This window comes from Chanodichthys erythropterus, chromosome 16 (genome assembly GCF_024489055.1).
Source record: "Chanodichthys erythropterus isolate Z2021 chromosome 16, ASM2448905v1, whole genome shotgun sequence".
NCBI lineage: Eukaryota > Metazoa > Chordata > Actinopteri > Cypriniformes > Xenocyprididae > Chanodichthys > Chanodichthys erythropterus.
The window spans coordinates 28,791,510-28,935,688 of record NC_090236.1 but is presented as its reverse complement, the minus strand read 5'-3'; the positions used below and the strand labels follow the sequence as shown (position 1 = coordinate 28,935,688).

The following is a 144,179-nucleotide window of genomic DNA, read 5'->3' as shown; positions in this document are numbered from 1 at the left end:
TTTTGACCACAAGGTTGCACTGCACCAAAACATTTTGAGTATTGTAAGGACATGGGGCCAAAGACGCATACCGAATTTCGTAACGATACGCGAATGTGTTCGTAAATTACAAAATGGCAGACGGCCAAAATGGCTGATATGTAAAAATTTGATATCATTTGACTCGGCATGATGCCCTGAATCTAACAAGACTAAATTTAGGATTTTTGGACAAAGCCATCAGAAGTTACAGTATAAGCAAAAATAGCCATTTTTCATATCTTCACACCAGTAGGTGGCGCTGCACCCAAAACACTGCATGATGCTTCAGGTCATGCTTGTGATGACATGTACCAAGTTTGGTCTGAATACAATAAAGCATTACGGAGATACAGCCTTACATCTATTTTCGTAAGCGCAACATTAAATTTGTTTGCATGTTTTTCGAATATGGTTTGAGGAATCGACTTGAATTCCATAACTTTTTGTTGGCATGGTCTGAAGATGATCTGGTTCAATTTTCATGAAAATCGGAGTAACAGCCTAGGAGGAGTTCAAAAAAGTAAGTTTTTCAGAAAATTCAAAATGGCGGAAATATTTTCATGAAGGAAAATGACGTTCTTGCATTCGAATAGGCTTGATCCAAGGAATCAGTTTCTAATTTGCTATGGACAAAGGTCAGACTGTCCTCTAACTGTGTGCCAAATTTCACAATTTTCCCGCAAGCGGATCTATGGGCTACCATAGACTTCAAGAGCGGAAGAAGAAGAAGAAGAATCGAAAATAAAAATAAAAAGAACGCCAACAGATACAATAGGTGCCTCCGCACCTTTGGTGCTTGGCCCCTAATGATACTGAGATTCCTCGATTCACAACAGGTTTGTTCCCACCATCATTTTATTATCCAGATGAATCCGGATTATTCTAAATGGGGCCGCATATGCAGTTGGTAATTAGCATAACGCATGCACAAATCATTTCCATATAAGGGCTTTCTCCGTAACCTGCCATGTACAGCCATTTGTCACTCTCCTTATGATCAACGAAGCTGTATCCAGCAAGCATGCAACATATAGACAGCTTCATCGATTATAATGGGGCCATTTTTGTGTCATTGCTTGCTTCCAGTGTCCAAGTCCAAGACCAAATTCAGTGAAAAGATGAAATTTGTTTTCTACAGAGATTGTCACTTCAGATAAAAAGGTTGATGAGGTCAGAAAGGAAGCAGCAGAGAATATAGAATGTGATGATGAACCTGTGAGTAAGGAAAAAGAGGTGAGGAGGTACAAGAGGAGGGATGAGACAGGAAAAAAAAAAAATGAAGGATAACCAAGAAATGGGGAAAGGAAATGAAGGAGAGAACGTGAATATTATAGATGAAGACACTGAGAACCAGGTGCATTCTATCAACAGAGGAGTACTACTGACTGAAAGAAATAGAGATTCTTCCCAACAACTAGTTAGCACAAACCCTGACCCACAACCAATTTCTTAAGTTTTAATTGGTCATGTCCATCACAGTGCTGACTTTCTACACAAACCTGAATCAAATCTAACCCTTCATTAAAACAGACAGTTTTACTGTTTGTCATTATTAGGTAATAAAAGAAAACACTCTGCATATATGCAGCAACAATACATTTGGGAGACTCAAAACACTATTGACTTTGGTAGTTCTAAGTATATGACACAATACTATAAGGGAAGCAGAAGTTTAAAATAAATATAAAAATAGAGAGCACATACAAATACTGGGCTAAATTGTCCGCATTTCATATTTTAAGTTTAAGAAACTATATTTCGGAAGGATCATTAAAACAATTTTTTAATATTTCATAATATTACTGTTTTTACTGTATTTGATCAAATAAATGCAGCCCTGGTGAGCATAAGAGACTTCAAAAACATGTTTAAAAAATCTTACCCCAAACTTTAGAACAAAGATAGAAATAACACAACTACACTGTGTTCCAAACTATTATGCTTTGCTGTTCTTGTTATTTTTTTTTCCTAAAACGTCTATAAAATTGGCAGTCAATAGGATTTGTCATTCCTCAACAATTATATTGTAATCTGGATTTTATTAAACAAAATTACCAATGATAACAATGGCATCTTTTTGCAAAATAACTTAAAAATGCAGTGTTCCAAATTATTATGCAAAACAGCATTTCAAAACACTTAGTAGTTTCTAAAGGATTGAAAACAGAAATCTTTTGTAATTTTTTGTATTAGGAGGTTATTTTTTTCTCAAATCAAAGCTATTTCAATCAAAAAACATCTTTACAGATGAATAGGAGCCCTTCTTTGATATCACCCTAACAACTCTCTCATTCATTGAACTTGTAAGTCTATGTATAGTTTCTGCCTGTATTTCCTTTGAGGATGCCATCCCAGAGCTGCTGTTTAGAGGTGAACTGCCGTCCACCCTCATAGAGCTTCCTTTTAAGGATGCTCCACAGGTTCATAATAGGGTTGAGGTCAGGGGATGATGGCCACACCATAATTTTTTTCTCCCTTTATGCCCATAGCAGCCAAGGCCTCACTGGTATTTTTTGCAGCATGGGATGGTGCATTGTCTTGCATGAAAATGATTTTACTCCAGAAGGCACGGTTCTTCTTTTTATACCATGGCAGTTGGGAACTCCATATATTTTGATGTCATTTTGACACCTTCACCAACTCACTTCCTATGATTCCAGCCCAAAACATCACTCCACCACCTCCTTGCTGATGCTGCAGCCTTGTTGGGACATGGTGGCCATCCACCAACCATCCAGAACTCCATCCATCTGGATCATCCAGTGTAGGACGGCATTCATCAATGAATAAAACAATGTTTGAAAATTAGTCTTATATTTCTTAAGCCCACTGCAATTGTTTCTCCTTGTGGGCATTGGCTAAGGGTGGCCAAAATACAGCTTCAGCAGCAATCCTGCATCGAGAAGTTCTTGGGACTCCAGAGGCACCAGCAGCTTCAAATACCTTGTTGCTACTCATGAGTGGATTTTTCACAGCTGCTCTCTTAATATTAATTAATAAGAATTTGCCTTACAGAAACTTTCCTTAATACGCCTTTATCTGAACGAACCCATCTGCGTTCTGAATCACACACAAATCTTTTCACAGTACGATGATCTCTCTTCCTGAAATATCCAATGTTTTCATACCTTTTGCAAGATACTGCACTATTTCACGCTTTTCATCTCCAGAAAGATCTTTCTTTTTCCGCATATTGCATTAAACCTGTGACTTGCTTAATAATGTGGACCAACCTCCTTAAGTAGTTTCACTTTAATTTGGCTCACCTGGCAAACTTATTACCAAACCTGTCTGAGATTGATGTCAGTGATGTAAACTGACAGGAGAAGCAGCACAATTGAAATTTTAATTGAAAAAATCAAAAATGTTTGTTTAATTGAAATTGTATTTGCATAATAATTTGGAACACAGTGCATTTGTCAATTAGTAACTTTTTTTGGTTAATAATGATCCAAAATAAATTTTTGAGCAAGTACATAACCAGCCAGTGTTCAAAACTATCTCCTTACCTTAGCCCGATTTACAACGGTAAGCTTGTAATAATGTTTTATATTAAAATCGGTACTTCAAGCATGCATTCGTTCGTCTTTGTGTCATTACGAGTGGCTAGAGAAATTGAAATCTACAGGTAATGCTAATACACACTAAATACGCATAGTCACACAATGCTGATACAATAATAATCATTTGCACGGTTTGACGTGAGCCAAGCAAAGCGATCGTTAGATTTAATCACCATTGGCAGCACGATTTATGCTTTTTTCCTGAGTTGGTCAGAACAAAAGTGGCAGATTTGTTACTTACTCCTTCAAATGACATTTTCCGGTGAAAATTTTATATTCGGGTGAGTGTATTGACAATGCGGAATGATGGAGAACTGAATGTTAGCGAAGGAAACAAGCACCTGACTTCATCCGCACAAGATCTCCTGTAACTGTATGTTACAGGAGACAGAGAAGCACACACATACACAGACTGCAACAAGCTGCCTGAGGCTTTTTATGTTTGAAGTTGTTGGAAATTGACAGGACTACTAATCAGAAGTGTGGTCAAGCTGTAGGAACAGCAGTCCGGCTGACAGCTCACAGAACTGTACGTGTTGCTGTAGCTCGAGAGGAAAGGTGGAAAGCGGGTTTGCAGAGTGCATTCGACAATCTTTCGGCAGTGTCTGCACCTCTCCAGCAGTGATCCACCCCTACTGACTCAATAATGGAGATTTAGCATCTGACCTCAGGTTAGTCAATGCCTCTGTAGAAAAAAATAATGGTTGCTTCACCCTAGCTGCCTTAGCATTGCCTCCAGTGACAAAGTTTCCCTTCTAATTGGTACAAGGTGGGAGGAAAATTTGCAAGTTGTCCAAACATCTGCTTGAAAACAACAGGATCAATATCATTTGAGTAAAAAACAAAAAACATACAGTTAATAGTCGTATTCACAAAACTAAAAATGTTTCACAAGGTCAATGCTTATAGATTACAAATGCACACAAATCAGTGCAGTCTTGGAACAATGACTAGCATGCTATCAGCAGAACAGACAGTCCGGTATAAATAGACCATAACGTTTCATTACCCTCTGGAAAGGTGTGTGTCATAGGCAAATAATCAACTGTATCAGGCCATCCACACCTCATTCAGTTGCGTTGCATGATCATGCTCTCTGATGTAAAAGGTCACGCAATAAAAATAACCAAGTATAATCATTTGAAGTCATATCATCTTTTCAGACCAATTTCACATAGAATTAATATCTATTGTCCTGCACCAAAGGTCAAGCATCTCAGGGGTGGTTAAACCTATGATTCTACCATCCAACAGAGTTTAGTTGCAGCCTTAATTTTCAGGAGGAGACTGATTAGCTGAGGTTTGGCAGGGGGTCAGGCTTTGGTTGGTTCGCTTCAGCAGTTAAGGCCCGTTCATACCAAGAATGATAACTATAAAGATAACTATATTAGCATCCACATCAGCGGATGATATCGGTCTGTTTATTTTAAACGTACTTGTCTGTCACTTTAAATGATCAAGCTCGTTACAGGATGGATTCTGATTGGCTGTCAATGTTTTTATCATTCACCAGCAGAATAAAAGCGTTCTGAAAGTGATTCCAAGGATATTGTTTTTCTGAACTCTACTATTCTTTAATATTAATAACAGTTATTAATTAAATAATAAAATTGAGAATTATATAGAATTAAAGATATCGTTATCTTTATAGTTATCGTCCTTGGTATGAACGGGCCTTTTTTGGAAATTGCTGTGTATCCTGATTAAATGATTTTTCATTTAAGCAACATAAATCACCAAAAACTCATATTATAGTAGATGTTTTACTAGCATCTGTTTTATCTTACTGCATGGCTCTTCGGTGCAGCATTAAATGCAGTTTCTTTTCTATGGGAGTCATACTTTTTCCCCCCCTGAGTTACTGGAGTAGCAACAGATCTTTTCTTCAGTATTGTGACGTATATCCAAGTGTAACGGATTGTTTAGAAAATGTTTAGGGACTTAATTGTTCATTGGTTGTTGATTGGATTTTGAGATGTGTGCACTGCACTCAAATGGGGGAGGCAGATGAACAAAAGCTTGCAGTGCCAGGTTTTAAGTAGACCAAATGACTGGAGAAGTCTGGCATACGTCACCAGAGAGAAGTCTGTAAATTTCGGAAGAGTTACAACAAAAACACGACAATCTTTAGAAAAGTGTAATCTTTCGTGTGATAAATTACAATTTATAAAATTCCCCAAGAAATCTGCATGATGAGAATGATTCAAACTGAAATAACAACTACCAGAAGGTTCTTCTCTCTTCTGTCTTCCTCAGACTTTGGCTTGTGTTCTCCAAGACTTACAGTGCACAAGCAATGAGAAGATTACGTCGTTCTTAGAGTTTCATTACAATGCAAGATCGGTTTAGCACTCTGGAGGATTACCGTGGCCCCAGCCAAATGTGGCAGCTAGATAACATTTTAATACACTGTTCTTTTTGTTTGCCTTCTCTCTTGCACCCAACCCCAATCCACTAGAACTGAAAACATCTACATCCAAGGCAGGAGATCCATAAGAAACAGATGATGGGGGGGAGGGGGGGGGGTTAAAAGTTTTTTTATTATTGCTATTATAATTTCACAAGGATTGCACAATGTTAGTTCCAGAGATAAAGCATTTATTCTTTTCCTGGAAGCTGATGGGGAATTCTTAGCCAATCCAGACTCTCATCCCACAGAAAGCTCCACTCCTCCAGCTTCATACTAAGAATACTCACCTCAGGCAAACTTTTATACTGAGATGGGTGTCAGGAATAGAAATCCATGTCAACTCTTGTCCAGGGGTGCATTTCCCATACAACAACACGACTCATTGCTTAACCACCATAGTACATGCATCATTGTATAAACTAATTTAGCTTGTTATGATTTTTTCCCAAAACCCTAGTTACAAGGTTAATGACGTTAACATGCAGTATTTGTTGTACACTTTACCTCCATATACAGTACATGCGGTTCATTCAGTGAGCAAGTTTCTCCACAATGAATTACTTTGACATACCGCTGTAATGATTGGAGGACTACTTTGCTGTTTCTGTTCCTCGTTGTTTTGTTTTATTTGATGTTTGATTAATTGCAGATTTCCTCTTATGTCATACTCTGGGATTCCCTTATGCATCTATGCACATGCGTACTCTTCAAAAATGGCTCTGATAGTTGATACAGGGAAATATAAAATGTATTTCTGTCATGACAACTCTCAGAGTGTTTGGCATGGTAATGGGTATGACAATGTTGATGTTTGGTCTCAACGGAATAGATCTGCTACGCTGCTGCTGTCACCTTTATTGCTGCTGCTGCTGCTGCTGCTGCAGATCAAGTACAGGACTGTATTATATGGCATACATGAATTACCCATAGCAGATCTATACAGGTGGAGCTGGGGAAGGTGGAGGGTTTCTGAAAGCGCACTACACTGCTAACCCAAGTATTTGAAGGTTGAGCATGCAAGCTCATTGGCTACTGATACAGCAGGAACCAATCAGCTGTGCCCTATAGATAACGATGTGATTACGAGCATGTTGAGCTAAAGGACCTATAAGCCTGCGTCATCTAGAGTTTCATGGCAGAACTTTGTATATACAGCTATGGAAAAAATTAAGAGACCACTTAACATTGATTTCTGAACTTGAAGTGGTCTCTTAATTTTTTCCATAGCTGTATATTTAAATGGGTTGAAAGATATAGAATGTACCGAATGATAGCTTACTTATTGTACCCAAGAACACAATCTATTAAGAGCACATGATTTTAACAAGAAACTATGCTTCTAACTAAAGATCGAGAGCTGTAGTTCCAACCAACTTTGCAATGCTGATTGCGAATGTTTGTTGGAATTATGGTTTTGGTAAAAAACTAGTTTTTGAACTATGTTGGTAATGATGGAACTTGCAACCATGGTTGGCTAACAATGTGTTGTGTTCATAGGTGAATTGTATGGTAAACTACTATTTTTGAAAAGTGTAATGCTGTAATGTGTGGAGAATGTAAGTTAAGAGTAAACAAGGTGGGTGAAGTTTGCTACTCCTGTCTTGTGTGTTTCTTTGCTTATTAACTCTTGACAGATACCACACAATGCTTTTGGGAAATGTAAGGGATAATGCAGTCAGCCAGTCATCTTATATCAGGTTATTATATGCATGGCATTCTGAAAACACTTGATTGTGATTGGTCAGTCACAGCATTCAGCAGTTAAATGTATTTTTTTCTCCTTTATTATTATACAAAAAGTCTTACCCAGTACCCACTTTATTTTTGAAAGCCATTTTCTGCAAATGTGTGAGACATTCGATTCATTAGTCGGTATGGGTAAATAACTAGAAGAATAACAAAGTTAAGTAAACGGTACAACTATTTCATGCTACAAACCAGTAGCCTAATAAATTAAAATGGGCCTAATGATCACAAAAAAGCCTGACAGACTGTTTGTACTGCTAAAATAACTGGAAGCAGCTGATACCGTGGCTGGAAAACTTGCAAATTTAAATTACAATAGTTTGTGCCCATTCGCACATTAAAAATAAGGGGGCTAAAGAAAGAAACACAGAACAAAACAATCAAACAAATCAATCAACCTCATTTCAGACTTAAAGAGATAAATGAAAATTAAGTCATAATTTACCCACCCAAGTGTTAACTGAACAGTCATCAGGGAAAAGAGTTTCTTACATAGTTGTGCTCTGCCTTTCAGTGGTTGCCAGGGACAACAGTTAAATATACAGTTCAGTGGTTGTTGTACAAAAATATATGACTTTGGAATGTTTCGACTGACCAATCAAAATCCAGTACTCCAGAGAGCATATATGTTTTCTTTAACAAAAAGAAAGAAAATATCAAAACCACAGTCTAATAAAATGACCTGGATTTTGGATTTCCTTGACAAATACTTCAAATTTGGCAAGAATTCCATGTCACTGTGTTGGCATTTCCCTCTGTGTGAACAAAAAGGACAAGCGTACAAAGTCGTAGCGCTCGTCAATCCAAAACACCTCCGAGAGGACTCTCGTCAGCCTTTCAAAAGGCCTTTCATCCAGTGCTGTTTTTCAAGGGCCATTGTTATTGTTCTCCACTGCATTTCATGAAACACTTCCTGCTTACCAAATGGCATTCTCGCTCTAAGACAAAGCAGAATAAAACGCTGATGTTAAGAAAAACGGGCCACGCTAGAGCGTGGAGCGGTATGTAGAGTAGCGTTTAGCTTTAGAAATATTGCTAGAGAGCAACAAAAGATCCTAATTTCCCTCTGGCGTCGCAGAGAGTTTTCTTTTGTTTATGATGGATTGGCATCTCAGAGCGGCAGGACAGAGCTTGAATTATTAATAGTGGAAAACACATCAAATAATTGCTGTAATGTGTCATATTAAGCTCTGAGTGTTCCCAAAAACAAGTATGCCCTTCTTATTTCAGTGAGATTGTCTGGCCATTCAGAGTCTCAGTACTCTCCACTGAGCAACTAACACGATACATTTTGAAATTTCAATTTGTATGCGGTGACATTGTCATGCAGAGAATGCAGATGCATCTAAGGGAGTCATGGTACCCAAGAGTTTTTACTGGGTACATGCTCGAGTGTCAAGGACTGATTTGATTCATGCTCCATTGTTAAATTTAAAACAGTGCCAGAATTTCATCAGAATTCGGATGGTCCTGGAATAGCTGTGAAATAAGGTGCTGAGAAGATGGCTGACACCCCGTGTTCACGCCATTTTGATTGCATATGCAAAGCTCAATTAATTACAAGAAAATGACCAAGTTTGCCTTTGAAAAATAAAACCATGATTACAAAATAAAACTATGATTACAAACTTCCCCGTGCAATCGGTTCATTAACCTCTTAATAAGACGCTGATATATTTAAATGAGAAAGTTAGACTGTGAAATACCAAAAAGGATCTAATGGGAGGGAAAAAATGACAGCTAAACCCTCTTGACCTTTCACTCAGCCCATTAAAACGGACTGCCAGCACCTGCCCGGTAATTAATGTGCAAATGTGACTGTGTCCGTCGCCTGTGCCCCTCCCTCCTCGACTCATTCTCTGACTGCACCAGCCCTCTATTTTCCTCCCTCACTTTCTCTCAATTAGGCTGGAGCTTCTAATGGAGATTCTCATTACTGAAAGCAAATTGGTTTTAAATTCCAAGTCCATCAAAGACTAAGTTATCTCAAGTCTATACAGGAATACAAACTTGCAGCCGTGTCATCCTGAAACTTTTTGGTCATTGTTGTTTATTCGTTTGCTTAGTATATGAAGTACTAAAATCTACTACGCTTTTGTCTCTGATGACTTAAATTGGCCTTTTTATGAGCAATAAATGAACAGTGGTACATACTATACTGTACAAAGACAAAAGAAACATATGACACTAGAATAATGCTATAAACGTTAACTGAACAATATTCATTAAACACAATAATGTATATAACTGATAACATCAAAAACACAATAACATCAATAAAACATAGCTATATAAAGGATTAGTTCACTTCTAGGCCAGAACACACCAAGCCGACAACTGGTGGCGACGAAAGCAGTCTGCAGGGTTGGCTCACGTCGAGAGCATCTGGGTCCAAAGTTGGCCTGACACACCAAACCAACGCTAAACATCCGACGGCCAAGTAGCACGTCCGCTCTGCGCCTGCGTGAGATAAAATGCCTTTCCGTACCAGCAGATGGCAGTAGCTGAACAGCCAATCAGAATGATCAGATGGCGCGACGGACCGACGAGCTCTGACGGCGATTCAACATTTCGAATCGTCCGAAAAAAAGCAGACGAGGACCACACAGAGAAAACTTAGTCGGCCGACGAAGAAAAAATGCCTGACGGCCGACCGTCATTTTGGTGTGTTCCTGCCTTCTGAATGAAAATTTCCTGAAAATTTACACACCCCCATGTCATCCAAGATGTTCATGTCCTTCTTCCTTCAGTTGAAAAGAAATTAAGGTTTTTGAGGAAAACATTCCAGGATTCTTCTGCCTATAATGGACTTCAGTTGGGTTCTCTGGGTTGAAGGTCCAAATTGCAGTTTCAGTGCAGCTTCAAAGGGCTCTATGCGATCCCAGATGAGGAATAAGGGTCTTATATAGAGAAACATTTGGTCATTTTATATATATATATATATATATATATATATATATATATATATATATAAAAACTTTTTAACCACAAATGCTTGTCTTGCACTAGCTCTGCGATCCGCACGGATGACGTAATCATACTACAAAGGTCATGCGTGACGTAGGCAGAAGTACCAATCCAGTGTCTACCAATCAAACATGCAAAGATTAAGCTAAACAGCCTTTACAAAAAAAAAAAAAAAAAAAAAAAAAAAAAAATTAAAACAATGATGTTGGACAATTTTGAAGTTGGAGGAGAAAATTAGAAGTTTTTCACCATACGTGACCTTTCAACGTAATGCATGGCACATCGCAGAGCAAGACAAGCATTTATGGTTAAAAAGTATATACATTTTTTATACAATTTAAACCTTCCACTCGGTGTACCCCACTTAAGTCCACTATATGGAGAAGAATCCTGGAATGTTTTCCACAAAAACCTTAATTTCTTTTCGACTGAAGAAAGAAAGACATCTTGGATGACATGGGGTTGAGTAAATTATCAGGAAATTTTCATTCAGAGGTGAGCTAATAGTATATAAGTGAAAATTTTCCTGTAAATTATATGGTAATACATGTTTTCCCCCAAAACATTTCACAGTATTTTACATGTTTTCCCCCAAAACATTTCACAGTATTTTCCCAAAACATTTCACAGTATTTTACATAAATGTACTGTACATTCTGTTAAATCTAATAACTTGGCTCTGTGTAGGTCAATAAAGTGATTTTATTATTAATATTATTATTAAAAAAAGGTGCTTAAAGGTGCACTGTGTAAATTTTAGCAGCATCTAGCAGTGAGGTTGCGAATTGCAACCAACGGCTCACTCCACTGCCTTTCGAAGCATATAGAAATGCTACGGTGGCCGACACAGGACAAAGATGTCGTCATCTGGGAAAGAAGAGAGTAGCCAGTCAAGCAATGACGTTTCTTCTTATTTCTAACAAAGAACGGTCTTTGCTTGTAATAAACCAGACCACTACTACTACCACTACTTCTTTGTGCGTATTCAACATAGTGACAATGCGAGCTGCCTCTAAAAACACCAACGAAGAACAACAACAACATAGTGACAAAACGCACTCTGTAGTAGTTTGTCCATTTAGGGTTACTGTAGAAACATTCCGGCGCAAAATGGCAACTTAACATGTAAGGGGGCTCGCGGTGTATGTAGATAGAAATGGCTCATTCTAAGGTAATAAAAACATAACAGTTCATTATGTAAGGTCATTATACGCCACTGAAAACATAGTGATGTATATTATATTGCATTTCTGTCAATAGATCCTCCTAAATATTATGCACTGGAACATTTAAATATACATCTTAATTAAAAAAAAGTTATTTTGATATTTTTGTGGGTTAAATTAAAACATATTTTAAAGCAAATTAGCTTTTTCTGTAGTAACCCTGCGGCTACTTCTTGACTTTATTCTAAATATATTTTTGTACCTTGGAAAATATGTTACGAAAAAACATTTTTGAAAATAATGACTGCATTGCATGCACTCACATGTATTCACCATACCTTGTAAATTACTTGCATCATTAAATCAAATAAACTTGTAGAAAATGGACACAACAATACATATCTCCTTCATTTTATCTCCTATACTGTATGTCCTCATATCACCAACATACACAGTAAGGATTTTTTCCTGCAAAATTTTTACATTCAATGTCCGTACAGACTGATTCGTGATGAAATAGTTTGCTGTAACGTGCTCTGTCAGTAAGCATTCACACAAAAGGGAAAATGGATCACTGTGTCCTCACTAAACCTAACCCTCTGTCTACTTCACTAGTGTCTCCTAAGAGCAAAAATAAAGAAAGTGCATTTTGCCCCATCTGTTTCTGACAGCTCATAAGTTTGGGCGGATGTGTGAAGAAGGGGCATAGCTAGAGGAAGAGGTTGATTGAGAGGGATTTAGTGCTGCTGATGTTCCATCAGTTGCCCACAAACTTCCTGAACCAAACACCCCCCTCGAAAGACACTAAGTTAATCCACTCTAAACAAGGATGAGTGTGCTTGCCAGTAAACTAAGAGAATGCTCTGAGGATATTTCATGTCTTGCTCCATCCAGTGTTTCGTTTGGCACAGGAGGATAAGCAGAAAAGGCTTTTGAAGAAGAGGATGCCTGCTACAGCTCTGCATCGAAGATGAAACACAAAGCACCCGAGAACTTTTGTTGCTAAGTGTCTCAGTGATTTCTGCAGCACAGTCGATATCTTACGGGACTGTTTTAACGAAGACCAACTTGGCACTGGTTAAACCCTGTTCTGCATGAAAAGAATATGCGTCATATTCCTATGAAATCAAAAGTGACTTCATTTACTTTAATACACATTCGTATTTTAAATGATTCATCTGTGCATGTAATTCTAAATACAAGGATAGTTTTTTGTAATATGTAATCAAAACGAAATACCTTGCTCTTCCTCCAAAAGGACTTTCCTTTTCCACTGATGTCATTTAGGTTACACAAGCTATTAGATAATGTAAACAAATAGACAAACAGCTGTTTAACTATTATTATTATTATTATTTAAACAAACTCATATTTAGTTTGGCTCCATTCTGGTATTTACATTATTGTTCAAAAGTTTGGGGTCAGTACAACTTAATTTTATTTTTAAAGAAATTAATAATTTTATTCACCAAGGATGCATTTAAATTGAGAAGTGACCATAAAGATTTTTTTTTTACATTGTACTTTTTTTTTTTCATTGTTACAAAAAGTGTTGGGGAAAGTTATGTGTTACAATATTGCGTAAATTTTTATGGAAAGTAATGCATTTTACTCACCTGAGCTGCGCTTGCTTGTTTGCTTTATAACATAAACAGAACAAAAGTTCTATTTTTGGCAAATGTAAAGGCCCTTTCACACCAAAAGTTAAATGAATATGACTCAGACTGAAGGAAATGCGAATTCAAGCGTGTACAATAGAGGGTGTAGCTCAAACAAACCAGTGTTGCCAATTGCTTTCAGATGAAAGTAGCTAAAACTGGTCACTTAGGGTGCTTTCACATTAGCACTTTTGGTGCGCACCCGGGTTCGATTGACGTCAGAGTTCGGTACGTTTGGATGATGTGAACACGGTCTTCTGAACTCGGGTGCGCACCCGCGAACCGTACTCGAGTCCGCTTAAAAAGGGTGGTCTGGGGTGCGGTTCAAGTGAACTCCGGTACGGTTCGCTTCTGATATGAATGCAAACGTACCAAATTGCGGAAGTGAACCGCTATTAATGCCGTATTATTTGTTAAAAATGTGAGTTTGTGTGTGTTTCACTCACTTTCCCGATGAGCGTGAGTCACGTGCTGCAAACAGAGAGCTGTAGCATAGCTTTTCTCATTTCTGCTCGCCTTCAGCATTGTACATTTGCGGCAGATAGACACAAGAACCGTTATGAACAAAACAAACGGTTAAAAAAAAAATATATAAAAGTGAGGAGAGCAACGTTATGCATTTTGCCCCCTTCTCCTGTGCCATCGTTACTAAGCAACATAGTAAACAGCTGCTGGTTTGATGACGCAAACGAACCGCGGGTCGGACCCAAATAATATAATGTGAACACAGTCCAGTGGGGGCAGGGGGAGGGGGAGCAACCGAACTCGGGTTCGGTCCAGGCAATCGAACCAGTGAAAGCACCCTAAGGGTGGGCCCTCACTGGACTGTGTTCACATTATATTATTTGGGTCCGACCCGCGGTTCGTTTGCGTCATCAAGCCAGCAGCTGTTTACGTTGCTTAGTAACGATGGCGCAGGAGAAGGCGGCAAAAAAGCATAACGTTGCTCTCCTCACTTTTTGTTTTTGAACCGTTTTGTTCATAACGGCTCTTGCGCGAATGTAGAATGCTGAAGGCGAGCAGAAATGAGAAAAGCTACGCTACATCTCTCTGTTTGCAACACGTCAGTCACGCTCGTCGGGAAAGTGAGTGAAACACACACACAAACACACATTATCATCAAATAATACGGCATTAATAGCGGTTCACTTCCGCAATTTGGTACGTTTGCATTCATATCAGAAGCGAACCGTAGTTAACTTGAACCGCACCCCAGACCACCCTTTTTAAGCGGACTCGGGTACGGTTCGCGGGTGCGCACCCGAGTTCAGAAGACAGTGTTCACATCATCCAAACGTACCGAACTCTTACGTCAATCGAACCCGGGTGGCCACCATAAATGCTATTCACATTTGGTTCAATTGCCTGGACCGAACCAGAGTTCGATTTCTCCCCCTGCCCCCACTGGACTGTGTTCACATTATATTATTTGGGTCCGACCCGCGGTTCGTTTGCGTCATCAAACCAACAGCTGTTTACTACGTTGCTTAGTAACGACGGCGCAGGAGAAGGCGGCAAAATGCATAACGTTGCTCTCCTCACTTTTATATTTTTGTTTTTGAACCGTTTTGTTCATAACGGCTCTTGCGTCTGTCTGCCGCGAATGTAGCTGAAGGCGAGCAGAAATGAGAAAAGCTATGCTACAGCTCTCTGTTTGCAGCACGTCAGTCACTCTCGTTGGGAAAGTGAGTGAAACACACACACAAACACACATTACCATCAAATAATACGGCGTTAATAGAGGTTCACTTCCGCAATTTGGTACGTTTGCATTCATATCAGAAGTGAACCGTACCGGAGTTCACTTGAACCGCACCCCAGACCACCCTTTTTAAGCGGACTCGGGTACGGTTCGCAGGTGTGCACCCGAGTTCAGAAGACCGTGTTCACATCATCCAAACGTACCGAACTCGGACGTCAATCGAACCCGGGTGCGCACCATAAATACTAATGTGAAAGCAAGGGTGCTTTCACACTTGGTTCGATTGCCTGGACCGAACCAGAGTTCGATTTCTCCCCCCTCCCCCTGCCCCCACTGGACTGTGTTCACATTATATTATTTGGGTCCGACCCGCGGTTTATTTGCTTCATCAAACCAGCAGCTGTTTACTACGTTGCTTAGTAACGACGGCGCAGGAGAAGGCGGCAAAATGCATAACGTTGCTCTCCTCACTTTCATATGTTTGTTTTTGAACCGTTGGTTTTGTTCATAACGTCTCTTGCGTCTGTCTGTCGCGAATGTAGAAAGCTGAAGGTGAGCAGAAATATGAAAGGCTTACACTACAGCTCTCTGTTTGCAGCACGTCAGTCACTCTCGTCGGGAAAGTGAGTGAAACACACACACAAACACACATTTTTATCAAATTATACGGCATTAATAGCGGTTCACTTCTGCAATTTGGTACGTTTGCATTCATATCAGAAGTGAACCGTACCGGAGTTCACTTGAACCGCACCCCAGACCACCCTTTTTAAGCGGACTCGGGTACGGTTCGCGGGTGCGCACCCGAGTTCAGAAGACCCTGTTCACATCATCCAAACGTACCGAACTCTGACGTCAATCGAACCCGGGTGCGCACCAAAAGTGCTAATGTGAAAGCACTCTAAATGTCACTAGATGACGTCATACTGGTGAGTTCACTGATTTATATTAATATAGATCAATGGGTGAGTTACGGAATCTAGATTTGTCCAAGAAGTTGCTAGATTTGTCACTAGGCCTTTGAAAAAAAATCTCAAAAGGGGGCGGGGAAGATGCTAAATCTAGCGTCAAAATCGCTAAATTGGCAGCACTGAAACAAACCTTTCAGCTGTGCTGCCATTCTGGATCGCAGAAGAATAGGACGCAGAAGAAGAAAGTTCAACACTCATACTTCAGCAATAAAAATATGAAGAAAATAAAACACATTGCTTATTGGTATGGAATTGGATCATTGAAGGTCAGCAGCAAAGACATTGATTATTAAAGTAAGATACATTAAGTATATTTGTGTTATTTAACATTTAATTAATGCAGGTTTGCTTAACATTCTGAGTTTGCAATTCACAATTTTATTTTCTTCCATTTTGAGGAATAAAGAATCTGTTCTTGTAAAAAGTGAGATGAGTAAATGCATGTTCACATTTAGTCTGGAACTACAATAACATCATTTTTACACAGCACCTAACGATTTCTCTCAACATGGGGACAGGAGAGGTGTAAATTTAGGATTCTGTTTTAAATTTAAAGGTGCCCTAGATTCAAAAATTGAATTTACCTCGGCATAGTTGAATAACAAGAGTTATTCCAGTACATGGAAAAGACATACAGTGAGTTTCAAAATCCATTGTTTCCTCCTTCTTATATAAATCTAATTTGTTTAAAAGACCTCAGAAGAACAGGTGAATCTCAACAAAACACCGACTGTTACGTAACAGTCGGGGTGTACGCCCCCAATATTTGCATATGCCAGCCCATGATCCCAACATTATGAAAGGGATTACACGTCTGCACAGCCAAATCATCAGGTAAGCAAGCAAAGAAAATAGTGAAAAATGGCAGATGGAACAATAGTAACTGACATGATCCATGATTACATGATATTTTTTGTGATATTTGTAAATTGTCTTTCTAAATGTTTCGTTAGCATGTTGCTAATGTACTGTTAAATGTGGTTAAAGTTACCATCGTTTCTTACTGTATTCACAGAGACAAGAGCTGTAGCTATTTTCATTTTTAAACACTTGCAGTCTGTATAATTCATAAACACAACTTCATTCTTTATAAATCTCTCCAACAGTGTAGCATTAGCCGTTAGCCACGGAGCATACTATCAAACTCATTCATAACCAAATGTAAACATCCAAATAAACACTGTACTTATGCGATTAGACATGCTGCATGACGAACACTTTGTAAAGACCCATTTTGAGGGTTATATTAGCTGTTTGAACTTTTTTTATGTTGTTTAAGGCATGCGCGAGCTCCGTGGGTGGGGAGCGTCAGCATTTAAAGGGCCACACACCCTGAATCTGCTCATTTATAATTATGCCCCAAAATAGGCAGTTAAAAAAATGAATTTTAAAAAATCTATGGGGTATTTTGAGCTGAAACTTTACAGACACATTCAGGGGACACCTTAGACTTATATTACATCTTTTTAAAAAAAGTTCTAGGACACCTTTAAAAGTTACGTAATCTGATTGCGTAACTCATGTTACTTTTAATGTGTTACCCCTAACACTGGTTACAAACAAATTCTATTTCAAATGTTCTTTTGAATTTTCTATTCAAAGTATTCTGAAAAGAAATATCACAGTTTCCACAAAAATATTAAGCACCACAAATGTTTTCACAAATGTTTCTTGAGCACCTAATCAGCATATTAAAATGATTTCTGATGGATCATGTGACACTGAAATAATAGATGCTGAAATTTCAGCTTTGCCATCACAGGAATAAATTACATTTTAACATATATTAAATTAGGAGACCCTTTTCAAGAACCTAACAATTTATTTTTAAAAAAACCCAAACTTTGAACAGTTTAATGTAACTGGGAAAAAATGGATAATCAATCAAAATGGATTCAATTAAATCCCGCCTTATATTTTCCTTATTGAAAATCCTGTTTTAAAGAAACACAGCAGGCACATTACAAAAGTAAAATGGTGTGGCAAACGACAATTCACATTGACTTTAATATCCCAAACATATCTGCTCAAAAATCTCCCAGATATTTTGTAGACATTCTGTCAGTCCATTAGTTGTGATTCTCCATCACATTTACAGTACCCTGGAATCCATAGATCTAAAATTCATTTTATGAAATATTCCCTCTTTTCTTACATAGCCCTTTTCAGACACAGCAGCTACATAGAAGAAAAATGATTCATGTAACAGCCCTTTTGGTAGCATAGTAATAGTAGCCAAAAAAGTGCACAATGGACCATAATTGATTTAACTGCATTAATGCTCATGTTTATCTGCATTGTTCTCATGTAAACCACAGCCAGCTGTGGTCAGATCATAATTTTATAGAGAAACAATGTGAGCTGGACTGAAGCCATGCACTAAATAGGAAGATGGGACAACATTTTCTCATGAAGCAACGCTCTCAAACACTGGCGTGATCTGATGTGGAGCTCAGATTAATGAATATTTGTTGCGGAGCTTCATTCTCTGTTTGTGTTGCGAGTCAAACTGTCACAAGCCAACAAACATTCAGCGTCTATAGCATGCCGTCATGCTTTGCAAAACAATAGAATATATTCGCTCACAAAGGCAACTAAAAGCCTGAATGCCATCACATATTTTACTTCAAAGGATGAAAGGTAACAGTTGAAATTTTCAAGTGTAACTTACAGCAGCAAACTAATTTCAGCAATACAGGGTCTTTTGAATAAGATTGCTGGAGAGAAAGGCATAATAGAGCCCATTCAACCTCTCAACTTTCTTTTTCAAAAGAACCAAAAGGATAAGTCTAATTAATTAAATCATTTACATATCAAAACATTCATTTCTCCATGATAATGGAAGAAAACTTGAGTCGTTTGAAGGGGGAGGGGTACCTGGCTGCACATAAAGGCTGGACTGATGACACTTTTGTGTGGATAAAAAGAAAAAAAATAGTAGAAAGATCAGACTAACCTTTCTCTTTATCTGATGAAGCGGGTCTTAAGCATGGCTTTTTTAATGAGCATCATTACTAGGGCATAATGCTAGAATCTACAGGGACCAGGCATGTCAATGACAGGCAAAAGGGAACAATGAGATAAACACACAATATTTGGACATATTTGGCCTCTCTGCTTACCTCACACAACTATTGCTGCATTTAAATGGGAAACAAAGAAGATGAAGTGTGACCCTTTGCACATGGTAAAGGACCGTATGGCACTTTTCACTAATTTGGTTATATTGCAGGTAACCTTGGCAGCGGTTAATGTCTGTTTAGTTTCTGTATAAAGCAGATGTTCAATCATTTACCTTGCCCCTTCTCGGTCACTAAGCAGAATAATGTTACGCTAATGAGCACCTGAATATTGTAAATCTGGAAATCGATGCTACACTCAAAAACAACAACAACAACAACAAAAATGTAGGCCTAAATTTATGATTTATGTATTTAAATTGTATATAAAATTTCCATCAATTTGGTTTACATAGTTTTACCATAAACTAATAAACTTAAGGCCATGCATGTTTATCATATGCAAAAATGAAATGGGTCAAGGTAACAGTAGGCTACTAATAAGCTGAATGTGTTTTGAATATAAATTAACAATGTTTGTAGCCCAAATTTATTATAAATATCCAATTTTTTCCAATGTCATACATTTCAACTTACTGAATATTGCTTGTTCTACAGCTAGACATATTTTAACAGCTAGCCAGTTTTCACAATGAACAGATTTATGCTGATACTAAGCAAATAGATGCAAACCTTAGCTGTTTCATTTAGCCTATGACTGGCAAATATGCTTCACATTAAGTTTTTTTTTTTTAGTTTGTTTATATTAAAACTTGTAATCTGAATGGATGGAAATTTTATATGCAATTCAAATGCGTGAATCTTAAATTAATATAGGTCAAAATATATTTAAGTGTAGATGTTCCGCATCCGTGTCCATCACATTCAATAATACGATCCTCAAGTATGGTTAACATTACATAATTCACTTTATTTCCTTCTAGCAAATAATTTGAAATCTTAATGTATCTACTGTTCTGCACAGCAAAATAAAAAAGCTTGCATTGAAGCAGATCCAGTTATTCATATCATGAAACCGTGCGTTATAAAAGTGCACGTAGGCTTCTGCATGAATGTGTCAAAAGACTTCACGCGGGCACTGTGCTATAGGTGAGAAATCTACAGTACGCTCTGTTGTGCAAATCAAAGCGATGGCTGATGGTGAAAGATGGAAAGGCCTGTGATGCAGTACCCAAACCTGCTGATATCAAAGCGTGCAGATAATTCAGATTCATGCCCCTGTAGAAGCTCCTCTCAGAATGTTTTCCTGAAGCCCAGCTTGCACGATGAGAGACAGAGCTGGATGTCCAAATGTTGCTTTAATCTAAAATAGTTCAAGAAACATGTCAATATGAGCCCGCAGGTGCTGTTTCATCACCAAAAACAAGAACAAAGGGCAAATCGTATGTGTAGATTTGAAGCAAGAGGACGCGTCCCCAGACTCCCTACTATTGCGTTTTCTTTTAAAATCAATGTGTAAAAGAGTTTATTAGGAGATGATGATAAATTAAGCATTGACTGATACCTGCAGTGTTCAAACTAAAGTTCTCCAGGTTGATAAATGTGTGTTTTCCAAAAGCATTGATATAGCCTACAGCCCAACACTGACTTTTTACTGTTCGTATCACTCCGCTTGTCTGTGTTTGCATTTAGTACGCTTATAAGCAACTTTGGGCTTGTTTATCAAGAAGACGTTTATAAATTTAGCAGTTATGGGTTCCAGGATATTTGCGTATTTGGGCTTGTTAGCGGTTGGCACTTTTTAGGATTCTATTATAAAACGGGGCTGCTGAATGCTTGAATCTGATTGGTTGATGAACGTTCTAAGGTGTGTAATTAAGCCCAAAGTATAATTCACTTTTTACGCATACGCGAGGGTCAGCGTACAGTGTGCGTGATGCAAATTCCGTCATATTGTACGTGTTTTTTGTATCACATGGAGATCTTTGTTGGCTTTGTTGTCATTTCTTGCAGTTAAACTCTGCATTTATTTTAATACTGCAGCTACATACATGCACAAGAGGCAACTGTTTACACTTGTACGCACATGCGCAATGTGCATGAACGGTCATGTGACATGCGTTTTCGGCCGTGTATTGTAGACGGAGATCGTTTCTGAAACGCTAGGGTAACGCCGGTGTAGACAAGGATCGTTTTCATTTTAAAACACAATTTTAAAACAAAAACGCACTAGTATAAATGGGGCCTAAGTGGAATAATTGAATTTGGGCCATTGAATTATTGAAAAATAATGGCTACATGGTCATGGCCACATTACCACCTCGGGTGTGCATTATTTTTCGAATGATTCAACAGCCCGTCGTCAGTTATTCCTTACATATCACATGGATGTGATATGTACTATTTAGGATGGATAGTACAGCGACAAGTATCTTTATGGGGGATTTAGTGAATCATTCACTCAGCCTATTCATTCAAAAAAACTGATTAATTTAGGAACAAAACAACTGAGTCTGCTCAAACATACACACTGATTCATGTTTTTTGCTAGCATAAATACATGGCATTATGTGTCTAAAATTGAAGTTTTCTTAACTTCTTTGTTTAAAGGTGCCCTAGAACTTTTTAAAAAAAGATGTAATATAAGTCTAAGGCGTCCCCTGAATGTGTCTGTGACAGTGTTGTAGTCGAGTCACCAACTGTCGAGTCCGAGTCGAGTCTCGAGTCCCAGTGTTCGAGTCCGAGTCCAAGTCCGAGTCCCAAAAGAACAGTCAGAGTCGAGTCCAAGTCGAGTCACCATTACCAGAGTTCGAGTCAGAGTCGAGTCTCGAGTCCCCGGCGTTCGAGTCCGAGTCGAGTCTCGAGTTTAAAATTAAATTTAAAAATACTTAAAATGTAAAAATCAATACGATATGAGAGAGAGAGTGTGTGAGTGAGAGAGAGAGAGCGCTTGTGAGTGACCGAGTGATTTAGCGTGGGTGCGTTTTTATGTGTTCAAGTGAATGTGTGTGTGTGACAACACGCGACTGGTCAGAAAGCAACGTGTAACGTTAGTCTGACATGTTTCTTGACCACTACACCACAGGATTTTAGGAGTCAAAATTGCGTCATCCATCTGACAGTGACTATCGCAACAGACAAAAAAAATCATGTAATCCGATCTGACACAGTGACTAGTTATCAACAGACAAAAAAATTGTGTAAACATCGCCCAACCCTAGCTTCTTCTGTTTATTATCATATATGCATTAGTCAATAATAGTTTTTTTAAAAGCTAACGTTAGCCAATGGAAAGCATTTTACTTACTTTTCTGGGTGCATCTGTGACAGGTGTCTGTTAAAGTTTGAAGTTGTCCCAGTCTTTTCCTCAATTTTCCAAATTTGAACATTTAGCCCGCGAATCATGCACGAGCGTAAAGTGAGTGACGTCAGTGAGTGTGTGGTCAAGAGAGCGAGCGGTAGCAGTGTCTCTGAGGGGAAAAAAATAGATCCCGGCCGGTCTTGGGCACGAAACCTTATATAATATTATATATAAACTTAAATAATGCTCAAGTCCGATTTTATATATCCTCGAGTCTGAGTCCAAGTACGAGTCATCAGTCCGCGAGTCCAAGTCGAGTCACGAGTCCAGAGAATGGAGTCTCGAGTCGGACTCGAGTCCAAAGAATAGTGACTCGAGTCGGACTCGAGTCCGAGTCCAGGACTCGAGTACTCCATCACTGGTCTGTGAAGTTTCAGCTCAAAATACCCCATAGATTTTTTTTAATTAATTTTTTTAACTGCCTATTTTGGGGCATCATTATAAATGTGCCGATTCAGGGCTACTGGCCCTTTAATTCTCCTGCTCCATGCCCACGGAGCTCGCATTTGCCTTGAACAGTGCATAAACAAAGTTCACACAGCTAATATAACCCTCAAATGGATCTTTACAAAGTGGTCGTCATGCATGCGGCATGCATGTGTCGGATTATGTGAGTATTGCATACTGTTATATTGTTTACATTTGATTCTGAATGAATTTGAGGCTGTGCTCCGTGGCTAACGGCTAATGCTACACTGTTGGAGAGATTTATAAAGAATGAAGTTGTGTTTATGAATTATACAGACTGTAAGTGTTTAAAAATGAAAATAGTGACGGCTCTTGTCTCCGTGAACACAGTAAGAAACAATGGTAACTTTAACCACATTTAACAGTACATTAGCAACATGCTAACGAAACATTTAGAAAGACAATTTACAAATATCACTAAAAATATCATGTTATCATGAATCATGACAGTTATTATTGCTCCATCTGCTCCATCTTTTTTTCTCTATTGTTCTTGCTTGCTTACCTAGTCTGATGATTCACCTGTGCAGATCCAGAAGTTACTGGCTGCCCTTGTCTAATGCCTTTCATAATGTTGGGATCATGGGCTGGCATATGTAAATATTGGGGGCGTACACCCTGACTGTTACATAACAGTCGGTGTTATGTTGAGATTCGCCTGTTCTTTGGATGTCTTTTAAACAAATGAGATTTATACAAGAAGGAGGAAACAATGGTGTTTGACACTCACTGTATGTCATTTCCATGTACTGAACTCTTGTTATTTGACTATGCCACGATAAATTCAATTTTTTTTTTATTCGAGGGCACCTTTAACTGTTAAATAATAATAAAAATTAAATAATAAAAGCAATAGGCCTATCACATCTGCAGTCAGCTCATGTGATATTATCTAATTATAGCAGTGAGGAAACTGCTTCTCTAAGCTGCATAGTGGTAACAAATGGAAGATTCCCTCTTATAAAAGAAACCGAATTAAATTTTAGATAAGACAAATAATTATTTGCTGCCATTTGACAAAATATCATGACTTTAATATTGTCCTAATAATCTTTGAACTCCTGTGCAGTTCAAACCAATGGGCTTAACGTATCATTTATCTATTTTTTTCTCTTTATTGCTCTTTGAGTGTTTCAACCTCTTGTCCTTGAACAAGAAACTCATCTGCCTCACAGGAACAGAACGGGTATTGTGAATTCTCCCTTCATACTAGCTGTTTAAGGCCACGCATCTTCCTTCACGGTTTCTTTTCTAACCTTGAAGGTCCTTTCTTTGTGATCAAGCTCCAGCATCAACATGTCACTCATCTTTTAGCAACCATTCACTGCTGTACCGCTTAAGGGGAACATGTGCAAATAAAGTCTGGATAGATGCAAAGAGAAGTTAGCTTTTGAAGTGATAGCAAATATTTGGATTTTAAAGATGTTGCCAACACTTTGTTCTTAATTTAAAACGAATACTGCTACTGGTATGAGTTACTTATAGTTAAAGTTAATGCAAAGGTTATTGATTTCCAAACAATAGCAGTAGCAATTGGAAAATGTCTTGTTTTAATTAATCATCTCACAAAATGAAACGCTTGTGTCGCTTTATTAAAGTTTGCCAGCTTTTCGCTTTAACCCAGCATTCTCTAAAAAAATCATGGATCTCCAAGACAGCATTCCAAAAATATCAAAGTTATGACGGGAATGTGTGATAGATAACTCAACCAAAGCAAACACTGCTCTATATCAGTCAGTGTAAGCATATGCTGATGCTATGCAGCTAGTGGTGCCTGTCAATCATTTCCTATTCACAGAGCTCAAAAATCCTTCAGATGTCATGGGCTGAGACTTCAGCACAGAACCATGCAAATACAATATGTATAATTTAATGGCAGTGACTTAAATCAGTATAAACAGGCTTCTTGATGTTTGGACCGGGTCAAAGAATCTCTCTGCTCCCAGTCAACCAGTGATGGTGTTCAAGAGAGACACCAAAGGCTTTTGATTTTTTTTTTTTTTTTTTGTAGAGAGACTTGTATGTTCATGTTTGTGTGTAAACAACACTACAGACTTTGATTTCTCCTCAAAGCTGCTGTAAACACACACTCCTTTTACCCGCACAAACAGATGAAGACCATAACGTTTCTCCTCTTCAGCCCCCGTTATGCTCTCCGGGTGGCATATTGACAGCTCAATTTGACGCTTTTCTGCTATAGTTAGTGCTGACACTCCCCACACCCCTCAGCTGTCCTAAAACTGATGGCAGACCACCTTTGCATGCGGTTTACCATCAATAGCCTGCATTAAATAGAAATACCACAACAATTAAGCGTAAGAAACTGCATTCTTATTTCTCCTTGTCTTTTGTTTTCCATAGTTGCTATTGATGATGAACACTGTTAGGGAGCGGTTTTGGCATAATATTTATTTTGAACAAATAAATTAAAAAATACATATATATTTTTACAACTCATACTGGTAGTGGTGTTGGTTGTAACATTAGCACATGCGACCTGACATTCATTTACACAGTTTGTAACAGACAAATATGAGAATATTATATTAAAGTTTGAAACATTACGCAAACAAATGCTGAGTTACAGACTTTAAAACAAAACATGTTGCAAAACCCAAACCATTCTCTGCTGTTTCTGCAAAACTAACCTTTCCCTCACCCCTTAGTCTCTCACTGTTTAGCCATACTTACCTCAGCCCACTTAGAGGAAATTTTGTGGTGTGCCCCAGGATGCAGAGATCCAGCCCTAGGCATCCCAACCCCCTCACCGCCTGCCACAGGGCTGGACGTACCTACATGAATGCTTCCCAGGGTAGAGCGGCTGGCATGGTCCACTGCAGCCCCAGCCTGTCAATCTCAATTGGGACAGGATACTCTGCACAGATCATCTGCATGTTTGCTGGCTCCCGACGGCAAGCCTGGAACACCACAGGATGTGACTCAACTGCCAGGAGGCAGAGAGGAGTAGGTAAACAAGTCAGACACACAGAGAAGCAGCTAATGAGAGGTGATGTACTGTATGCACTTGCACTGTAGCTGCTATGCATGTGACAGAGAGATTGCACTGAATAATGTGAGGCTTTGGAGTTTGACAAACTGTTAAAAGCTGGTTTGAAAAAAGCAGTACAATGGTGGGGGGAAATCTTGCTACTGTTGTTAAAATATCCAAGGCCACAAAGTACATACTTTTCCCCCTCCATTTCCTGATTGAAATTCTTCTGTATTCAAATATATTAACAATTTTGACAATTTTATACTCTTTAAAGGAGTCTGTATAAATTCAGTACAAATTAAGTTCAATCAAAAGTATTAATTGTGGCCTCCTTTTCATTAAAAAGTAAAAAATCTGGGTTACAATGAGGCACTTACAATGGAAGTGAAAGGGGCCAATCACTAATCATAAAAAAATTGAATCATTAAAATACCAACTGTTTTAATAGTAGCCACAAGATGTGAACATGCATATTAACATTATTTTACTGTGAAACAATTCTTACTAACCTTTTCTGTGTAGTTTGATCTAGATTTTACAACTTTATTGCATGAACAAGTTATGCTGCAAACCCAAACAACTGCAAAAATTATGATTTAAACATATTGGCAATGGTTGCCCATTTAGATCAAAATATAATCTCATGTGTATTATAAATAATTTTTATGAACATCATTCAACAAATAGTGTTAACTTGAAGGGTTAATTCACCCCAAAATGAAAGTTCTGTCATTAATTACTCACCCTCATGTCGTTTTACACCCATAAGACCTTCGTTCATCTTTGCAACACAAATTAAGATATTTTTGATGAAATCCAATGGCTCAGTGAGGCCTGCATTGCCAGCAAGATAATTAACACTTCCAGATGCCCAGAAAGCTACTAAAGACATATTCAAAACAGTTCATGTGACTACAGTGGTTCATCCTTAATGTTATGAAGCGACAAGAATACTTTTTGTGCGGCAAAAGAAATAAACAAAAAAACAAAAAAAACATTAAAATAACGACTTTATGCAACAATATCTATTGATGAGCAATTTCAAAACACTGCTTCATGAAGCTTAGAAGCTTTACGAATCTTTTGTTTCGAATCAGAGGTTCGGAGCGCCAAAGTCACGTGATTTCAGTAAACACGTCTTTGTTACGTCATAAGTGTTTCGAAATTTCAATGGTTCACCACTGGGGGGCGTGACTTTGGCAGTTTGATACACGCTCTGAACCACTGATTCAAAACAACAAATTCGTAAAGCTTCGAAGCTTCATGAGGCATTTTTTTGAAATCGCCCATCACTAGATATTGTTGAATAAAGTCATTATTTTGTTTTTTGGTATTCTCGTCAATTCATAACATTAAGGTTGAACCACTGTAGTCACACAAACTGTTTTAAATATGTCTGTAGTAGCTTTCTGGGCATCTGAAAGTGTAAATGAACTTGCTGGCAATGGAGGAGTCACTGAACCATCAGATTTAATCAAAAATATCTTCATTTGTTTTCCAAAGATTTAAGGTCTTACGGGTGTGGAACGATATGAGGCTGAGTAATTATTGACAGAATTTTCATTTTTGGGTGAACTACTGTAACCTTTTAACTTTTACTGGACCCATAATATTCCTTCCATGTGAAGTAAATTTAAAAACTAGCACAATAAAGTACTTGACCAGTCTTAAGTCTTCACTCATGTGCTGTTAGGTTTTTTTGGTAAAAGCAACATAATTCAAAACTTCTCAAAACAGCTTCCTATTTAGGTAATATATTTAGACTGTTTCTTCACATTTTACATTTAAATAACTTCTCGCTGTTAAATTTAACCTCAAGCTTTGAGAAACGTACAAGTGTGAGGCAAGAGGATTGAAGAAGGGATGCAATATCACACCACACATTGACTGGTCGCTGTATAAATATTAATCCACCTGTTTTCCCCCAAGTCCAGCAGGGCCCGAACACGATCCGAATGGTTCCATTCACACCTGCAGAAGGTGAGGGTGATGGGATCAGCTTGTGAGAGCCGGTTAGGTGTGAGATGTGTGAATCCACAGGTACAGAGGAGGATGGCACTGAGATTGCAGCAGACTTTTCTCCAGAGAGCTTTAGGGCTGCACGTCAGTCTGCCCACTAAAGAGATTAAAATGCCAAGAGTCATGTGTGGTGATGGTCAGAGCCACTATATATTTACTGACGTACAAAATGACCAATACCATGACTCAACTCACTGTGTCAGGTGTGACTACACACGTTAAAAACTATAATTCCCAGCCCACACCTTTAAAGCGTGAATCTTACGGCCCGCCAGTTTGAGGAAGCGTTCTGCCACTAAAATTCCTTCTGTCAGCTTGCTTTGGATCTACTTGATAAAAGGAGAGAAGCAACCTCAGTGTGGTTTTGGACTCTGCCCAAGGAAAAATCCACAGAGTACAGTGGAATTCACTTCGAAGATTCACTTTTTATGTTTAGGTGCCCAGCCTTATAGCTGATGCTCTCCTCTCACAAGCCCACAAGAGCTATGAAGGATAGATTGAAGTTTATTATGTAACAGCTCTGGATTTTCAAAGGCCTTTTTAGCAGAAACTGTAAGTTGACCCAACTCAATCTCTCTAACCGTATGAGCAATTGTATTCATTGATCTGATCGTCTTACTATGTGTTTCGTCTTTCAGATGTTGTGTAAAGTCACACAGAGCAAAAGTCTGTTCGATTCATGTCGAGATCCTTTTTTTTTTTTTTTTTAGATTTCTCACTCCGTCAGTTAATACATGATTTTGTTAGCCACTGAATAATCTTACTTATTTCTACCAAATATTAGTATGACTTTTAGTAGCTGTCGAGATTATGTTCTGTTTAATTGTTCTGTGTTCTTGTTTTCCCCTTTCTGTTTCTTTGGTTAGGTTATTTTGTTTTCATAGTTACTAATTAGTTTTACCTGCATTTCATTTATTTTGCTCAGTGTATTTAAAGGGTTAGTTCACCCAAAAATGAAATTTTTATCATTAATTACTCACACTCATGTCGTTCCACACCCGTAAGACCTTCGTTCATCTTCAGAACACAAATTAAGATATGTTTGATGAAATCCGAGAGGTATCTGATCCCCCATAGAAAGCAACGTAATTACCACATTCAAGGCCCAGAAGGACATTGTTAAAATAGTCCATACAACCTTAATGTTATGAAGCTACAAAAATAACAAGTTTTTTCAACAGTTTCTTCTCTTCAGTGTCAGTCTCCTACGCTGTTCATGTTGTAGACACAGTGCAGTACTTCCAGGTTCTACATCAAAACGCTGACTCAGTATTTAATTTAGGCTTTTATTCACTTATAAACATTCATCAACGCACACATCAGTTGTGGTAAACGGAAGCTCAAGCATGCTTGCTTGACGTGTGAGAACCAATGAGGTACATTCCAGTGTGTTACGCAGCATGTTTGAGCTTCTGCAAGAACCAGTAACGTTCAGTCAATTGTGTTACGCACCACATTTCAGCTTCTGCATTCTCGTAAGTTACGCAGCACAATGCCAATGATGTTACACAGCATGTTTGAGCTTTCGCAAGAACCAGTATGGTTCATTCTTCTGTAACACAGCATGTTTGAGCTTCCGCAAGAGCCAATGAGATTCATTCACATGTGTTACGCAGCATGTTTGAGCTTCCGCAAGAGCCAATGAGGTTCATTCACGTGTTACACAGCACGTTTGAGCTTCCGCAAGAACCAATGAGATTCATTCACGTGTGTTACGCAGCATGTTGGAGCTTTCGCAAGAACCAATGAAGTTCGTTCTCGTGCGTCAAGCAGCTTCTGTTTATGTTTGCTGATCAATGTTTATATGTGAATAAAAGTTTAAATTTAATCTGTTCATCATATAAAATGATGCTTAACCTGATATTGCTGAGTTCAACATGTTCCTGGGTCAACATTTTTGTTGATCCTGGAACAACATTCAAATCAACCAATCAGATTTGAGGGACAAGTTTATTATTATGTCAAGTTTAGGCTTAAAATCATGATTGGTGCTTCTACATCAGTGTTATTCATCTATCATTTCCCTCTGATTTTTGGGATAACTTATGGGTAGAGTTAGGTTTAGGGGTAGGACTAAATTTTCAGACTAGAATGTTGTTCCAGGATCAACAAAATATGTTTTGCATCTAACTCAGCAATATCAGGACGTGCTAAAATGATCATGTCTCTTCATAAAATTTGGACTAAACCGCTCAATTCATATGGATTCGTTTTACGATCTCTTTATGAACTTTTTGAAAGTCTTACAGGTTTGTAACGACACAAGGGTGAGTAAATGATCACAGAATTTTCATTTTTGGGTGAACTAACCCTTTAAGAAACTCAGATCCTTTAGATCCTTTAGGACTTACACCACACACACAAAGTACAGGATCAATCTCTAAACAGGCTTTTCTCGCTTTGCACCTTTTATTCATACCACTGAAACTGATGTGGAATTCATTCACCATGTCAGCAAGAGTTTTTTGTCCTATATCGAATGCCAACAACGCTCCATATGAATGTTGATTGTGGGGACAATGGCTCATCGAGTACACTGATGTGATGCAATGCTCCATACAGAGGACAACTAATGTGGCAGAACTTATGTGGCTTGTGTCTGAACATGTTACCGCAGCTGTATTTCACCCGGCTCGAGCACAGCCGCATGCCTTAAGACCATCTCCCCATGCGCAGATTAACCTGATTATGGCTATTCTATGGCCGTGATAATCCTGTATGGTGGGTTAGAAGGATATAACCGCACAGGGATGATAAACAGAGCTGCAGTCGTTCGACAGCAGGAGCCCATTCGTAGACAATAGGGTGGTGATTGGTGCTACTCAGCATTAGCAGTGAGAAAGCCCTTGAGTATGACAGGCACTGAGAAGAACTGAAAAAAACTGACAGTGTATATTAAAGTCAATATTCATTCTCACTGAGGGCTAATGAAGGGCCATTTGCTTTTTTTCAATAGCGATCCAATCAAAGTGACTTTGCAGAGGGTCTCTTTCTCTCACAATGTCATTCGCACTGCAGATACAAGGTAAGATTTAGCAGGACACATAAATGGCATCACAGTTGAGAGGCTTCTCTTTCTCATTTGTGGATTTTATCCAACAAATCTAAGACGTAGTAGAATCATGTTGCCATGCATCCAGTCCACTGTTGCTTGCCCATTCTTAAATATTGTCATCCACCAGCTTTGAGGGTGATTAAACTCTAAGGGTTTTTGAATTCCTGTAGGAGGCTTCAGTCTGGCCAGCTAATCCATCAGAACAGCCTAGATGAGTCGTGTGGATCTGTGCCCTAATCAGAATGAATGATGCCGCAGTGATCAAGGATGCAGGTCAATCTCTTTCCAAACTTCATTTACATGAAATGTTCCAGCCTCCGGTACAGCATTCAAACGCCTGGCTACAAGCACGGTTTACCAAATATCTTGTGCCCTTGAGATGTTGTCCCTGTGGACAAAGATGCAAAAGTCAGCAGAACGCCCCTTGGATCATTACAATTTTGGCATATGTATGGTACTCAAAGGCATCTATAGTGTAGAAACTAGCATGTACAGGCAAATTGAACTACATATATATAATATATATATATATATATATATATATATATATATATATATATATATATATATATATATATATATATATATATATATATATATATATATATATATATTTATTTTATTTTATTTTTTTTTTAATAAATGCTGTTCCTTTGAACTTTCTATTCATCAAAGAAGCCTGAAAAAATTTTATTATGGTTTCAACAAAGATATTAAGCAGCACAACCGTTTTCAGCTGTGAACTTCTTTTAAGGAAATCACCTTTTAAGGACTACAACAGGAGGTAAGGACTAAAGGTGCGTTCACGCAGCCTCGTAATTCCTGTAGTTACTAGCTTGTAAAAAGCATTCACGTCCTCGTAGAGCTTGTAATTACAGCTTGTAAGCTGTGAGTTTTGGCCACTATACCACCTGACCGCTGTAGATTCATAGGCGTTGATAGTGGTGCCATGGAAACGCATAATTCCCAGTCCAAGGACGTGGACAGCTCCAAATATAACGTCACGTGTTGTCATCTCAAGGTTCCGGTAAATATGAGGTGGCGTGAACGCAGCATAAAACGAGCTTCTTCCAGGGTTAGTGACATCACTAACCTTAAAATTTACATAAACTCCGCCCCCAAGAACACGCAACAAATGGGTGAGGCTGTGTTATTGCAATACAGTACATAACACAAATGCAATAGCATGTCATAAAAGCAAGATGACAACATAAGTTAAAACCATAATTAAACTAAACTATACCTGTTCTTAGGGCTGTGACGGTGGCAAATTTTTACTACCGCGGTGGTAAATCACCAACAACCGCCGGTGTTGCGGTGGTGGGGTCCAAAGGGGGGTGTGTGTGTGTATATATATATATATATATATATATATATATATATATATATATATATATAAAATCAGAGGTTGTGTTAGACTTGCGTTTCACCGTCATTTTGATGGACAGGATCGTAAAAAAATCCAGCATAATCAATAATTACCTGTAATTTGAATTTATATATTTTGATAAGTCATTTAATAGCTTCTGATTTCGTCAACATTTTCATTTTTATTCATGAACTTACAGGATAAGCAAATAGACATAGGCTATGCATTTATTTATACTATGAAAAGAAAGTTGATCAAATACTGCGTCACTTTTCAGTTATCTTGAACACTTGTCACGGATTGTGAGTGAATGCGAACACCATTTCCTCTTTACTACTGTACAGAACGAAATAAACATGAAAAAAAAATATGTTGAAAGATGTAAGTTAGCTTACTGAAATCTGTATCACATCAGTCATCAGTGTTGCAAACAATTTCACGTAACAATATACCTCAGAAAAGCCATTCGTTGACCATAAACTTATAGTCAGTAAGAAAAATAACAAAACTGAATTATGCAAGTAAACATAAGTAACTTTATTATTATAAAATTGACTTAAACTAGGGTGCTCGTCTGTTTTCATTTTATTCTGGAGACTGAACTCGTGCTCTGCTGCCACACTGGACACACAGATTTTTTCCGTCACTACTAACAAAATTTTTTCGGTTAACACGACCTCTTATATATATTTTATACATATATATATAAAATGTCACACTACTGCCGGTGACACTCCACGACCGCGGTGGCAACTTCACCACCACGGTGGTGTGGTTGTCATGCCTACCGTCACAGCCCCACCTGTTCTATCTTCATGCAGCATATATTCTCTGGCTCCACAAGAGCGATTTATAGATTATCATGACAGAATATGCTAATCAGTGACTTTAAGATAGTTAACGCCACATCAGCTACATAAATTCATCAATTGATGATCATTCAGAAACGTCCTGTTGTCACTTTTTGAGTCTCTCCTTGTCCGACTCCGGTTTGAACATAAAAGGCTGAACAGTTTCTGACATTTTCAGTGAGTCTGTGTGAGGTAATCGGTGCACGAGCTCTTTAAACCCCGGCCTCTTCTTGGGAGCAGCAGCTCATTTGCATTTAAAGGGACATACACAAAAACTGAGCGTTTGTAATTTAACATGCTATAAAAAATTATCTGTGGGGTATTTTGAGCTAAAACTTCACATACACACTGTGGGGACATCAGAGACTTATTTTACATCTTGTAGAAGTGGCATTATATGACCCCTTTAAAAATGATATATGATTAAAATAGTATTGCAGTAAATAACATCATTGTCTTGATCAGCAATACTTTCACACATTAGACCTCATTGATTACATCCAAATGGGAGCATTCTTCATTGTTTGTGAGTGGGGTCTCAGCTCAGTTCACACTTCACAGGGGCCTCCAAGATTTGCAGTACACCGCAGGTAGCAGTCAATTCAGCAACTGTGAACCGGTTTTAAATAAAATAGAAGTGGTGCTGACAGGCTGTATTTTAGTTCCAGGAAAAAGAACCAATTGCTCCTCAGCTTCTGCATACGACGTGAAGAGGTCTATAACAATGTTCACATTTTCCTGTGGCTTGCCGACAATATTCTTCACAAAAAGAATGGTCCACTTTGTGGTATAGCACTTCACTTTTTTAACATCTCTCTTTGAAGATGCAAGAAGATGTATCGTATAATGACATGCTTTTGATATGAAGTGCCAGCATTTAACAGAAGGAAAGCGAAGGGATCTGGCTGAAGAATGATGACAGAGTATCAAAGCAGATAGAGCACTTAAGACTCGACTCTAACTGAGAGCCTCTTACAGCGTTCATCAGATGAGCCATGATCTAGATATGACATTCCTGCCTGCTGCCCCTCATAAAAGTTTTTCTGCCAGCCAACACAAAACTCTGCAACTGTGACACACAACTTGGCGGCCTATCTCCAAAGATAATTGAAAGAGTTTACGAGGTTCGAAAACTAGTCTTGCTCGGGCGGTTTAGAGAACTCATTTTCAGTGGCAATTTACAGTTGATTTGCAGACACTTAAGAAAGGTATAGAGAGGTCTGTCTTATCCTAAAGTTGTGGAGCCTGAGGCCTGTCTGTCCTAATCTGGAGATTGAGGTTCTGATAGCTCTATGTGTGTCTGATTGCTCTCGGTTTCCCTGAGGGGACCTGCCCTCTCCCAAGCTGTGTCCTCCTACTCTTGATTGGTTAGTTTTTTTCCCCCCACATCATTGTTCAGGCACCCTATTTGATCATAACGATTGACAAAAGAAAATAACAAAAGAAGGTATCCGCAAGGCAAAAACTGGTAGCTGTTCTTTTTTTCTTCTTCAAGTAAACCTGAGAAATTGCAGTGTGTGTTAATGATTTGCTATTTTTACAGCAAATGCAAGAATTTGAACTTCTCCCAGCATTCTGTTGTACTTTGTTCTTGTGAGATGTGAAATGTGCAAATGTAGCTGTAGCCTTAATAACAGGCACCGAGAGCATCTCTGGGACTGTTTTTGGTTTTGATTCACACTTTTAAATATATTTAATGTAAAAATAAATAAAACAGTCAATAACTTTAAGACATTTCCAGAGATGCATGATATCTTATTTATTCATCAAAAGGACGCAAATGTATGCAGTACGTTTGCCAGCTGCGCACTGAAAAATAGATAACTCTGCCAATAACAGCATATTGTCTCAGCTTTAAAGTGATGAAAAAATTTGATGTATAATGTGTGAAATATAAAATGTGTGTACATATACAGTTGCAAGAACAAGTATGTGAACCACTTGCAGAATCTGTGAAACTGTGCAAAATTTGAACAAAATAAGAGAGACCAAACAAAATGCATGTTATTTTTTTATTTAGTATTGTCCTGAGTTTGATATTTTACATAAAAGTTGTTTACATATAATCCATAAGACAAAAAATAGCTGAATTTATTAAAATGACCCAGTTCAAAAGTTTGTGAACCACTGATTCTTAAAACTGTGTGTGATTACCTGGATGATCTACAACTGTTTGTTTTTTTTGTTGTTGTGTGATGTTTCTTCATGAGTCTCTTGTTTATTCTGAGCAGTTAAACTGAGCTCTGTACTTCAGAAAAAAATCTCCAGGTCCAAAGAATTCTTCAGTTTTCCACCATCTTTTGCATATTTGGACCCTTTACAGCCTTGACTGAATGATTTTGAGATCCATTTTTTTACACTGAGGACAACTGAGGGACTCAAACAAAAGGTTCAAACATTCACTGATGCTCCAGAAGGAAACACGGTGCATTAAAGGTGCCCTAGAACTTTTTTTAAAAAGATGTAAAATAAGTCTAAGGTGTCCCCTGAATGTGTCTGTGAAGTTTCAGCTCAAAATACCCCATAGATTTTTTTTTAATTCTTTTTTTTTAACTGCTTATTTTGGAGCATCATTATAAATGAGCCGATTCAGGGCTACTGGCCCTTTAATTCTCGTGCTCCACGCCCACAGAGCTCGCACTTGCCTTGAACAGTGCATTAACAAAGTTCACACAGCTAATATAACCCTCAAATGGATCTTTACAAAGTGTTCGTCATACATGCAGCATGCATGCGCCAGATTATGTGAGTATTGTATACTGTTATATTGTTTACATTTGATTCTGAATGAATTTGAGGCTGTGCTCTGTGGCTAATGGCTAATGCTACACTGTTGGAGAGATTTATAATGAAGTTGTGTTTATGAATTATACAGACTGCAAGTGTTTAAAAATAAAAATAGCGACGGCTCTTGTCTCCGTGAATACAGTAAGAAACGATGGTAACTTTAACCACATTTAACAGTACATTAGCAACATGCTAATGAAACATTTAGAAAGACAATTTACAAATATCACTAAAAATATCATGATATCATGGATCATGTCAGTTATTATTGCTCCATCTGCCATTTTTCGCTATTGTTCTTGCTTGCTTACCTAGTCTGATGATTCAGCTGTGCACATCCAGACGTTCTGCCCTTGTCTAATGCCTTTCATAATGTTGCGATCATGGGCTGGCATATGCAAATATTGGGGCGTACACCCCGACTGTTATGTAACAGTCGGTGTTCTGTTGAGATTCGCCTGTTCTTCAGAGGTCTTTTAAACAAATGAGATTTATATAAGAAGGAGGAAACAATGGAGTTTGAGACTCACTGTATGTCGTTTCCATGTACTGAACTCTTGTTATTTGACTATGCCAAGATACATTAAATTTTTCATTCGAGGGCACCTTTAAGAGTTGGGGGGTGAAAACTTTTGAACAGGATGAAGAGGTCCAAATTTTTCTTATTTCACTTGAATATCTTTTTTTTAATTTTTTTTTTTATTTAGTACTGCCCATTTAGTACTGCCCTACAACCATCACAAAAAAACAACAACAAAAAAACAGTCGTAGATCATCCAGGTAACCACACACACTATTAAGAATCAATGGTTCATATACTTATGAATGGGGTTATTTGAATAAATTCAGCATTTTTTTTTTTTTTTTGTCTTGTGGATTATATGTAAACATCTTTTATGTAAAATATCTTACTCAGGACAGTACTAAATAAAAAATAATATGCATTTTGTATTATCTCCCTTATTTTGTTAAAATTATTAACATTTTCACAGATTCTGCAAGTGGTTCACATACTTTTTCTTGCAACTGTATATGCATTCATATACAGTGCAGGATTGGTGTTCAAAAACACTATAGTTTGTAATACATATACCTCAACACTATTGAATATGCAAAAGAAAACACTGCACTGTATAAACTCTCTATCTATAGATATTTATGTTATAAAACATTGTGAAAAGCCGCAGAGAGGCCAACCACCGTAAATAATCTACAGAGTTCGATAGCTCTGAATGGAGTCTAGGTGCACTGGTCAATCATATAATGAGTTCTGCATGACACTGGACTGTATAGGAAAAAGGCACAAAAGAAACCGTTACTCAAAAAACACCATTTCTGGAGACTTGTCAAAGAGCATAATAGAGACTCCGTTGCGAAGTGTAAAAAGATTTCATGGTTAGATCACACCAAGATAGAGCTTTCCAGCCAAAATTGTAAGAGATGCATGTGGTGCACTAACACTGCCCACACCTCCAGAAGTGTGCTGGTGGTGGTGCATCATGCTGTGAGACTGATTTTTATCAGCAGGACTGGGCATCTTGCTAAAATAAAGAGAACAATAGATGGTGCAAAATGCAGAAAAACAAGGAGACATATTTCAGCCTGCTAAAAATACATTTGTGAGAGCGTATTTCAACAGAACAAAGAGGCAAAATGAACATTGGAGAAGCGAAAGAACAAAAAAATTAAATGTTGAAATGGACCAGTCAAAGCCCCGATCTCACTCCAATTGAGAATCTGTCACGCTACTTGAAAATTGCAGAGCACAAGCATCATTCAAACAATTTGAACAAGCAAATCTGGCCATAAGAAAGATTGAAATAGCTCTTGAACTGCGTGCACACATGTCAACGGCTGCAAAAGTATCTTTTAGATGTGCATTTTTATAAAATATTAAACAGCAAAGTTCCTTCAAAGTTGTAATGTATACTGTATACTGAAGACTTCTGCAAAGTACTGTATATAGACAGAAAGCGAATGAAAGCGACAGCATTAGAAAGGTTTTTTTTTTTTTTGTCTGTGTGTGTGTATATATGAGTATTTTGACAGAATCAACACTTCAAAGCAGAGCATCACAGTCATCCCAAGGTCAGTTCAAAGCAAATAAAAGGCACACTCAGCAATGTGAAGATATGTGCATGCACATGGCCCAGACAAAAATGGCAAAATATGTAGTGGTCTTTCAATGGTCTTAACCATTTTAATCACAAATCACTGGTAAGGAAATTAGCAAGAATTGCACAAATACTGTAGGCTGGATACAGAAAAGCCTTTCCTCACTTGTAGACAGCTTTGTATTGGAAGAAGAGAGTCAGTGTTGTTCCACTCAATGTTAATGGCTTCAAACTGTTCACGAGTAGTTGAAAAATGTCTCCCAGTTCATTTGAGTTTAATGTGAGACCAAATATTTACAATAAGGTTCAAATCTGGACTCTGACCAGGACAAAACATGAGCCTGATGGACTTGTTTTCAAGCCACTTCTTGGTTAAAATAACATCTGATCATTCCTCTTTAGACAGCAACTTTCTATTTGTGAGAAGCAAGCCATTCTGCAGTATTCTCTTGTACTTCAAAGCATTAAATGACTTTTCACAGCTCACCAGTACCAGCAGCTAAAAAGGCTCCCCACACAATGACACCTCTTCCTTCCATGCTTCACTGTGGTAGTTATGCATTTATTATATTTCTCAACAGATTTTCGAAGACACCGCTTTGGAGCATCATCATGCAACTTGCATTTCATTGCGATTCATCACTCCACACACAACTTCCCATATTCTGCCAAAAGCTTCATTCTGTCTTTGATGTATTTTTTCCATTTTCAGTGTCTTTTTAAGTAGGGCATTTGGTTAAACTTAGCTAATTTCCTGTCCAATCATTTGTGGATAAGATTACAAGCTTAGCTTTAGCCATTTTGGACTAGGCCCTTTTGAGTGTACATTAAACATACACAAGTATCAGAATCAATACTCAAACCAGGGCTTAGAGGACGAATGTTAACATGCGACTTGAAAACAGAAGTCTTCACCAGACAACTCTGCATTTGGTCGGCGTTAGATGTGCCTCATTGTGAATACAAATCTAAGACGTGCTCTTTAAAATTATTGATCAGAACACCATTACCAGAGCCCTTAAAGGCTTTGCTCTGCATAATTCTCTTATAATTTTGATATTATAAGCTCTTCTTGTTAATAATATTACACGAGTTACAAACTCATCCCGGATCCCAGATGTTTTCATAACATTTCGGAATCCGCCTTTCCCTTAGTTTAAAGTGCCATTGCTTGCATAATTATCCTGGCTCTTTTAATGAGTTTTCCACTGGCTTGAAGCGGTAATTGGATTTTTCTTGGAGCAATCTTGTTAAATGCATAAAATCGTATATTTAATTTAGAGAGGAAATCGATGGCGAAGTGAGTGTCGTTGGCAGCGCTCGTGCAGTTGTGGACATGCAACGAGCGCCGCTCAGGAGAGGGAGGCAATATATTAACACGCACACTAACATCTCGTTACTGTAATGAAAGCTGTAAATCCAAAGCGTGAGCTTTATAAGTGTTTCATGGGAACCGTATAAGCAAGAATCGGGTATTCTGTTGTGTTAGGGAGACTTTATTAATGTTGTTAATTTTCTAAATGGACTGCAATTTTTCACGGAAAGCCCGAAGCCGTCATATTTCAGTCAAACAAGAACAGACAATTCTAATCAATACTGCCAAGCTCTCTCTCTGACATTTGTGTCTGTCTGATTTAAAATCTGAGAGTGCATTGAGTTGGAAAGCTGAGGTAGTTTGACTCACAGGCTGCAAACACCTCGCAACTGCTGCGTGAAGATGACTTGCTGCTGATAGCTGTGCTCTTTCAGGTCCAAGTTCAGCTGAGTCCAGACACCTTAAAACAACCCAAGAAATCAAAACGAATAATTTTTACACCATGTGAGCTTGCTATGAGGTGGTCTAGCCCAGAAAACATTTGGACATTTAATGACAGTTGAAAAGACGTCCCTCTGACACGTCCTGTCATGGTTGAAAAATAGTTCCAAAATCAATTTTGAACAGACATCTTTGATGTTAAAAGTAGATACGTTTTGACGTTATCTTTGACGTTATTAATGAAATAATTAACTATTATACTACGGGACTGCTGAATGCTTGAATCTGATTGGTTGATCAGCGTTGTAAGGTTTGCAATTATTTCACAGTGTTATTCCACGGTTTTTCCGCGCAATTGGTCTACTTTTACACTGTTGCCACGAGTTGAATCGAACCCAAATAACGTGATATTTAGCCCCTGGAACCCGAATTTTAGCAGGGGAGCGCTGCCAAAAATGTGGATTTTACCCCCCAGAACGCGATTTTTATGTATACGGGTTTTGTTATGAAAACCTTGACCGCATTACAGTTCCATATCACTTCACCAAATGATTTCAGTTATTTCAAAAGGTACTTATAGCCTACAATGGCAAAAGAAACAAAACCCACAACAACACCAAGCAAATAAATATAGTTATGGTTTTTGCCACAAAATACGTTTTATTGTGTCCTGAAATAGCATACTCTGTAGTGCGTTAATAACTGTATCAACAGTATTATTCTGCTATCAAGGCTCAAGCCTCCGTTACTAGTTCTGAAATTACGTTTTGGAATTAGCAACGGAGGCTTGAGATGAGATGCATAAGAAATTAGTCCCACACACAAGACAAAAACCTGACAAATGTCTTGAAATACACCATCGAAACAGTTTCTTGAGGTGTGGTAACTAGTATAAGCAGAATAATTGACTCCAGGCCATTGAATTCGTAGAAAATAATGCACGTAACGGCATTACCACCTCGGGTGTGTACTATTTTCTAGAATTCAATGGCCCGTTGTCAATTATTCGATTTTTTACATATTGAACTACACGTAGCTAAAAGTCAAAGTAACAATTACACATGCAACCCCAGAGAATTGTAGACATATGAATGTGTTTTTAGGAAATGTTCTGCGTTAAATATTTTTACAGATTAATGCCATCCTACCACGACTATTTTTGGCCAGGGACACATCGTTGCCGTCGGACCAATGTTTGCTGGGAGTGTACTCCTAAATAATAACAAAATTCAGGTATTAAATTACAGTCTGTCCAATTTGCATATTTATTAAGTATGTTTTAAGGTTTATGGCTTGGTGATTCATTCCCTGATACCTGTACATGGAATTCTTCAAACAATTAGGCTACATACTATTCTTACTATGCAAATTTGGACGCAGCTATGGCTCAAGGCTGACATAACTTAGAAAGATTTAGTAAAAATCCCATTCAATTTCTCTGTAGGGTAATTGATTTTGAACATTAAACCGTTAAAGACAGACCTACCGTGATCTACAAGGTTGTTAATCAATGGTATATGCTTTATTTGAATCCATCAGCCCACATTTTTTCAAATTATTTTCAAAATTATCATGTTCAATGATTACCCATGATTCTGAAATTAAATGTCCAATCAGACCATTACCATCGATGTCCATGTCCATCAATATGCCCCTTCCAAACAACCTGTTTTGTAAGAAAAACATTAAGGTAGGAAAGAAAACTTCAAGTCAATACATTTAATGGTATAAGTGCCATTTCAGAACTGCTTGTTAAATTACATTAATCAACTGAGGAGAATGTAAAAACTTTCTTGTTGCTCAATCATTTTATAAGTCATATTAATTCTAAGTAATCAAGCCAGGACAGAAGCTGTCATTACCACACTTTTCAATCACTTAGCAGCTGAGCAATTGAAATGACCTTGCACTGTACTCACATTGAAACAATATTTATTATTTTATTAAAAATGAAAAAGTGAAGTGGTTTCCTTTACAAACATGAACATGTGCCTCTGTACATCAGGTCTTTGAGAAGAAGCTGTTGAATATCAGGTCACTGATTGTCAGCCATACTAATGATAAGCCTTCTCCGCGGTTCAGAAAGGAAAGGCCACTTAGACAACCAGGCATTCGCTTTCAGCCTGACACTGAGTTCACATTACACTTAATGGTAATTAATGTGAAGCCATTAAGAAAAGACATAACTCAATGTGAAGTAAATAAAAAAGAAACAGAGGACAGGGTAAGCTTTCTATTCAGAGCTATTCTTATAAGTATTCTGAATAAATTATGAAGGTCTGCTTGAGATCTTGAAGCAGTGAATGAATGATTTTTTTTCTATTCAAAAGAGCACCAGTATGTTTTATTAAGCCACTTGTAACAAGCCCAACATTCCTCTTATGTTCCTTCCTAATAATGTCCCGAACAATCCCGAACAGTGACCAGTTTGTAAAAGTAAACAGAATCAAAAGCGACATTGATTTTCAGTCTCTTTGATATACGTGTTATAGAGTCTGATATCTGTAAAGAGAACAATGACGGGGTGACTCTATCCTCCTTTGTTTGCATTATCTGCTCGCTGCAGTGACTTGCTTAATTAAAACTGTATTTATTATTACTTAGTGCCAAGTCAAACGAGATTTCAATTGCCCTTTTAGTTTTCATTTAGTGAGCCAGTTAACAAATAATTACATTTGCTTTCTGATAGCAGCTTCCCTCTAATGATCACAGACAGTATTCTCAGTCTTTATTACCCTTAGTCAGATAAACAAACAAAATGACAAGTAATCACTTGCGTTGAAAGCCAAATCCATTATCGACTGCGTAAAATGATCACTTTGTAATCATACAGACTGGGCAAGATACAAAATATCCCATATAATTCAAATCAAACTTATATCTCAGATGTTGACAAGCACAACCACAGTTGACGAGCATGTGAACAAAGTGACAAACTGAAAGCGTGTATTGTTTGGACACTGAGATTCAATCTCCAAACACTTATGCCATCTGAAAAACAGAGTGCCAGAATTTGTTGGGGAAGAAACTAAAATGGAACATGTTTTATGACTCAGAACAGATCACAGCTATCTCACACTGTGATAGCACAGGCCAGGCTGCAACAGGCGTTCGTGGAAGGACTGCCATCCCAACACGTCAAGCTGTGTACGAGTTCGACAGCGAGACTAGGCTCATCGGAGGGATCTAACTAGCCCGGGCGAGACAATTTATAGGCTAAGCTTCACGTCGGACCATATCATCGCACACCCAGTCCGCTCAGACGCGTGATCGTATTTCTGGAAGTATGCTTGCGTTCACTAACTGAATCATCAATCTCCTCTTTCGGAGGCTAATTTCGCTGAGGCCTTTTAAATGCTCTGACAAGCTTGGTGTCATTCATCAAACTCAAAGCCCCGTTGGCTCTCTCTCCGCTCGCCTTGATTACATATCATGTCTGTGTGCAAAGCACCCTGTTCCACAAACAAAAGCAGCCAATTTCGCAGTAAGATCTCCACATCAATATATGCACCGTCGGGATGTCCGAATGAATGAAAGCAGGAAATGGCCACACTGTGTGCTGCAATTTGTGTGCTTTATTAGAAAAGTCTGTACAAAATGTCCTCCCAGATTTAGAATGTGTTACTGTCGTTTCATATCATTACAATTCAAAATCATGATAATAACCTGTCGGACAACAGCTAAACATTGAATATAATGTAGTAGTAAGGTCTGTGTTGTCCGTACGTTATACACCGTTTCACACGTCGCCAGATATTATTTAGGATAATGTCTTTACATTCTTTTTTCCCTTACACTTTGCCACTCAAACTCATATAAACAACAGGCCTGCTTTAAAACAAACAGCTCTCACAAGATATTCAGCACTGCATGAAGAAAAAAGAAAAAAAACTGTACACGTGACAGCATAGAGCACTACAAAAACATGTTGCCGCTTTAGGTTTCTCCACTGAGACTGAGGTTTTCGAGAAAGGAATAGGCTTAATACAAAAGACTCCCCTTCAAACGCTCGCTGTCATAAGGGTTCTCTCTACAAACTTACAAAATAACATCTCAAAATAACTCAGGTTGACAGCATCAACTGAAAGGCAAGTACTATACATTTTCAATGATTAAATCCACTCCGGCCTGTCCTGCTCGATACATCAAAGTCTATTCACTACGAGTCTGACTTGTATTTTGGTCGGCGTAACTGCAGGATACTTCAGAAGTTGTGATAGCAATGTGCCTCGGCCCAAATATTTCTTGTGGAACTAAGGCCTGATAACAGAAGTGAAGCTATGCATAACGGATATTTTACAAAGCAACAGCTGCAGATCCCCACTAGGCAATGCGTTCGAAAAAGATATCGCTGTTCTCGGTTGCTGAATTTGTATTGATTTTTTTTTTTTTGAAGAACCTATGAGTCATAGAAACATCTGATAGAACAGAAACATTGATCTTTCGAGCATCACTGCTGTATGGCTAGCTGGATGGCTCTGTTCTCATTTATAACCATGGGGAGAGCACTTCAAATGTCACTTAGAAACAATTGGTATTCCTGGACCAGCTCGCATGGCGCAGCGGTCCACTGTCCATTATTCTCTTGGGCCTGAAGATCGCTCTTTGGGCGCTTACAACCACACCCCAAGTCCAGACTTGGCATCTAACTGCAATTTAAATAGAAGTGCTTCCGACTCGAATCTCCAGTCTATTCGTTATCAAAACCGCTGCTCTCTGCAGATATATCTCCCCCCTGCGCATTCAATGTTCCCTTTTTTTGCTCTCCTCTTCTGTCAAGCATCAATGAGTCAGTGGTATACTCTTGATCATTGTTCATTTCCATTATGCCCTTGATTGAGCAGACCTTGGCAGTAATTTTAATCCCGGCTAGGAGGAGAATATATTGCTGCTGTCGCCGTGACCGTACAGGTCGGCTAGCTTCCTGAAGCGAGGTCCCCAGTCGCTCAGATAGTCATAGTTCTGCTCCGAGTCTGTGCTCAGGGAGTCCAGGGAGCTGAGGGACTCGGCCACAGAGCCGCTGCCCTCGAAAGCGTACGTCTGCAGGGAGTCGTAGGGAGGCGCTGAAGGATCGACGTCGGCGTCCTTCAGGCGGTCCCATATAAATTCCCGGAAGATCCCGTTGTCGGGAGTGATTTTGTAAGGGGGAGGGCGGGAGCAGTAAAGGGTGGGCACCTCCGGGGTGACGTCTCGGCGGGATTTGCTGTCCCTCACTATGTTGAGGTTTCGCAATGCCACCATGTCAAAGGCCTCTGTGTCTTCCTCACCGCCGCCTTCATCGTCGTAGCGCACAATGTTCTCCCTCACATCCCGGTCTTCATCCAGGATCAGAGGTTCCTTCTTCCTCCTCCTCATTGTCACTATCAGCAGCACCAGCACTGGAAAACCAAGACAGAAGAATCACATGGTGTTAGTACAAGCAAACCAGAGCTATCGTCAGTAAATTGACACATTGACAATACAGAGGCAAGACAGTGGCTAGGCAGAGGTGATGTATACCAAGAATACATACTGGTAGACATCAAATATACAGTAAATAATAACACACATTACTATTTAAAAGTTGGAGGATTTATTTTTTTTTTTTTAAAGAAATGAATATTTTATTCAGCAAGGACACATGAAATTTGTCAGGTGACAGTAAAGACATTTATAATGTTAAAAAAGATTTGCTGTTCTTTTGAGCTTCCTATTCATCAAAGAATTGATGAAAATGAAAAAAAAAAAAAAAAAACTAACTAAACAAAAAAACAAAACAAATCTATCATGGTATCCCCAAAAATATTAAGCGGAACAACTGTTTTCAACATTGATAGTAATAAGAAATGTTTCTTGAGCAGTAAATCAGCATATTAGAATGATTTCTGAAGGATCATGTGACACTGAAGACTGGAGTAATGATGCTAAAAAATTCAGCCTTGCCATCACAGGAATAAATTACATTTTAAAATGTTTTAAAACAGAAAACAGTTATTTTAAATTTTACAATATATATATTGAAGGGATGGATTCTGGAATCCACTGCCACTTCAAATATATCTTTTAAGTTAATAATCAACATATATCTTTCTGTTAAATAATTTGAATGACTTCTTCAATGTATGTTAAAGCATTTCTTTTCCTTTTCAAACACTAGAAAATAAGTTTTAATATTGTCTGTACCTCTTACTGAGAGGAAAGAACATGTTATCAAAGGTTTCCTGCTCAGAGCAGAGCTCAGATCAACTTCAGCCTTGAAGAAGCTGTGAATCATGTATCTGTATGTGCGCTAAGTGTTCTGTGCAGGTCCTTTGTACTGGACAACTGGCACTCTGCTTGAGACCAGCAGACGTCATGTCATGACCCCAAAAAGAAATCCAGTACCTAAATCCAGGGTCCCCTCGTCAGCATCGTGAAGAAGGGAGATATGCTTCTGACTCTCTGTCCATGTGTGGAAGATTACTAAATCTGTCTATTTTTCTTAGCCAATCAGAATCATTCAGCCTGAAGTAATGACATAGTTAGTTGAGTATAATTGTTGTGGAAATGGGAATGTACGAGGGGCGGCCTACAAACTTCTTGTGAGACTTGAAGCTGGCTTCTGCTGATGAAACTGCAAACTATTCTTCATTCAATTTTTCTTCAATTTATTAATTTTTTGAAAAAAAAAAACAACAACAACAACTTTGAATCCGGGTCTTTATTCAACATATCTGGTTAGAAGGGTCCTAAACTGTTTATCCCCAACAGTGTATATATATATATATATATATATATATATATATATATATATATATATATATATATATATATATATATATATATATATATATATATATATATATATATATATACGTGTGTGTGTGTGTAATATTAAATGCTCTTTTACAACATACTATTATTAGGTAATATAACAACATACATGTTGTTTACTGACTAGTACAATTACATGTAGCTTAATAACTTCACCTAAATTAATAGTTTGTTATTATTATTAATTATTAAATTAATTTATATAGTTTAAAACCTTAGATACTATATTAAGAGAGTAACTTATTTGCATTTTTTAATTTCATTTAATTTCATTACATTTGTTTGTTTTCCTTTTTAATAATAGAGACATTAAGAGTGGAGTCTGCAGAGAAGATGGATTGGAACTTGGGTCGCCCAAAAAGAAAAAAAAAGGAAAAATTCAAGGCCACTTCTCTGACATCTTAAGTGCATTTATTCATAGTTCTGTCTGTTTCCAAAAGACTATTGTGCGCAAATAGCTGCACAGTGCTGTTTACACCTTGGCTTGTGCAAATAGTCATTACGATTAAACTATTTGCTAACAATATGAACAAGAAACCCCTTTTTATGAGAGTAGAGTGTTTAATAAATTGCTTCATAACAATTTCATGCCCTTGCCACGGTAAACAACAATTCCATGAAAAAAACAAGCACAAAGAAAGATTTAAAGGCACCAAAGATTTTTCTTTATATTCCATAAACATGATTTTTATACTGTAGAAACTGTATATTCTATCACCTAACCCTAAATGTACCCATAACAAAGCATTTTTACATTTTTATAACAATATCACTTATGTATGATTTACAAGCTGTTTTCATCATGGGACCAAAAAGACAAGGATTTCAGATATTGCTATCTTTGTTGGGACATTTTGTCCCCATAAAGAATAGGGTTTACTAGGACCACACACACACCTTCAAATCTCAAGCAGTCCATTTACCTTCTGTGCAAGATAAGCAAAGACATCAGAGGTGTAGAATCAGATAGAACTTGACCGGGACTGTAACTCAACAATATTTATGACACCGGACCAAAATATTACTCTCTCATTGTTTTACACCCTACAGAACAATTCTGCCTCTAGACCCGACACTTTAAGGTACAACATGAAAGATAAGCTGAATTATCTCTGCAGTTCAATTAGGGCAGATCTGGTACATTAGTTTTATCAATAAGTTCATCAGACTGGGCTGTAGTGATTTTAATATTGCTGCTGACAAATCCTGAGCAGGAGGTGTTTTATCATGGGAGGTGTTAAAAGAGTTACAGTCTGATTTGATCTTATCCTGCATGTTTGTTTACAGTGGTTATTAACTGTACGGACCCTTATCCGTGCACAAAAACACATGCGCGGCTGAGAATTAAGCACATGCCAGCACTTTTGTCTCCACACTTTCAGCCCTGTCATGTGTGAACATAAGCAAACAGACAGAGATAAACACACAGATGCATGAAGAGCAAGATTTAGGGCAGGATGTGTGCTGTAAATATGAGGCTTTAATGGCCACTTGCTTCCTTCCCTCTCAAACACAAGCTGCTTATTCGGGAAAGGCCAGCATTAAATCCTTTTAATGAGTGCAGCATTTGCCTATACTGTATGTGTAAAATAAGACTGGATTTTATGTCAGTCAGAAAATATCACCCTGCCCTGAAAGCACAGACCCTGTATACAGCACATCAAAACTATCAACGAAAGGCAAGGCTGCACCGTCGCACAAAAGACATATGTCTCGGTGATTCAAACCAGGGATCAAATAATGCACAGAAAAAGATGGTGTGAAAGAGACGGAGAAATTCTGTCAATATAAAAAAGAGAAAAGGGGAAGCGCATAGAGAAAAATGACTAACATAAGACACATGCACAAAAAAAGTCAAATAAATCCATTTTTGTGGTGTGCTGAATGCAAAAACCAATCCTCCGTGTTGCCGCTCTCAGACCCATGAATGTGAGGGGATCTTACAGTATAGCCACAACACAGTCCTCCCACGGGAGTATCTCTCTCTCTCTCCCCCTCTCTCAATGTAGATAGCACATATGTGTATTTGGCTGCCAATACTAAGCTCTAGGGGGAGGGAAGGGAGCAGATAAAGTAGGGAGAGAAAAAGAGGAGGTGTAAGTGGGAGCAGGCTGAAGTGAGAGAGAAAGATAGAGTGGAGGGAAAAGGGAGGCAAACGTCTAATGATCCATCCTTCAGGCCTGCCACAGCGAGTGTGAAATATGGTGCCAAAGTCTCATACTTCATCCTCAGGCCTAGTGTCGTTTTGCAGGGGCAGACAAGCTGGGCGAGTGGGCTGGCGAGGCATTGGCTGTACGAGTGCAGTCATAATCACAGTACACGCACACACACTTTGGGAATGATATAAACAAAAGAAAAGCCATTATCGACCTTAAATTCAAGAGCAACAAAGGAAATGCTGTGAAGCTGTAGACAAAGAAATAGAAAAATGAAAAATCTGTCATTATTTACACAACCTCATTTCTTTTTGAAAACCTGTATGATTTTGTTTTTTTATTCGGTGGAACACAAAAGGAGATCTTACGTAAAATGTCCAAGCTGCCATACAATGAAAGTGAATGGTGACCATGGCTTCAAGGCAAGATTTTCAGGAAGTAAAAAAAAAAATATTTCAGTTTTCAGTCTCACACAAAGCTATCAGAAGAAGGTCATGTAGAGAAAATTGTTGTCCTTTTTGTTCCCCTTTTACTTTTGTGATATGCCAGGTATAGACAATTCAATATGGTATAAAAAAGAGAATTTTTTTTATTTCACTCTTATATTATATATATACAGTACAGTCCAAAAGTGTGGAACCACTAAGATTTTTAATGTTTTTAAAAGAAGTTTCGTCTGCTCACCAAGGCTACATTTATTTAATTAAAAATACAGTAAAAACAGTAATATTGTGAAATATTATTACAATTTGAAATAACTTTTCTATTTGAATATATTTCACAAAGTAATTTATTCCTGTGATGGCAAAGCTGAATTTTCAGCATCATTACTCCAGTCTTCAGTGTCACATGATCCTTCAGAAATCATTCTAATATGCTGATCTGCTGCTCAAGAAACATTTAATGTGTACAATTGTACAAAATATGTATGTACAATATTTTTTTTCAGGATTATTTGATGAATAGAAAGTTCAAAAGAACAGTGTTTATCTGAAATCTAATCTTTTGTAACATTATAAATGTCTTTACTGCCACTTTTGATTGATTTAATGCATCCTTGCTGAATAAAAGTATTCATTTCTTTCATTTCTTTTCAAAAAAATAAAAATAAAAATTCTTACTGACCCCAAACTTTTGAACGGTAGTGTATAATGCTACATAAGCTTTGTATTTCAGATAAATGCTGTTCTTTTGAACTTTCTATTCATCAAGGAATCCTGAAAAAAAAGTACACAACTGTTTTCAACATTGAAAATAATCATAAATGTTTATTGAGCAGCAAATCAGCATATTAGAATGATTTCTGAAGAATCATGTGACACTGAAGACTGGAGTAATGATGCTAAAAATTCAGCTTTGCATCACAGGAATAAATTACGTTGTCAAATATATTTAAATAGTACACAGTTATTTTAAATTGTAATAATATTTCACAATATTACAGTTTTTTACTGTATTTTTAATTAAATAAATGTAGCCTTGGTGAGCAGACGAAACTTCTTTTAAAAACATTAAAAATCTTAGAAGATATATATATATATATCTTCTTTTGCATTCCACAAAAGATAATCTACTTAAATTATCTGAAATTACCCATGACTTGGTTTTTGAACAACATGACAGTGAGTAAATGATGACAATTGTCATTTTTGGGTGAACTATCCATTAATAATGTACATATGCATATATTATACATTATGCAGTTGTTTTTTGAATATTTTCTAGGACAAAAAACAAAGCATTTTTTTCTACATGAAGACGGTTAATTTCTCTTTTAAAATCAAAGCTACTCAGTTTAAAGCAGAAACATTTATTTTGCTGAAATCTAATTCTGTGCGAAGTATTGTTTTGTTAGAGACAAAGTAAAACATTGTTTACCATTTCGATATTAAAACAGATCTTTAAAAAAAAAAAAAAAAAAAAAAACCTGAAAAAAATTGTACCTTTGGGGGTACAGCAGCTTGTCACTGGGTCAGTACAAAAGAGACAACTTTGTACCTTACCTACAGCTATAAAAATATGACATATTTGTACCTTTTTGTAGTAATATGTACCTTCATGGCCTTACTATGAGCCTTATAGGGGTAAATAAGTTACTAAAGTCTCTTTAAGGGTTCTGCACCAATGTTAAGCTGTTGTATCCTTAAATCCTGTATAAAAAAACATTCTGAGAGTGCAGGGTTTGATTTTTAAGCCACTGTTATGTAATTATGAAGAGTTATATAGATCTAATGCAGTCTTAAAACTTAACTGTTACAGACTGAGCCCACTTTAAGGCTTGATTTACCCTCTCTGCAGTTTTGACACAAGATGGATGTTCAACGGGAGCAGCAGATCAATTTAACATTATCCTCAATTTGCAGTAATTGGATTGAGAAAACAATCCGTCATCCAGAATCAATTAAACAACAAGTGGGATATTTTGTGGGGGCCTCGTTCTCATCGACCTCTTAAAAATGAGGCAGCGACTCCTAGATTATGCACTGCCCTTCATTCTCTCTTTCGCTCCCTGCCTCTCTTTCTCTCGCTCTCATGCGTTCCCTTCACATATCTCAACCATTGCCAATAGCCCAGGGCAGTGAAGACTAATCAAGATATACTGGCGATATGCGGATCTATCTGGCTGTTGACATTTATGCTGCTGCCCAACACAAGGTGTTTGTGCTTTATGACACCTGTCTGTCCCTGCGTTTTCACAGTGGTGACATTATCTGCAAAATAAAATATGATTTATTCGGGGTGATGCAAGAGCACACTACATCGCCTTAAGGGCCCTCATAAGTATTACTGACTGCCGTCCACTTGCATCGTCGGAGGCCATAGGGAAGACAAGATGCCCTGCAATCGGTCGAGCAGAAACTGAAAAGGTGATGTCAATGTTGCGAGTGTGACCTGTAGACATGAATGTATCAGAGCGCCTTGGGCTTACCTGACCTCTCTGTATTCCTCCACCTAAGAGTGGAATAATGAGCACAAGGTTTCCCTCAGAACAACTAGAACGACGCAGCGGTTGTCATCATGTGATATGTGCTCCCGGAATCTTTTAGATTACTTTATGCAAACACTGATAAATAGTAATGTGTTTACCACAGCGGTTTGGTCAGATCCCTTCTTTTGTTATTTTATGAACCATTATCAATACTTGGGCTTGATAATGTGACTGAGATGTTGTAATGACACTAGGCAAGCATGCAATAGCGAGTTCACCTGAAAATCTGTCATCATTTACTCGCTCCATGTCATTCTAAACCCGCATAAGGTTCTTTCTTCTGTGGAATATTAAATGGATTATTGATAGCACAACATCCAAGATGCTCTTTTCCATTCAATGAAAGTGAACGGTGACCAACTTTCAAAGTATCCACATTTGTTTTTGTTTTGTTTTTTGTTAATGTTAGTTAAAGCTGCAGTCCGCAACTGTTTTGTGTTAAAAATGTACAAAAATTATATAATGAGAATATACAACATGAATCCATTTTCCAAACCGTGTTTTTGTCTTATCCTGAATCATTATGGTACACTTATAATAAGTGTTTATATTCTGACTATTTCAGACCAGACTGGTAGGACTCGCCGCAGAGTATCACAGTAACTGCGTGACTCGCCATAGACATACACGGAGAAAAGTAGCTCCGGCTACAATGTTCTTCCGCAAGACGCGTGCAGTTCTGTTTATTAACCGCTAGAGGGCCAAAAATCGCGGACAGCAGCTTTAAAAAATACAACTGATCATTGTTAGTTTTAGCCCAGGTCCATTAAATAATAATTACAACTTTTGATTTTAGTAATGTCATTAACTAAATTAACATTAACTAATAAATCCTATAATAAAAGTATTTTTCATTGTCAGTTTGGTAATAATTAATTAACATGTTAACTAATGAAGCCTTATGTCACTAAGTGTTACTGAACAATAACAAATAATCAGAACATTTTCAATCATTATGTTGAAGTCCATATTAAAATCTAAAAATGTTTAAGTTTGAAAACAAATAGCCTATTAAGTCTTTAAGTATTAACTATTTGGTGCTGTGATGAACAACATTGTGAATAAAAAAAAAAAAAATTAATTGCTGTTCGAAGCATTTTAAATACTGTTCAGTCATGCAGCTGCTTTGTTTATGGGGTTTCCGGAGTAACCGCTGCATTTCTGCTGTTCCATCAGCGCCAGTCAGAGAGTGAATGTACACTTTCAGCGCGCCTCCTTCACTCGTTCCACCATGTGCTTCTCATGCACTGGGCTTGTTTACATCTGAGTACACGTGTGCTTTTAACACAGCAAACAGCGGTGTTGTGAATTTTATACGCTTGATGGGGAAAGTATTCTTAAAATGTAATATAAAAATCTGATAATTCGTAATAAATAATTATTCACAGTATTTTTAAGTGCCCATGATAACAATATCGTGCATATTAATTATCGTGATATTTCGTATAACCGAACATCGGAAAATATATGACATTCAATCAATTTTTTTCTCACACAAAGCTATTATATGGCTTCATCATCTATTTTCATTAAAAATAAAGGTTCCAAAAATGGGGTTTGACAGTAATGTGACCAATTTTGGGTTCCCAAAAGAACCTTTCAGTTTTTAAAGGACCATTGTTTTTCTTAGTGAGAAGTACATTTTAATAACCCAGAACCTTAATTCCACTATTAAAAACCTTTTTGTGGGATGGAAAGATTCTATATGTGTTAAAGGTTCTTTTTTGAAACATACGTAAGCAATAAGGTACGAGAGGTTATGCCGTGTACTGTATTTATTATCAACGCATATCATACACTGATATGTGCTCTAATATTGGCTCAAAATATCAAACATGGTTTTAAATCCTCCGACTGGATGGAATCAAAGTCTGAAGCTAAAAAATCGGAGTCTGTGTCCATCATATACTAAGAGATTTTCCATTAAATCAGTCAGCTCAAATCTGTAGACTGGCTCTGACTTTTGGCCACTAGCATCAACTTGTTCAGACTGTAAATCGGTTGCCTGGAAAATCCAGCCTCACCACTGTACCAGCGGATGAGTCTGGTCAACCATTGAATCAATTCGATTTGTAGGGCGGAGCAAATTCTGAGCAAACAGGAAGCGGAGTAAACCAATCAGAGAAGGGCGGATATGACGTTAACAAAGCGACGAGAGTCAACAGCGAAAAGTAAATAATTAATGAGTTTTTGGTCATTTAAAACTGAATTCACGGCTGAATAGAACAAATTCTCCCGTGTGCAATCTTTGTTGATATTGAAGGGACTTTCGCCACACTAGAGTGACACTATTTGCGTCACTGAAATAAACGAATCTGATTGCACGGTACGGTTTGGAGTTGACTCGAATCGCGACGGAGGGTGGACTGACCAGACTGATATATCTTGTAGAAGATATATCAGTCTGGCCTTGCCAGGCAAGTAAATCAGGGGAAAAAATTGGGGCAAAAGTCGTGTAGTGTTTTCCAGCCTTTAGATGGCGGCAAAGACTGTCTTTATAAGTGAGTCACTCAGTAGTGAAGACTTTTATACTGAAAAGACTGAATTGTTGCGAACATGGAACAAGACAATTGAGAACAAAGAGTTTATGTTGTTAAGAGTGGTTGCAAAGGGTGTAGTGATACACGGAACCGTTGGGTGAAGCAGTCATAGCCATAATTCTTTATTTTTTTAGAATTTATATTGAAATAGCAGCATGAACGTTCTTTAAAACATCTCCTTTTGTGTTCAACGAAAGCACAAAAAAGTCACACGGGGTGAAATAATATGAGGCTTAGTATAGGCTATAATGACAATATTTTCATTTCAGGGTGAAAAAATCCTTTAATGGAAAACTCTTTTGTATGTTGTTAGATAAAAAAAGACAAAAGACTCAAAGTTGACATGTCCTTGTGTATCATTCATTGCCTGGCATGGTTTCGTTGTGCTCTGCTTTGATAACTAAAGCAACAGCAGGCAAAAAGCTTGTTGATTCATTACTCTGAAAAAGATAAAAGCAGAAAAGATTCTTTTCCCTCCGCAGCTCTCCTCCTCTGAAGCCATCCTCCTCCGTCTCCTCCTCCCCTCAACCATGAGTGAGCAGTCTTGAGACCCTTGGGGCCGGACTCTCTTTGCCAAAAATAACTGCATTGCTCAGATCAGGCAGCACAGTGGTCTAATCCAACTTGTGTAGTTTGGGAGGAGAAGGGGAGGGGGGGTAGAGGGGTGGTGTTACTGAAGAACCCTACATTCACACAAGACAGCGAACCACAGGAATGGCTATTTAACATCAGTTACAGCTGTTAGTTGAGCTCACATTCAGATGATAAATACTTAAAAACAGCGATCAATCGACACAATGATAGAGTCTGCTACTGCGGGCTACAAGCTGTGCTGTTCGGAGAAGATGGGATTCCTGTTGAACCTGAGGAAGGACAACAACGAGAAGCAAACTGATATTAACACGTTTTCTTATACTGAGAGAGTATCTCTTGAATCTCACTACCACATGGGATCAGTAAGGTTTTTATTTTTTAATGCTTTTATTCAGCAAGGTCATGTTACAAAAGATTTGTATTTCAAATAAATGCGTTCTTTTGAACTTTCTATTCAAAGAATCCTGAAAAAAATATGGATCACTGTAATATTAAGCACAACCGTTTTCAACTTTGAAAATAATATGAAATGTTTCTTGAGCAGAAAATCAGCATATTAGAATGATTTCTGAGGGATCGTGTGACACTGAAGACTGGAGTAATGACTGCTGAATATTCAGCTTTGCTATCATAGGAAATAAACTGCATTTTCGAATATATTAATATTACATATTGTTCAAATACATGCAGCTCTTATTACTTGAGCATAATAGTCTTCTTTTAAAAACAAAACAAAATATCTCACACCCAAAACTGTTGAACAATCTGTTTATTATGTTGTTTTTCTTGTTTTAAGCACAAACCTCAGTGAATTTAGTTAGATTTATACTGAAAATAAGCGGAGGAAAAAACAATTTGCCAAGAGGGTAAGAAAAATAAACTCGAAAATCAAGTCTTTATATAGCACTTTATATAATAGATTGCTTAAAAGCAAGCAGCTTTACAGTATTAAAGATGAAAAACAGTGTCAGTGTCTCATTTCATCAGAAGAACTTCATTTTCTACTACAAAGCGGCAAAGTGTGTTCATGGTTTTACTCGCAGACATCTGACCTCAACGGACTGAACAAAAGAAATGACCTGGAGAAGATTTCCACATGAAAGAAGGTAGAGCCTCCATGCACATCTACACTCTAAAAAATGCTGGGTTAAAAACAACCCAAGTTGGGTTGAAAATGGACAAACCCAGCGATTGGGTTGTTTTAACCCAACTGTCGGGTTAAATGTTTGCCTAACCTGCTGGGTAGTTTTACTTAACTCAACTATTGTTTAAAAATTACAGTATTGCTGAATTAAAATGAACCCAAAATATCTTGAAAATTAACATTCATTAATATGTCTAATAAATGAACATTTTAATTTAATTTTAGATTCATTTTAAGTCAGCCATATAGTCATTTTCAAACAATAGTTGGGTTAAATAAAACTACCCAGCAGGTTGGGCAAACATTTAACCCAACAGTTGGGTTAAAACAACCCAATCGCTGGGTTTGTCCATTTTCAACCCAACTTGGGTTGTTTTTAACCCAGCATTTTTTAGAGTGTACCTATTATGTAATCGCCACAGACCAATGGTAGTTTGAATGTGTTTACCAGTCGAAGCAACCTTTTCCCGAAAGTTCGATTTGGAAAGCTGTTTCGAACTCTCAAAACGAACTTCGTTTTGACCTGATTTTGTCCAATATTATGTCACATCAGTTTGTTCTTCGATTTTTCCTAGGTTATAGGGGCCTTTCATGTCTCATGCAATTTTGCTTCACCATGTTTGATATTTTTAACTGGAAAAGAAAATGATTTGAGTGATCTTATGTATGGTTCTCTGAGTCATGTGTGATAAGAGCAGAGAGGGGACGTTCTTAGGGAATATGAAATTGAAACATATTGCAGTCAGCTTCACTGTGATGTATTATTTCAGATATGTTTATTTCAGATGCTGTTTAGATGTAATGTCTATGCAGATAGAAATGAACTAGTTCATACTTAGATGTAATAGCACCGAAGAGGCGGAAAGAGCTTCCTTTGTTACTTATACGTAATCTGTGCACTCAGATAAAGAAGAGAGTAATCAAAAAATGGAAATTGCTGGGGTTTGGTTCAAAATGTACACACACACAAATTCCTCTCTTGTCACAAAAACAGGACTCTCTCTTTTAAGACAGAGACAACATCTGTCAGCAAATAGAGTTGTGGCTGTGTCCGTAGACAGATATCCACATCGCCATCACAGCCAGAGAGACAACCTATCAATGGTATAATCAAGAAATCAATCAAACCATCAGGACTGCATTCACTCCCACTGCGCAGTCTTCAGGTCAACAAATCAGCACAAAGACACGCCAGTCAACCAATCAGACCAAGTGAATGGTACATATTGGCTTGAGGTCACTCATCAAACAATCAGCTAATAAGGCTCCAAATAATAAGTAATCATCCAGACCAGCAGCCTCCCTGTAGAGGGTAAACAAGTCAATTGTGGCCAAGCAGACCTCTCGGCGCATGCCGAGTCCCAACTGCTAGAGCTGTCGTGCCAGCACTTCTAAAGTAACGGCAGCCCAAATGCGTGCTAAATGTCAGTACGGGGGAGGTGGAAATGCAAAGAAGCTCTTAAAAAATGGTTTGAAAAATAATAACAAAAATTGGGAAAATATCCTTCGATTGGAAGCTGCATTCAGAAAGCTCTCCAGCAATTTTAAATGCTGAGACCTTCACATTCATTTTCCCTTAAAGACAACACGAAATCAAAATATTCTGAAATCAAATGTTATTAAAAATAATAAATAAATAAAATGTCCCTGGCCCCTCGGACATGATTTATCACTCGAAACAAAATACAAAATACACTGCTGCTCAATAGTTGGGGTAGGTCAAAAAGTTTAAATGTTAATCGATAGAGGTCTCTTATGCTCACCAAGGCTTTTGATCAAAAATACAGCCAAAATGGTAATATTGCGCATTAGTATTTAAAATAACTGTTTTATATTTTAAAATGTCATTACTCCAGTTTCCAGTGTAATTCTAATATTCAGCACTTATTTGAGATAAAGTTTGTAACAATATAAAAGTCTTTACTGTCATTTTGATTAATTTAATGCATCCTTGCTGAACAATTTCTTAAAAAAATCAAATAAATCAACGTACACCAAACATTTGAACAGCAGTGTATTTTCAATATTAACTTTCCAGCTGAATTTTTTGTTTCAGCTGTTTCATAATAAGCCATTTGTGTGTTAATTTGATCATCCCGACCAGCCGGACGAAGCAACATTGGTTCAACCAATGGCATGAATTATACGTTTTGCAGACCTATTGCAGAAAGTGAAATGCTCAGCAAACAAACAAAGAAAAACAGCACTTTGCCAATGTCAGTTTGTTTCAATAAACAGGCTCAGGAGGGATAAATGTATTTCCTACCAAGCAGGGTGATGATGCAGGCCAGGATGGCGATGAGAGCTCCGGTGCTGAGTCCAGCTGACAGCATAAAGGCCTCTGTGCCACATGACTGGGGCGTCCCATTAGGGTCACAGTCACACACTCTAATAGACAGCGTGTTGGTGCTGCTGAGGGCAGGGGACCCGCTGTCCACTATCAACACTGGCAGTCGATACATAGCCTGTTCCCTCCTCTGAAAACCACTCCGCTTAGTTAGAACAGAAGCGGTATTGTCTGCAGAGAGAAGAGAGAGAGAGAGACATGATATCATGTGAAAAGTGAAAAAAATGACTCCTATTAATAGATAAAATCAAGCTTTTTCTGTCTTAGGAATTAGATCTGAGATTCAAGGATTCGCTATAAACTGTCCTAATGAAATTACATACCTTTATTGTCTCGGAGGGTGAAGTTCATGTTCCCAGCTGTCTCTGCAGTGAGGGAGAAGAAGAAGCGATGCCCGCTGGGTGGTTCATCTTTATCCACTGCACTTACGGTTTCAATGACCTAAGACAGTGAGAGGGAGTAAAGAACAGGAAGATGAATACAGCTGTTATTGCCTCACTACAGACAAAATAATCCACAACTCTCTCGCTCAAAACACTGCAGTGCCACAATAACAATGAATGTTTCAGATTATACTGTATGTAAACCTGAATTTTTCATGAATGGAATTAATTAATAGATAAGTTGAATAATTAGTTAAAAAAAGAAAAGAAATGAATAGCATGTGTCAATATTTGCTCAGAAAAGCCCCAGGAAGATAATTTAAGACATTACAATATTGTGGCAAGTTCAAGCACTGAACTAGTCAGCTAATTATGAACAATGAATTAAGTCAATGTATTATTTCCATATAACAGAACATACACTGTACAGAGTGGATATGAGCAGCTTCTTCGAGTAGTTATATTTAATGTGATCTAGCCATTTTTGGGTATTTGTTGGTGCAACCTAATGTAATCAAACTGGATCCTTCAATCCTTCTAATATTCTTGAGTTAGAATAGATGCTACTCTATGAATATTTTTAGGTTGAATTGTGATAACATTTTTTAACAGTACAGTCCACAACAACCCATTTTGCAAAATTCTTATTTATTGGTCTGTGTACAAATAGATTGAGACAGACGTCTTTGCCGATTATGTAGCATCTCGCTGGCTTTTCAGCATCTCGCCATGAGAGCCACAAATTTTTAAGTTCACTTCAGAATTAAAATTTCCTGATAATTTACTCATCCCCATATCATCCAAGATGTTCATGTCTGTCTTTCTTCAGTCGAAAAGAAATTAAGGTTTTGAGGAAAACATTCCAGGATTCTTCTTCATATAGTGGACTTCAATGGGAACCAACGCGTTGAAGGTCCAAATTGGAGTTTTAGTGCAGCTTGAAATGGCTCTACACGATCCCAGACGAGGAATAAGGGTCTTATCTAACAAAAGGATCAGTCATTTAAAAAAATAAAAAATAAAAAATGTATATACTTTTTAACCACAAATGCTTGCCTTGCACTAGCTTTGCCATGCATTAATCACATTGGAAAGGTCCATCTCATTTTCTCCTCCAACTTCAAAATCATCCAACATCATTTTACCTTTTTTTGTAAAGGCTGTTTGACTTAGTCTTTGAACCTTCGCTAGACCCTTATTCCTCGGCTGGGATCATGTAGAGGCCTCTACAAACCCTAAAGTTGCCATCGAATGTTTTTTTACAAGATGTAATATAAGTCTAAGGTGTCCCCTGAATGTGTCTGTTAAGTTTCAGCTCAAAATACCCCATAGATTTTTTTAATTAATTTTTTTAACTGCCTATTTTGACGCATAATTAGAAATGCGCCGATTCAGGCTGCTGCCCCTTTAATTGCTTGCGCTCTCCGCCCCCTCCCAAGCTCTCAACTCTATCATTGCATAAAAAAAGTTTACACAGCTAATATAACCCTCAAAATGGATCTTTACAAAGTGTTAGTCATGAATGCTGCATGCATACATCGGATTATGTGAGTATTGTATTTATTTGGATGTTTACATTTGATTCTGAACGAGTTTGAGGTTTTGCTCCATGGCTAACGGATAATGCTACACTGTTGGAGAGATTTATAAAGAATGAAGTTGTGTTTATGCATTATACAGACTGCAAGTGTTTAATAATGAAAATAGCAATGGCTCTTGTCTCTGTGAATACAGTAAGAAACGATGGTAACTTTAACCACATTTAACAGTACATTAGCAACATGCTAACGAAACATTTAGAAAGACAGTTTACAAATATCACTAAAAATATCATGATATCATGGATCATGTCAGTTATTATTGCTCCATCTGCCATTTTTCACTATTGTTCTTGCTTGCTTACCTAGTCTGATGATTCTGCTGTGCACATCCAGACATTAATACTGGCTGCCCTTGTCTAATGCCTTGAACATGAGCTGGCATATGCAAATTTTGGGGGCATACATATTAATGATCCCGACTGTTATGTAACAGCCGGTGTTATGTTGAGATTCGCCTGTTCTTCAGAGGTCTTTTAAACAAATTAGATTTACATAAGAAGGAGGAAACAATGGTGTTTGAGACTCACTGTATGTCATTTCCATGTACTGAACTCTTGTTATTTAACTATGCCACGGTAAATTCAATTTTTAATTCTAGGGCACTTTTAATTTCTTTTTAACTGAAGAAAGAAAGACATAAACATCTTTATGTAAATTAGCAGTAAATTTTAATTCTGAAGTGAACTAATCCTTTAAGACAGTTATCATTAACTTCTAAATATTAACCTCAAGACCCTTTAACCTTTTTAACACATTTCTTTACAGAATTAATTCTGTTAGCAGCTTTTTTTCATGTTACACCACACAACAAATTTCAACCATCAGCTGAATTCAAGGTGGTGAACTTGGAGGAAACAAACACACAATTCACAAGTTTAAATCACACTGAAAACAACATCAGGAGGATAGACGAAGCCAGTAAGCTATCTGTGAGAAATGATGCCCATATGGTATCCAGGGATTTAGCAAAGTAGAGGGCCATCCCAGTCTAAATCTGGAGTGAAACCTCCCCAAAGCTGGGTAAAGTGCTGTGTTTTAGAGATGAATATCAGGGTGACCCATCAGGTGGTACGCTAAGAAGATTCTCCTGACACACTGTTGTGGCCTAATCTGTGGGCTTTGGCTGGGTTAAATACTCTGTGCACAGCTCTTCCCTTGTGTCAGGCTGCAGTCAGCACAAACTCAATCTGCTTGAAAAATCTCCTAAAACCTCACACACAGGCCGAATGCAGCAGATCTGTGGGCTAACAGACTCTTCTGTATTTTTCCTTGTTCGTCCGAGGAATATGACCTTGTGCTAACCAAGAGCTTTTCAGTGCTGTAATTCTCCACTCATTTATTTTTATTTAATACCCCCCTCCCCCCTTTTTTTTCGCTAAGTGAGTATTTGGCAATGGGAACTCTGATGGATTTATCATTTATCTGTAAATATTTTTGAAATCGTAAAACGTTGTGCTATTAAAAACCTGCATAAATGACACAAGCTGCACAGGATGTTCCCTCAGCACCAAGCGCTGATTACAGTAAACGGTGACAAATTTAATTACCGATAGTCCATTAAGGCAAATGCAAAGTGTATTGATAAAATCATTGAGGCAATGGGTTCATTTAAAATGAATAAGAACATCTTGCCAAAGCAGGGCAGCTTAAACAAAACCCGACTTTGTATTTGACCAAGAAGAAAAGTTAAAAAAAAAAAAAAAAAAAGTCATTAATTTTTTTGAATAATACTGTAAAAACACAAATTGTGCAGCCAAGAAAAAAATGGAAAAAATATGGGTGATTTATTTTTCGTTTCGCATGGCTAAATGGCTAGTGGGCAAGGGATCTCTCCTGTGCCACCTGATTTTAAAGAGGGGAAATCTTCACTGTGGTGAGACCTCCTGTGAAGAGATAGAAGTCACGAACGCTTTAAAACACCAGTCTGTCAGCCTGCCACTGCTGACCGTGTCTCTGTGGCATAGAAACAAGAAAGAATATAGACGACCTTAAAGAGATAAAAACCCCCTGGGAAAACACTCACTCCTCATAATCTAATCTGCTAAATCACCTGTAACAAATCATCTGGCTCATTTATAGACCGAAGCTTCAATTCATATTAAGCTTCTATTAAATTCAAAAAGTCATATTAGGAACAAAAGAGAAACCAAGGGCACAGAGAAAAGAGCTTTGCGCTGGGAAGAGAAGGTGAAGACATACGTTTGGTGCATGTGACCCCATTACAGGCACTTGTTGGATGGGGATCTGGGGACCTTTTTCAACAAGCCATCTGTTTTATACTCGGATGCAATGATGGGGAATATTCCCTCTTGTATCACGTAGATTGGAGATGGGTGATTAAGATCACCTAGTCATCCAACAACAGACTTTATATAGATTTTTTTTCATGCAAGTTTTGAATTTTTTAGAGGCCAAGCTTTCATTGTTAATAGAACTGAGTGTCAACAACAACAAAGTCGTGCAATATATATCAAAAATGTGTAAATTAAACAACACTGCTGATGAAGATAACATATTAGCAATGTACTACCAATGTTTTCAGAACAAATCCAGTCACAAAAAAATCCAAACTAACTTCTGTTTTTAAAAATAAAAGACTAGAGCCTGGCTTGTGTTATTTTTTTAATGTCTGGCAGTGAGCGTTGCATTTTTTTTATGACGCTGTATCAAGTTAAAGGGTTAACGTTAGTTCACCCAAAAATGAAAGTTCTGTCATAAATTACTCACCCTTATGTTGTTCCAAACCCATAAAACCTTTGTTCATCTTCAGAACACAAATGAAGACATTTTTGATAAAATCCGTTGGCTCACTATGGCCTGCATTGACAGCAAGATAATTAACACTTTCAAATGCCCAGAAAGCTACTAAAGACAAATTTAAAACAGTGGTTACTAGGGCTGTGATGGTAGGCATGACAACCGCGCCACCGCGGTGGTGAAGTTGTCACTGCGGTCGTGGAGTGTCACTGGCGGTAGTGTGACGTCATATATAATATATATTTATATATCTCAGAGATCGCGTTAACTGAAAATGTTCCATCTATGATGGAATTTGTTTAGCAGTGACTGAAAAAATCTGCAGCCCGTCCGTCATTTTGATAGATTATGTAGTTTGTATGTAAGCTTGTTGTAATTCCCACTCCTGTCCATTAGGTGGTGAGTGCGCTCCAGTGTGGCAGCAGTTCAGTCTCCAGAATAAAATGAAAACGATGCGCTTGGTTACACACAGACGAGCACCCAGTTTAAGTAAATTGTATAATGATAAAGTTACTTATGCGTGCTTACTTAAGTTTTTTTTTTATTTTTCTTGCTGACTATAAGTTTATGGTCAACGAATGGCTTTTCTGAGTTATAATGTTAGGTGACATTGTTGGCATCACTGACTGAACTGACGTGATACAGATTTCGGTAAGCTACTGTCTTTCAACATATTTTTTTTATTTTCATTCATGTTTATTTCATTCTGTGCAGTAGTAAAGAGGAAAGGATGATCGCATTGACTCACAATCCGTGACAAGAGTTCAAGATGAAAACTGAAAGTGACACAGCTTGTCTTTGATCAACTTTCTTTTCATAGTATAAATAAATGCAGGCCTATGCCTATTTGCTTAAACTGTAAGTTCGTGAATAAAATGTCTTATTAAAATATAAAAATTAAAATGACGGGTAATATTGATTATGATAATATTGATAATATTGATATATATATGTGTGTGTGTGTGTTAGACTTGCGTTTCGCCGTCATTTTGATGGACAGGATCGTAAAAAAAATCCATCATAATCAAAAATCCAAATATATATATATAAACCCCGCCCCCCCTTCGGACCCCACAACCACAAGACCGGCGGTTGTTGGTGATTTACCACCGTGGTAGTAAAAATAGGTTACAGTGGTTCAACCTTAATGTTATGAAGTGACGAGAATATTTTTTGTGCACCAAAAAAAACCAAAAACAAAATAACGACTTTTTTTTAACAATATCGACTGTTTCAAAACACTGCTTCGAAGCTTTACAAATTTTTTGTTTCGAATCAGTGATTCGGAGCGCGTATCAAACTGCCAGTCACATCCCCAAATGGTGAACCATTGAAATTTCGAAACGTTTCGAAACACTTATGATGTAACAAAGCTTTGTTTACTGAAATCATGTGACTTTGGCAGTTTGATACATGCTCTGAACCACTGATTCGAAACAAAAGATTTTTAAAGCTTCGAAGCTTCATGAAGCAGTGTTTTGAAATCGCCCATCACTAGATATTGTTGAATAAAGTCCTTATTTTGTTTTTTTGGTGCACAAAAAGTATTCTTGTCTCTTCATAAAATTAAGATTTAACCACTGTAGTCACATGAACTGTTTTAAATATGTCTTCAGTAGCTTTCTGGGCATTGAAAGTATTAATTATCTTGCTGTCAATGCAGGCCTCACTGGGCCATAGGATTTTATCAAAAATATCTTAATTTGTGTTCCAAATATGAACGAAGGTCTTACGAGTGTGGAACGACATGAGGGTGAGTAATTAATGACACAATTTTAATTTTTGGGTGAACTAACCCTTTAAAAACAGCGCAAATGAATCTGCATTCTAGTTCATTACATTGTACTACTGTTTCTTTTTAACACAAGAACACGTCTTATGTCTCATCGGGATCAAACAAAAACAAAACCAGCCTAATTATACAGGACTATATTAGAAAGATTTTTCGAGTGGTCATTCAGTCAACCCTCATTTTGAAATAATGTACTTTTCCCACATAGCTCTCTGAGTACATAGGAAAAAAAGAAAACAAATTGAATTTGCACTCACAACCTGGCTTCATTTGCTCACGAAACCTGGCAAAAGCTTTACTGCACAACTATATGCAACAATTCATTCGTGCTCCAGGCAATTCTGAATTTAAATTCAAGAGCTCCATACAGTCTCTTTTAGAGCGGGTAGCTTCTTGATGGAAGCAGGTGTGAAGCTCTAAATATACAAATGTGCAGATGAGGCGTACGAAAACACGAAGTGGAGATACACAATGTAACAACAGGCACGAAAGCTGGCTGAAAAAGAGCCTATTTCGCCTCAGACGCAAATAGACAAACAGCATTTGCGACTATTTTGCAAGGCATTGAAGTGACAGAAAAGTGCTATCACTGTTTGTTGATGATATTGTGCCTCATGGCAAACACTCTGTCTGATCAAAATTCTTCGTCTAACAGCTCCGGAATGCCACATTCAAAGGCTTTGACTTTCAGATTTGGTCTCCAAAAGCACTTCAGGATGTCTGAGAGCCTCTGTTCTGCAGGTACAGCGTTTTAAGGGCCGCGATAAGGACAGAGTGATCGTGCTAAGAATCACAGGAGAGATCCATGCAATCGAGACAGCATTTGACTCACTGCTGTATCGCTCAAGTGCTCCCATGGCTGAAGATATGGAAGTGAACATGAATCACAGGGGAAACTAAATCATTATGAAAACATACAGATGCTTTCATCTCTATTCAGAGAAAGAGAGACCATTCTACTGTTCCTCGGAGAGGCGGGAAAGTAATTTAGTCTCTAATATGAGAGAGAGCTCTGAAAGTTAGAAGTGATGGAAGTCTGGGGTGTCCAAAACACATGGAGAGTGTTCTTGGGGGACTTCGGTAATGCGTTTCAAGGCTGCGATAGCATTTGTGAAAAGAGCCCACCAGCACCTTTTCATTTAGGCAAAACAAACACTGTTCCCTGTGACTCTGAGACACAGGCAGGCCAGGACTAATTGTTATGGCCCAGACAATCATGCCACTACAGGGGATTGTATCTCATGCTCACTAAACCCTGTAGCCTTGTTCTGTTCTCTCTTTGTTTTGAGAGCTCTTGTGGGAGAGATATTTTTTCTAAAGAAAAAGAAAAACATCCTTCAGTATTCTTTCACTGCTCCCAAAAGAACTGATCAGATCAAGTAAATTTCTGATAGACTATTAAAAACAACACTATAATTGAATGAGTAAGAATTTCAAACACCTCTACAAATGCTTGACTATTAACTCTCCTCTAAAACCATCTTTCAAGGATGTAAATGAAACAATTACATTTACTAAGTGGGGTTTCTAAGGAAGCTTGCTTACTAAAATGTAACTGTGAGATGATGAATGTGATTTCACCAGTGCAACATGTTTCACCAGTGCAAAGATGTTGATCCTGGAACAAAACTCTGATCAACCAATCAGATTTGAGGGACAAGTTCACAGTTTAGGCTTACAACCAGGGTTAGGCATTAGATATTCGTAAGAAAAAGCCACAACCAAGTAACAAATTATGAGAAATAAATGTGCAGTTGTGAGATATGAAGTTACAATTGTGAGATATGAAGTCGCAATTCTGAGATAAATTCGCAATTAAGAGAAAGACAACTGTAAGATATGAAGTTACAAGAAATTACAAGAAATAAATGTGCAATTGTGAGATATGAAGTCACAATTGTGAGATATGAAGTTGCAATTCTGAGATAAATTCGCAATTATGAGAAAGACAACTGTAAGATATTAAGTTACAATAAATTACAAGAAATAAATTTGCAGTTGTGAGATTTGAAGTCAAAATTGTGAGATATAGTCACAATTCTGACATAAATTCACAATTATGAGAAATACAACTGTAAGATATGAAGTTACAAGAAATTACAAGAAATAAATTTGCAATTGTGAGATATGAAGTCGCAATTCTGAGATAAATTCACAATTAAGAGAAAGACAAGTGTAAGATATGAAGTTACAAGAAATTACAAGAAATAAATGTGCAATTGTGAGATATGAAGTCGCAATGCTGAGAGAAATTCGCAATTATGAGAAAGACAACTGTAAGATATGAAGTTACAAGAAATTACAAGAAATAAAGTTGCAGCTGAGATATGAAGTTCCAATTAGTTGCAATGAAGTTGCAATTATAATAGTCACAAATGTGAGATATGAAGTTGAAAATTATGCAATATAAAAACAAAATTACACATTACAAACCTTTTTTTTTTTTAATTATCACAATTGCTAGAAATAAACAGGTGTTTTTTTCCTCATTGCTCTGAGGTGGGAACATACTTCCATACAGTAGGTTTCAGCTGCTGCATACCATAATGACATCTTTTTTTTTTATCATATAATTATGAAATCACATGTTCTTATTTGTATTAATCTAGCTTTAGAAAATAAAAAAAGACTTCTTTCCATGTTGCTTTTAGAGAGGGATAATGGTAATGCGGTTTTATAAAGGGATAATGGAAGACGTTCTCAGAAGGAAAGGCGCCTCTAGTTTAGTTGACCACTAGTGTTGGTCCTCTGACTTTACCCAGTGCTTTCTAGATCAATGGTTCATCAAGTCACAAAATTTGTCAGTGGCTTTTATCATTCCCATTAGGACAGAACAAAGGTCCAGAATGTTTTCTCTATGCACTCATAGTGAGTGTTTAGTATGTGGCATTCGTAATGCCCTTTATACCACGTTCATCTTAGTAATGACGTTCTGACAAACATTCGAATATGAATGTGACACAGAATGAGTTTGAACCAGGGTATGTTGCGGACTCGAAAATGAGGAATCCGCTGGTTTGCTTGTGTTTGTGTTCTGCAATTGCCTGCTGCAGGACCTCACATTTGGCTACTTGACACAATGCCACGCTCCCCAACAAACCAATTTCATGCCACAGTCACCTCTGTCTCATTTGCATCAGTGTAAAGCTTTTTCTGCATGAGCGCACAATGTTTTGATCCCCTGATTAGAGTGATCTGCAGCAGAAAGTCACCAGAATCCTATTGTTATCATTTTGTCCATCTGTGGCTCTCGCTATTCTTTACTGGCAATGGATCAGCACTAAGGTCCAGATACTTTCTGGTTGAGTTCTATCACAACATATAAAATAATGAAAAAATAAAAGACGCAATATTATAACCTTGGTTCAAACCATCTTAAGCTCCACAATGCAGCACATAATATCAATTCTCATTTATTAGTTGCTTCCAACGGTTATAGTGCACAATTAATTAATTTATGTAGTAAATAAATTTATGTAGTATCATTTTTCTATCAATTTTTTTTTATTTATTTTTTTTAATTGCACTAAAATCACATTTTATATGAAAGCCTTTCTGTTAAAGAATCAAGTGCCACAATACCTGTCCTGGCCCAACGTTTTCACACAGGAAGGTCTCATACTCAATGGCAAAGACTGGTGCGTTGTCATTAATGTCCATCACTGAGATCAGAGCCACTCCTTTCCCCACCTGCGACGGATCCACTGAAATCACAGAGAAAAATATGCATGAATGAACAGGCTAAAAGATTAAAAAAAAAAAAAAAAAAAAACATGAGGACAACAACACATTTATTTCAATATGTTTCATTATGTGTTACATTATGTAATAGGTCGCATTTATTTAAATATGTTCCTTGCCATCTTTCTGGCCATAGTCACCATTTGTTTGCTCACTGGGGGTTTTAAATCATCATCTTCTGTAACTAATCATTTGTATTATGAAAATAATTCACAAAAAAGTGTGTTATAAAAATAAACTAAAACGTATATAATTGAAGCTGCAAGCAGCGATGAAAGGGCCCTAATACATGTGCTGTACACCATGGCTTTAGGAAAACAGGGCACGGTGGGCAATATGCATTTAAGTATATAAATATAGGAGGACTACATCAGTCATTTGTATTTGCCACACTTCCAGCTACAATCTGGTGGCGATATGACTATAACTAAATTTTGGCATTTAGATGTCTTCAGGCCAGGGTACTTATCAAATATGTGAATTTTGAGGCAGACTGGACATTGTATGCTACAACAACTTCCTGTTTCATGATGATAATAGCATGCTTTAGCACTCAGCTAAGTGTTGCTAGCATGTTTTAGAATATTTGTAGCATGTTTAGTACTCAATTACATATTTTAGTATGTTCCTAGTAGTGCATCACATTGGTAAACACACCACTTCCTGTTGCCAGTGGGTGGCGCTATTACTATAACTGAATATTGTCATGTAGCTGTGTTCAGGGCAGGATTATTATGAAACGTGAAGTTTGGAGCAGATCGGACATTGTATGCCTGAGTTACAACAACTTCCTGTTTCGTGGCGTTAATTGCATACATTAACACTTAGCCAGGTGTTGCATGATATATCATGTTTCTAGCATGTTTGGTACCTCATGGCATATTTAAATGTGTTTCGGGGAGTGAATTACAGTGTAAAGTATACCATTTCCTGCTGCCAGCAGGTGGCGCTATTACTAACTGAATATTGGCATGTAGATGTCTTTAGGCCAGTGAAACGTAGCGCAAAGGGCGCTTAATTGAAATTTTGTAGGTGACGCTATGGAGTCATTTTGCCACACCTAATTCTGAAACCCATAACAGACGTAGATTTTCAGCACTTCTGACGCATGTGCAAAATTTCAAGTTTTCCAGCATGTTTATGCCCTCAAAAATGCGATTCATTTCAGAGAAGAAGAAGAATTGACCCAGCAATTACAATAGGGTCCTCACACCATCGGTGCTCAGGCCTTAGAAATAAATAATAAGAATAAAACAAAGCTAAAATTAATAGTATTTAGGCCCAGTTTCACAGACAGGGTTTGGATTAAGCATGGATTAGGCCTTAGTTTAATCAGGACATTTAAGTAGCTTTTATAAATGTGCCTTAAAAAAAAAAAAATAAATAAAACATTACTGGTGTGCATCTTGAGACAAAACAATGACATTTTAAGTTACATCAGTGCAAGTTGCTTTCAGTTAAAAGTTGCTTTCCATTTGGCTACACTTGCGCTGAGATTGATAGGATTAGATGAACATGCTCCTCCTGAACTTTCCTTTAGATCTCCACTTAAATATTCCCATTGATGTTCTTACAAGTGATTGCAGATGTACTTTTCCTACTGCGGCTGCATAAACTTTGTTCACTTGGCCCATTTTATCCAGAGAAACAAACAATTATATTTGATGCCGGAGTTACATTAACAATTTGACCCTTAGTATACAGAGGGACAAAAGAGACAAAGCTGCAGTCTGGAGTAAATCTTAAAACATGAAAGTCACTGCGATTGATGCAATACAGAAAACTGAAATAGGAATTAGCTGCTGAGTTTTTTTTCTTGCTCACTGCTCCCATGAATGCTATAAAAAAGACTCCAGGAAATTTACTGCTGCAATATAAGCAATAGAATTTAATGACTTTGAATCAAATTTGAGCTGTCAAAATATACAGGCCAATCGCAACATCATCCAATTTATCAGGAATCTGATCCTAAACAGCAGACTTAAAGGGCGTTTTCTGGTACGACTCGGTTACGTCAAGCTGATTCGCGTTTTCGTTCTACTTTTAGCACATAAGGTAATATTTTCAACCATCAGGCATGCTGCACTTGGCAATCAACAAATTAACAGACTGCACAAGGGCGTGGGGTTATTTTTGTTGTGTAACTATGCAATGTAGATATCTCAAATGGCATTGGCGCTTAAGCACAAGCCAACAGCAAACACCTGTTGAGGGCATACTGCCTTTAGTCAACCAGAACAGACACAGCTGCTAGTATTCTTTGAGTGGGCCGACTGCTGTTTGCTAGTACATCCTCACATTCGGTTTATGCTCACAATGCACTACAAAACCAATTATGAGAATTTCAGTTGTGTGCTAATCGACAAAATCTCCACACACTTTTTGCAAGCTGTCCTGTCATTATGAGATTTCCATAATTTTGGCATGGGCGATGATATTGGGGGCATCGATGAGGACAAAACGCGGTCATGGTCTTCAGCCAAATGAGTTGATGGAGAGCAAAAATAAATCTATTCTGCAGGTGTGAACACACAGCGGCAGTGGGCTGGAAATATGCTGGCTCATTCGGAGTTGATTTCCATTGAAAACACAGTGATTTATTGTAAGCACCACACTAGCTTGACTCTTTACGTGTCTAGCACGTTCTGGTTTAAGGAAAACGCATATCCCAACAAAACCGTGCTAGTAAATATATGACTCACGCCTCCCACCATCTTCAGCCCAAGATATATAGAGCCCATCTGCCTCTGTCCCGTACACACCTGCAGGAAACTTGCTGAGTTGCAGGCGGGAAGAGAGAAACGGTGTGCGGTTTGAGCTAATTCATCTATTAATTTGACTTTTTAGAGGATGAGGGATCTACCGTGAATTAAATCCAGGCAGACTGCCATCGCTGGATGCGTATCGTAGCTGGCTTTACAATGCTCTAAACAATAAAACGGGTGATAAGTTACCTCAGCGTCGATGGCACGGACAGTGGCTGTTAAGCACATTGTCGCGGCGGTGACTGTAATGTCACAACTGACGCCCCTGGGCACAGGCTCATAATTCGCCATGTTAAGTGCAGTCACAAATGTAATAGCACCGCACTTTTTTGACCAATGAATTTCCATGACTTTTTCAAGACCTTCCCAGTCATTTTTGATTACAAGATAAAGACTGTTTTGAGAAATAAATTCAGAATGACTACTGAGCTTATTTCAGGTACTCGGATATACTGATTGTAAGGATGTACTGATATTAAAAGTCTGGTCAATGCTGATAAGCCAATAATTATGTTTGTGTTATGGCCAATAACAGAAAAATTTCTGATAAATAACTAAAAATGTTATACAAATGTGTCTAAAAACAACAAAAATAACAAAAACTAAGCTAAAATCAGTTGTTATTCATTATAGTCATTACATTGATATTACATTAGTGTTTTTAAAGATTAACACTGCCATCTTCTAAAGTGAAATATGGAACCCCCCCCCCAAAAAAAACACCCAAATCATTCTAAAATGATTCACAGAAAAACAAAATATGACAATGTCCCTTGTAATAATTACCAGAATAAACAGTTCTTCTGTAATATAGTTAATTATCCTAAATGAAGGCTGTTTACAGTAACTACTGTAGCATGTTTCACATTAATATAGATTGTGTGGTCACATATACATAATTTTACAAGACCTTCAAAGAGATTCTGGCATACAAAGCAACTTTGTCCTGAATGTCCCTTTCAAATGTGGTTGCTCTTATAATCTAAAATATCCTATTCCAAAGAAAGTGCATCCATCGATCATAAAACTTACTCCACGTGGCTCCGGGGGTTAATAAATGCCTTCTGAAGCGAATTGATGTGTTTGTGTAAGACAAATATCCTTATTTAAATCTTTATGAAGTAAAATGATGAGGTTCCGGCGTGATCGCCATACGCATTCGACTTACGTCTAAAAAGCGTTAACTTGCGTGACATAGTACACAATGACATGACATTCTACACTATGCCATGACGTAATACGCTATGCCAGAGATAATAACACATGGTACGTCATGTTATTGTGTACTATGTTGCGTAAGTTGACGCTTTTTAGACCAAAGTTGAATGCGTATGGCTGTCGCACCGGAAGCTCATTATTTTACTTTATAAAGTTTTAAATGAGGATATTTGTCTTACACAAACGCATCAATTTGCTTCAGAAGGCCTTTATTAACCCCCTGGAGCCACATGGAGTACATTTTGTAATGGATCAATGGATGCACTTTTTTGGGCTTCAAAATCTCCAATCACTCCCATTATAAAGCTTGGAGGATAACTCTGATTATGTTTGGCTGAAAGAAGATATACATATATACCCAGGAATCAGGATGGCTTGAGCGTGAGTAAATTATGGGGTAATTTTCATTTTGGGGAAAATATCCCTTTAACACCTTATCAAACATCACCTAAAGACAAATGACTTTGAGGCTACCTTTTGGTAGCTAGCAAGCCTCTGTCTCATTCTTACAGACAAATAGAAGAGGACATTTCAATCTTCTCTGCCAAAACCCATTTCAGAGACTGTGGATGCCTCTGACAATGACTGATTGTCTATGAGGGCAAACCTGCAAACTTTGGTTAAGTGTGTCCACATTTATGGATATAGGTTAAAAATGTAACCACATGATGGATATTATTCCCCTCCATCACTCAAGCCAATATGGTTATGGCTGTCTGTGCGAAGACAGCAGGGGATCCGCAAAACAGATGCACTTGAGTGAAGGTCACGGTGAAAAGCAGCATCAAAAGTTGGGTGGGAGAGGAAACTGCAGTTCTGCCCATCGGCTACAATCAGGACAAGGCTCGATCAAGCTACATGGATTCTGGAGGTGCCAATGGACAGCGGTCAACTCAGCGGCGCAGCATCTGTTCCCATCCTGGCCAGAGCGCACTCGCATAGATTGAACGCTTATGCTATATCTGCTGTGCGGCAAGACTGAGATGTGTGACATGCGCATAGGACATGGTTTGAAATATTGATCACTCCAGAGCAGCATTAACTGTTAGCCGAGGCAGCCTTGGCTTAATGATATTCATTGTGAAATTCAAGGTTTGAATTTTATGAAGGATTTCATCCTAATAGAATTTAGAACTGCAAAAAATGTATTGCAGCTGCACTTCACCATACAAACCGAAAGTAAAGCGAGTAGGGTATCTTTCAATAAAATGTTCAGAAGTGCTCAATTATGAAGGACAAATCAAGTAGCGGTTTCTGTAATTGACAGACCTTGTTCAAAAATATAAATCAGGTCTCTTTCACACATCAAATTTTGGGTTTCATTCTTTGTTTCAGCCAAGAAAGATAATTACTGCCAATGTAACCTTCACAAATTTCCAGAAGACCTTCAAACCATAACAGTAACCATATAAATTAGCTTAATAATTGCACAAACTAATTTGAGGTCACTCACAGCTTTCAGTAGCCAGGATGGTGATGTTGTGTACAGCATTGGCTTCTCTGTCTAATGGCTTAGCTGTGCTGATGACTCCTGTTGTTGACTCAATGTTGAAGAATCGCTCCAAGTCTGTGTTTCTGTCTATTGAATATCTGTGAAAAGAAAAGTTTTAATGAATTTCAAGTTTTGACTTTTAAATGAATTCTATAGATATGACCTTAGGCCATAGCTACAAGCCCCAAAAGCAATCATTATTTTCAGAGGCTCTCAGGCACAGAACTACTTAATTATGAGCATTTGTCTTTTAGCACAAAACAACTGAGCCCCACAACTCATTTACAGTCAACATTTGCATCCACTCCCACAGAAAAATAATTTAATGCAATAATAATGCCACTAATGACTTGCATATGTGTTATCTTAGGCATCCTTTACATGCGTTTATGCGATTGTGACTATCAACTGACCCTATTTAAAGTAACATTGAGATGAACTTGAGACAAACTATGACACCTTCAATGCATTTGGTTATTCCCATGCAACTATGTGTATACTATTATGTACCTTGCCATTCAAATGTTTGGGGTCAGTAAGATTTCATTTGAAAAAAAAAAAAGAAAAGAAAAAAAATTCATACATTTATTCAGCAAGGATGCACTAAACTGATCAAAAGGGACCAATAATATTTTACAAAATATTTCTATTTCTTGTAAATGCCTTTGTGAGCATAAAAGGCTTTTTTCAAAAACAAAATCCAAATTTTACCAACCTCAAACTTTTGAACGGTAGTGAATGTATTTTTTTCATAAGCCATTTTGCACAGGTTTGTGTGATCAGATCTCTTTCCAGCTAAAGACTATCTAGATATTATCTCAATACAATAATAAGGTAATATATTTTTTATTAAGGTTTTAAGCTTTAATTAAAATGCTGTAGTCTTTCACAAAATTTAATCTTGCCTTCATAAAACCAGTACCACTAGGATGTGAAGCCATTCCATGAGGCCATTACCTGATGGGACTATTGGTGGAGTCCGGGTCCAGAGCAGAGACGGTCCCTATAATGGTTCCCACTTTAGCAGCTTCAGAGACAACCATATTACTGAGCGGAGAGTAGAAGATAGGAGGCTCATCTACATTCTCCACAGTCAGTCTAACCATCGCCGTATCACTGAACGGTCCTTGAGACAAGAACCGTGGGTCTATGTTCCTGTTGGATGCCTCAATTTTCAGAGTGTAGCTTGACTTTGTTTCAAAGTCAAGATTCTGAGGTAAAGAGCACAAGAGGAGGGAGGGAGAGAGGGGGGAGTGTTGAAGAGATAGTTTTGAAATTATAAACAAGGACAGAGAATATGTGGTAAGCATCCAGGCAAGTCAAAAACATAGTTTAGATTTGAAATCTAGCCATGTGGTGTGTGTACGCATATAATGCATCCAAGAATCTTTGATCCTCTCCTTTTAACTCTCATATTTCATTTAAGTATTGCTATCGATTGACAGGACAGAAAAGAACAGTGTCAAAGCAGTACATTGATTTTAAGACAGAGATACATGATGCCGAAAATGTCTTGTGGAATACTTTCTCATATAGTCATTTATCACTCCTGTCTGCTGTAATATGCAACGCATTGAAAACTACCTTCCGTGCCTCCTTCATATCACTGGCAATACATAACTTCCCTGAGGGTGCAACAAAGCCAAATCCAGCACTTGTGAACATTTAACTGTAGCTTTAAAATGAGAAGTCAGTTTATTGTCAATTCTATCCTACATAGTTTCCCTGGAAACCACAGTGCAAATATACAGCAAAACACTGTATAAACAACATATAGAGAGAAACGCAAGTTTTCAGACATATTACCTTTGTATTCATGTTGGTTGCATGCTTTTTTTGAAAAATGTTTTCTGCACATATTTCAATCTAATTTCTCTGTGTAAATGTCAAGTGGTGTAACCAAGTAAAAAGTAATAAAATATTAACCATACAGCTTGAATACACTTAGAGCATATCACAAACAACAATACATTTTTATGCCAAACTCCAAAGTTTTCTCCACACCCCAAGCAATCTCTAGACAGTTATACCACCTAGACATTTTTTCTTTAAGCCCCGCAAAATGTATTCTAATTCAGAAATTGAAAACATATTTATATTAGAGATATAATTGTGAATAATCTAAAAAAGAGTTGGTCACAAAAATTAGTACCACGTCATTGACCCATATAAAATATATACAATATAAGCTTGAATGTAAACACATTACACTATGATAGCAAAAACTAGAACTTCTGAAGAAAATGTTAGTGGTGCTTGCCGTGCACAACTACACTGCCCCCTAAACAACCTTGAGTCAAAAAAGCTCACCCCCATGTTTCCACGATATTTTGAGGGATATGGGTGTGGTTTTAATACGATGTTAACACAATTAGCATATTCCTATCAAGATGCTAACACAATTAACATGTTTTTCCATTATGCTAACAAGATTATGATGTTGCTAGCATGATGCTATCGTGATTAACATGTTGCTTGCATGTTTTAGCAAGAAGCTAACATAATTAGCATGTTATTAGCATGATTAACATTTTTACATGTTGCATGTCTAGCATGTTGGAAGTTCTGTTTGCTAGCATGAGTCAAAAGAGCCATCCCCCATGTCTATACAATTTTCTGATGCAGAGATATAGGTCTTTGCTAAGTGGTTGCTAGGGCACTCTGTTTGGTTGCTAGGAAGTGGCTTTGTGGCTGCCAATGACGATACTACAAAGGCTGCTTGCCAGTATGAATAATGTAAACCAACCCCCATGCCTCTATGACATTCGGATTTGAAGATATCCCTCTTTGGGTTTGGGGTGCTAGGGTGCTCAACAATGGTTGCTAGGGTGTGGCTAGAAAGTGGTGAAGGTGATTTGTGATGTATGTTTGCTTCCCCGAGCAAACAAACCCACCCTATTGTTTCTATGATACTTCTATCCAAAGATATCTCTTTGAATGAAAGTCTATGGAACTTGCTGCTAGGGTGCTCTAAATGTGGCTAGGGCGTGGCTTGATAGCTTCATAAAAATCCTGAGAGACTGATTGGCTGCCTGAGTAAAATGAACCCTCACCTATGTCTCCATGACACTGTGCTGCAAAGATATCCATCTGGGCCTTTTAAAATGGCAGTGTACGGAATCGGTTGCTATTGTGCTCTAAATGGTTGCTAGGGCATGGCTTGATTGCTTCATGATGATCCTGAGAGACTGATTGGTTGCCTGAAAATCCCTATTTTTACCTGCAATTTACAATAGTAGGAAAAACATGTATGTGCAATCCCTGTTTCATGGGCAGTCCCTTCATCATAGCATGTCAATTGGGCAATTTCATGCACCTATTATAGCCCAGGGCTGCAACTTATACCCCATTGCAAGGTATGTTCTTACAGAGCCTGCCAGCTTCTTCAAATGTGGTAACCCACATTTTTCTACAAAATCCTCGCTCTGAGCTATGACCCATCATAATGTTAAGTCTATGGGAACATCATGGGATCGCTTATAAAGTCATAGCACACCTCTCCTCAGTATGCCACACAATTTGACACCTCATTCATGGGTCTATGGCAAACGCTGTGGAACAAGTTACATGCTGAAGTTTTGTCCAGAAGAAGAAGAATAAGTACGACGAATAACAATAGTGATGCTATGCTTCACAAGCATGGTTTAAGTAAAAAATAAGCAAAAAATGCCCCTGTATGAGTTTTTATTTCTATAACATATCTTACACAAGCTGGAGGAATGGGTGGGCGTAAGGTGGGTCAAAGCAGTTAAGGAGCATGAGCGCCTGTGGGAAGAAACTGTTCTCGAGTCCAGTGGTTCAGGAGTGTATGCTCCTGAGGCTTCTCCCAGAATGAAGAAGGGCAAAAAAGCTGAAAGCCAAAGTATTGTCCTTCATGCTGTTTTTCTGCTGACTTTCTTTAGACACTGCTTGGGGGAAGTGACATGCTGAGCAGTTTGCACTGTAGGGGCTTCCAGAGAGAGGAAGAGCAGTTTCCAAACACTGTTGATTTCCTGAAGTCAACAATTATCTCTTTTGTCTTGTTGACATTAAGAGATGGTTGTTGACTTCTCAACATTTTTCTAGGTCTCTCATCTCCTCTCTGCATGATATCTCATCATTGTTATTGATGAGCCCTAGCACTGCGATGTCATCTCTAAAGTTGATGATATGGTTGCTGGGGTGCCTGGCAACCAGGCTAAGAGTCAAGAGCGAGAACAATAGAGGGCTGAGGACATAGCCCTGGGGGACACCAGTAGTCAGGATGACAATTTGTGAGGTCTGGTTATGGATCCTGACTGCCTGAGGTCTGTTTTTCAGGAAATCTAGGATCCAGCAAATTGCGATGCTTAGTTTTAAAGCAAAATGCCCGTTATGCAATATCTTTTAACCAAAAATTTTGGATTCTGAATTCAAGTCAATAAACAATGAATTCTATCATAAGGGTTATTCATAATGGATTGTTTTGGCCATAAGCAAAATGTCAAAAGTCAAGTGTAGGTGGGCTGATAAGGGTCATGACCAGCTGCTAACAGCATTTCATTATTATGGATGTGAGAGCAAAAGGAAGCTAACCATTAAAGCATGTTACAGCACTCTTACTGCAGACAGGCACAGAGTAAATGACTATGTCAGAAACTCAAAAGGGTCTTATATAGGGAAATTGTCTGTATGCATAGCGTCAGATTAACCTCTGACATCATCTGAAGATACACACTTTTTACATCTGCCGCATTTTCTCATCTTCACGGGCATAAAAAATGTATCATCACATCATTGCATCACTGTCATAGCACTGAAAGTACATATAAGGTTTGGGCTGTCTATGGCCTACCTTCTGCAGAGTTATGACTCCTTCTTGGGTATCTTTGTCTGGTGCGACCCTGAACACCCCAAGGCCGTCGCCCTCTATAATTCTGTAGTCCATCTCAGCGTTTGGTCCGATGTCAGAATCCAAGGCTTTTATCTTGGCCACCACTGACGCCACAGGCAGGGATTCAGGCACAGCAAACTGATAGGATTCTGCAAAAGAGGCCCGACAAACACACACACCCACACGCAGAGGTTATTGATGGTGTTATTTCTCTTTTTTCCTTCCTTATCACCCAGCTGTTAGGGCCGAGTCTGAGCTAATAATGTATCTCTCTGCTCCGTAGCAGGTAAGCCACTCTATAGATATAGCAAGCACGAGGACAGTCTGAGCTCTACTCTTTCCTGGATCCATACTGATGGTGATGATGGTATCATGCAGCTAAAAATAGGGCCAGAAATGACTATGACAATTATCTACATAAAATCCTCTATTATAAAAGAAGATTGTTCAGTTCTATTCAGAAAATCATCTACCTGATAATTACAAAGTAACTACAGCGAGTGCTTGATCTCGATAATACAAGATCAGCCTGAGTCATTAAATATCTCAGATTGTTCTCATGCAATTTAAATGGAGAGACAGCATGCGTTAATGATGGATCAGGTCCACGTTTGCTTTATAGTTCTTAGTAGAATCATACTCCGTGAAAAGCGGGGCGGGTTGTCATTAACGTCCGTCAACATGACCGTCACCGACGTGGTGCCTGATAGTCCTCCCATTTGGCCAACCATGTCTTTGGCTTGGATTACCAGAAGATACTGGTCCCGTGCTTCTCGATCCATGTTGGGCAGAGCTGTCCTCACAATGCCTGCACAGAAAAGTTTGAATTGTTTTACTGAACATCCTGTTGTCTAGTGTTGATTAAAATGTAAGAAATATGGGTGTATTGATGCTTGAGATGTACTGTGTAATGATAACATCCTCCTGGCCTGTAAGAGCTGTGAAAAAGCATCTAGATTATAATATGGATCACTTCCCTTCTGTATTATAGCGAAATGGAGTGCGCATCAATTAAAATAGGATTACCATTTAGTAATCTAAACAGCAAGGACCTTTATGAGATTTGTTAGGCCATATCATAATGGATCTCTCATCGATAAGTCAAATTCACTGAGGCCAGTGCAGGACTGTAAATCAATTTCCTCTCCAAGTCATTGTTAGTTTTGGAATTATTTCTTGGCACACAGACAGTGATTAAATAGTACCTACTTCCATTTTGCACACAGAAAGCTACGATAAATCCTAATCAATAACCACTGCTATTTGCTATATCTGGCTTCATTTTCCTCCACATGTTGTGGTGGCATCTCTAAAATTAGCTGTACACTTTAAAAGAAAAGGGAGAAAAAGTTTAATCAAGGTTTGTAATTTACCCCGTTGATTGAGTCCATATGTGGAAATGACCTCAGTTACAGCTAGAGTGCTGATTACATTAAGGATTTCATTCCCTGTAATCAGTCGTTAATGTGCGGCAGTAACTTCATCACAAGTCCCATCAACTTTTTCTGTCTTTAAGTGAGTCAATCAAAATAGCGGTCTCTTGACGTTTCCATGTTTTCCATTACAAGAATCTGTGGTTACCACGTCATTGCCTTGAGAAGACTTATCACTCAAGTTATAATGGAAAGCATGCTTTTTTTTTTCTTTAAATGAATCTAAATTAAAATGTACACTGCACACTGTTTACCTAAAGAGATTGACGGGTGAGAATGACTCAAAAAAAAATAATAAAAAAAAATCTGGATAAGCTATAAATCTCAAAATTCTATTTGTAAAATGTATTGTACTGACAATATTGCAAAGAAATAAACATTTGTAACTTCTGCGTACCTGTTTTTGGTTCCACTGAAAAATAGGGTTGTCCCTCAAGGATGCTGTACACAACTCTGGCACTGTTTCCATATGTGGGATCATCTGCGTCAGTTGCCTTAACCTCAACCACAGATGTGCCTGGAACAGATTATCCACCCAATTTGGTCAAAATGTTACCAGACATACACTGTAATCATAAGCATTGAGCCTCACTTGATTACAGAACTGAGATCTGATGCAGCCTATCACAAAAATATGAACAAGCTCTAGTATACCAATAAGGAAACATTAGGACTCATGTAAGTAGATGGCTGCATTTATTTGTAAAAAAACAAAACAAAACAACAACAGTAATATTGTGAAATGTTATTACAATTTCAATTTCAAATAACTGTTTTCTATTTGAATATATTTTAAAATGTGATTTATTCCTGTGATGGCATCATTACCCCAGTCTTCAGGGTCACATGATCCTTCAGAAATCATTCTAATATGTTAATTTGGTGTTCAAGAAACATTCCTTATTCATATCAATGTTAAAAACAATTGTGCTGCCTAATATTTATGAGAAAACCGTGATAATTTTTTCCAGGATTCCTTGATGAATTTAAAGTTCAAAAGAACAGCAATTTATCTGAAAGAGAAATCTTTTGATCAATATAAAAATCTTATTTTCTTTTTTCTTTTTTTTTAAATAAAAATAAAAAATATTACTGATCTCAAAGTTTTGACTGGCTTTCTATGTTACTGAGGATTTTGAGATAGTAAAAAATGAAATAAAAACAAAAATGCTGAGGGTATTTCCAAAATGTGCATTTAAAACATCCCTGAACCATCTGAAACGCTGTCAATTCCAGAAACGAGGCATCTGCCGCTGATCGCTAGCATATATGAAGTTCATTAGAGCATTTTGTAATCACATTAATAAGAGTCACAGTGGGTTCCCCAGTGACAACAACTTTCATTTCCATTGTGCGCCAATTACCCCAGAAATTACATTTTCTTAAACTCATGGGATAGAAACATTGCTTTATCTGTTATTATTTTCATGATTGTTTTTCATATTTTTAATTTTTTTTTTTTTTTTTTTTGCAGAAATTAGCAACGTAACACAGATAGAAATATATCTTGTGTGACTTCTGCTGTATTTTTTATTCTTTTGCCTTTCTTGATTACAGAGTACTGAGCTGGTGTTGCCTCAGTTCTCATTAAGCTATGCATCCTTGCAAAAAGCCCAGAAGGACAAAACAAATCTAATCTAAAGCTAAACACGAACTTTAAACACAATTCTGTATGTGGCTTGCACTTGCTTTCCCTTATCTTATCATGACTTTCTGTGTGTTTTTTTGTTTGTTTGTTTGTTTGTTTTTTGCACAATGACAGAAACTGTACATCCGCAGATTGGGGTTTTTAATTTTTTTTTTCTCTTATGCTCACCAATTATTTGATCAGAAACACAGTAAAAACAGTAACATTGTGAAATATTATTACAATTTAAAATAACTGTTTTCTGTTTTAATATATTTTAAAATGTAATTTATTCCTGTGATGGCAAAGCTCAATTTTCAGCATCATTACTTATCACAACATCATTACAGCACAGTCTTCAGTGTCACTAATATAACAAATATAAAAGTCATTGTTATTTTTTGATCAATTTAATATATAAGTGCTGGATAAAAGTGTTTTTTTCTTTCAAAATATTTAAAGGTAGTGCAGATTCTATACTTCATATACTATAATTATATCCTGTAGACCTGGAGCACAAAGGGAAGTTTAGTGCTGCTTTACTGGCTTACTGATATTTCCCAGATTTTATTTAAACTGTAAAATGGCTAATGGAAAGTGCCAAGCCTTCATTTGAGCACAATTTACGGTGCCACTCCAGACTGCGGTGTTCCTCAGAAAATGCAGATTATCCTTAAATGCGTCTGCTTGTAAAAAACTAAAGCAGACATTTGGGGACAGGCCCAGATGTTGTCATATCGGTAACCTAAGCATCTGGAGGCACAGCAGAGTGTACAAAAACGCAGCACCATGGCAACACCTCACCGCAGGGACCAAGGCCAAATGAGTGTTACTCGTTATAAGATGGTGCAATGTGATTTCATCTCTTATAGGTAACCTTGTACTTCTGCAGAATCATTTTAGGCTCTTTAGATTCAACAGGCTGGTACATTTATAGCCAGTTAAGCACACGGCATATGGTCAGCCCTTAAACACACATCATACCGAATCCGTTATGTGTGAAAGTGATTGGATGGGAATATAAAGGCATATGTTGTGAATTTCCATTTGGCCTCGTGCTGATGTCTGGCTTGAGGGAGAGGTGTCTGGGTTAGGTTGTGGTCCTCAGACTTGCACACACACAAAAAAAAAATCTCCTGTTTCTTAATTACCAAATTAAATTAATCATTTTCTCGTTAATCAAATCCATTCATCACCGGTTGACTGCTAATGAATTTAAATGGATCTATAAAGCAGTCATTGAGGACAAGGGTCGCTTGCATTCACAGAGGCTAATGGCTTTGTTCACGCCGTTGGACAGACAGTGGCAGCCAGCATGTTAATTGCTCTTCTAAAAAAACATGTCAATGTTTGCGTGATTGTCAGCTACTACGCTCTGTGTGGTCGAACTGACAAACAAATGCCCTGTTCGGGGGCATTCATTATGTATATCACTGTTTTTAGGTGATCCTCAGCTAACCCTCAATACCTAAACAAATACGTGACACAATTAACAATAATCATCATTAAATTGGATGCAGTGATTGGCTCTGTATGAACAAATTCAAGGCACTTACCAACAGGAGACATTTCGGGTACTTGAGCATTGTAAGGGCCATCCAGGAACTTGGGCTCATTGTCATTAATATCCTGCACTTTGATAACGAACTCTGACTCTGGTTCGACTGGCAGGTTGGTGGCGCGGTCTCGGGCCTGAGCTCGCAGCGTGTAGTAGGCCTGTTCCTCCCGGTCCAGACGCTTCGTGGCATGAATGTCGCCTGTGTTCTCATCGATGGTGAAAATGGAGGATGCACCTTCACCTGTGAGCACGTATTTCACTTTGCCCTCACCTTTGTCCACATCAGAATGAAGCTATAGGGAAAGATGAAAGGAGAAAACAGTTGTTCATATCTCTTATCATTGTAACGGTTGTCAAGTTAGAGTAGTAATTAACAATGCCAGCAATTCTGTTTACTCATGTGAAAGTACTTCTGCAGTGGCTTAAATAATAAATGGAGAATTTCCAGCAGAAAAGAGAATGGACTGAACAAATGTCATAACACACGTTATTCTTCCTCACACATCTCAAAAAATAAATCTAGCTTTCATCGTTATACAGAAGAATATGGCTTGAGGTGCTGTTGCTGTGAGTTACCTTTCCAACATAGAAAGAAACATGAACAGCGGTGAGGAAATCTCACAGTGTTTTGAGGTCAGTCGTTCTGTCCTGAATGTTTAGTCAGATGTGTACAGTTGTTTTGCGAGAAGTGTGACAGTTATACATGGTTTGTTTTTTTTTATATTTACCATTGTGTTTAAATAGTGTCAACAATGCACATCCAAAATTTAATTCACAGTCCAGAAATCCTCATTATGAGCCTTTTTCTCATGCCGTTACCATTTTATGGAAACTGACTTAGTATTTCCGTCACCACCAGTGAATGATTTTATTTACTTGTTTATTTCTTGAAAGACTTTATTTCAGCTCTCTGGAGGATTATAAGCCAAGTCCTTAGCTTTTCCCCCCCTTTGCTTTTCTTTCAGTTATATAAATCTAACATTTTTAGTCTTCCACATCACTTTCACTGTTGAACAATGCTTTCATGTACAGGATCTTGCCGGTATGAAAACACAACTTGTTTGCTTCATTTAAGCAGTCCTGTCTTTATAATGCCATTTTTTTTCAGACACACTCTGAATGATTGGCTGGTGTGCCATAGCTGCATTTTACTTTCATGGGACAAAGTGAACGAACGACTGAATTTGGGTAGCTGGCATGCAGTGTCCTGTGGTGTGACATGCTATAATTCATCTAAAACCATTATTCTAATGATTTTATATTACACATGCAGTTTATGACCACATTTGAACCGAGTCTCTATATGGAATTGTACTTTTAATTCATTTTTCACACCACAGGAAAAAAGCTCCCATCTAGTCACATCTGGTTTAGGTTGCAGTTTATTTGCCAATAAAACAGCGCTGCTCCACATATGATGTGAGTTAATCAAAAATTACAATGGTTTCAGTGCAGGAACCAAGTGTGCTAATGACATTTGAGGCTAATTAATCAAAGTAAATGTGTATTTGGATGTCAGTGCTGGCAATTCTCCAAGGCCAACTCCAGTCTGATGACTGTTGTGTGGCTCGGCTCTGCATTTCTTTTTTCAAATGTTTATTCTGACCATAATTCACCGTGATGATGACTGCAGATCATTAGATTGTGTGTGCTCAGCTATTTCACTCCAGCTCACAAACTCTTCTAAAACGATCACAATAAATGTATATATCTTTTCATCTGAATAAAGCTGTCAAACGTATTGCCATTCCAAGAAGTTCAAAAAAAGTTTGTTCATTGACCTTTTAAGTATATTAGTTAAGTGGTTAAGATTGTTTACTGCCTTTTAACTTTATCCAAAATCAACGCAGAAAAATATTAAAAAGTAAACACATTGGTTCTTTTTTCAATAGCATAGCTAATAAAGAATGTATGTTGGCTTCGAGGTCATCTATACTATCATTCAAAACTTTGGGGTCAGTCAGGCCCCGTCCACACGAAGCCAGATCTTTCCCTATACGATCTTTTTTTTCCTCGTCTCAAGAAATATCTGCGTACACACGAAACCGCTGAAACCGGCTCAAAACGATGTAATATACATGCCAGACCAGTATGTGGTGCTGTAATTCTGCCACAGAGATACACTTAAAACAGAGAATAAGACTTGGAGCATGCACATCTACTTTTGCTGCGTCCCAATTCGCCTACTTATACTACGCCCTAAAAGTATGTACTCTTTCTGTGAACAAAAAGTACTTACTTTTGAGTGTGTAGCAAAATAGTAGACAAGCTTCGGGACATACTATCACGTCATACAATCGCGTCTTTGCTCTCTGTCGCATCCTGTCACCGTAAACTGATCTGTCAATCATCTTACATCCTCCACATTTCATTTAGCTAATTTCCTGCCATATCGGAGAGAAATGCAGTACCATGTTGATCTGCAATCGCGGGTCTTTCATGTGGAGAACTCTCCTCATATTAATGCATGATACATTTAAAAGTTAATTGCCAATCGGATCTTTATAAAAGTCCACATTGGTATTTGCAGATGAAAAATAACACAGATAACAATAAATAAATATTTTCTATCAATTTGAACCGATTATTAGTCACTCAAACCTCTCAGCGTCGATCGCGCATATCCGCCATGTTTTGTAGTTTTTTAACACTTTTTACTCGTGTTTGTAGTTCTGAACTGAATCCTCGTCCAACGCGCAATGGGTTGTGGACAATATTAGCCTTTATAGTGTGCACGGATCCACACTTCGAAAATCTACCGGAAATAGTAGACCATCCGGGGACTTTTGGCATACTCTTTTGAACATACTATGCTTTGGGACACACTTATTTTAATCTCACATACTATTTAGGATGGATAGTATGGACATTGGAACGCAGGGCGAGTCTGACAAGCGTCTGACAAAATATACAGATAGACTTTACACATGAAAATGCAAGGGCGGCGTTTTCAGGTTTATCCACTCTGGGACCCGGTTTCAAAAAATGTCAGATTCACCTTCTGAAAACGCCGAATTTGTCTGGACGAAACGCCTATCCGATACAAAATTTTTGCGTATGCACCTAAACGCGTCTCCGTGTGGACGGGGCCTTAGATTCAATTTTTTTTTTAATTAAAAATTAATGCTTTTATTAAGCAAGACTGCAACATTTATAATGTTTCTTGAGCAGCAAATCAGCATATCAGAATAATTTCTGTAGGATCATGTGACAGTGAATTTCAGCTTTGGAATAAATTATATCTTTAAATATATTCAAATAGTAAACGGTTATTGTTGTTATACTTCACAATATTACTGTATTTTTGATCAAATAAATGCACCTATAACAGACTCATTAGATGCTTAAAAAAAAAAAAAAAAAAAAAAATCTTACAGACACCAAACTTTTGAATGGTAGTGTATATGCCAGTGACTCCTAAAAGTTTCAGGCACATACTCATTTAAAATTAAAATAAATAAAATAATTCATGACTCATTCAACACTACAAATTTTTGTCCAATCAAATGTAATTGCCCTCGACTTGCGCATTAGTTTGACTTTGACTTAATACCCAAGTAACAAATCATGGTTCATGGTTCATGGCTATGACGGAACTAAAACCAATAGGCTACGTAAGAAAAAAAAAAGAAGAAAACAAATCTTTTCAATATGATCTGCCCAAGCGTCCTCTTTCAATAGGAAATATACCAATGAGACAGAAAAGAAAAAACATAAAGACTTAAAACGACATTTGAATATCTGTGCCAAGTATTTCAATCAATATTATCTGTGTTCTCAGACAGCTCTCAAAGCACAGCTCATTGTATATGTTTATGTGTGTGTGAATAAGAGGAAAACATGTAAATCACTCTCCTCTGCAGGAATGCAATGATGGGGTCGCTTCTTGACTTAGTCTTCTATCTCTCAGCCCTTGGCTTTTTCAGCTCAGAGGAAGAGATAAAGAACTAAGGAGCGACTAAAGGTGCACATTAATGGGCTGCTCAAAACAAGAACAAGAGGCTAAAACAGGAAGAACCGAGCCTGAGGAAGAAATCTACTGGAGGAAGCTAGTTAGGACCGTGAAGTCTAGGGATGAGTGCTCACCTTTTCTCTCTCAGCCTGCCAGCAATCTCACCACCCCTAACGAACTATCTGGCTGAGTCATGCCATGTCTAACTCTGTAAATCAGCAATGTGGGTTGTTGTTGACATGGATGATAGCACAACGTAACGCTTCCTTCATCTGGACCGGGACCAGTCTCACGCTGCCAACGCATTCCACCACAATAAAGAAGATAAATGAAGAGTGTCATTACATCCCTGTCATCTGTCTCTGCAAACCAGCGAGCCCAATTACGTTGTGAGATTACAAACGCTGCCTGTTTTACACACAGCTAATTTATGTTCATCTGTCTCCTTCTTGGATCCTGCAGGGGTGCCCTTAATATGATGCTCCCTGTCTTACCCTCTCTCACTCACTCCAAATACGGAAAGATTATGGATGTGGCAAATGTGGAAGTGTCTTGCTTGCCAGCGCACATCAGTTACTTTCCTCACAATCCCACATAATGAGTGACTTTCAAACTGAAACGAACTTCATAATAAATAACACAATTGATATGGGTGTTGTTGCAGGAGTGATCGGCACTGGCGAGGCGTTCACTCTGATTTAGTGTAATTTCCATAGCGATTCAGAAGCTGTGACTAAAATTGCACAGCAAGATATATTACAGATGGTGCCTCCCTTAATTAACTACATCTACTCAATCAAAGCAATGAACATGCCTCTTGTCTGCAAATTAAGCACTGCAAAATAAGTTGCATCATATAGATGTGAAGAAATTACTAGTTTTACATTTAAACAAGACCATTAAGGTGACACAGGGCCTCATTTATAAAATGTTGCATAGAAACTGTCCTACATTTGATCTTACGATTCAGAGAATGAACGTATGCACAAAACACGCGTATGCCTCTGAAATTTATAAATCGGAAATGTTGAATGAAATGGTTTCAGATCTCTGCCTTGTATACGTCACCTAATTAATGTCATTAACACATAAAAGAGCACCAGTCAACGTCCAAACATTTTACTTGAGAATGGCAAGCAGCATGAATTGCTTAGATTTCCAGATACCTACAGTAATCCGACTCTCTGTCACAAGGAAAAGCGTGTACTTCTTAGACCTTGACCTAGCACTAAGCACTTTTCCACATCAAAGACCGTTTTTATAAAATTGAAAAATAAAAACTGCTCTATATTATATATATATATATATATATATAGAGAGAGAGAGAGAGAGAGAGAGAGCCTAAGAAAGCAGCCTAAGGGCCCCACATGTGCAGGGGCCCCAGATTGGCCAGACTATTTTTTTTATTATTTTAAATTTATTTCAGCGCGAACAAAAAAAAAGACCCTCATTGGCCCACAAGAAAATAAATAAGCAGGTGATTTGTTAGATGTGACATTTGGGTCAAATCTGTCCAATCAGCTGCTGATCAAATCATGTCAATAATTTTCATTTACGTCACTGCTATTGCTAGACGGCACTGAGGCAAATGTCCGAAAGAAATTACGATAGTGGTTAAAAGAAGGTTCACAAGTTCACACTTACAAATAGTCAGGTAAATAAATTGGTAAACGTATTTGGCGTGCTGAATTTAGATTATATGAAGTAACCGAGAGAGTGTGAGGAGACGGGGTGGTGGAGGGAAACTGTCGAGGATTCTTGGGTGAGTTTTGACTGTGATTATATACAGGCCTAAACTCATGCCGATTGGGTAGATACGTTGATTACAGATTGTTGACAGCTGGTTGAGATGACGTAATCATTAAGATGACGTAATGATTGGGTAGCTTATTTGACTTGTTCCTCCTGAACTACGTTAATGAAACATAATTTAAAAGAACAACGTGAACAAGATATAATGAAAAAAATCCCAAATTGGCTGGATACTTCAAGGCATTGGATACAAGTCACGCAGTTCGTGAGGGAGAGATTGTTAACGGAAGGAAAACATTTGCCTATCATTCATCAACCTCAAATATGTCTTATCACTTGAAACATGTAAGTAGTAGCAACTTTACAAGTCCGCTAATGTTAGCCTAGTCCTAGGGCACGTCTCAATCCGCTCCCTCCCAGCAAGCAATAGCCATCATTTCACCATCTCGGTTAACTATAAACCCGATATAGTCTGGCTATGAGTAACTCACTTTTAGCCAAAATAATCTTTACATAATCTGACATCATAATCTGACATCATCAAATACATAAAGAACTATCTCCGATCAGCACGCGACAGATACAACACAAAACATTTACTATTTATCATAAGAAATATTACAGTATCATAGAGCATAATTTACCTACAAGTCTTTCTAAAAACACCAGTCAGTAGTCAGAGAATGGTATTATGCAAGACCTGTGGTAAATTATCATAAAATAACTCCGAATGGCACTAGTAGGCCTATTTCATGTTCATGTTTCTAGTCGTATTAGCTTCAAGTACTGGATCAAACAACCTTCATTCTTTCTGTCATTTCCTAGAGGAGAGGGTAACCTATTTTTGCAGTGATAGCATGATTAGTGTTGCTCTTTGAGGATGACTGCGCTCTGTTTCAGGCTGATGAACGGGAAACTCCCACCACATCGAGGTTAGCATAGTGACTCAGCATCTAGTTTGTTTAAGAATCATCTACAAGTTTTCCACATGGCTGCTGGTATGGCTGCATTATTGCAATTAGCTTTTGTGCTTCATTAGTATCACCATTCTAAAGCTAAGGGATTTAAGCCTAACTGATTAGACACATTAAAATGTCATTATCTGTTTTGTTTCATAACATTTTGTTGGGGGATGCTTCATTTTTAATTTCTTTATTTAATATCTAATCCCATTCTGGCTTTATTTTTATATACTCTATGAATGAAAAAAAAAATCATATTGAGATATTTTTGTCTCTTTGAAAAGTGTCATCAATGTGAGTACCACTGTGAGTTTAGGTGAAGCCGTAGCCAAGTAATGGCTCAGGATGGGAAGATGCCACTTCCCTGTTTTATTCATATCTTTGTCACCTTGGATTTACCACCAAAACCTTAAGCACAAAAAACAGCACTTGCGTTTGTCTGCCAAGAATGCATTGCAAGACATGCAAAAGACGCAAGCTGTTATTCTGAGACAAGATAATAAATGTGAACAGGCACATGCAAAGCATACATAAACAGGGCTCCATGCAGACTGTGACTAAATGGTTGCATTTTGTGAACTTTTTTCCTGCAATTAAGTTTTGTTAGCAGTCTGGTTCCACTGCAAAGTTTCCCAGCTCTCTTAGATTATGCACTGACATTTGTATGGCAAATGAGAAACATCAAAAGGCAAATGCTCCAAAAGTGGAAAGAAACAGCGCAACTTGTTTGAACTGAGCGGCACAGACCATTTATCAGCTCAGCCTAACAGACAGCGCAGCGCAAGCTCAGAGCAGATGCATTTACTTGCAGATCGATCACATGACAGTTATTAAACTGTGCTGTGACATCCAGTGAGAAGCGTTTGAATCTGGCTCAAAATTTCTTTTATAAACCTTAAATGTCTTGGTAATTTAAACTTGCTTAAGTCCAAATATTCTCATATATCAACTGCGTTTTTTAAATTATTTTATGTTTCCTGAGATGCACTTATAATGTTAGTATGATTTTTACATCAAAAATAGTCATAATTTTGAAATAGAAGGCCATTTTCAACCCTGATTTTAGCCCTCTGATTTGAACGCTCTGTTGGAAGGGGCGTGTCTACTGTGAGACTTCAATGTAAAGGCCTACTGCTGTGATTGGCTAACATTTTTGCATATGAAATAAGTATTACATGTGGAACTCTCTTGAAATCTTTTACTAAGTTTTAACTACAGCTTTTGAGATAAAATCGTGAAGAGTGTTCATTGTAGGATTATGTTTAGATCTACTCCCATCGCATGAAAAGTTGCAGCCATGATTATTGTAGCTGGTGACAGACATGTCTGTTGAACACATGAATGCAGTGATATCATCATTGCAACTCGATTTCTGCACTCTCACAAATGCTTTCATCGCAACTAACAGTGCAAGGCAAGCACAATAAGATATTCATTGTGAGCTGTAGACATTGATTATAATGGGAGTTTTTGCAAAGCCTGTGCAGAAATTCCAACTGATTTACCAACGAATCCACAGTGAAATGTACCGAACAAACAAATAATGCTCTACTGAGCCATTCACACAGCTGAAAATAAATAACCACTTTCCTAGCCTTTGAATCCTTTGGAAGGTAATGTTATTTTTAGTCCAGTGTTCCTGTATCACTCATCTCACTAACACGCCAGTGGGCGGGGCCAAAGATGTGATGATGTAGAAGTAGGTGTTGATCTATTTCAGCAAAGGCGGTGTTTCGCCACACTATTACGTCATGTGACAAAATCTGAAATGAGTCATTTTCAGACCTTGGTTTCAATAAAAGTAAAAAAATAATATGTTTTTATAATAAACTTTTTAAAATCAAAATGTAGATTTGAATTTTTTATGTTTTTATATCCAAAAGATGCTATGTGAAAGTTTAAAACAGAAAATAGGGGTTTTTATCTTGCCACTTTCTTGGTAAAGAAAATGCCTTTTTACTCAAATTAATTGCGTTTTGGAAGCAAACTCTTCATATTTACATTATTGCAGTTAGAAACCAAAGTTACTTTTTACCATGGTAGTGATGAGCCATACATGATTTTACCCATGGTTATTATAAACTACAAAAGTATGATACTATGGAAAAACAAGTACAAAATCGAATTAAGGACCATCAGACTATTGAATTATTTCCCTATAACAATTAGTTTTTTAGTTTATACTTCTAACAGATGTCACTGTTGCTAATATATATTAAAAGGGAAATGTGTGTTTATGACAAATTATGTCATATTATTAGTAACTGCACTTATTTGTGAAATTAAATAGTAATATTTGAATTGGGATGATTCATTTTTGTCCCCTCCTATGGCAGTATCAAATCTGGTGCCACGGTTCTCAAATGTTAGTCTGGATCCCTTCAACATCAATAGTCAATAAATCACTGGTACACATTTAGATTAAAAAAACTGCATTCACACCAACTAAACAAATCCAAACTCAGATTTTTTTGCATAAAGATCTGAACTGAGGCATGTTACAAGTTTGTCAGCTATCATTAATCGCTGCGTAAGCACATAAGCATAGACCCGCACAGTCTCATTAAAGCGACAATTGCCTCAGAGATACCCTTGGCTCACCATTTATAGGTGAAAGAAAGCTTGGCATTTCAGAGCTGTTCATACGTCAATGCTTGCTGTTTGCGACTTCTTACAGCTAACGACAGAACAGGGACATGCATTGTCTTCCCTGTTCCAAGCTGTGGTGATTTAGTGCTTTCCAATGTCATTTCCTTTGCTTTTAAAACCATCTTACCACCCTGGGTAATCAAGAGCCAGGCTAAAATCCGGTCTAATAAAAGGCAAACGACTGAATTTGTGAGGAAAGGCAGTCATTTGTACTTGATAGCTTTTTACATACTGGATCTATTTGCCTGTGCCTTTCAATCCGCTCTCATGGTGTGGGATTCTTCCCCCGTTGTAATATTTCACCTGAATCAACACCTGCAGAGTGCTATATAAATGCAAATGGTATTTTATTGTGTTGCGGAGCTTTCCTTCGCCGAGGAGGTGCAAGCCACATCTCGCCCTTATTGTGGAGGATTCCTTATTCCCTGTCATTAGATTCAGTGGTGTCAGCTCATATCACTGTCCATTTGAGAAAGACTCTGCCGGATTCTATTAATAAAAAGCACCTCTGTGACTAGACACCCTCAAAGCCCTCAGCCTTAATTATCTGAAAAGACACAATTCACTTTCTTCACCATCTCCATTTGTAGGCGTTTGGGTGCGAACCCATACTTGCTGAGTGCATATGTGTGCGCACACATGCTCGCAGGTTTGGCACCAGAGCCCAGGCCGTGACTGCCAACCCAATGACTTTCATCTGCACTGATGACAAATGGCCGTGGCATGGACCAATACGGACTGGAAGCAGATGAAAAGAGGCCCATCTTCTCCCGCACTGCATTTAATTACCCAGCATATGTTAGAAATCACTCCAAAGAGGATTTGGGGAACGCTTGTTGATCTGCAACATGAAAAGAGCTCTTTCTCTTCTGTTTCATTTTGTTTAATTCAGTTTGCGCAAATCATTGATGTGGTGGGAGGGCGGGCGCGACGGAGGGCGCGTTTAATCTGCTCGGCCTAGCTGACGAAAGGCTTCCCGGTGGCCAGAAGGGGAGAAAAGTGTGGATCTCTCATCCTCGCCGCAGGGTTACAGTGGCACTCCTGGTCTGCTTCTAATTAAGCGCGCATTTAGAAGGTGAGCTACGAGTTGGTTTTGGCAGGCAAGGAAAAAGGAAATGCAAATGGGTCACGACGGAAGTCGGCCTGGGAACGACTCCCCCATCAACCCCCCCCCCCCCCCCCCCCCCCCCCCCCGCTATTGCACAGACTGCACCATCAAAGGATCCCCCCCAATTAGGGCTGGATTCAAAGCCTTTTCCTCTGCCGCACTCAACAAATACAGGCAGAATATGATCGGACATTCAATGCCCAGCTGAGGGATTCAAACTGACGGGCCCTGCACATCTTATGAAACTCAAAAATGAGAATGAGAGGGCAACAAGCAGCCGAGAGTCATCAAATCAGCGTGATTCCAAACCAGAGGCGAGAATTTTAATTACGTTGTGGGATAAAAGTCCAGGAAACTTAGTGCGATGGAACTATTAACAACATCGGACACTTGTTTATGCTTATTCCGAAGTGAACTCGCCTGGAAGTACTGTAATGAATGTGTACTTTCAGTGGAGACACCGGGGTCATTTCTAATAATTGTTGATATTACTGAACTCACCCCGGAGACACGGATATGCATTATTCATCGGGCTCTCTTTGACATCCCTCTCGTTTGAGCATTTTATTCAAGCTGGACCTATCATATCCATATTCATCAGGCTGCAGAGGGGTCACCATGGGCAATAATCCCAGTCGCTGATGGTACGATATCAAGATGGCAAAGACATTTTCATTAAATTCATTCTGGTATAATTTCACAGATAATAACGGCTGAGCAGATTGGACTGCTGTATGTCAGGCTCCTTGTTTGGTTACGAATAAGCCGCTCTATACGCTTCTCTGCTCATTGTTCAAAGTAACAGAAAAATTGTTTTCCAGCATGAATCGTGAGTGAGGGACAATCGATAAAGCATAAACCAAGAGAAGAAAATGTTATTTCAAGTGTTGATTAGAGACGGAAATTAAAGTTTCTTATGTTTCTTGCAAAGAGTGTTTGAAGCCAAAAACAAAGATATAAATGGAAAGATAATGTATGATGGAGATAGTTGATGTGAAAATTGCTTCAAAAGGTTCTTCTCTTTTAGAAGCATCAAAGTCCTTCTTCAATCTGCCTGGAGTCTCAACATCAAATCTCTGCCTGGGAAGTGTGTTTGTCTCTTTATATGAGCACAACCATCTTTCAACCTTCTGCATGAACATAAAAATCAGGTTGTTAGAAGTTAAGAGCATCATCAAACCATGACAGGGTTTGGTTTCTGCTCTCTGTTAATCAGGGTCAAAAGGTCAAAAGCCAGAAAATACGCCTACCTTGCAACAGTGTGCAGGATATATTTTTGCAATATGAAACTGTGTATTGAAAATCAATATAAGCTTTTGAGTTACAGTTTTCATCTCCTGCTCTTCTATTTGCCTCAAACTTGACGTCAGCTACCAAAAACCTCAAGAATACAACAGCTATCCAATCATAAAACATTTTTTATTATTATCAGTGTTGAAATACAATGTTGTTTTGCTACTTAATATTTTTGTGATACAAGAAAAGCATTTATTTTAAATAAAAAACTTTTGTAATATTATAAATGTCTTCACTGTCATTTTGATCAATTTAATGTGTCCTTGCTGAATAAAAGTATTAATTTCTTTCAATTCTTTTTTTTTTCAATTTGAAGTTAAATTTAAATATAGTGTAAAATTAAATTCTGTAAAATAATGGCTCATTCAGCAACTCATAATTTAATTACAATTAATAATATATGAACATAAAATATATCAGCATATCAGCGTCCCTACCCACCAGATATCAGTATCAGCCAAAAAAGATAAATAAAAGATATCTCAGACGACCAATACTTGTATCTTTCTTATTTTGCTGTTGATACCATAAGAAAAGACATAGGAATGAAAAGAAAGAAAATATGAAAACGGTCTATAAGATCTCATGGTTAGTTGTTTTTGTGGACCCTGTCTTTTATGTCTCCATTATCCCACCCTTATCGTGATGAATAAGACCATCTTTCATGCTCACTAGTGATCAAAGGATGCATGTCTACATAAAAGCCAAGAAATGAGAACAAGAAGCAAGCCAATGACCATACAGAATACATTCAGCACTTGAGACGTGAAAGATGGAGAAATCTGAAAGAGAAACCAGGAGGAAAATATAGCCAGCAGCTATCACCCTGTAGCCCAAGACTGTTTGCCCACTGAAGCAAAGCAGGGTTGAGAACGGTTAGTACCTGGATGGGAGCGCGTCTGGGAAAACTAGGTTGCTGCTGGAACAAGTGTTAGTGATACCATCCTCCTGTGGTCTGTGTGGGTTATAACGCCCCAGTATAGTGATGAGGACACTATACAGTGAAAAAGCACTGTCCTTCGGATGAGACGTTAAAAGAGTAGGGGTGTAACCCCCTGGCATCCTGGCCAAATAGCAAGAGTATAGAGGTATAAAATTAGGGCCTTTTTCTAATGAGAACAATTTGAGAAGCAGAAAACATCTTAGAGCTTCTTTAGATTTCAAATGTGACTTCTCTTTCCTACGGAGAGATAGGCCAGACAGAGAGATAGCCCTGTACTGTGCATTACTCCGCTGATCATCATTCAGTACGGGGGAAACATTTGTGTTCAGTCACTTCTCTTTTGCCCAGATCCCTCCGGCTAGAGTGAATTGGAAATGAGCCAAAATCTAATAAGGTTCAACCTGGCTGTCAGGGTTTTGAGTGTGTGACGGTAGAGAGGTGTGTGATGTAGTGGCTGAGAGATAATGTATTGTAAAAGCCAAGGATAGTAGAGCAGGTGGCACGTTGGAGTATGTGACTCATTATCTTTAAAACGGGAAAGTGTTTGGCAGTCTTTGTGTTTAGCATGGAGCTAACTACTTACAAGCCTGTGCGCATAAAGCAATCACATTGCTAGCGGACTGGAGCCAATGCATAAAAGAAAATACGCTTCCTTTTGTGATGCTTTTTTCTCGTTGTGTGGCTCATTTACTGCAGATTAGAGTATGACTATGAAATCCACATTGTATCAAAGAGGTCTGATCAAACACTACATGTGATATTCATTAAAAACATGACCATCCACATGGCAAAGAGTTTTGATCAAACAATGCATCAGATATTCATCAGCTACAAGTTCATCTACAGACTGTCATTAATATGGGGGAAACTGACTAAAAACACTTCAAAAAGCTCAAGCCTGGGCTTTGATGGGACAGCATAAATCAACCCCAGTCTTCTCGGAAAATGAATATTAGCAAAGCTTTTAAAAGAGCCTGAGAATAATGTTATATTACTGGTTTAAATGTTCACATATAGGAAATATATAGGCAGAGCATGTGTTCTTCATTAAGGAGCTTGACTGACACATCTTCACAACTTATTATTAAACCTCATCATGACAGAAGCATGAGACATGTGTATGTAAAGTTATCCATTTCACTAGGTAATAATGAGAAATTCTTTCTAATTGGCAGATATAATGCTGCTATTTCAAAACATCAGTTCAGCAAGCGTGACAATAATAGTATTTAAACTTTCAAGCACATCACATTTCTGTTTTTAATTGCATTTTTTCTCACTCTCTCTGATGTTTTGACGCATTCAACAAGCCACCTTTGCAGCTTTTCTACTGTTTAATTTTTAAGTAAATGCTTTTTTTAACTAAAGAGTATTTGAGTTCTGTTCGAGTTTCTTAGCACTCCTTTAAAAATGAAATTTTCACACAAAACTCTTCTACCTGCATTCATTTTAAGCAAGAGACCTGTGTATGCCAAGTCAATGCACAATAGCTAGCTAGTCATGTTTAATTAGCATCACATGTTTAACAGAAATAGCGATCATGTGCGGCTGAGGCACAAGACTTTGCCAGACACTCCAGAGAAATAAGTCTGTGACTGGACAGCTCTACTGGCTTCTGGGCACCCCAAGCCCATTATCTAAATAAACATGTCAGCTCAGGTAATGGGGAGCCACTGGATGAGATCTGTGATCCATTTTACGCCTGGTATTAACATCCATTTCAGATGACTTGTTTGAAACAGAAAAAAAAAAAAAAATAGCAAAATTGTGCCACTTCAACTACAGGTGAACATAGAGTATGTTTACATGCACCCTTATAATTGGATTATAATGGGATTTTGGCAATATTGCGATTAAACTTTACCTCATGTAAACGCAATACTTCGATCAAACAAATGCGATTAAGTTCATAATCGTAGTAACCATAATCGCATTAAACTAGATGGTGTACGCCCATTTTATTCGCAATAAACAGGCATGTAAACTCCTTAATCGCATTATTACCGCTCAAACAAAGTGCGCATGTGCTCGGACGTACACAGATGCCATGTGTTGTTCACACAACTTCATGAATGAACTCCATGACGTTATTCTGAAGTTCTCTCTTCTCCATATCGATAAACTCTGTCAACACAACTTGCTGCTCAGTATCTTCATCGAGGCGACACAAAGAACACGATGAATTTTCTTTACTCTGATTATTCACTAATAAGTATGGTTATACCACACTCAGGTAGGCATATAGTATGCATGTTACTGGCTATTGTTTTAATCTACTCGCATGAAATTCTAAATAAATTATAGACGTACTGGATATTATTCAGCGCCACGATGAACATGGCAATGCCAGTGTTGTGCCGAATTTCGAATCCCTGTCAAATTATTACCCCCCCTCATTGAAGTCGCTACCTGATTGCCTAATCCTAACCCCTCCCCCACACCTAATCCTAAACCTACCAATACTACCAATACCCCCCTAGTATTGGTAGGTTTAGGATTTGGTGTGGGGGAGGGGTTGAGTGTGTCATATAAACATCTTACTGCGATTAAGACCTTACTCTGATTATTAGAAATAATCGCATTATTGGTGCACATGTAAATGTAGTCACTGTCACACACTGACTGAAAAGTGACCACACTGTATCTGACCAAAAGTAGTCAAAGGATGGGATGTACACTACCGTTCAAAAGTTTGGGGTCCGCAATTTTTTTTTTTTTTTTATGTTATGTTATGTTAATACTTTTATTAAGCAAGCATGCATTCAATTGATCAAAAGTGACAGTAAAAACATTTATAATGTTACAAAAGATTTCTACTTCAAATAAATGCTGTTTTTTTATTCTATTCGATTTTCATTCAGTTGTTTTCAACATCAAGTCTTTCAAAAACAATCTTATGACCCCAAACTTTTGAAAAATACCAGGTATTTCTTTTAGTCTTTGGCCTTTCTGGTGATATTTATTACATTTATGCATTTCACTTAATGAATACAACAAAGAATGAAAATAATAATTAAACAACAGTGCTCAGCCCTAGTCGTCATGAGGAATGACCTCGGTGCACTAGACTCGGTATATAATAATATTGGAACCAGATGATATATTTTGCTTTACCTTGCCAACATAGAGAGGGTCATCTCCTGTGTATTCCTCCAGGACGAAGAATTGGTTCCACACCCAGTTGCGCTTGTGTCTTTGAAGGGATGCACCCAGACTAGCTCTGATGGGCTTCAGAGAAGCCGAGCGGAGCGGGACAGAGTTCAGAGTCATCCCCCGGCAGCCCATATCCCACTGGGCCAACAGCAGTATAGTCATTAAAGTCAGTCCAGCCCACATTGCAGAGCCTATCTGCATCATTTGGATGAAAGGATGAACGTAAAAAAAGGAAACAAAAAAGTACACTCCTCCGTATTGAACGGGCACCAGAAATCTTGAGGCTAAGACGTTGCTCCTGGGAAACTGTGCACCACCCTCAGCACTGGCACGGATAGACGGATAGAACGTCTGACCGGTGATTGATGGGAGAGACCACAGGAATGAACGATGATTGTAGCTGAACCTCTCAAACCTGCGGTGAGAACAGACATCAGGGGGAGAGGTTGAAGAAAATCAGAGTGAGAGAAAAGAGTCAACGAAATTGAGAGTCTGTCAGCACAAATAAAGACTTGATTTACCATCATTTTTACAATGCCACTTCAAATTTGAACCCCAGATTAAGACAACATGACTTTTGGCATTTCAGAGTTTGCCGTCTGCGATGCAGGTGCAGGCAGACCACTACAGGTGAGCAAAACGGACATTCAGCTCTTTCCTCTGGATGAGTATTTGACAGCACTGCTGAAAGTGGAACACATTAATCTTTAGGGCTGAAGGGAACCGGGGAGGGAGGGGAAAACAGACAGAGGGAGAGAGATAGAGCTCCAATGCAAAGGTTTGGAGAAATCAAGCAAATATGTACCATCTCAAGTCCCAACGAAGGAGTGAGTTGCTCCATTAGCATGCTTGTCTTATACAAGACAGCAAATGGGTCAATGTCAAATAAGTTTAAAACACATGTACTCTATATTCAGAAGGGTTTTATATGGTTTTGAAACCGTTTTATATGGCTTTTTTAAGCATTTTCAAGAAAAAAAGTTTTAATTTAATTCTAAATTAATAAATTAAACATTTAAATTTTAATGCTCAATTAATAATAATGTCATGTGGTCAATCAAGCAAAATGTAATCATATTTTCCTTACATCTTGAATGTGAGTGTACACATTTTTAAAAAAGGTATTAAAATATATTTTATGCCAAAAGGGTTTTTTAAGCAAAAATAATGAATTATTAACACCACATGACATTTTACAACCTTAACTAATCTTGCCTTGTCATAAAAAGGTCAAATTATCTTACTAATAAATATTAATAAGCAGAGAAGCATTTTTATTCCTTTTTTAAGAAATGCTAAAAAAAAGATTAATTATGTATGCCAAACTACAAGTTTAAAGTTTAATGTTTTCTTTTTAAGAATGTAATAACTTTAATGACGCATATATTATATTATATTATATTATATTATATTATATTATATTATATTATATTATATTATATTATATTATATTATATTATATTATATTATATTATATTATATTATATTATATCATATTATATTATATCATATTATATTATATCATTAAAGTTATTACATTCTTAATAAAACATTCAACATTATACTTGTATTTGGCATACATAATTAATCTTTTTTTTAGCATTTCTTAAAAAAGGAATAAAAATGATATAAGATATAGTTGTAGATACACTATAAAAATGCTGGGTTGTTTCAACCCAAGTTTGGATCAAAAATGGACAAACCCAACCATTGGGTTAAATTTTTAAATGCATTTTTTAACCAACGGTTGGGTTTGTCCATATTTGACCCAAATTTGGGTTGAAACAACCCAACATTTTTTAGAGTGTATAGTTGAGCTATAGTTGTGCCATTTTTGATAGTTGTACAAAGATATAGTTGTACCAATTGATAGTACCAAAAAAAAATATCAAAATGAATTTTAATTTGGAAAAATTCATAGTAGTGTAATAGCATTTTAATGTGTTTTTAAATAAATTAATAGTTCCTGACAAAAAAAAATATGAGCATCATGCCATTGACCCACAGTTTATCATCATCATATATCACAAGTATGCTACATTATTATATTATTCTTCATTTATCTAATCCACTGTGACTTATGGAACTTTTGTACTGTGTGAAACTCACCCTGGGGTTGGTTAAGCGCTTAGCTCAAGAGCACAATGGCAGTGGCTCATGAATGGCCCCATCTGGGGTTTGAACCTACAACCTCCAGCTTAAGAGCTGCTACCAAGAACTACAAAGCTGCACTGCACCGTAAAAGTGTGTTATGTAAGTGACACTGAATTTTTATATTGTATAAAAACCCTCATGCTCCAAATTGCAAAGGAGAACTACAATTTAAAAGTGTGCGCTCTAAGTTGAAGTGACAAAATTCCAGGCACAAATTTCTCCTAAGGGGTCCCTGGAGCTTCTCGGTCCGAGAGAGCCTTTTAGGTGTTTCTAACATCCTTTTAAAGTCAAACACTTACAAGTCTGGAAAAAGCGGTTCAAAAGGGATTTGGGTAGAGCACATATACGTTCTCTAGAGAAATCTGTCCTTCCAGCAGTTCAAACCAACAGCAGCAGGATTCACGCCCCAACAGCTTATTTTGATGTTGAAGAGGATGTCAAAATCTCCACGGAAATCTCTCGTTGTCCGAGAAAAGATGAGATCTGACCTACACTCTACAGAGAGAACAACTTCCATATTGGGTTTAGAGTGCGTGGCAATTCAAAACCACATAATTATTGCAGCATGTGCATAAGATTCATTATATTTCTTGCAAGTTCAGATGGTCTTCAAACAATATCACTAGTGTTAAAGCATTAGCATCGTTAAAAAGTGTTGATGGTAATATAGGGTTTAAATAAAAGGTGTTAAACACATCTGTGACATTAAAGCTTTGACAGATACTGTAACTGTGCAAAATAATAGCATAATTGAAGCTTGAGCTCTGAAGGTGAGCAGAAGAGTAAATCACAAAGAATACCTCAGGGAATCCATTCCCTCCTTGTACTACCTCCAAGCTCAAAAGCACCAGCGCTGCTGGAGGAGAACAGAGCGTCTTTCGCTTTGCTTCAGAAGACCACAGTGCCAGGACCCTTCAGTGGGGAAAAGTCTCATCTAAAGCCTGTAATCTCTATCGTAAGCTTCACTTTATAGGGGAATTACAAGTGCTTAGCGGATGATTAGATCTCTACGCGTTTGACTGAGTAGATTCAACAAAAAGTTTTCAAAAATGGTTGACGATGGGTATCAAGAAAACACAGTTATGGCAAAATAATCCTCTACACGTCCCAATTATCTCCAACCTCCAGTAGTTTCATTGAAGTTCTACATGATACCACTGCAAAATAAAAAGAGCTTTCAGTCTGGAATGCTTGTAGCGTAGCACAGGCTAATAGAGAGCTGGAAGGTGATATGGATCATTTATCAAGCTTGCATTAAAATACAGCAAACAAGGACATAGGAAACAAACCCTGGGATTTTTTTAATGCTGTGCGTCTGATGCAATATCTTAGGACAAGTTTGCATGACAGGGCATTTCTCAAATGTGCCCAGATTGCTTAGGACTGAAACTGTAATGAAAAAAAGAAAATTACAACATAATACACTGTAAACCCTAGCGCTCAAAATAATTAATTGGTTTGAGTAGGACAAACTTAAATTGAACAAATTAGTTCAGTCAAATGAACTTTTATGAGTATTTAGCACTTTCTTTCCCTTTCACAGAACTGATACATTTTAAACTGAACCGTTTCATTGTGAACTTTTAATTTAGACAAACTGAAGTTTAACTGAAACTGGGCTGGGATTTCTATTTCCCAGCATGTTTTGCCCATGTCACTCGAAAGGGAGAGTAAATGCTAAAATTGGTGTTATATAATGTTTTTTTTGTGCAAGATTAATGTTAAGTGGGTGATTTAGTAGTGATTAATGTTTTGTTATACTAATTTAGAAGGTTTCTGGAGAGTTACCATGATGGTAAAAAGTGGAGCATGTGGCTTGGTTTGAGAGCAAGTATGTTAAATGTTATATATTGCTGTACTCATTCAGCAAGTGCTATACCAAGTTATTGTTAACATGTTAGCATTTTCTGAATTAGCTTGTTATAGCTAGCTAAGTTTACACTAACAAAAATATTCATGTTGAGGTTACATGGAAATTTTAAGTTAAATGTATGAATGTATGAATTTAAACGTATGAGAAAAAAAAAAAAAAAAAAAAAAAAATATGCCAGTTTGGCTTATTTAAACTGAGTTTCTTAAAGGGTTAGTTCACCCAAAAATGAAAATTCTGTCATTTATTACTTACCCTCATGCCGCTCCACACCCTAAGACCTTTGTTAATCTTCAGAACACAAATTAAGATATTTTAGTTTAAATCCGATGGCTCCGTGAGGCCTCCATAGGGAGCAATGGACACTTCCTCTCTCAAGATCCATAAAGGTACTAAAAACATATTTAAATCAGTTCATGTGAGTACAGTGGTTCAATATTAATATTATAAAGCGACGAGAATATTTTTGGAGCGCCCAAAAAACTAAATAATGACTTATTTAGTGATGACCGATTTCAAATCACTGCTTCAGGAAGATTCGGAGCATTAATGAAGCAGTGTATCGAATCTACTGTTCGGAGTGCCAAAGTCATGTGATTTCAGCGGTTGGCAGTTTGATACGTGATCTGAATCGTGATTCGATACGCTGATTCATTATGCTCCGATGCTTCATGAAGCAGTGTTTTGATATCGGCCATCACTAAATAAGTAGTTATTTTGGGGTTTTTTTGGCGCTCCAAAAATATTCTCGTCGCTTTATAATATTAATATTGAACCACTGTAATCACATGAACCGATTTAAATATGTACATTAATGGATCTTGAGAGAGGAATTGTCCATTGCTCCCTATGGAGGCCTCACGGAGCCATCGAATTTCAACTAAAATATCTTAATTTGTGTTCTGAAGATTAACGAAGGAAACGGCATGAGGGTAAGTAATACATTTTTTTTAACTTAAAATTGCCTTAATTGCCAACCGATTGCCTTCATTTTTTTGAGTCCTGCCAACTTATTTGGATTTAAAGTGTATGCAAAGAAATAGAATCTGATTTTTCAGAAATTAATGTGAGGGCAGCATGTCATTATGAACTGAACTGAATCAACATTGAACTGACTTTAGCTGTATAATTCCTTCTGCACAGCACCTTATAGATGAACTGAACTTGATTCATAATTGATTAACTTTGCAACATTGACCGTTATTGAAGTGAATGAACTGAATGTTTAAATAATAGATTTCAACAAAAGCATATAACATCAATTAACAACCTCTGAGCTCACAACAGGTCTGTTGTTAAAGTTTTATAAGTTATCGTTATTATTCTCCTATGAAGAAAATGAATAGAGCTTTTACCTCTGGAACCCAACTCTTGCACTCTATTATCTCCCATAGAGCTGCTTTACAGCTGAAATTGTTTCAGAATTGATGAACATTAACACTGTTATTTTCTAGTTTATTAAGGTGAAGCTTCTTTGAAACAATCTGTATTGTATAACGCACTATAATAAATGTGCCTTGTCTGTAAAATATTCAAATCATCGCAAACCCTTTTTGGTTTTATTTTATTTTTCTTTGTTTCTTATAGATGGATCATGATTAAAAACCTACAATGAACTACTGTACATTACAAGACGACTATATGCCACACCATGAGTGTACTATATTTGTACCTCTTCTCCTTCCAGCCCCCCACTTACATTTTCTCCCCGCCCGAATCTGCTCGCTGTCGGGCTTGGCTGAGGCCCCGGACTTTGTGTTCAGCACAGATCGCCCAAATGGTCTGGGACAGGATGATGAAGTCTCATTAGCCCCCCATGCCATCTGACGAGAGGAGCTTAAGCTTCAGCGCAGACCGCCCTGTGAGAGAGCGCCCACAGCCACAGCCAGAGACTCAGCTCCAAAAACCCATCTCAACACACTATCTAGTCAAAGCCTCCCTGCGGTGCAAGAGCGATCGTGGCACGCACCAGGGACAGTATGCTCGAACACAGAGCAAAGCAAGACTCCTGGCATCTGGACATCAAACAGCACATTGCGGACTGGTAGCATATGGCCTTCTTATTATGGCTGCCCTTCGCTGTGCACACTCTTGAGGGTGACTATGACAAGATTACGCAAGGATCTGGGCTGGATATGGCTGCTTATGAGAATGTGAGATGAAAAATTCTAATAAAGAATACATTTATAATATATTAAAAGATTATTTTCTTGCACTGTTTCAAAAAGCCTGTTCATATAATATTTTCATAAAACTGCAATCAATGTATCCTGTTAATGCAAAACAGGGACAAACATTTTATAGGTAGATTGGGTCTTTTCAATCTACACTGTATATGTGTGTGTGTGTGTGTGTATATATTATATATATTATATATATTATATATATATATATATATATATAGTCAAACCAAAAATTATTCAGACATTTTGGATATTTTGGATATATTTTGGGTGCAGGACACTATAGTTCATTTATGTAAGTGAGGATAGCAAAATAAAGTAAACTGTGACATATTATAATTCTTCAAACAATGGACTACCAGTAAAATTGATACAAATTTGGAACCAAAAATTATTCAGACACTTTGACCTGACCATGTTTTGCTTAAGTGTTATCTGACATAATTAAGATTATTTTTTTCTGACACAGTTTAACTCTGAGATCTTGTCATATTTTATTACCATTTTTTAAACTATAGTGAATCAACTGTATTAATGAATGAAATGTTCAAGGTGTCTGAATAAATTTTGGTTTGACTGTATATATATTTAAGTTGTAAATAAAAAAATATTATTGGATTACACTTTCTTTGTAATTAATTGTGAAATTTATTAGCTATTTATTTTTTTCAGTGTAGCCTACAGCATGACTTAGCAAAACTTAATCAGTCCCATATCACAAACAAGTCAAAGCCCCTAAAACTACCATTTTACAACAGTGGTTCTCTTTTTCATAATCTTTCATGGGGCCAAAACACAACAAAATAGGCCATGGGCTATGGCATATAAAATCTTAATGGGACCCCCAGATTACAGGCCAACATTCTTGGTCATTTCTCTCTGACGACAGCCCCATTTATGCTTGGGCACGATAGTGCAAATAGGCTACAACCAGATGTTAAGTCAGGAAATATGCTATAGTAACAATTAAGTAACAGCACAAGAGCAACTGAACATATTCTGCAAACAATACTGACAATTACTTCATACTGAACAACACCCAAATCCACAATTAATTTTTTGACATGAGCTAAATCAAGTTGGCCTCACAGTTCACTCAACGCGCCACCTAGCGGCCGCCCCCTTCACATTACAAGCGAAGTTTCCACCACGAGCCTCCGTGCTGTTGTTGGCATTGCAGTGGCGTCCTGACAGGGAGGTATTTGATAACGATAAAGAGGTGTGAGGAAAATCTGCACCTCTGTACCTGTGATATCTGCTTTTGTTTTGGTGTGATACTACACAGAAAATTAAAAACAACAACCTCCGTAACTAACATTGGGTTATTTTCCCTTCAAAACTAAATCTCTCACAGTCACACCACAGACGACAGTATTTGCATCACAAATGCGACTCTCTGGCAAGGTACCAACTATTGCTCTTAGGACTGAGAAATTGTACTTTGTAGCGACTCGATTAAAATGCTGACTGCCAGACCTTAACTTTTGAACATCACAGATGCTCCTGAGGGGAAAGCGCTGAATATTAAAACATTACAGGCAGTGAGAGAAACTTTGAGATGCGGCTCTTAAAATCTTGATGCTGACCACACTGTTCTACAATATTTGAAACTGCATAGTGTGTGAATATATTTAATATTGTATTGAATTAAAAAAAAAGGCTTTGTTCATTTTTCTTTTATTCTTTTTCTGTCCCTTAGCATGTGTAATACTTTCATTGGAGTCCTTTAAATAAAACGGTCATTTTCTGAAAAACAAATAAATAGGCTACATAAAAATAACAACAAACAATACTACTGCCCTTTCTCAACTTTTAGAAAGCTATAATGATTTTGTATCCGTATGTTAACGGGCACCGCAGATACACTCAGTCTGCACCTCAGTAAACACTGCAAAAATCAGACTCACCTTATCCTCTTGGTCCTTCGCGTGCGTTTAAATTGCCAATGTTCTTGTGAATACGCAGAAGGATTCCGTCACGTCGCAGCCTCTCTAGACGCGCTCTTCCCGAATGAGTGAAGAAAACATATTCAGGAGCATCCCTGCACTACAGGCGTCTTTCCCTCCGTTCCGCTCAATCACTGCGCTGCTCGCTCACACTCCGCGCGTCTACAATAAGCCCTATTGAGAAGCCACAGCTGCAGCGAACCTCAGCCAGGGGAGAGCACTGTGGAGAGACTCACAAAGGGACCACAACACTGTCGGCCATCCGTGAAGCATGCCTCGGGAGTCACAGACCCACAAACTCTGGGAAAACAGTGGTAACGCGTAACTTATTGTCTCTAGTGAAAGTGGCTGACAAACTGGACAAGTCTCTGTTAGTGTGCTACAGGAGCATCGCTCATCAGGGAAACGTTGCACTGAGGGGAGGTGCCGATGTCAGTCAGCGTATCCAAGGTGCCGTGGCGATTGTAGGATTCTAGGGGGGGCACAGAGGGGCCAAAGTGTGCAAATTAAATCTTCGTCAGTATGATTCTGTGTTCCTGAAATGTGGGTTCAAGCACTTACAATTGTTAATTTAAGAATCATATATCTCAAACTAATGATAGGGAACCCGTCTGTGGGTATGCTACATTACTATTACAGGTTACAACTGATTTACAAACATTTAAATTGCACATAATGTAGTTTTTATAATAATGGTATAATAACTTTTTATGACATAATTAGCCTATATGTTTAAATATTGAAGAACAGGTTAAGTAAAATATAATCAGCATATAGGCTATTTATGAAAATGAGTTAATTTTTCAGCTAAATAACGAGTTGTGATTGAATGGCTTCTCTGAGGTAAACATCATATGGTAAATAACTTAGCGTGACATTGTTCACAAGCTTTTTATTGACGTCTTTTCGTGGTTGAAACACTGCTTGAGTCGTTACATGAGAAGGTATGGTGCATTTTGTTAAGTTGCACTGCATCTTTCAACATACCTTCTTGTGTTCATTTAAGTTTTATTTTGTGCTATAACTAGCAGTAAAGAGGAAGAGATGATCGGTTCATGTGCGCTTTGCTTGAACTTGAACCGGCTACGGCTATCTGTCACACCACATTATAGAGTGACAAAATGGCATTTATTGTTTGTATTTTGTAATAAAATTGACAGAATTTGAAATATGAGACTTTGTTTTATATAAAAAAGTAGCAAAGTTTAATGCAAGTTCTTGTATGGGAGGAGCACTAAAAATGTTAAGTGAAGTTTTGTTCAAACATCACCTGAAAACAGCATAGACTAAACGCTGCCTGAGAAATGAGTGATTGGATGTTGTTGTATATCTTACTAAGACACGATTCTACTTTATACTCTCTATAAAGTACATAGAGGGACCAAGGTGAACATATTTAGAGTGTTTTGTTTTCAGACAGCTGAATATAACTTTTAGCAATGTCCAGTACAAACATTACTGCCGCACATCAATGGCAGCTGTCATGACAAGAACAATTCTCTGTATAGACCATCTCATTTAACAACGCTCGGTCTGACCTTCACGTCCCACAACCTTCAAAGGATGCAGCCTCTGAATTGGGAAACAGCTACTGTGTGCGGTGCTGCGAGGGAGGGAATTTGCCCAGAGTCAGGAGTTGGTTTTTTGAAAGTCGGAGTGTCAGCGTTTTTTCTCTCGCAACAGAGGCGGAGCTGTGTAATTTTTCCCTGTAGCAAGGAGGAGCGAGTGGGTTGTTGAGAGGCTAACTGTTTGCGTTTTTCTAGGTTTCATGATCGTTCGGAACGGGGTTTCTCTTAAAGGGATAGTTCACCCAAAAATGAAAATTTGATGTTTATCTGCTTACCCCCAGTGCATCCAAGATGTAGGTGACTTTGTTTCTTCAGTAGAACACAAATTATGATTTTTAACTCCAACCGTTGCCGTCTGTCAGTCAAATAATGCTAGTGGATGGGAACTTCTACTATAATAGTAAATAAAACTTGCATAGACAAGTCCAAACTAAACCCTGCGGCTCGTGACGACACATTGATGTCCTAAGACACGAAACGATCAGTTTGTGTGATAAATATTTATATAATTTTTTAACTCTAATACACCACTATGTCCAACAGCGTTCAGCATTCGCTTAGTGAGGTCTGATCGCGTTCTGACAGCGACAGTGATGTCTCGCGCTTATACTTCAATGAGAGCGAGACATCACTTCCGCTGTCAGAGCGCGATCAGACCATACTAACGAGTGCTGAACGCGGTTGGATATAGTGGTGTATTAGAGTTAAAAAATTATATAAATACTGTTCGGTTTCTCGCACAAACTGATCGTTTCGTGTCTTAGGACATTAATGTGTCGTCACGAGCCACAGGGTTTAATTTGGACTTGTCTATGCAAGTTTTATTTACTCTTATAGTAGAAGTTCCCATTCACTAACATTATTTGACTGACAGACGGCAACGGTTGGAGTTAAAAAGCATCATTTGTGTTCTACTGAAGAAACAAAGTCACCTACATCTTGGATGCACTGGGGGTAAGCAGATACACATCAAATTTTCATTTTTGGGTGAACTATCCCTTTAAAAGTAACAAGAAGTTACCTGCTGTCGGTGAGTCACTTAGTCAAGTCAAGCCATGTCAAGTCACGTCTGTTTTCATGTTCCTGTTCACGTTTGTATCTTGGATTATTATCATTAAACTGCACTTGGGTTCTACTACACTCTCCTCCGGTGGACTCCCTTCTGTTACAATTGCAGATTAAGCTTTGTAAATTTGGTGTTAATTAACTGTGTATATATCTACTCTGTAAAATGAATATGGACATGAGCTGTATTGTATTTCATAAAAAATGTATGCAAATCTTTTGTGGTCAGTGCTTCTCAGGCCTTACCCCTAGCCAGGGTGTATTTGCATGCATGTTCTGACTCCTCATGAATCTACAAGCTTCAAGCATGATTTTTGATCTTGACGTACTTTATATTACAGAGATTATTACTTGGCAATCAATGTTACAGTAAGTATGGATATGGCTTATTGGCATGGTTGAATGAAATCTTACAAAAATGCTGAAGTCTGCTGTGTCTCGTCCTTTCCACCCTCTCTTTGAAAAGAAAAATTTACTGTACTTATTATAATAATTGAAATTTCGATCTTCCTTCGTTTGTAATAGCCTGCCTGTTTGTTCTGACATTGAGAAAAAAAGAAGAGTCAAGTTTTTTAATGGAATTACGATGTGTCCAAATAAGCTTCCAATGATAAAGTGTTCTTGTGTCTATCATCCACTCCAGTATGATTTAAGTCACATAGCTGCAAGGCTCCTTTGGCTCAATCCCTCTGTGACCTAAAACAAACAAGAGAAACTTTATATTGAAGAGAGTCCTCTAATCCAGCTGCGAGCATTACTTTATGAAAAAGTTAATTAACTGTTGCTGGCTTATGTCACCGTCAGTAGACCTATGCTTTCAAAAGCAGTGCTGAGCCAGTCAAAACTATACAAATGCAACAACTCCTCAATTACAGTGGGACACTCTACAGTGTCACATTGCCCTGGATTAACCAACATTGGCGACAGCTAGAGCCCTGAGCTTCACTGAGCTACTCTGAGTCCAATGTTCTTGCATTTAATCCCACAGTTGAGAAGCGCTGAGGCAGGAGAAGAGTATTTGTTTGAAGTAGCGTATGGTAGACCAGATCTCTAGTTCATAAGTGAGGGTGCAGCTGAGCTAGTTTAAAACCAAGGGAGACCGAATCTATAGTCAAGGTTTCATTTTTTTCTGCTATACAGTTGTGCCAATGTGTGGCATTGACAGATAGAACCACAGTTTGCTCTTGATACTAAAGGACACTGTCAATGTGTGGGTGAGTTTGCGATCCAAGTAAGTGTCGGCCTTGTGATATTGCATTTGCTTTAAGTGCACAATTTAACAAGTAGAGCCAGAAAGTGCACCGAGCACTGTGAGGTTACATTGAAGCTAAGAAAACATTTTTTTTAAGGGTTGCCTCAAAAGTGAAGTGGTGTTCTGGAGAACATGATTCATACTCCAAAGGCATGCACTCATCTTTCTATCTCTTGAGCAACCTATAAAAGATCCAAATAAAGCATCCACAAAAACTGACATACATTTTTTAGAATAAGAGAAACGAAAAGTTCATTTGAAAAAACAGATAACTCAGTTTTTATTAATTCTGACAAATCATGTTTATTATTATTATTATTATTATTGTGCATTCCAAGTAATATCAATCAAACTGCAGTTTGGTTGATTTGATTAAGTAATGATAACTCCAAAAAATACAGGTGACTTACAAAATTAAAGTTCATTGAAGTATGTTTTTTTTATATATTAAAAGTTTGTTTCTTAGCAAAAGCAGATAACTCCAACTGTCGTTTTTTGGCAAAAGCAGATAACTCCACATTTCATGTTTCCGAGTTAAACAAAACCTAGTAATTGATTTGTAATTGCATTTTAAGGCAGGAACACACCAAGCCAACGTTTGTTGACCGACTAAGTTTTCTCGGTGTGTTCTGCACCGTCGGTTGAAGTTGGTCCTCGTCGGCTTTTTTTTCAGCCGATTCAACATGAACTCACGATGACTTGACAGTAGACAATACTGGCTTTTTTGACAAAACGTATTTAGGTTTCAGAATGTGCTATATGTGAAGAATAACACACATCAATCAGTTCCTCTTCTTTTTTTTTAAAAAATTGGCGTTTATTGGTTTTTGCAAATGAACTCTTCATTTGTAGTGATAAAGTTTAATTCATTAAGGCCAGTGTTGACAGAAAAAAGAAAAAGTGAAACAGACTGACATCGGATGGGGTCTATTCACTTCTTAGTGAAGCAAAAAGGCATGCTCATTCACACACTTTAATCAACATACAAACAGAATTTATATTAATTTAATGACAATGGAGTTAGGTAAGAACAGTATAGCATAAATGTTTCCATTTTGTAATGGCTTTTCATATCAGATTCAGATTCAAGTGGCTTTATTGGCATGTTAAAAAAGTCTTTACATTGCCGAAGCATTGGTAACCTTAAATTACAGACATACACATTTACACTCCATTTAAAAGGATAAAAATAATAACAGGGGAGGAAAAAGGAAAAAAAAAAAAAAAAAGAAGAAGAAGAAGAGGAAAAAAAGTGCACAATGATCTGTTTTGTTATCTAAATGTTATTCAGTGTGCGGTTGGTGGTCCTGTTGGTTACTCTTTTGTCATGATGGGACTTCACAAACTTGGCATATCACTTTATGGCTTGTACATGTTCCTTGTGCTTATCGACCAATAATATCAACAGCTGGAATATCTGGAATACTGGAGAATACGGACATGACGACCCAAAAGCACCATTCCAGCCATGCCAAAGTCAAGCGCAACATCACTGTACAGCTGGGTTTTACAACACTAAAGTCAACCCAGGACAGTCAGGTATATGGGGGTATTGTTTAATGACCAAATTGAATTTTACTGCCCACATCTCAATGGTCATCTGGTGTTGCTTTATAGCATCAGCACTGGTGCTTCAATACTGGCCCTGAAACAGCCTCTTACCTGAACACACTCTCTCCCATCCTCTATAGTCTGTGGGTGAGTGAAAGCTTTCCAGAACCTTCACTCTGTGGTAGAACGAGTTTCCAACATCCACCCAATCGAATGAGACCATCATAACAGCACTTATGCCACAACCATAATCAAAGATACTTCATATAAATTAACTCTATTAAAATGTCTTTTTATTCATTTTCTACTCTCCTTTATTTTAATGAAGCTCCAGCTTGCACTTGAAACTTGCCACTTGTGGTACTAAGTGAATTATTGGCTGTTTTATCATACATTTATTGTGATGTTTCTCAATGTTCTTCATTTGGATAAAAGTATCTGCTATATGAGTAAATGTACACATAAATGTACACTACCTTTTGTTATGCTCAGACATGCTGCATTTATTTGATTAAAAATATTGTAAAAAAAGTTGTATTGCAAATATTATTGCAATTTTAAAAAGCCGTTTTCAATTTTAATATATTTTATATCATTTAATTTATTCTTGTAATGGCAAAGCTGAATTTTCAGCATCATTACTCCAGTCTTTAGTGTCACATGATCCTTCAGAAATCTTTCTAATATTTTGATTTACTGCACAAGAAATATTTCTTATTATCAATGTTGAAAAATGTTGTGCTGCTGAAACTGATACAGATAATCTGTTCTGTCAAATTTCATCCCTAGTGTAAATGAATCAATTGAAATCGATTTAGAGTCTTGTTTACACAGAATATTCACTCAAGATGTGAGTAAACCTTTAGCTTGGATCCTTTGCTTGTATCAATTATTTTACAAGCTTTAAATGGTTAGTTCACCCAAAAATGAAAATTCTGTCATTTATTACTCACCCTCATGTCGTTCCACATTCGTTAGACCTTCGTTCATTTTTCCGGAACACAAATTAAAATCTTTTTGATGAAGTCTGAGAGGTTTCTGTCTCTCCGTAAAGATCCAATGCAACTACCACTCCACGGTCCAGAATGATTGGAAAAAGACATCATTAAATTACTCCATGTGACTCCAGTGCCTTAAACTCAATTTTCTGAAGCAGTGTGAGTGCTTTGTTTGCAGGAAAAGAAAAAACAGTTTACCACTTTATTTACAAAATTATATTATCCAAACCGTGTTCATGCAACAATGCCAGCTCTTGTCTGAGCACAAAACGCATGCATCATGAAGCTCTCATGAACACTCGCGCATTGCAGATCAGTATTTTTGTAAATAAAGTGGTAAATTATGTTGCAAACAAAGCATTCACGTCACTTTATAAAACTGAGTTTATGCCACTGGAGTCACATGGAGTACTTTAATGATTTCATTCCTACCTTTCTGGACCTTGGAGTGGTAGTTGTGTTGGATCATATGGAGAGACAGAAACCTCTCAGACTTCATCAAAAAGATCTTAATTTGTGTTCCGAAGATGAACGAAGGTCTTACGGATGTGGAACGACACAAGGGTAAGTAATTAATGACAATTTTCATTTTTGGGTGAACTAACCATTTAAAGCATGTAAAGCCTGGCATTGAAAATAATTGATATATCAACAACTAAAGGTTTTTCCTTGATGTATAATATGTTGACAAATGTAGGATGGAAAGCATCACTATTGTAATATATCAAGGATTGAAACTATTTCAAATAGCATAATTTAATTTCAACCAGTTTAACACAGTGTCTCATACCACAATGTCAAGTGTTTTTGTTCCAGCTTCACTCCATCTGTGTTTAAGTCTACTTATGTTTGGCTTGTGCCCCCTACCAGAGCACCACACCAGAGGCATACGGCACCATGGAAACCCTGTGTCTCCGAGGTTAAGCAACAGAGTGAAAATAATGCTTCTTTTGTATCAGTGTGGTTACCGCAGTCCTCTTGCTGGGCTACTTTGGGCTTCCTGATGTGAGGCTCGTATTAGTCCACGGAGGGAGCTTGGACCGGGACAATGAGACTCCATTGAGAGGCAGCCCAGTATTTCAGAACAGGTAATGGGTGTAACGATGTCTGCCATGTCAATCAATTATCTCTTTTCTTCAAGTCCTGCTCACAGGCAGCATAAATTACCCCACATTCTTGACTGATAAAAGGGAGACAGCACTTATGTATTCCTAGAAGAACACATTTCGACCACACGTATGCTCCATTGTGCTCGACTTTGGCGCTCGCTACGCCACCTGGATCATGATAATTTGCTGTTTTCTGAAAATTATATGGTTCACATTGGCAAAAACTGTTAACCTTGGTGTATATATGTTCTCACATATGGTCTGTCACCCCATATGGTTATTATTGAAGACTGCAATCGCACAACAACACATTACAAAAAAAAACTAAAAATACTGAATAAGCACCACAATTTATTTCTGTAGCACCTTCCAACAACCGAAGCTGAACCAAAGTGCTGTACAACATTAAAAACAAGATAAAAAATAATAATGATAATAACAAATAATAATAAAAGTACAAATAGGTCAGCAGAGCACATTACAACATTAAGATAAAGAGAAGTACCACAGGGCCACTGAGTGTTAAAAGCTATTCTAAATAAGTAGGTTTTAACAATGTTGTGTTGCAGTAAATCAAAACAACATTTGAATGAGGCCGAGGCTAAAAACAGTTTTTTTTCACTAGCATTCCACTACAATAGCACCAAACACCGAAGGTGACATAAAGTAATAAGTGTGAAAATATTTTAAAGATGTGTTTACTTTGTGTCAAGCGGAAAGATGAACTGCCCAAAGGAAAGCAAAATAAGTATTCCCTTCAGATCAAGTTTATTAAACTTCATAATTAAATGATGATTCGCTTCTCCTCCATTTCCCTCAGTGGATGGGGGATGGGGGCATTCACACGACTCTCGTCAGTGTTTGAGGAGAGAATGGAGTGACAGACAGAACACAATAAACCCCCGACCCAACTCTACTGGCTCTCAAAAGCCAGAAAATTGCATCAATCTCCCCCTATAGTTTAAAAGGAGGAGAACAAAACTGTCCCTGCTCTTTTCGGTTATCGCAATGCTTTTTCTTGAGCTTCAAACAAATACTCCCTTCTTTGGTAGACTGACCGTGTCTTCAATCAATCAGGCTCTTACTGAAGGGTAGCAGATGTCACCAACACTGGGGCACCAACTCGGTGACCCACCCCCCGAACCGCACACATCTCTCTCCTCTATTGATCACGAGACGCACAGAGGGAGAGGGCGGATTTTAAGATGGGCGGCTTTGTGCGTCTATGGTTTTATCTCCTGTGGGGCGTGTGCTTGTGCACATGCTTCAACGCTTGTGCTGAAAGGCTTGGGGTCCCGTCTTGCTCTTATTCACACGGTTGGGCCCATCATCATGCTTGCACAGATCCGAACAAATCCTCGTTTTTAACCACTCTCTCTGTTTCTGCACCCTTTAAACAGATGCACTGTGACCAATCAGAGCAGCGCAGGCCACAACTGAGGGTGTGAACATATTTAGCTTCTGTTTCAAAGGAGCTGCAGCCATTCAAGTCACTTTTACACGCACTTTGGATCACTTCAACAAAGCACCATGGGATTGGATTTGATACAGTCAATATGGAGCCATGTTGTACACATAGTTTGAACCAGGGCTGTCAGGCATACAATGAAGTGAGCATCTCTAAATGACACGAAGATGACGATGGAGGAGGCTACAGAGATTACGCTGATACACCTAATTAGAGCATGAAAATCCATTTCAAGGGGAGAGTCTGTGGAAGGCCGAGATGAAAAGGAACAAGGATAGATTAGTGTAAGGCCAGAAACATGGCTAATATGTGCGAAAGCCCCAAAGAATACAGTTTGACTGATCTCTCTAATTTTTATCAGTTGTAATCCAACCCCGAATCCCCACCCAATAGGAAAGCACCCAGATAAATGGGTGTTTATCTATATCAGGCAACCCTGCATGTCTGCTTTGTTGCTAAAGTGTCTCTCCAGAAGCCTGTCTGCCTACATCAGTAACAAGACTGTTTTGAGTAAACACTCAACACATCTGAAAACACATCTGAAAAGCACTCCCAGATGTTGCCGCTGCTGTCATTGCCTTTGGGCACTCAGGAATGAGGCGAGCCATTGTATCTCAGGTGTGCCACTTTTTCAAGCGTGTGAGTTAAACACTGGGGATTAATATCTTGTGAAATCTATGAGTGCATTTCCATGAAAGGTGAGGAGGACTTTTCCCACCTCGTTTGTAATAAGGAAAAATTGAGTCCAAAAAGACAGTGGCGTTCAAAAGATTTTGCACATTGAAAATTTGCTATTTAAAAGCAAATTTAGACCTATAAAACATACATTGTACACTATAAAAATGATTTTTCGACATTGTGAATTAAATATATACATATAATAATGTGTTACTTGCTGAACTTGGTTACTTGGTTTTACTATTCTAAACAATTTGAGTCACTAATCAAACAACAATACGAACTGTAGTTTTAAGAGTTTTTTAGGTGAGAATGTAGTTGTTTAGACCTGAAATATGTGACTCATATTTAATCATAGCACCTATTTTGCAATGTGTTTAGACGTTTTCGGAAAATGCAAGCTCCAGGACGTCAGCAGCCATTCAATGCTCATGTACCCGCCGAGAACAGCTTCATCTCGGCCAGTGCTTCGGCAAATTGCGGGCAGTCTTTGGTCTTGTTAATCTATTACTTGATCCTATGCAAATCAAATTGGGCTATGTTAAATGTAATAATTTAATATAAGGCTATATTTAAAGGTGCACTATGTAAGATAGTGAGGCCTATTCAAAACAAAGGCGTAGCTTGATGAAGTCAAGTTTGAGCGCAGAATCTTGGGATATGTGGTATTCACCTCAACAGCCAGTGGAAACAATCGGGATAGGACTCGGGAAGAAATCATGTTCATGGATGCGATTATTAATGTTAATGTAGTATGAAGCAGAGCAGGACCGAGTGTTGTGGGAGCTGAACGAGGCCGCTGGAGCGAGCAGAACTTTTATTATGACACAGTCGCTGGCGCAGCTTCCGCTTTTCCGGTCAGGAGTATGAGGTAATGCAGCTCTGTTTATCATATTAGATACATTTGAGTGTGTTGAAAATGTTATAACGTTACTCTGTGCGTTCGCTTGGCGGCTGCTGTGAGACACTTGTTTGAGAAAGCTAGATTTTAGAATATCATATTAACGGCTGGATGGCTTGTGTTGATAAATGGCATGCAATTCATTTTAAAACATATTTTATGATGGAGAAAATGCTGTATTACTGTTACTAAAAATAAAGCTGCATCTGATTATGCTATGTTAGCTACTTGACAAAATAATAAAATAATGTTAGGCATGGTAAAGCATGGTACTTGCAAAAAAAAAATGTATGCAATAAGACTAAACGTGTTAAGATATATAACAATAATTAGTTTTCTGTCTATAAATATATCAAAACATTTGTTCCCTTGCCTATTAAATATTAAAGCATCCATGGTTTCTACCAAATAAATCCGGAAACCGAGGGTAACGCGGGTATGACGCAATTGACAGGCGACTCCTCACACGTCCCAGAGCCTTGGTTAAAATTGCAATTTTCTCACGATTTACAAATAGTTGCAAACATTTGGGATGTTGTAAGTACTCAAGTGAACAAAATATATAACACTGGCCTAGTGGATTTTGGATATTTTACTGCAAAATTCCTACATATTGCACATTTAACTTACATCCTGTACAGCACAGCTTTTGTATCTTTGACTGAATTGTACAATTACGTTTATTTCCTAATAGTCATTTATAATGGCTATTTAAATATTGTTGTTCAATAATTATTATTTTATATAAATAATATGTTGGATTTTGTATTGAGAAAGGGTCCATTAGTGCGTAACCTGGATTGAGTGAAAGTTACATTAATACGCCATTAGATGGCAGCAAAATTTATGAGTGAATGAGTCAGTCGCAACAGACTTTTAAATTGTAAGGGACTTTTGTAAACAAAGGACTTTGTTTTAGCACTGTTATGGAAAATTCCCTTAACTGTAAAAAGGATAAATACAAAGAGCACTTCCCTCAGTGGACACTGAAACAGATTTTATAATGGATATATTATGGACATTGACCTTAAAGGCCTTTGCACACTGAGTCCGAAATTTTCGCATGTGTTTTTTCGTATTCGCAATCCTAAAAATTTGTCACGTACAGAGACCTTGCACACTGAGTCCGATGCGTATTAATGAATGCGTTGCGGAAAAAAACGCAAAACAAATCGCAAAACATATATAAAATGAAGTCTTCAAGCAGCAGTGAGCACGATTAGTTGTCTCCTCTCTTATTAAAAAGAGAAAAAGAAAGAGGAAATATTGGGTCCATTCAATCCCGAGATTGCATAGAGAGAAAGGAGAATTCACCTCATCAAGGAGCTGCGGGATTATCCGAGCGTTTCAAAGATTAGTTACTTAAGGATGTCAGTCGCTCAGTTTGATGCTTTGCTACTGGCACAATCGGTCTTTATATTCGGTCTATTTGTATTCCTCACGTTGTTTGTCATTCAGTGCTACTGATTAGTGCTGTAGAAGTAGTGGATCAACTTGTCAGATGGCATTCTGGATTTTTGCGTTCGTGTACGGTGGCTCTGAATTGTCAAAACATCTCTCAAAATGTGTTCCACGGATGCGAAAAACGCAGAAAATCGAACCTGATCCGAATATTTTTTTGACGGACGAAAGTTTCGGAGGCAGTGTGCAAACGCGATTGACATAACGTGATGTCGAATTTATTTTTTAACATGCGAAAGTTTCGCATGCGAATTTCGGACTCAGTGTGCAATGACCTTTAGTAATACATAAGCAATAAGGTGCAAGAGGCTGTGCTGTATGGTGAATCATGGCTGAAAGGCCATGCTTTTATAAAACAGTTAGCACACAATACAAATATTAAAGCCAAACATATGTATCAATGCTACTTTCTTGAAGTAAAATGACTAAATGCCTTCCTTCCGCTGGAAAAAAATAGTTCAGTTTTTCTTCAAATAAGAACAAATATATGTTTAAGTTGGTAGTTGCTAAGGGTGTTGCGCAGTGATACACAGAACCATTGGGTGAAGCAGTCTTGCCTGGCAAGGCCAGACTGATATATCTTCTACATGATATATCAGTCTGGTCAGTCCGCCCTCCGTCGCAATTCGAGTCGATCAGATTCGTTTATTTCAGTGACGCAAACAGCATCACTCTAGTGCAGCGAAAGTCCCTTCAATATCAACAAAGATTGCGCACGGGAGAGTTTGTTCTAATCAGCCGTGAATTCAGTTTTAAATGACCAAAAACTAATTATTTACTTTTCGCTGTTGACTCTCTTGTCGCTTTGCTAACGTCATATCCGCCCTTCTCTGATTGGTTTACTCCGCTTCCTGTTTGCTCGGATTTGCTCCGCCCTAAAAAACGAATTGATTCAATGTCCGACCAGGCTGGATTTTCCAAGCAAGAAGCGGTCATGCTTTATCGTGAATAAAACAGCTATTGACCAATCAGAATCAAGGACTAGAACTAACCATATACATATACATGCACTCACCCACAACTTTATTAGGTACACCTTGCTACTGCGTTGGACCCCCCTTGTTTGTGTATGTGCGTGTGTAAAAGCTTATATCTACTGTATACATAAAAGCTTGAGTACATGGTCACAAATTCACCCTCCTTGTCACTGATAAATGGCACAGTGGAGTAATCTTCTACCTCCATGAGTGGAATAGCATACCTATGACTGTTTATGCAAACACATGAGCACGCTAGGAAATAATGAGGCATGCCGCAAAGCGAGCATTGTTTGTGTGACAGAAACACTCTTCAAGGGCCTGGCTGTCCACCTCTTAATGTTATGCATAAAGCCTCATTTGTCCCTCGGCCTTACTACCTTACAGTGCCTGCCACCCATTTGCTTGGCTGTGAGTTTGATTCCTGCTTAGAATGAACCAAAAGAAAGAGAGTGAGGTACCACAACCACTGATACAGAAAACAAAGATGTATAATCTTTCACAGGTCTAAAAATAATTAGCATTTATCAAGTGAAAATGCATTCTCTAGTGGGAAGAGAAATGCAGATTGCTCCACTCACCATGCATCAGCCCTCTTTTCTAATGAGTGTTTATTATAAGTGAGCAGCAGTGTGTGGAGGAGCAAAATTTGGAATTTATAAATTGGATCCTCTTTAATTCATGCAAAGAATTAGTTTAATTCGCAAAATGAATTTTTAGGGTATATTTACACAACAGTGATGAACAAAATGATCACTGTTGACACGGATCTGCGAAAATGACTAAAAACGCTGTATTCTGCATGCCAGCCAGTAGTTATCGATGTCACTTTGTAAAGAAAGTCTATGCACCTGCGCACATACACATTCTTTGAGCACTACATAAACACATAATATGTGAATATGTGAATGCACGCTGTAACCGTTTTCACAGATTTTTGTAGTTTACACAGAGATAACGTTTTCAAAAACTTGCACTTTGAAACCTGTTTTCAAAAGTTTACTTTTTCAGGCCCCCAAAATGCTGTTGTTGTGTAGATATATGGCCAAAATGCATTAAAAGTTTTCCATGTGTCACGCTCACCAGCTGACTTTGATAGCGACTAGATGGCACTCCAACCCAGACTATTGTCACTCCTTCAAGGACTACTTTTCCCATAATCCATTGCCTGGACTCAACATGCCTGATTGTTTGCAGCTGTGTCTCATTAGTTTGTTTAAATCTGCTTATATAACCGCTTTTAACTCAGTCACTCATAGTATGAGTATGAGTCTAACTGCATTTCTGAGCCATTGTATCCTGGTTCTTTAGCGTCTCTGTTTGGCTCAGCCCTGAACTCAGTTACGTTTGGATTGTTTGTTTGTTTGTGTGTGTATGATCTTTGCCTAGATTTGGATAACGATTTTGGATTACGCTTTTAATAAATACTGCATTTGGATTCTCAACACGTGACTCAGAGCAGTACATCATGTAAATTGCAGTGACATCCAATTGTAAAAAGAAATTCTACATAATCATTCAAAAGTGGAACTTAATTCCAAAACCTTTTGTGACAAAACTTAAATAGTTAGCTACATTATTAATTGCTACTTATTTCCTAATACTGTATGCAGAGCAGTTGACTTTCCCAACACGATATCCGAAGGCCCCCATATTAGCTATGATATTTCCTCTGGTATTTCTGTTGTAATTATGACAATTTAAATGATTCATTTTGTGACTCCAGATTGTTTGTATGTTTAGAATTTGAAATAAGTTAACAAGCCCCCTGGTAGAGGACCATTGATTAAACATTTATCCACAACACAACTTTTCATTTTAATTAGCATACAGTAGATGTAAATTTAGCCACATAACACTACAAACTTAATAACACTACAAACTGTCCACCACATTTTTCTGTTGACTTCATAAACTAAATATTTACAATTGAAAACAAATATATATATATATAGTTTAATACTGACTCCATTTGCAGACTTTGGTCCATTAAACTAATTTAATAAACAAAATAAACTAGAATGTACACACATTTCAGTATGTGGCATTTTTTAAACACTGATTATTTATATATAAAAAATACCTCATAAGTTGATTGATAACATGTTTTGGGGAAATTGAAAACTACACTCACTGCAGTTCAAGTCATTAAGTTTATTCCATTTTTATTTTCAATTGGAAGCTCATTCCATTTTAATTCTGCTTCAAATGTTGTTTTGGATCCTATTGACTTATTGATGTTATAGAATAATGAAAGCTGGTAGAAGGCCGGGTAACAGAGGGGGTGATGTGATAATGCACAAAGCCTTCTCTTCAGCTACTGATCTTATTGAACAAGCCTAGATCAACAAGGTATTAGTCTCTAAAGAGCATGCTGTGGGAAGTGTATTAATGCCACTGCAGTCTGTAAAGGAATCACCGAATGAAGTGACTTTTCATGTAATAGAGTTTGGTTTTCATGAGACTAATCAGAAGTTAAAGAGGCACCTCAATATGCAAAGCCTTTCTGGTTGAGTTTTCTCGGTTTTTGAGAGGGATTGGAGGGATTGAGTCAAGTTGAATCTGTCAAAAGCAACAGAAGCGCACATAAACAGCTCTAAACAGTTTTGCTCATCAGTCAACAGCTGAGACGCCTCGCCTTGATTCATTTTCTCAGCTGTGAAGATTTGTCCCCTCATAATTCAATTATTTCTCATTCAATCACGCTCCATTAGATCACGATCACTCCCAGCTCGCCTCGTTACCGCAGGAAACACAATCAGGACGATTCGGTGGTGACAGTCTCAAGACTGCACTTTGAAATGACTTCGTATGTGTTTGGATACATTTCATTATGTGACATGGCACATCATAATACTTTCTCTGCAGGCTGCACTGACTGATAGAATACTTTATTCACAGAGTAGAATGAGCTTTGAAAGCACTAATGAGAATCTGATGCCTGGTATATGCAGCTATGTAGATTACATATAAAAGACAGCAATAATTCACGTTTATTTGTGAAACCATCTCAAATTAGTTCAAATAAGCATAAATGAGATCATTATGAACAATTCTAGATCTTGAATTGACTATCAGTGAGTGCATTTTCATTCTCAGAAATCACCCAGAAGCATTTGGATTTTACAGCTTGAGAAAAAGCTAACATCTTTTTCTTCAAAAGCAACATTAAAACCCCTAGTTGACCAAAAACTATGCAGAGCAGCTGTGAATGGCTGAGCTTAATCATTCCCCTGCCCCTCCTGAACCTGATGCCTGATAAAACAGGTACAAATAATTGCACACTGGTCCTCACTTTGAGTTTGGAACACGTTTTCCATAATTGCCTCATCCCTTATAATCCCTGTGTTGTGTTTAATCCCTTCGTTTTTACAGACATTATAATAATTATCATTTAGGAACAGATAATTACAGTAACCTTCAGAGCTCAAGAAAAGCAAAATATTCCAAAGACGATTCACAACCACACAGGTTTTTACTAAGGTTGTATTGGTTTTCCAAAGAGGAAATCGGCAACATAGTTATCCCATTGTAGAAAAGTTTCATGTAAGTTCAAAGAAAAAATGGTTCTTCACAATATAATGATCAAGAGCTGCAGGTCACTCTTTGAATGTTAGCTTCGACAATTTCAATGAGGAAGAAAATAGTTCTGAAGAAACGCTGAGCCTTTGTGAGAGCAGGTGAAGGAGTTTAACTGTAGGTACAGCAGTCTAAGAAGTCCAGTCTTTTGGAATCACACAGGCGTGTCATGAACATTAGCAGCTTTTCCACTGTCGGCCCAATGCGAACCAAGGCTAAAAACATGCTGGGCGGGGCCAATAGCCCCGGACCTCAAGCTCCAAGGCCAAAATCAAGCTGTGTTTCCACTGTTGGGCCAGTAGCCCTGCAGTACCCTAAAACACTCCTCTGTGCATGTTCTGACCAAACTTGTTGATGGTGTTTGTTATGACAACCATGACCTAAGGGTAAATGTTTACACAAGTTTTGGTACAGTGACACCTAGTGGTCAGGAGATGGAAAATGGCTCTTTTAGCTTATAACTTCTAAAAGGTATGGCCAAAAATCACAGATGTTCTCTTTAGATTCAGTGCAGCATGCAGAGTCGAATAATATCCAATTTTCCCATTTTGGGCGCCAGCTATTTTGAATTTTGTCATAAAATGTTATATTTTTCAAATGCATTGGCGTATTTTTACAAAACTCAGTAAGTGTCATTGGCGCTATGCCCTGGAGCTACTCAAAAAGTTGAGACAGTGCCACCTTGTGGTCAAATGTTATAATAAAATTAACAAAAATACTAATAACTTTTGATTAATTTTGCATATTGCAATGAAACTTATCTTAATAGATTCCTTGAGTCACGACGAAAACATAGATACCAATTTTGCCATAATCGGTCAAACTTCCTGTCCAGCAATTTGATTTTCCTTAAAAACATATTTTTTTCTAATGTCTCCTTGACTGTTTTTCCAATATTCATTAAATTCGAGTCAGTCCATCTTCGTAACTTATTGTGCCTTCTTTGTGCTTGACCTCTTAATTGCTGCTTGCAGATATATTTCCTACTGTGTCTGTATGTCTCCATCATGTATATATTAATATATTAAGTAAAATATTGAACTAAAATTTTAAAGATGTAAATCACGTTTGCTTTTATCACAGATAAGTGAATAGCTTTAAATCTGAAATAATTTTACTTTGGTTTAAGACACTAACAACTTTGAAAAACTTATATTAAGAAATATTCCATGTGTTTCTTAATTTTATTTTATTTTTTAATGTTGTTCATATGTCTATGTGGTGTTTTTAATGTGCTTTAAGACAAACTATGTGCAAATTCATCAGTCAATGCCATTGCTTGATTATTTTCTCCTAAAAACTGCAGTTTTCCAAAGACAGTCTCAAAAACACGGTTTGAAATCACCCTTGTTCTCTACTTCACAAATATGTTGTATCCCATCAACGTGTGGGTGGGCTTTAGCATATTATTAACTATGCTGCAAAGCAGGGGGATCTTAAGAGAAGCCAGGTTATCCCGGTATCCGGTATGTGTCCGACGTAGAAAGCGATACATACAATGCATTACCATTCTTATACATCGACTTATATAATTCGCTCTTCCATTTCTTCTTCTGAATCAGTTTCTGGTTCAAACATATATGGCTGAATTAAAACAGCATTTCTTGCCATCGTGTAGCATTTACTACAGTAAAGTTGACCGAGTGTATCAGGTAGTCCGAGCTAATGTGATTGAGTGGAGGCTGGGACTAATATGCATATTCATGGATCCGCATATACTAAATGAAGCAAGGGTGTATAATTACATTCAAGTTATTTTTAGGCATGAAAAATTTATTTTCACAGGAAAAAACGGATTATCAAATCGAGTTTTAAGGGATGACTATAGGGGTACTTTATCATCAATAAGATATACTACAGTACAAGATTTGATAGATTTTTCACTTTAAAAACTTCACTGTTTAGTAAATGTCACAGAAATGGATGTGATAATTTCAGAATCAATTTAAAAATATCACAAGGAGATGCAAGATGACACCCTCATTTAAGCAAATTGTCAATCACTCACTGAGCAATGGCTAACTTTAGCTCTTTATTTTCATCGTGTTGATTTTCTTGACATTGTGTAAATAATCACAAAACATTTTTGGATTTTGGCTTTTTGCATTTATCAGATGTGACAGTGTAAAACCAAATGGAAAGTAAAAGGAGAGAGAGGAAGAACAGGAATAAGACGTGACCCAGACTGGACCCAGGTCCCCACAATCATCTCCTTTCATGTTAGAAGCACTACCCTTGTGTTTCTGAAATTCTTCCTAGTATATAAATACTTTTTTAAATAATAACACAAGCATATTCATTCAAGTTACAGAGCTCAGAAGGCACTGCATAACAGGAATGACCCAAACATTCCCCATGTTATCTCCACAACCAGATGACATTATAACTTGCTTGTTGTCCATTTTGAACAAAACTTTTCTTTTGGTAAATATAGTAATTTGTCACTTGATCACATATAAAGCCTCAGTACGTGATTTCACGGCAAGGCCTTTTATGCAGTCCAAATCTCATGTCCATCCAGAACGAGGCACCAACTATAAAGTGACAATTACCAGTCCACATATACCTCTCTCTATATATATCAGAACATCAAGAAAATCTGCAGTTCATGTCATATCTCACCCAGGGGGTTCCTTTGACTCATCATCGAGATGATGAACATGGTTCAAAGGGACAGCAACAAAGCCTCTATCTTGAGGACATCTCAATGAATGCCCAGGTAACAAGACACTCCAGCTATAGATAGTGTGCAGCCCAGATAGAAAGTAGCACTATCATGCAAATGGAACACAGTGGCAGAGGTTAGCGAGGTGGGAGACGAGCGGCTGGGAGGCAAATAAAACTCTATTTAATGAGGACTTTTACAGTGACCTTCCACATCAAAGGATCCCCAAGTTAGTCTTCATCAACCGGCAGGCACACAGAGGCTATTGCACTAGCAGCTAGAGAATTACGACCCCCTCCGTCTGAGTCAATGGACCTCTGACTCCACACAGAGTTTATCACCTAAATCTGCTCACCCACAGTCACTCTCCCAGCTGCTTGTTTTAGTTATCGACATCTGGACAAGTAAAATCCTCTTAACCTTTTATTCAGTGGAGGTCAGCGTTGATTTACAGTCTATAGTTAATGCTACATAACAATGCACTCAGGGATATCAATTTACTACGTGCACAGAAGCGGTTGCTGTATGGATTAGAAACCAAGTCATACACTATCAGGGTCCAAACCAAAGCAATTTGCTCCTAAAGTAAAAAATAAAAAAATAGGACCCTAAATATTTTTTAGTTCAATAATAATAGTTGTTTCTAATAATTTGTTTGTAATAAAAATGGTTGTTTCTAATAATTAATGTTTATTATTTTATTTTTTTAGTTAATTACAGTATTAAAAAAATGTAAAAAAAAAATGAATAATTTTTAGAATAACATTTTTAATTAATTACAACAAATTGCATGCTGTCATGTGATCAACTAGTCCATAAATAGACTGATGTTGCCTAATGAACATCTCACAAACCTAAAATATACATCATGGTAACGGTTCCTAAACTTTGAAACTTTGAATCTGACATATCCAAAAAACTTGTGTTTCAGTGAGGGAGTCTGTTGTGAATTCTGTAACAGCACTGAACGATTCACCAAGTCTGATTCAAATCGCTTAAAGGGTTAGTTCACCCAAAATGAAAATTCAGTCATTAATTACTCACCCTCATGTCGTTCCACACCCGTAAGGCCTTCGTTCATTCGGAACACAAATTAAGATATTTTAGAAATGTCTCAGTGAGGACTACATTGCCAGCAAGATAATTAACACTTGCAGATGCCCAGAAAGCTACTAAAGATGTATTTAAAACAGTTAATGTGAGTACAGTGGTTCAACCTTAATGTTACGAAGTGACGAGAATACTTTTTGTGCAAAAAAAAAAAACGACTTTATTCAACAATATAGCAATGGGTGATTTCAAAACATTGCTTCATGAAGCTTCAAAGCTTTACGAAACTTTTGTTTTGAATCAGTGGTTCAGAGCGTGTATCAAACTGCCAAAATCACGTGATTTCAGTAAATGAGGTTTTGCTACATCATAAGTGTTTCGAAATTTCAATGGTTAACCACTGGGGGGCGTGACTTTGGTAGTTTGATACACGCTCTGAACCACTGATTCAAAACAAAAGATTCGTAAAGCTTCGAAGCTCCATGAAGCAGTGTTTTGAAATCGCCCATCACTAGATATTGTTGAATAAAGTCATTATTTAGTTTTTTTGGGCTCACAAAAGTATTCTCATTTCTTCTTAACATTAAAGTTGAACCACTGTAGTCACACAAACTGTTTTAAATACGTCTTTAATATAACTTTCTCTGCGTCTGAAAGTGGTAATTATCCTTCTGGCAATGGAGGCCTGATTGAGACATCGGATCTTTTTCATTTTATCAAAAATATCTTAATTTGTATTACAAAGATGAACAAAGGCCTTACGGGTGTGGAACGATATGAGGGTGAGTAATTAATGACATAATTTTCATTTTTGGGTGAACTCTTTCACCCCACAAGCAAGTTTGAGGCTACTTAATTAAAACATTTTTTTAAAAAGAATCGTTTCAAAAGAGTCCATTTTGTTGATTCAAGCACAAAACGCTATTTGAATCATATCTGAAACTGCCAATGGATGCAAAGAAAATTTCCCCAAATGATTAGATTTTGGACGCAAATTTGTATTTTTGTTTAATTTGCGATCATTATAGTGATAGTCTAAAGAACCTCACAATGCAAAACTAATCAGTAATATATGTATTGTTAAATTAATTGCTTTTGGCTTGTTAAACAAAGTAATGATAAAGCATGGTGACTGTGAAGCAGTGTCCCATAAGAGTGATGTTTAATGGGGACGCTGAAATGAATTGGATATACAGTCTAGAGCTCAAGGTCGCATAAAACAAGACCCAAGATGTCTATACCCTCACACAAGGTCATAAAAGTTCATAACAGCCACAGCGCTTTTGACATCATAGCACTGCTTGAAATATCAAGCTCCTTGCCTCAATAGAAGTCTTTATTAAATCACATTAGGTCCCTATAGCCGTAGACAGGGCACTGCTGCGCTGTACTTGAGTGACCGGCCTCTTGCCACCAGCTCCCCGATCTAATTTATAACTGTGTCTGCAAAGTCTGAGAATGCAGATGACACATTGAATAATGCTAAAATTAAGAAGGGACTAAAACCTAGAGATATTCATTGCCTTGATCTCCATGGGATACAGTGTAAGACAGTCACAGCCATTATGAAAGGATTGCGTCATTGAGGCACCTTCTTATAAAAAAATAAATAAATAAAAAAAAGGATCAGTGTTCTTCAAATAATAGGTAATTAAATGACTAAAAAAGGTCACATAACACTCTCGGTCCATAATGCAAGTGACATGGGTCAAAACACTTATGTGTGACAACAGCCCAGCATATAAAGACAACCCCCCATTATGACAAACATCTTCCATACTGAGCACATCCTTTCTCTCCGCTGAGGCATTTGCTTGGTCTTGCCTCAGGAAATGTCTTGGCACACATAAAGGTCACTGATATCATGTTTAATAAGACCTACACATCAGCAATTCTCAAAACATTGTCAAGTATTACCCAAATCTCCTCCTGTATTTAAAAAAAAAAAAGGATTCTTGATGAAAGCTTATAGAAGAGCTGTTGCTTTAAGGCATCATGAAATCAAAATTGACCTTATTTATGTACATTCTGATGAAAAAAACTTGAGAAAATGAGATCCAGGCAGTTGATGACATTGAAGAAAAATTATTATTCATTGCGATTAAATTTAGCCTCATACGCAAACTTTAATCGATAATGAAAATATTTAATGAAACCAAAAGGTAAAATAACAATCAGAAAGAAGTAATTAATAGTTAATAATAAAATTTAGAGTATTGTAAAATCCAGAGTATTGTATCTAATAGATGAAGTTCAGAATATACAGAAAGAAAGAACAATAATTAAGACATTTGCAGATAGTAGAGATGAAACAGAAGAGCAAGGGAGAAAAAAGCCCCCCTATCAACGACTCCATTTTATACCATAAGAATAGGGAAATTTACTCAAACTTTGCTTTGTTTTGTCTTTTCTAATCAGAAAAGGTCAAATGGATTTACTCATTGTGTCATGGACTGGTCAGATGTCAAAAATAGATATAGCGGTTGTTTTGACCCCCTTAGGGAATTTTGCAGATCTTACATTATCACATGTCAGCAGAAACAGAAACAGACATATTTTGATCGGATTCAAATGAGCAACTGATTCTGAAAAACATCACTTCTGCAGTACTTGGCAGGCGTCCAATATCTAACCACAATCGTGTCAACATGACCTGTCACACTGCAACACTTGAAGAACAACTGAATGTAACAGGCATACATACTCTTAAATATAAAAGAATAATGACCATAAGGGTACAATAAAGTGTAAATACTTGAAAATATGATGAGAATTAATATATAAAATAGGAGTACATAAGTATATGAAATCAAAAGTAAAATTGATAAATCATAAGCCATAAATGATTAACATAAATATTAATTAAATGCATGAATATTGACCATTTTGGATCCACCAATTCATACAGCAGTTTTCTGCACTTATTCAGAATGATTCATCAATGCAGGTTTTTCCTATGTGTTATTTAATAATCTTGAATCAAAATGTACAATAATAACTTCCTCTGACAGTAATAACTTCCTTCTTTTCTCACCAACATCATGTAATAATAATACTAATACATTTTATTTCTAGGCACATTTCATGACAATCAAAGACACCGTACAAACATACTAAAGCACATGACAAAATATAGAGGCCCTCTGTATGGCACATACAATCAGCGTGTCGAATCAGCTGTTCGGAGCACCAAAGTCACGTGATTTCAGCAGTTTTGAGGTTTGACACACGATCCGAATCATGAGTTGGCACAAAAGATGCATAATGCTCAGAAGCTTCCTGAAGCATTGTTTTGAAATCAGCCATCACTATATAAGTTGTTATTTTGTTTTTTTGGCGCACCAAAATTATTCTCGTCACTTTATAATATTAATATTGAACCACTGTACTCACATGAACTGATTTAAATATGTTTTAGTACATTAATGGATCTTGAGAGAGGAAAAGTCATTGCTGGCTATGGAGGCCTCACAGAGCCATCAGATTTCAACAAAAATATTTTAAGTTGTGTTCTGAAGATTAACAAAGGTCTTACGGGTGTGGAACGACATGAGGGTGAGTGGTAATTTTTTAACATTATTTTCATTTTTTAGTTAACTCACTTTCAATCTGGATCCATTCTTGTATGCTGTATGTAATGCAATGATCTTAAAGGGTTAGTTCACCCAAAAATGGAAATGATGTCATTAATGACTCACCCTCATGTCGTTCCAAACCCGTAAAACCTCCGTTCATCTTCGGAACACAGATTAAGATATTTTAGATTTAGTCCGAGAGCTTTCTGTCCTTCCATTGAAAATATATGTACGTATACTGTCTATGTCCAGAAAGGTTATAAAAACATCATCAAAGTAGTCCATGTGACTTCAGTGGGTTAGTTAGAATTTGTTGAAGCATCGAAAATACATTTTGGTCCAAAACTAACAAAAACTACGACTTTATTCAGCATTGTATTCTCTTCCGGAATCCTTTCCATTGAATTGATTCCATTGAATCCTTTCATCTGTCGGCGTTGGTGATGCACTTTTACGTCGCCGTGGTTGTTTTTGGTGATTAGGACATCCGCGACATACACACACTTAAGCACCATTTTAAAAAATAAAGCAACACCAAAATACAAACTATGTAGAATATCATTACAGCATGCGTCTCCCTCAGACTGTAAACGAAGCTCGGGCGCACCGGATAACACGTCATGAACCACACTCCGGAGCAGAAGGGGGCGGTAATGCACCAATAAGCTGGATGACACCCGCAGTAAAACAGGAAGGAAGAAGAAGAAGATGTGGAGTCGTGAACGCGGATTGACAACAGACCCGGAAGAGAAGACAATGCTGAATAAAGTCGTAGTTTTTGTTATTTTTGGACCAAAATGTATTTTCGATGCTTCAAAATGTCGCGGATGTCCTAATCGCCAAAAACAACCACCGCAACGTAAAAGTGCATTACCAACGCCAACAGATGAAAGGATACAATGGAATCAATTCAATGGAAAGGATACCGGAAGAGAATACAATGCTGAATAAAGTCATAGTTTTTGTTATTTTTGGACCAAAATGTATTTTCGATGCTTCAAAAACTTCTAACTAACCCACTGATGTCACATGGACTACTTTGATGATGTTTTTATTACCTTTCTGGACACGGACAGTATACCGTACATACATTTTCAATGGAGGAACAGAAAGCTCTTGGACTAAATCAGAAATATCTTAAACTGTGTTCCGAAGATGAACGGAGGTCTTACGGGTTTGGAACGACATGAGGGTGAGTCATTAATGACATCATTTTCATTTTTGGGTGAACTAACCCTTTAAGGATACAGAAGTGTTGTTATTCTAGCACCCAAGTTGCCCTGCAGGGGAATTCTGGCATAATGTAGATAAGTAGATATGTCCTATATTTAATAGGTAGGTCTCAACTTCTTTCCAGCTGAGCTCTGAAAGGCTATTAAACTAGGGAAAGATAAACCAAACCGACTACAGTGACCTTAATGTTCCACAAAACTTTTCTTACGCATTATTTTCTATTTCTTGCTACAGTAAACGACCCAAATGATTTAAATATACAGGAGGAAGAAAGGGGGACAGCTCGAGGTGCTCAGACAAAATCAATTCCCTGCAGATTCTTGGTCAGTCTGATGGGAACGACATCCTCTTCTTTTAGAGTCGTTGGATATCGGAAGCCTCATTGTGGGAATGTCACTTAAAAAGAGTCCCATGGGGTGATGGGAGGATAGGAGAGGCTGGCCAGGGACAACATCACCGAGACACACTCTGTCATTGGAGACAAAACTCAGAGCGGTATCGCCGCCGAGCCCTCATTGTGATTTGCTGTTAAGAGCTATCGATCAACTGGAGCTCACCAAAATGTGTCAATCACCCAGAGGAGTGACCGAGAAGGACGAGCTTTCACCTCAGCCAGTGAGAACAGATGTGACACTAATGAGTTAGAGCACTTCATCTCACCCTAGATAGGGTGGGAGCGTGCCAAACAGAGAAAACAGAGAAATTATACTGAAGAGAAGCATGCTTCAAAATTTTGGGCTTGTGTTGGAGGCATTCAATCATGTGATGTTGAGTGAAAAAACATTAAGCTTTTTTTTTTAAAACTTCCTGTTTTTTTACATAGTAGTGGAGAATGATCTTGTCTTCTATGTTTTGCTCAAGTTATGGTGCAATGTATTTATGCAACCACGCTCTTAAAGGATTATTTCACTTCTGAATGAAAATTTCCTGATAATTTACTCACCCCCATGTCATTCAAGATGTTCATGTCTTTCTTTCTTAAGTCGAAAAGAAATTAAGGTTTTTGAGGAAAACATTCCAGGATTTTTCTCCATATAGTGGACTTCAGTGGGGCTCTCTGGGTTGAAGGTCCAAATTGCAGTTTCATTGCAGCTTCAAAGGGCTCTACGCGATCCCAGACGAGGAATAAGGGTCTTATCTAGCGAAATGATCTGTCATTTAAAAAAAAAAAAAACATTTAAATACTTTTTAACCACAAATGCTCTGCGATATGCCACGCATTACATTGAAAGGTCATGCGTAACATTGGTGGAAGTACCACGGTAGGGCAAAAAACTTAATCTAATTTTCTCCTTCAGTCAGAGGAAACTTCAAAATCATCCGACATCATTGTTTTACCTTTTTTTGTAAAGGGCGTTTGGCTTAATCTTTGCACGATCGCTTTGTAGACACTGGATCAATTCGGTACTTCTGCCTACGTCGCAGAGCTAGTGTGAGATGAGCATTTGTGGTTAAAAAGTATATATTTTTAGAAAATGACCAAACGTTTCGCTATATAAGACCCTTATTCCTCGTCTGGGATCACATAGAACCCTTTGAAGCTGCAGTGAAACTGCAATTTGGACCTTCAACCCTTAATTTCCCCTTAAAAAACCCTTAAAAAACCTTAATTTCTTTTCAACTGAAGAAAGAACGACCTTGAGATCTTGCATGACATGGGGGTGAGTAAATTATCAGGAAATTTTCATTCAGAAGTGAAATAATCCTTTAAATATTCCTTTATTGGCATTGTTCAGAGAAGTTCTTTGAGAGCCCAAAATGCATCTTCGATTGCATCGCTAAAAAAAAAAAAAAACTTTTGGAACCTTTATTTTTAAGAGTGCATTTACACTGATGTTCAAATAGACCAGCAATGTGGCCTTCTTTCTGCATTTATTGATTACACTATAAGGTAAAAAAAAATAGTACTTGACCCTAATCTGCACTTGGCCCATGGAGGAAAATTTTGCTGATGGCTGTATTTGCGTCATTGCTCAATTTAGTCTTTCTTCTCTTGTGTTGTGAGGAATTCGGTGAGTGCAACATATCAATATCAGACAAAGCATTACCTTGCTTACACTGCACTTTTTTGATTATTTTTCAAAGTGTATTGCTTTTGCTTTGCTTCATGTACATCATTCTCCCCGCCGCAGAGCTACCGGGCCTTGGCCGCTAATCCTCCAGGGCCGTGCATCATTTTAATTTCTTAATTCTTACTCTTCTTTCGACCCAGGCCTCCTGGGAGTGCGGAAACAGCCCCGGAGCATGGTTTGAGGGTACTCCCAGAAGACACAGCCATAATGTGTGCCAGGACTGCATGAGGAACATGACATATGTAACAAATTAATTCTCCACACACACTCGCTGCCGCGCGGAATACCAATGAGAACTGTCGGCAGACTGCTATCAGGCTGTTCGAATGCAGCAAGGTTGTCCGGCTACAGTGGGCTGTTGTATTCCTGCTCTGCTTGACATGACCCCCGGGTGGATTAATTGAGAGTTCAGTGGAAGGTTAATAATCAGCAACAACAGGACTATGAAAGGATTCGCTCATTCAGACAAGTCTTTTGTTATATTGAAAAAACAAAATGAACTGAGAAGCAGGTGAAGTTTGTTTAGAGCTTAGAGATTTCTTTTCTGTGACAAAAGGGGTGGAATTAACTATCTGGTTTAATTCCCTCACACAAATGCACAGTCACTGGTTGGCCACACCACAAAAGTTTAGAACCCCAAAAGCCCCAAGTCTTTAATTTTTTTTTTTTTTTTTTTTTTTTTTTTTACAGTTTACAGATCAATTTTGTGAATTTTTGTAGTACATTCCTTTACTTTGCTCTCTTAAAAATTAAGGTTCCAAAAATTGGCGGTTTTCGCAGTGATGTCATAGAAGAACAATTTTGGGTTCCCAAAAAGCAACTTAACACCTCTGCATTAAATTGTGATTCATAAAAAACAGTATTACAAATAAACTCTTTCTTAAAGTTTGCTTAAAGATTCCCAAAATCTTTTGGAAGAGATACTATATACAGCCAGGTTTAACAGGCGTTCTCACAATCTACTCATTTTTTTTCTGGTATTTAGCAATGATACTACTGCATCTATCCTGAATATATTATGTCACCATGACTGGATGGGCCTAGCACCGGCAAATTAAATGTGGGTGGTCATATGTTGATACCTTCATCTTTCATCTAAGATCATTAAGTTACAGATGTTTGGAAACTGGAATATATTATTTTATGGAAGTTATCCATTTTCATAGTGCAATCAGAAATAGTGAACTGTTTTAGTTTCAGAAGATAAAGGAATTTTGACTCCTCATGATACAATGTCTTTAAGGTAACGAATTTATCTAGAAGCACTTAGAATATGTATTGGACAAAGAGGTCTGTGTAATAAGATGAATTTCAAATGGCATGATACAGTACATACACAGAAGTGTGCAAATTAGGATTTAGCTCTTCTTTAAATAAACTTCACACAGTTTCTAACACAACTCCAGCTTTATGACATTTCCCTCACTATGATTATTTATATTTTTCACACTTTGTTTACTTAGGATATATTTCATGCACAGGAAAATATTGATAGAGAACAAACAACGTACATACAAAATATACATAATGTTAGAAAACTCATCCTGATGTATCAGTTGAGGGATTGTAGGATTTTTCTGGATTGTAGACCTTTCCCATTACCTGGTTAATAATAAATGCAGTGGGTGAATACCTGGGGTTTTGCATAATTTTTGGGAATGGATCCCGTTTCCTTTCTGTAATGGACAAATATAATCAAGCATGAAATCTTCAGCTATGATCTGCCTCTGATTGAGAACATCATAACCTTATTCAGAATGATTCATCCCTTCTCAAGCTGCGAGTCCTGTTAAGAAAATAATTGAAGCGGGGAATCAGGGCAAATATACCCCTTTATGAGGAAATGCTGATGCTCCGGCAGAGCCGTATTCTCCATATTGGTTTGTTATGTGAATTCTGACATGCACAACAATATAAGTACAAAAATGCAAAATGAGATGCTAATAAGGTCTTTGAAGCATTTCATCTACATCAGTCTATTTTCAAAATGCAAAATGAGTGCACTTTCATAGAGCAGTATATGAGATCCGTTCTGATGAATCACTATGGTTATGTGTAGTGATGTGTTTTACTGATGTATCTTATCTTGATTGTGTGACTAAAACAAAGTCCTGGGCTTTTCAATAACCTAAGTAGAAAAGCACAATATCAGAAACTGTATTGCATTTATATGATATGATACGTTGGTAACACTTAGGTTTCATTTGTTAACATTAGTTATACAATAGTTAACATGAACTAAGAATAAACAACACTTCTACAGCATTTATTACTCAATGTTAATTTCAACATTTACTTTTAAATTTTGTATAAAAAGTTGTATTTTTTAACATTAGTTAATGCACTGAGTGTGAACTTACATGAACCTATATTTTACTAACTTTAACAAATTAATAAATGCTTTAAAAATATATATTGCTCATTGTTAGCTCATGTTAGCTAATGCATTTACTATTAACACGTATCTTATTGTATAAAAGTGATATGTTTCATGAGAGATTAAGAGATGTTTATCATAAAAAACATGATTAATCATAAAACTAATATGGAGGTGTATGACTAGGGATCTATTATTTTTATTTTTGAATGTACAATTATTTTGCCTATTATTTCGACATCTTTAAATTACCTAATGATTCATCATATATATTGCAGGTCCTTTATTCTAATTTTAGTCTGAGTGTTGAATAACATCACACCTCTTTGGATGGAGTTGCTAAGATGAAAATAACGGCCTAAAATTCTAATGAGCCTAATTATCTTTTAATGAGTGGAGGTTATGGTACTGAATATGTTGTTACTTCTGTGTGTGTGTGTGTGTGTGTGTGTGTGTGTGTGTGTGTGTGTGTGTGTGTGTGTGTGTGTGTGTGTGTGTGTGTGTGTGTGTGTGTGTGTGTGTGTGTGTGTGTGTGTGTGTGTGTGTGTGTGTGTGTGTGTGTGTGTGTGTGTGTGTGTGTGTGTGTGTGTGTGTGTGTGTGTGTGGTATCTGGAGGCAGAGAGCCTCAAAGAAAAACAACTAGACTTAGATCTCACATAGAGAGAGAACTCTGGAAGTGACACCTTGCAATCACACCAAGCTTCTCCCTTATTAACTAGTGAGGGAAGTAATTAAGATCTGTTCCTCAAAGGACAAACTGAGGTGATGGAGAAGGATGGAAAAGTACCCAGTACCACTGTTCCAAGAGTTGCCTCACTGACTACTGCATCCATGGACATTGAGCCTAATAAAGGACTGGGTTGGAGTGCTCTACAAGAAACTCCATGCGTCAAACAAATAGTGGACCGCATGTGAAACACATGGGAGATGCAACTCACAACCGAATATGTGTACTATATCAAGTATTTTGAGAGCATAGGGAGATTATTTCATTCACAGTGCTTCAAAGGGGGTGTTTGCTGCAGAGCTCTTTTGCAGTGATTTGGTCTCTACGATTTTTTGATTATCTCATAATAGCTCTATCTTCAAAGGTTAAAGCTATCGTTAAAAATGTATTTCCTTATGGAGAAAATGGGATTTACTTCCGGAAGCAACCGTTGCAGACAAAATGGGAAGAATGGCACAAGATAATCTAATAAGCATAAATATACATGACACACTCATTTTGAGCAAAATAGTTTTTAAAGGTGAAAAGTGTCCTCTCTGCACCACAAAAGACAGAGAAATGTAATCTGTTTGTTTGAGTGGCTAATCTGGTTTGGACGTAATAATATTGGCTCAACCAATGGCATGAGTTTGTGGCGGGACTACCTGTCTGTCTGACCAACTGCAGATGGGGGAGTGTTTGAAAGTCTTTGATGATGGTAGTGGTGCAAAAATTATACATTTTTACACTGTTATATTATGTAACATGGCAACAGTATACTTTAGTATAGCCAAGCCAACATAACTAGTAATAATTAACAGCAGGTCAAATGTGAGACATATATTGTGACTTGGTGAAGAGCATTTAGTTCAGCTGTGAGAAGACTTCTATGACTAAATGAGGACTTGCACTACACAAGCATTCAATATAATTCAAGATAATTACTGATTTATGGATCAACAGGACTGGAATTAACAGGAATTGTGAACATGGGGTGCATCAATCTTGCTTCAAAAGTTTCTCCCATAGGCCCACTGCTGTTGATTTTTCTCCATCTCCCTGGCTTCAACGAGAGGGGAGGTATATCGATACTAAGTCGATTCCCCTACTGCAAGGGTGTGGGACACATAGTGTTGGAAGTCCTAAATTGTTTCCAGCTTGAACAAGGACGTCCGCAAGAGCTCCTGTTTGTCTCTAAGCGTCAGCATTAACAAGTGAATCAATTACAGGGAGCTATCTGTTCCCCCAGGACACCAGCAGGACGACATACAACTAGAAGTGCACCTAACTAGAGAAAAGTGAAATTGCAAAAACACAGGAAGGCTTCAAAGAGTACTTTTGTTTTTCTAGTGATTCAACGGCAATAAGCTTCATGAAATCAGTATAAAAATTTGAATGTTATATTCTCTTTGTTGTTTTATAAGTAAAAAAAAGCCCTTTGTTGATTTTTTTACTTATTAGAAATAAATAATTAAAAATAAAAATAAAAACATTCCAAGACCACAGCAGAAATTGCAAAACATTAATTTGTATTATTATTTTATTTTGATTTTTTTGGCATTAATTTATCTATTCATTTTTAATAAGACAAGAAATAAATTGAAGTCTCTTTCAGATTTCATGTTTAAATTATTTTCCCATTGGCTAAACACAGCCTGCTTGTGGAGCTATGAAGTATTCATTCATTTTAATATCTGGCAACACATAACACTTGCTGTCAAAAGCATTTGACACTCAGGTACTTTGCTGTGAGTTTCAAATGCCAGAGAGATGAAATCCATATTTATGCTGGATATTCTTGTTGTGTTTATTCCAGAAAACAAACATAATGTAGCAGTCATTTCAATGTTTACTTGTAAGCCTGCCATGTGACAGAACATATTCTCATAGATAATTCTGAGCTGTAAATATGACTTGAAGTAGCACGCAGGCCTGTAATAAAATAATATGCAATGTATTCCCTAAGGTTCTCTGACAGATCACATATACAGTATAACATGTACTGTAATTGCAGATGGATTAAATAATTGCATGTTTTACTTTAAAGGGTTAGTTCACCCAAAAATGAGAATTCTGTCATTAATTACTCACCCTCATGTCGTTCCACACCCCGTTCATCTTCAGAACACAAATTAAGATATTTTGATGATATCTGAGAGCTTTCTGACCCCTCCATAGACAGCAATTTAATTACCATTTTCAAGACCCAGAAAGGTAGTAAAGAAGACATTGTTAAAATAATCCATGTGACTGCAGTGGTTCAACCTTAATTTTATGAAGCAACAATAATACTTTTTGTGCATCTTCTCTGTCATTCTCCTATGCTGTTTAGTTTGTAGAGACAGTGCAGCGCTTCCGGGTTCTACGTCAGAACGCCGACCCAGTATTGGCCGGTGTCATGATAAATTGGGTCTTCCCTCAAAATGGGGGTCTCCACAAACTGTCAGTTAATGATTATCTTAAGTATATACAAATAATATTCATTTAAAATATGCATATAGCTTACTATATAATACTATATAAAGCCTATTAAGTGAATAATTGAACATCATTCATTTGTTTTATTTATAACTAAAATAACTGGACATTTAACAAATAAAAATGATTGTGAATACAAATAGGCTGTGCAAATAAAATATGCAATTAGGCTAATCGGGTATCTGTATGCTATGCTAGTACTTAAAGGGTTAGTTCACCCAAAAATTATGAGGGTGAGTCATTATTGACATCATTTTCATTTTTGGGTGAACTAACCCTTTAAGCTAACTAATACAGATGTAATAGTCATATAATGTAGTTGAAAGAACATTTATCATAACATGATTTAGTAGGAATTGTAATCAGGCACTAAAGAGAGAACCCATTAAAAGCAGTTTGAACCAATGGGATCGCATGGGGGCCTAATGGAGACCCGATTTCGGGGGGATCCAATTTGTCACTACACCGACTCCTGCGTCAGCATCACACGCATGCGTTGTGCTGCTCACGTGTACAGCGTCAGCCAATACTGAGTGATGACGTAACATAAACAGCATAGGAAAATTACAGGGAATAGAATAAACTGTTGAATAAAGTCATTATTTTTGTTTTGTTTTTATGCACAAAAAGTATTCTTGTTGCTTCATAAAATTAAAGCTGAACCACTGTAGTCACTATTTTAATGAAGTCTGTCGTGGAAATTCTTGATACTAATCCGACTTCACCACTGACAATTCAAACAACCTCCAGTTGTCAATATAATATATATAATACTCAGCACCAATACAGTACTACAGTATCTCGAGGTAATTCCCTTCTCAAATACTTCTACTACATTTCCAATATTTCGAGGTAATTCCCTTCTCGAAATAAGGTGACGGCGTCCCGTCAAGAAACTACTATCACTACCTCAATCACACAGGTCTTTAGCATCTATACACTCTCACCGTCCTTCTCAGGTGTACGCTGGTCCGACACAGGATCATTAATACTAACTCAGAGTATTACGGCCTTGCCACGAGGGCGACATAGTCTTCCAACACTGTCTCTGCTGTGGTCTTTTGAGCATAGAATCTTTAGTACTTCTATTCCTTAGCTGCGCAGCATATACCTGACATGACTTCCAAGTTGCTCTTTGTAGAAATTAAGTTTTATTTACAGCCGGTAGGTCACTCGTCACAACAACAGAGTGAGGTTCAATGAATAGAAAGATACATGCACATTTAAGTCTTACAGTTGAGTAAAAATCAATCTCTTCTACATTGTTATTTGTTCTGGTGATTGGTTTGTAATGATCTAAGCTAATCATATGACTGGTCTTTGACCTGAGCATCCTTAGTCTACATTTTCTGTACATTTCATGTTGACATAAAATATTTCTATCGCAAGTCTTTACTACCTTCAAGATAAATGGGGCTTCTAAGGTTTCATCCATCCATACAAGAATACATGTAAAAGGGGGTCTTCAACAGCAAGGTTGATGTGCCCAGTACTTGACCTGAGGATGCCATTGACAGGTGTTTCATCTCTCGGTGCAGGTGCTGAGTGTGTGTGTGTGTGTGTGTGTGTGTGTGTGTGTGTGTGTGTGTGTGTGTGTGTGTGTGTGTGTGTGTGTGTGTGTGTGTGTGTGTGTGTGTGTGTGTGTGTGTGTGTGTGTGTGTGTGTGTGTGTGTGTGTGTGCGCATGGGATGCTGTAACCCTTTAATGGGCACATCCATTAAAAAAGAATTTCTTTGCATTTTGTGGTTCCTTGAGGCAGTTTTACTTACTCAAGAGTCTTTTTTATTATCAGCAATAGCTGAGATGTCCATTAATAGTTAAATGCATTGATTTAATTCATTTACAGTGAAAAAAAGGCTCGTCTTGTAATGAAAATCTTTGTAAATGTTTATGTAGAGAAATCAGACTTGCTCAAGTGTATAATTGTGTAGTAAAAAAACAACAACACTAAAAACCCATTCATATACAAAACAACAAAAAACAAAACATAAAAAGGGCAATTTCTTTAGAACACAATCAAACCTTTTAATCTGTGTCTTCCTGCACAAAAATGTTCTATGGTAGGCTAAATACAGTACTTAACCCAACACTAACAACGTGATTGTTCCTTTTAAAAAGGAAAACTGTGTTTTTCCAAAAACATTATGAATCACTCAAAACTATGAATCACTTTTTCTGTTTTTGGCTGTGTGTAGCTCCTCCATAAAATTAAAAACAACCAAGATCCTGATAATTTCAGTCTGACTACAGTATATTTTGTGCAGCAGTATGGAGTGTTTTATAAATGTGACCTGTCTCAATGCAAAGAGCTTGTAAGTGCAACAAAGTGCTGTTATGCATTTGAAGAGAGCATTTATATGGGTGTCTTAAAGGCACAACAACAAAAAGCTCCCCATTTTTCTAAGGGGCAGAGAATATTGATTGTACACAAGAGCTGCAATGTTATGCACCATTGAAGTATGGCACACAGCTTTAGAAATAAGTTTCTGACACTATGGGAATAAAAAGAATCCAAATTTATCATCATACAGAACAGCATACCTAACATCTGCATCCAAACTCACTGCTGAACTTCTCAGCTGGATACACTGTGTAACCCTTAGATCACACTCAGAATGTTTCTTTTTTTTTAAGCTTTGGAGAGGTCTTTTTCTCCAGGCAATCAATTTTAATAAATGGGTTCTTATAATCAGAACTGAAAGTGGATTCTCATAATACTTACAAGAAATGAAGTTCATTTTGTGTGCCACAGCAACCAAAATATTAACTTGATCAGTTATTCCAATTATGAGGATATTCGATTCTTATACAGCTTCACATTTCAGTCACCAAATATTGCTAAGGTTACAGCATGTTGATGAGCCATCAAAATGCAGCCATCTGTTATTAAATGAGTAAATTAGATTTTACTCCAGCTAATGTACAGTAACACATTTTCCTGTACCTAAACTCAGAAAGTAAACAGGGAAGAAAGTTCAATATGCCCTTGGCCTTGGCTTAAGTCAAGATCAATGTGTCCCTGCCAACATCTCAGTTTGGTTCTCACAAAATTTACATATGCTTATGGAAAACCTTGTTTGCATATATAAAAGAAAAAGCACCCAGTTTTGATTTTTAGTTTTATATAAATGAAAAAATGTTATTTACCCCAAATTTTTGGTTCATAAAAATGAACCCTAGCATTAGTTTGAATTCAACCCATCAACTGGATTTTACCAGACTCAGTTTTACAAATACATGACTTACGGCAAGACCTTGTGCATGTCCTCTGACTCATTAGCAAACTACATCATTGAATTTTAATTCATGTTTATTTCACATCTTGGCTCACAAGACTTAACTCAATAACTTGAGCCCTGAAAAAATGACAAATTGGTCTGCATTTATGATTGAGGCAGAACTGTTGAAGCAGATATATCCTTCTGTTATTAAAGTCTACTGCAGGGCCTCTTTCATCCCTGAAATGTCACACAGATAACTGGGATAATACAGACTCTATGACACATCTACAACACTATCCTTCCATCACAGGAGAGATCTGTGTGAATGCAAAAATTAAAAGGGGCAAAAGTCAGCATTTTATTAAAATGGTTGAACGTCACTTACAAACAGTGCAGAAAAAGGATCATAAAATTGTATTTTCAGAGTCAATCTGTGTGCACAGGCTAATG

At 37.6% G+C, this 144,179-nt stretch overlaps 1 protein-coding gene across 1 annotated transcript; it reads right to left on the bottom strand.

Annotated features, from left to right (window-relative positions):
- Window positions 1–44,865: 44,865 nt before the first annotated feature.
- Window positions 44,866–99,769, bottom strand: cdh7a (cadherin 7a). Its single transcript, XM_067362170.1, has 11 exons — window positions 99,554–99,769; window positions 83,776–84,070; window positions 80,990–81,109; window positions 79,800–79,967; window positions 79,121–79,308; window positions 75,265–75,518; window positions 74,269–74,405; window positions 68,674–68,795; window positions 58,882–58,999; window positions 58,478–58,729; window positions 44,866–45,374 (listed from the first exon to the last, which is right to left on the bottom strand). Exons 1-11 carry the CDS (start codon window positions 99,752–99,754, stop codon window positions 44,866–44,868), a joined length of 2,364 nt encoding a protein of 787 aa, XP_067218271.1. The 5' UTR covers window positions 99,755–99,769.
- Window positions 99,770–144,179: the final 44,410 nt, after the last annotated feature.

Bases quoted from the DNA above. Each gene is read 5' to 3' on its own strand.
- cdh7a (XM_067362170.1), bottom strand. From the start codon at position 99,754: ATGACTATACTGCTGTTGGCCCAGTGGGATATGGGCTGCCGGGGGATG. The intron at 79,309-79,799 runs GTATGATTCTAC...CCTCTTTTGCAG, and splicing joins CCCGCCCCGCTTTTCACGGA to AATCCTATCAGTTTGCTGTG. The intron at 58,730-58,881 runs GTATGTAATTTC...TTCTCTCTGCAG, and splicing joins CACCCTCCGAGACAATAAAG to ACAATACCGCTTCTGTTCTA.